At 45.8% G+C, this 140,124-nt stretch overlaps 7 protein-coding genes across 12 annotated transcripts in view; 6 read left to right on the top strand and 1 right to left on the bottom strand.

The window, feature by feature from the left end:
* The window catches only part of RASSF6 (Ras association domain family member 6), a 14,565-nt gene extending 2,020 nt beyond the window's left edge, over nucleotides 1-12,545 (bottom strand). Inside the window, exons 1-8 of one of the 2 annotated variants that reach the window (XM_088057093.1) lie at nucleotides 12,349-12,545; nucleotides 8,397-8,486; nucleotides 4,440-4,518; nucleotides 3,954-4,105; nucleotides 2,052-2,143; nucleotides 1,436-1,611; nucleotides 1,238-1,339; nucleotides 482-533 (exon numbers count right to left, since the gene is read on the bottom strand). In XM_088057093.1, the coding sequence (XP_087913219.1) occupies nucleotides 482-533; nucleotides 1,238-1,339; nucleotides 1,436-1,611; nucleotides 2,052-2,143; nucleotides 3,954-4,105; nucleotides 4,440-4,518; nucleotides 8,397-8,467 (724 nt within the window). In that variant the 5' untranslated portion in view covers nucleotides 8,468-8,486; nucleotides 12,349-12,545. The other variant, XM_005531745.3, reaches the window with a different exon arrangement.
* Nucleotides 12,546-32,791: 20,246 nt separating this feature from the next.
* On the top strand, nucleotides 32,792-35,068 carry LOC102108052 (interleukin-8-like). Its single transcript, XM_005531744.3, has 4 exons — nucleotides 32,792-32,860; nucleotides 33,034-33,169; nucleotides 33,940-34,023; nucleotides 34,603-35,068. Exons 1-4 carry the CDS (start codon nucleotides 32,797-32,799, stop codon nucleotides 34,631-34,633), a joined length of 315 nt encoding a protein of 104 aa, XP_005531801.1. The 5' UTR covers nucleotides 32,792-32,796; the 3' UTR covers nucleotides 34,634-35,068.
* A 2,475-nt stretch (nucleotides 35,069-37,543) lies between these two features.
* Nucleotides 37,544-40,401, top strand: LOC102111480 (interleukin-8-like). Its single transcript, XM_005531763.3, has 4 exons — nucleotides 37,544-37,683; nucleotides 38,312-38,450; nucleotides 39,409-39,492; nucleotides 40,101-40,401. Exons 1-4 carry the CDS (start codon nucleotides 37,620-37,622, stop codon nucleotides 40,198-40,200), a joined length of 387 nt encoding a protein of 128 aa, XP_005531820.1. The 5' UTR covers nucleotides 37,544-37,619; the 3' UTR covers nucleotides 40,201-40,401.
* A 5,412-nt stretch (nucleotides 40,402-45,813) lies between these two features.
* Nucleotides 45,814-49,034, top strand: LOC102107861 (interleukin-8). Its single transcript, XM_005531743.3, has 4 exons — nucleotides 45,814-45,945; nucleotides 46,725-46,860; nucleotides 47,607-47,690; nucleotides 48,218-49,034. Exons 1-4 carry the CDS (start codon nucleotides 45,885-45,887, stop codon nucleotides 48,246-48,248), a joined length of 312 nt encoding a protein of 103 aa, XP_005531800.2. The 5' UTR covers nucleotides 45,814-45,884; the 3' UTR covers nucleotides 48,249-49,034.
* Nucleotides 49,035-59,253: 10,219 nt separating this feature from the next.
* LOC102111299 (growth-regulated alpha protein-like) lies at nucleotides 59,254-60,945 on the top strand. Its single transcript, XM_014260403.2, has 4 exons — nucleotides 59,254-59,324; nucleotides 59,447-59,573; nucleotides 59,656-59,739; nucleotides 60,099-60,945. The coding sequence occupies exons 1-4, from the start codon at nucleotides 59,270-59,272 to the stop codon at nucleotides 60,115-60,117; spliced, it is 285 nt and encodes a 94-aa protein (XP_014115878.2). The 5' UTR covers nucleotides 59,254-59,269; the 3' UTR covers nucleotides 60,118-60,945.
* A 5,454-nt stretch (nucleotides 60,946-66,399) lies between these two features.
* LOC102107685 (methylenetetrahydrofolate dehydrogenase (NADP+ dependent) 2 like) lies at nucleotides 66,400-101,849 on the top strand. 4 transcript variants are annotated; one of them, XM_088057118.1, is made up of 10 exons: nucleotides 66,400-66,540; nucleotides 68,193-68,377; nucleotides 68,712-68,834; nucleotides 73,010-73,162; nucleotides 73,895-74,002; nucleotides 77,687-77,779; nucleotides 81,779-81,904; nucleotides 98,690-98,807; nucleotides 99,512-99,664; nucleotides 99,962-101,849. In XM_088057118.1, exons 1-10 carry the CDS (start codon nucleotides 66,401-66,403, stop codon nucleotides 100,014-100,016), a joined length of 1,254 nt encoding a protein of 417 aa, XP_087913244.1. In that variant the 5' UTR covers nucleotide 66,400; the 3' UTR covers nucleotides 100,017-101,849. The 4 variants fall into 4 exon arrangements, with proteins under 4 accessions (XP_087913244.1, XP_005531799.2, XP_087913243.1 ...); XM_088057117.1 differs by lacking the exons at nucleotides 98,690-98,807; nucleotides 99,512-99,664; nucleotides 99,962-101,849 and adding exons at nucleotides 67,723-67,770; nucleotides 89,097-90,768 and having other exon boundaries at nucleotides 66,434-66,540; XM_088057116.1 differs by lacking the exons at nucleotides 98,690-98,807; nucleotides 99,512-99,664; nucleotides 99,962-101,849 and adding exons at nucleotides 67,726-67,770; nucleotides 89,097-90,768 and having other exon boundaries at nucleotides 66,441-66,540.
* Nucleotides 101,850-119,331: 17,482 nt separating this feature from the next.
* EREG (epiregulin) lies at nucleotides 119,332-127,169 on the top strand. Of its 2 annotated transcripts, XM_088057119.1 has the most exons (6): nucleotides 119,332-119,450; nucleotides 124,859-124,942; nucleotides 125,089-125,212; nucleotides 125,776-125,922; nucleotides 126,557-126,645; nucleotides 126,757-127,169. In XM_088057119.1, exons 1-5 carry the CDS (start codon nucleotides 119,405-119,407, stop codon nucleotides 126,606-126,608), a joined length of 453 nt encoding a protein of 150 aa, XP_087913245.1. In that variant the 5' UTR covers nucleotides 119,332-119,404; the 3' UTR covers nucleotides 126,609-126,645; nucleotides 126,757-127,169. The 2 variants fall into 2 exon arrangements, with proteins under 2 accessions (XP_087913245.1, XP_005531797.1); XM_005531740.3 differs by lacking the exon at nucleotides 126,557-126,645.
* Nucleotides 127,170-140,124: the final 12,955 nt, after the last annotated feature.

Genomic DNA, 140,124 nt, shown 5'->3' with positions numbered 1-140,124 from the left:
CTCTATCTACTGCCTGCAGCCATGAGCCTTTATCCTGACACAGATCCTATACTGACCCAAGTGCCATGACCAGATACATAACAGGTCCCTAACATTGTGCCATTTAAAGTGCCACTTCTCCCCCAGTTCCCTCCTACTGTCCCAGGTGTTCCCATTAATAAAGATCAAATCTCCCTCTTCCTCAAAAAGCAAGAGTAAACTGCTGTGGAAGTAAACTTTTTCCACTGAACAATGAGTACTTTGAACTCAGTACATGGAATCGAAAGCTGTCAGCTGAAAGGGCCCACAGCACAACTGTTCAGCCTTTCCTCTCCAGAGGAGACATCTCTGAAGGGTCCCTGAGAAGGCAGAATGCCCCTCCACACACACAGTGCACAAACAAGGACAGAGGCCTGGGATGAGTCCTGTCACTCCAAGGGATACATTCCACACACACAGAATGATTAGACATGAAGTGATCAGGCAGCAGTGGCTGGCTTACCTCCAGATGCATGGATAACGTAAAGTGCAAATTCACGGGGGCTGTTTTCTATCTGTGAAACAAAAGAAAATCCATTCAGCCTCACAGATCTTCCCAGCACCTCCCTCTCTAGACAAGTTAAATGGGAAGTTTAACACCATTAAAAGATAAATTAAACACTAAGCAGCTATGCAAAATCAAGATATTTGAGAAATACACAGCAGAAAGGGCAAAGCTACTCCTGACCACACACGGCGTTGTTGGTAGGAGCTAGCACCAAAAGAAAAATCCTTTTTTTAAAATAAAATCAAATCCTTTTATCTCAAACCTTCGGGATTTTCCCCCACGCCTGGCTCTGAGGGAAGGCTCGTGGCAGCCCCTGGCGCTGTCCCGCGGGTGTTTCACTCCAGCCGCAGTTCCCGGGGCTGTCCGCGGGAGGGCAGCACCGCCACGGACAATGCGCAGCCTTTGCCCGCCCTGAGAACGCCGGGGGCGCGCGGAGCTGCGAGAAGCCGTCCTGCGGTTGTCCCATCGCCGCACGCCACGCACCCAGGGTAACTCCTCTGGCCTCTGAGAGCCGTGAAACACCGCTAAAATAAACCCAACCCATGCATTCAAAACTGTCCGTGTGGGGTTTTCGTTTTACACTCCACTCCATGCGCTATCCTTGCCCAGTTAGTCCCCATCTTTCCCGCAGTGCTGGAGCGTACATCGGTGTGAACGTTTCCAGAACACGGCCACACGACCACTGTGGCTTCCTCCTGCCAGCAGACTTACCTTAAACTTACGAAGGAGCTGCTCTATCACTTGTCTGGTTCTCATCTGGCTGTGGATTCTTATCTTGGTTTCTGACCCAAAAGCAGGAGTGAAAACTGATGTCTGGGAACAAGAACGGTCGCACCATGGTGTGAGCAAAACTCACTGGACAGGGTTCCCTGCCCCTCAGGTGACAAAGCCAAGCCTAAAATTTCCCACCTCGTGGTCGTAGAAGTGGCCATTGATTGAGAACCTGTGAGTTTCTACTTCCATCCTGGTTATGGTGGGGAGCTTGGTCCTCCTGCGCACGGCCGCGGCATCGCTGCTGGTCCGGGGCAGGGTGGCACAGTCCAGCTCCTGCTCCCTCAGTGTGGGACTCTCGTAACATGGATAACCTGGACAGAATAAAACCACACATCACGTGTGGCTGCTCACCGCTCCCTGCCAGCACCCCCAGAGGAAGGAGGCTCTCGGTGAAGGGCTTTATTTACTATTTATCATTTATTTGGAGGGGGGTGGAGTTGGTTAGGAACAAAGCACAGGCATAGGATGAAGGATGGGCTGATTGCAGTTGTTGTGCTTTGCTGTTTTGTTCCCTTGGGAATGATTTCTTGGATAAAAGCAGTGCTCATTGCCACTGGCTGTTCAGCAAGTCGCCTGCACAGCACTGTTGGCCCTGAGCAGCCCTTGGTGGGTGTTTCCCCAGCTTGTAGTACACATTACACAGAGCAAAGAGATTTCCCTTCACCAGTAGGGAAGGCCTGATGTGTGAGATCCCTTTTGCACTGTCACAGAACACAGAACTTTTTGATCCCATGAGACCACCAACACTAACTTTGCTCTAGGTCTGGCTGTTCCTCCGTAGACTTCAGTGTGTCCCCACTAATGTGATGGAGGTCATCAAATTCTCCCCAGCGAGTCATTCCCCTGAAAGACCAAACACGGAGTTATCATCGACTGCTCCTCATTAACTCCGTGATTTCAGTTTATCCTGTGACCAGGGTTCCTGCCATACATTCCTCTCCCTGCTCAATTTACTGACTTCAGCATGGTAATTTCAGTTTAAGTCATAATAAAATCAGGTATTAAAATATGGTATGACCAGGGATCCCAGATGTTACACATCCAATTTAGAACATCAACCAGGACATAACTCACGGTAATTCCTGATCTGTTTTACAGCAACACCCTGGATTAGTCACACCCAGACTAGCAGGCAGGCACACAAAACACATACATTGTTGTTTAACAGTTACAGAACACAGGCCTGTTACACAGGTCCACTTACACACAGCCCCTTGTGCTGCCCAAACCAGCTGTGTATGAGATAACACGGAATAACAGCTGAACTGAAGATCCATCCAGCCTTTTGGAAAAACTATATTCATGTTAATATTTCCATAAACCATAACATTTCCATAAAATTCCATAATATTCCAAAAAAAATATTTCCATAAAATATTGCCTAAACTCTTCAGCATAAGGTATTCAGACAGTTACTGCTCTGACTGAGAATAAACCAATTTGTAGCACAAGATTAAAAGTGAATTTCACGTGAATGTATATATATATATATTCCCAACAACATTCAGCTACCCCCAATTTACATGCCAAACAAGATCTTGGTTGTATTCCACACATTTACCAAGTTCATTTAAGATCAGACAGCCCAGCTGCTCTGCATACCTTAGAGCATGTCAGGGCAGCCCCACGTTTCTGGGATCATGAGTTAATGTTTACTTTAGGATACCGATTTCCACCAGTCAGGAGTTTTTTAAGGGTGCCACGTGCACCCTGCAGACCTGGTCAAGGTAACCGAGAGCCAGATTTGCCTAAAACTCAGGTTTTTTCCTAGTTATTCCTGTCAAAATTCATCCCTGCATTTCAACAGCCAGAGATGGGGAGGAAGACTTTACTGGAACTCCACAGCTGCAAAGGTGGCAGAATTAAATCTCCAGTTCCAACACATCCCACATGCAATCTGAGACAATAACTAATCAGAAAAATAAACTCTGCAATACACAATTTATCAGGGAGTCATTCAGGGTTAACACTGCCTCTGTATTACAAGATTCAGATTCAGCTCATCAAATTCACCAGCCAAGGCTGGGGGAACAGTGGTCAAAACAAAAATACACTGAGTACCTGTATCAGCTGAGCTCAGCACACTGGGATATAAAATGTCATTGGCAGCAGCTGGAACAGCTGGTCTGTGGGCATCTGAAGGGTTTTTTACACTGAATTTTGCACAGACAAAGCCACATTCATTCCTTGACTTGAACTTCACATGAGCAGCAATGGTTCCACACCTCACACACCTGGGAATGTAAGCTGGGACAGACAATCCCACAGCATTTACCTAGCAGATCTTGGCTTCATGCTCGAGTGTGTGCCCCAACATGAGGCCTTGCAGGGGCTGCCACTGTCAGGTGCACGTGGAAACACGTGGGGTTTGTTTGTTATTTTCATTTACATCAATTTCCCAGTCCTTGTACAGGAATAGCCAGTGCCCATGAAAAAGAGCAGCCTCGTGCAGCTCCTCAGCCTGAGGGCCAAACACAGATGCCACAGACACACACCTTTCTGCCCAGCCCAAGCTGTTGAAAGGCTCTGCTGCCCAGCAACCAGCAAGGCCTTTGGGGAGCCTGGGATATCCAGTGCAGCCAGCCATATCCACTGAAGCCACAACATGAGCTGCCTTGCAATGCTAGCCTGCTTAGGGAAGTTCACATGTTACCTTTTAGTAGGGAAAAACCCCACATTCTCTGTTGACTTCAGGGTCACAAAAGCAGGAATCTGCTTCTCATCCTGAATTTTTAATCGGATAGGATGTCGAACTCCCCAGAAGATTGAGAGGATTCCTTCGATGAATGGTGGGCTTCCTTCCCGCTGGAGAGAAACAGTGAAACAGTTAGTGCTGCACAATAACAGAGTAAAAATAATCCACTAATAACAATCTATCTCCCCTCAAAGAAACAGTAATACAATGAAATCACTGAGGCTGACAGCCCTGGAACAGATTACTCTGGGAAAGTGTAACCTCTGTTTTGAGCAATTTCCAAAACAGCCAAAGCTGACCTGATCAGCTGAGGAAATCAGCTCTGGTTTATTATATTGGATGGAACATGTCATGCAACAAAAACACCACAGCAAGCGCTGGAGTCCAGTGCTGTGAGGGGAAGAGAGCACTAATGAGTGGAGTTTCTCACCCCTAAATCCTTACCTGATTATATGTCAGTTGCAGATTCTCTTGATCTGAATAGTAAGAGTTATAATTCTTCAGAAGAGAACTGAGCTGCTCTCTAGAATAAAGATGACAGTGAAAAAAATATTTTTTAACACCTCTGTAAAATGCAGGAAGTAGGTGGCAGGGTAACACCCCATCACTGTGCTACCCACTGCATCCTTGAATAGGTTTGTTCATGATCCATGCATCATTTTCTGAAGTGTAAAGTTTTGTCAAGTTCCTGGTTGCTCTTAAGTTGATTCTTTAAAGGCCCAGAAGAAATTACTTAGTCAGTCCCACATGACCCTAATAACATTGCCCCAGAACAGCTTGTACTTTGCACCTCTGTAGCAGTCATGAGGAGGAAGCAAACAGACCAACAGCCGCACACACCAATGTTGCAGGTTACTTTAACTAGGCTGAACCTGGCTTTCCCTGCATGATGGCTTCCAACTTCTAATACTGCTTCAGAGACTTTTCTTATCTCCAAACACCTACAGGATGTCTCACATTTCTATTGCCCTCTGCTTGAAACAAAACAGCTTTGCACCACATCTTTGCTGAGAGGAGGAAAGGAAGGAAAATTAAGAGAACCTCTGCCAGCAAGCAAGGAGCTGTGGAGACAACAAGCCAGCTGCAGCTCAGGCTGTGGAGGGCTGAACAATGACAGAATTAATTGAAATGTACTTCAAGGCCATTGAGAATGAAACACTCTTCCCCACACCATTTAAAGGTGACTCAGACTGTAATTCAAGCAAGCAATTCCCACCAGCAGAGGTGGTTAGCCATGGGGAACAACTGCATGGAAGTGTACAAATTCTTCCCTATGGACTAATGGTTCCAATGGTTTCATGTCCTGTCTCGCAGTGATGTGTGCAGGCACCAACTCTGTTATTTCCATGTTTGTGAGAGCTGCTGGAACAGCAAGCCCACAGGTCAAACACACAGCACCTGCAAACTCTGCACCACACATTCCAGAGGGAGCTGCTGAAGCTCTTCAGAACTCCTGTGCCATCAGAAACACTATTACAACTCCTCCACCAATTTTAAATGAAAAAGTGCCCCAGAGGAACTGAGAGCCCAACGTGGGGACAGGCTCCAGGAGCGTGGCCTTCCCCTGAACCCGGCTGCCCACACAGCAGAGAGGAACCAGGGACACCAGGAGGGCAGGTAACATGTCCAGGCTGTGCTTGGGGCAGGCAACATGAGGACAAGGGCAGCACCACTAATCTCAAGGTTCATTGCATTCCCTGCTAATTCTGTGGATGTAAATTATTTACTTTACATTACTGCAATTCCACACACAAAAATATTTTTAACTAGCGTTATCCTCTGAATTCTAAACAAGGATTTTCAACATTTACTTCGACTTACTTTGGTCTTAAATCCTCAGAATACTGGTGGCAAAACCCTTGGGTTGAAATAGCTCATTACAGGTTCCTTGAGTCCCATGGGCTGTGAGGGACTGCATTCAGGCCATCCCAGCAGAAGGGAATGCAAATAGATTTGGATAAGAATCGGGTGCCAGCCCAGTTCTGATCACGCTGGCTACAGGTAAGCAAGATTACACACGCCACGGCCTCGTACGCAGGCAAGCTCCAGATGCAATTCATGATTAACAGGCAAGTAGGAGATAGGCAGTTCTGTCTGACAGATGTTGGGACAGACCTGCTGATCCTGCTCAAGAGCTGCTTCAAACCCCAGTCTCTTGGTACTTCACAGCATTTGGCAATCATTTTATTGATAGCTGTTATTTCACAAGGTTTTCTCCAAGCAGGAAGTTGGGAAGGTGAGCTCCCTGAAGATGGATTGTAAATAAGGACTTGGGTCAATTCTCTGAGGCCCACCTATTACTCTTAGTCCATGTTGACTGCAAAGGCAAGTAAAATCACAGACTAACAGCAATAAGTGGTCTGGTAAGGGCCATCTCTGAAGCAGATTCTGTTTCTCAGAGCAAGCTCCCAAGATTTTCACACAGTTTTTTGCCTTGTCTAGAAAAACTTGCCATTACCTTCCTCAGAAGTCTGCACAAGTAAATCCTTCAGGTTTCAGCCTTGCATTAGTGAAACCAACATTGACAAACCACACAAGCAATTAGAAAAACCCTGAGGGAGAGATTAACAGCAGCTCACTCTGATTTGTTTGTCCTTGTGCAGTAGAAATTCAAGTGAAAAAAAATAATTTTCCTTCTTTTTGCCCCAGAAGGGAATATGTGCACCAGCCTAGTTCCAGCAGTAGTCTTATTGTAACACATCTTCCCATTGCCCTAACCTAGAGACTGATGCCATCTCTGCTGAGTTTGGTGTCTGGAAAATCAGCAGCTGTTGCATTGCAAGCAGCTTTGTGACAACAGCCAAACACAGACATTAATAGAAACCAAAGCCAAGTAACTGGCAGAGCAACTCACCTCAAAAACATAACATGCCCTGCAGATTCACCACTTTCTTCAGTAGCAAAAGCAGGACACAAAGGAGCTGCAGGATCAGGTGCCCCAGTGGTAAACCACAACAGAGCCCAGGCTGGATTTTCTCTGGAAACACTAACCCAGGACAGCTCACCTGTGCCCTTTCCTGCCCAAGCCCTACACACAACCCATGAATATTTATGGCAGTTATGCTGGAGATGCAGCAGCTCAGCCAGCCAAATCCTCCCACAAGCTTTGGTCAGCCTTTTGATCCAGCCATTGTGCAATTCCCAAACAGCAAGCTTGCCCCATCAGCAAGATTTGCAGGATAGAATTGGAAGAGAAGTAGTGTAACAGCAGATTCAAGGTACAGATGAGGGATGGCAGTCTGGAAATTGCATTGGAAGCAAGCCTGAGTGCATATGGAATGTCAGTGGTTCTTGAAACACTTATTTCACTTAACAAAGTTTAAACTTATTTCCTAAAACAAAGTTTAAACCATAGCTGTTACGCAGAGAGGTCTCAACTGAGGTGCACATTTCATCACATGAGCAGGCAAGGATCTAGGGGAGTAAAGCCCCAGAGACAATGGTTTGCTTGGTACATTTCCAAACGCTTTTGCACGCCAAGTTCACACACCTTAACTACCTCTGACACAAAAGCACTGTGTCCCAAATTAGCAGCAGTATAAAGGAAACAACTCTTGAAGAGAAAGGGAGAGATGTATCTGCTGCCTGTGGGCTCTGGGAAAAGCCCTGCCGCCCTTCCTTGAAAAGGGAGAAAACAGCATTGCTCAGGCCACATAGGAAAGTATCAGGATTCAGGAACAAATCTCTACTGCAGCACGACAAATTTCATTGCAAACCCCATCCCTGGCTGAGTCTACAGGTAGTTTCTTTCCCATGGGAAGAACAAGAGCAATGGAAATGAAGAGAGAGGCCCTTCTTGCAGCTCCTGTGGTCTTGTCAACAGGGAAAAATCAATCCCATAAGAAAGGGGATGGAGCTAAACGCCAGGTGGCTCAGTGTTTGGGGCAGCAGTAGGAAAAATTCCTCCTGGGACACTGAACTGTGGAAAAGCATCCCACAAATGACAGATTGCACTTCCAAGCATTTTTTACAAGTAGGTGAAAGAGACACTGACCACAGCAGACAGCTAGCAGCCCCAAAGTCTTTCTGCACAGACACCCTGCAATCTGGGGCTACCAAACCCCAAGCTGCAGAAAAGCAGAGCTCAATTCTGGAACTTATGGTCAATTCCAACAGATTTCCAAGACAGGAGGGTCTTCTTCCCTAACTTGTAGTTTTATTTCAGAATCCTCTAGAAGGGCTGTTCCCCTTAAGGAACAAAAACCCAAACCCAAATATTTAATGCTCTGTTCTCTTAATTCCATGTAAAGGCCAACTCTGTTCTGTAGGATAAACTAAGTGCTAGGGATTTCTGCTGCTACAGGCTCAGCTCCCTACAGGATCCCCTGTCAAAGAATAAATGTGGAATAACTTGAAAGAATGCACAAAAGTAATTAAATATTCAGGGCTTTAATAATTTACCTGGTTATGAACTTCTCCTCATTGATGAAAACAGAAGGCAGATGCTGTGCCTTCATAGTCACTTTCTTCATTTACTCAGAAGAGATGAATCTAAGCAAAAGGTAAAAAAAAGTAAAAATGCATTCACTACTGCTACTACAAAAGATAGAACAGTAAAGACAAAGCTTCAGCTGGCCAAGTGAAACAAGCTGGGACACTCAAGCTGAGGGCTCACTACACAATACTTTGACCACTTCATACAAAATTATCTCCCCCTCCTAATAAAAACAGGCATAAGCCATTCCCATCAAGTAAATAACAGCACCTTAAATCCCAAGTACTACATCTACCAGGACTTTCTCAAGCAGTTTCTGGACTACTTCAACTCCAGGATTAGCTGTTAGCAGTGTGAGACAGCAGCCTATGTACCGGTCAGGATCCATGTGTCCACTATGGATGGAGCATCACCCAGGGTCACCAAAACACACTGTGACTCAGCAAACCACCTCATCCAGATTCCTAAAACTAGGCAAGGCAAGGAGTGCCGATGATTAGCAGGGTCCTGCAGCACACCAGGAAAGCAGTGCTCTGTCAGGAGCTCATGGAAAGGAGCAGCACTCCTTTTGTCCTTTGGGTGACATCCATCAAGACAAAAACATACCTGAAAGCCAAACAAGCCCAGGGACTTCTGTACAGACATGAGTTTGTGTGTGAGGAATACACTGCTTGGGTTTTCCCTCTGAAATGACTTCAGTAGCCACACCCTGAAATCTGATTTTATGTGATTTACTTAAGACCTCTAGGGGAAGCAGCTGCCTGTGTCAGTGTAATGTCTGGCCATTTTTACAAGATGCAGAGGAGTTTCTGTACTTTGGCACCTGAATAACTGAACGTGCACTTCAGCTTCCTCCCACCTGTCAGGAAACAACATGTTAAGAGCAGTGCGCACCCAAGTCACCTCTATTAACTGGAGAGCAGTGACACCAGCAATCTCCAGCACTGCTTCAGTGCTTGTGGTTGCACTCCTTTCTACAGTATTTGGCCTGAAAATGATTCATCTGAAAGAAAAAGCTGATCTCTGAGCATGGAGAGCAGTGACCTTTACACACACAAAAAAGAGACGAACGCTGTGTTTTGGTATGCAGTGGATGGCTCCTAGTAAATTATTTGCCTTAAACATCTTGAACAGATTTTAATCAGCCCGCTGCCATTAAAATGCTGAAAATAAAGAGCTGATTGGAAGAGTGGGTGGTGATGGGGATAATTCTTCACCAATGCCTTTCTCTTTCTCTCCTTCACGGCCCCAATACCCAGGCCAAAGCCCTTCTCTCCTGTGGCTGGAGGAGAAGCACAGCTCTCACTATGTTTTCCTCACTTATGTGACCTGCTGCGCTTATCAGCCTCGTACCAAACACTTCCACACCACCAGCTCACTCCAGAGATGATCCTCTTCTCCCTGGACTCCTCCCATGGGCACATTCTGGCTGCACATCTCTTAGAGAGCCTATTTTTAGCCAAGCCCTAAACCTGTGGGTTGCCACCACGCAGTCACTTCCCCAACACCAGTACCTGACACAACAGATGTCAGGATATTTGCACTGGCGCTCCCTAAATCCACAAAGCTGTTAGATTTTCCATCACCTCCTGCTATCTTGCTGCTTTCCATGTCACTTCCCTGTAGTCCTTTTGAGGAAGCAAGCAGAAGTGAAACGCCCCTTCCATTGCTCCCTTAGATTTGAACTAACCAAACCATGCTAATTTTCCAGCCACTCCAACCATATCTGCCTGTGTCATTTATTCAAAGCCATCTCCTGACTTACTTGGTACCACACAGGTGTCTTGACCATTATGTTAAACTGGTAGGCTACACCTGGAAAGTGGGATTTTTGGCTGGACTAAACTGCTGGCCTGAGACTTAACCAAGTAGAAACCTAATGCTTGGAGGAAGACTGGCTGAAGCCTGAAACACGAAGTGAAGGAGAGAAAGGAAAGCAAAGGGAAAAATGGAGGAAATGAAAACCGGGGCAGCTGCAAACTGAGCATCTCTAGAGGAGGACTGCAACTATGGGAGTAGTCTAGGAAAAGCAAAGGGAAAACAGACCAGTGCACATTTCAGGGAGCATCAACACGTCAGGGCACAAGACACATCTCACAAATGTAATGAGCTGAACTCATCTGTAAGATTCATATCTTGCCTGAAAAGTGGGGTTTTCTTCCCAAAGAAAAACTCCAAGTGTCAGTGCAGAGGCAGGTAAGAGGATTTGCTCCCTTTTATTCAGTACAGTGATATTTAAGTCATTTACTTAAGGGGACAGACCAGGGACAGTTGAGTGCAGGAATGACAAAGCAAAAGTTAAGAACAAATAGCTACATAGGTTTTTAGACAGGGATAAAAAAAGGCAGCTGCAGAGGAGGACTGGAAGGAGAGGGACACCCAGGATCCAGAACTGAGCCAAGCAGGAGCAGCAAGGCAGCACCTCAATTTGTGTAATGGCCTGGATGTCCTCTCTGGTGCATCCATCTATTAAGACAGGGCCCGCAGAGTGCAGTGTGCTACACAGAGCCTCTGCCAGTGCTGGAGAAACGAAAACCCCAAACCTCAGCAAAGACCCCAAGGTACTTTGACCCAGTGCTTCCCAAAGCTCTTCCAAACCCGCAGGAAGTCAGTATAGGGTGAACCTGTTCCATTTCTTTTGTAGAAATCACAAGTCTCAGCTCTCTGTTAACTCAGCTAGCAACTACACACACATGGAATATTTTGTGCAGCACAAAGCTTTGCACCATAGGCACAACACCATATCCAACTGAATCATCTTCTAAACTCACAAGTGGCTGGAATTTAGCAAATTCTGCAATCATGATTGGTTTCTATAAAGATGAATGTAAGGTTTGTTCAGCTAGATAAACTCAGTAGCAGCAGAACAACTTTACTAGTCACATACTCTAGTTATAGGACTTCATGGTCCCTTTGTTTTTTTGTTCTTTTTGTTTACGTTAGATGTCCCTACCACCAAAGAAAAGGGTGGTAATTAAAGCAAAGCACTTACTCTGAACAACTGTGTTTTCCCCACTAAGAAAAAAAGGGCTTTGTTTTTTTCTTGGGCTTTCAGATTTCTTCACACCTTATTTTAATAATTAGCTGTTCAGTACAGAGCATTAAGAGCACTCCTTGAGTACAAATCACAGCATAAGCCCTCTGCTCTGGCAGGCTCGGAATGGGATTTGCCAAAACCAGCAGTAAATTGGTTTATGTGGATATGGCCCCTTAACTTTTCCCTTAACTCTGCCAGGCACAAGGCAGGAGACGCACACGCTCCCTCCCCTGAGGCATCGCTAGAGCGGGGCTCGCACTCATCCCTTCGGAACGCTAAGTTACCCCATTTTCGGAGCAGAAGTTCCTTTGTTGGCAGCCGAGCGGCCCGGGCCGCCTTGAGGCGCCGAGAAGAGCGGGCAAGGTCACGGGTGTCACTTGTGAATGGCAGCCGGGCAGAGCGGAGGGCACCGCGGGCTGCTGGCCACGGGCACGCCGAGGAGCAGTCCTCCCTCCCTCCCTGCCGGCTTCCATCTCAGCTGACCCCCACAAACCGCTTCGAGACTTCTGCCAAGCGATTCTGAGCTCGCATTTCTCCTTCCCTGCGGCACCCGAAGAGCCCCAGAGCAGTGTGGCCGGAGATCGGGCGGCGGCGGAGGACCTGGCTTCCCCCGGAGCCTCAGCCTGCACCTCAGAACAGCTCCAGCCTTGCCGTGCACTCACCTGGGCGAGCGATCCGAGCAGGAGAAGCACGGGAGGGGTTTCACGCATCTTTCCACGGGCTCTGAGAGAGGCATGGCAGCCTGGCCCTGGAGGACAGCGACCTCCTCTGCTGCGTGGGACCCACAGAGCCCTTAATTCCTACTTGGCTTAACAAACCGGGAATGCTGGAAGCCCGGGACACTCCCCGCACCTCGGTGCACGTCGGGAATATTTACCTACCACTTTCCGTCTCCAAGCGCTGACAGGAGCCCGCCCTGACGGTTCCACCTCCAGGAGGCTCCGGTTAACACATTAATCGCTAACTTTACAAAGGGAGACAACCTTCCGGTTCCCTGGAATCGTCTGGTGACACACCGTGAAACATCCTGTGCCCAAAGCACTTGTTAAGCTTTAACCTCCTCGCTTTCCCAATCCATTGGATAAAGCATGCTTTCCCTCAGATCCATGCCCATCTTCAGTGTTTGGGGGAATAACTGCTACAGTCCGTCACGCCCCTGTGCACATATGTAGATTTAGAACATTATGACAAATTGTGACAGCACAGCTTGAACCATTAACCCCACACAGTTATTTTTGGTGACCTGTATAATACCCTTATGAATATTGCTGGGCAAGAGTTACATCTGTGAGAAGGAAAGCATAGCCTCTTACTTTAATTACTCAGCAGTAAATTGCATAAGCAGATGCTTAAGCTAGAAAAAAGAACTGAACCAAGACACACCTTCCCAGCTCCTACTGTTTGCTCATCTGTTTCCAGCAAATAATCCATTCACCAGATCAACCCCAAAACAAGAAGTTACTGGGGCACAGAGAAGAGCAAGAAAAACACCAAACCTGAATTTGCCTTCACATCCATATTATTGCACTGATTCATATCAAGTTCCTTTTGCTTTATATAATTTGGTGTTAGGGACAGGCACAACAGACTCAAATACTCAAATATTTGATTCCTGCTCACATCCTATCCTGTGGTATACTTCTCTCCAGAGACAGACACACACCACAGGAAACCTGGTATTTGGGATTAAAGTTTGAGTTGCAGTTTCTGGCTTTGCACCTTGAAAATATTGACACAAGGATTTAATTGGTATTTACAACATTGAGAATCACTCAAAACAGGAGGGAAGCAACGTGCAAGGTTTTTTTGCTCAGTTCACAACAGCACAGAAGCTCTGTGCTGGGGCTTGGAGCTTCACTCCGAGCTCAGTGTCTGGAGCTGCTCCATCTCAACTGGGACAGTTGAGCACAAATCCACACAGCTTCCCAATTGCTGCAAAAGCAGAGCTTTGATCTTGCCTGTCCCAGCTTCAGATACCTGAGCACGCTGCCTGATGTTCTGGGATCAGGGAGCTGGAGCAGAGAGCAATAGCAGCCCGAGCCCTCCAAGCCTTGAACCCAAGATAATGTCAAATACCTGTTCCACCCCACTGGACACTCACACCGTGAAGCTGCTGGGCACCAGGAGGTACCCAAGGATTTTTATGACTGAAGAACACAGTATTGGCTTACAGCAGCAGAATGTGATGTTACCCACCCCCCTCCCCTCAAGGATAAATCAGGTTTTCACCCCAAACTTTTCAACTTAAAAAGCAAACAAAGCCTCAGGTTTCTGAGGATAGCTTTTTTTTTTTTAAAGTTTATAACCAAGTTTTGAAAACCCAGTCCTTAAAGTACTTAGATTCATGCAAAGATGCCTCAGTAAGAAATTAATACAATAAAGCAATGAAACCTGTAATTGTAATAAAAATTTACGGTTCCCATTTGCAGTCAGACCAGATGTGTTGGTCCTTACCTCGGCCTGGCCAGCGTGGCTCTGGTTTGTTTCTAGTTTTGTCTCTCACCCTTGAACTCTTCCTACCAACAGACAAGTTTTGACCTCATGTGAGTCACACAAAATTACCTGGTGAGTGCTTGGGAAGGGCTGGTCAGTGCAGGCTGGGAACAGGTATGGGGAGGGGAAACAAGTCTTCAGGGCCACAGAGCAGGAACTGCTTTACCATCAACTCCAAGAAGCAGAAGGCTTTGATCCCGTTCACAGAAATTAAACAATTAATGCACAGAGACCATTATTTTTTGTCTTTCATAATCAGCATAGTTTGCATGCCCTGGAAATCTGTGAACAAGTCACAACTTGGTAATACTATTTCACCTCTTGAGTGAAAGGGTAACAATAATTTCTTTAGAACAGGCAGGGAATGTGATGATCCTGGAGTCTTTACAAACTGTGTTACACTCCTGCTCCTTGCATAATTAATAAGTAATTTGATGTTAATAAGTAATTGGAAGTTGGAGTCAAGCTACTTCATAACTTGGCCTCAAATCATTAACAAACACACTGCTAAAGATAGGAGAGAACCTCTAACGGGAAAAACAGAGATTCCTGTTCTATTTTTGTAGTAGACAATCACAATAAGCAGGCTGCCATGGCACACACGTGCTGCACTTCAGTGGAAGGACTTTGATAAACTCAAAATATTCCTTTGTTTTACACTAAGAAGGAAAATCCCTACTCCTGTTTGCAAACACCTATTTCTAGACAACTCGTTAACTTCAAACACAGAAAATTCTTTCAGGAATTTCTGAGCTAGCTACTCTAATGCAAAAGGAGAGCCTCATCAGAAAAGAACTGAAGAACTTAAAAAACAAGTGATCAATTCTTTCATTCTCATTACAAATGCTACCAGAGGGGTGGCATGATCATAGGAGCAAATCAAGAAATTAAAACCTGAATTTAGGCTGCAGAGGGCCTCACACTCCTTAGCAAGATTGTTTTCTGTCATCACAGCCAAGTGCCAACAGCAATACTTGTGTGCCAGGACATGCTCTGGAGCCACAACTGATAAGCACAGAAACCAGAAACTGGGTAAGAGATACTAGCTCAGACAACAAAATATGCAGTGCACACAGAAGCTTAGGCACTGTCATAGGCCATAATCCCTCACACACACCATTTGGCGATCTGAGGGCCACGAGTTTTTAAGGAATAGAAAAGAAGCAGAGCTGATGTTGGTAGCAGCACACGTACTAACAGCTATGGCTTTAAGTATCTCATCAAGAATTGGAACTTACCGAGCACTGACCTTTGCCTGCATGGAAAGCAGCTCGCAGGTCTCACTGCTGTGATCCTCATGAGCCACTGCTGGAAGGGCAGGTCTGACCTAAGCATCTGAAACACCTTTAGTCATGCCTCGTGGCTGTCCTTGCTTATCCACACCCATGGAGTCATCCATTTAATATTACAGGACTTCATAGAGTCACACAAGGATTTTTACTGCCTGGAGCTACAAAATATCATAGAGGGCAGAACCAGAGGGGACTGCCCTGTCCCAAAGAGCTACAGTAATACAGATTGTCACTCCCATTAGAGCTCAGCCAGGGGTAAAATCACTGCCTCATCACACCCAGCCACCTTGCACAGCACTTAGAAACTGTGAAACACTCACGGTTTTCAGATATGCATTTTTCCTAAGTCCATAAAACATGATTTCTCCATATTTTATTTTTTTTTTTCTGAACGTCATGCTATATATCTGGATTAGTCTGTCTTCAAGATACAAACCCCATGGTCTCCCTTACTTCTGTCAGCCACTCTCAAGACCCTCCCATTCCCCACAACAAACATCCACCAGTGCCTTACTAACAGGATCCCTTTATGCTCAGTCACTCCTCTGAAATGACCAGTTGAGGCCATGTGACTGTAGCCCCTGATTCCCTTTTCCCATTTACAATGAGTTTTCTTCAATTTTTTTCTTAAGGCAGGTAAGTCATCACAAGAACTGTCTCCTATTTTCTATTTCTTTAAAAAATGTCTGTCCAGAACTCCCCTCAATTGAACAGTCACTTCCTAGAGTTCTGGGGAAGATTCAGATCTTGATCCTGAACTGAAACTGTTACCAACATTCCTGGAAAGGCAGACTCACCTGCCACAGCTGGGACATCCTTGCAAAAAGACCTACCATTTTTTCTGGTACTTCCATTTAGATTAGGTATAAATATGCGTTTTCAATTTGAAAAGCGTTGCACATCAAAGCCTCTCCTGTACAGACAAGAGGACAGTTTGTCCCTGCAGCAAAACACGCTGAAATAAGTGTCAGTGATCCTTACATTTGTAACAATTAGTGCAATAAAAAAGAGTGATAAATAGCCCTCTCTTGTTTTTGCTCTGAGTGTGCAGCAGGGGATCAGAGGCTGGTGGGCACTGGGGAATGCCGGCAGTGGGAGTGTGCCTGAGCAGCCCACGGTCCTGTGCTCAGCCCCTGTGTGCTGCAGGCATTCCTCACATCGTGTGCCCTGGCTCTGCCTTGTGTGCTGCTGAGCACAAATCCCTCCGCTGATACCTCAGACTGCTGGGAAGCTGTGAAACCAGCCACATCTGAGAGCTAAAAATGTTCCTGTAGTGAGTATGGGCAAACAGCAGCACTGAAGCATAAGAAAAATTGTTCACGGAGAGAACTATGTACTATCTGTGCATTGGAGATCTTACAGACAGCAGAGCAGATGATCTAGAAGCATCCATGGCACTTATTTCTTAATTTGGTCTTGAAAACATGAGCCCAGAGGGCGCTGAGAAGGAGAAAGTGCAAAGCAGAACAGATCAGGCTGACTCACTGAGGCTCTGCCCTGAGCTGGGTGTTGAAGGGACCATTGTGACTCCTCTCTAAGGAAGTTCGTGCTCTGACGCAGACACTCTTCAACACAGCTCAGTCTTCTCACTGGAAATCACCCTGCAGACACTGCAGTTGCCTGCTCTGTGTCACTCCTGGCCTTCCTTAATGCTGCTTTTCCCTTACAGTATCAAATAACCCCTTGGAACACTGTGCTGTTGAGCACATTTTACCAAGAATAAATGAATTTATATACTTACTGCATCACATTCATATCCTTCTCCCAAGCATCTGATTGTATGGATCACATTTTTCTTCTCATGCAGATATTCAGGGCCCAAATTCTTAGGGTCCTAGAGCTTCTGGTGGCGTTTATATGTCCCCTCCAGGGCAGAGGCGGTGGCATTTCAGTGGCATTGGAGGAAACAATGGAGTCTGTAATTTGAAGGGCCAGCCCCTCTTTCATGCTTGGCTCCCACATTTACCAAACTATGCTAGGCTTTATGGGAATTAAGGGGGCCAAACTTTGGTCTGATTGTTGAGGACATCTGAGTGTCTTTCTGGCATAGAAATGCTTTGGAAAAACTAATCCAGATGAGAGGCCCGTGGAACATGGTGGAATATCAAACCACCGGCTGATTTGGACTATGAGCTCTGCCTGTGCCTGTGTAAGGCAATATAAACAAGTCAATATCTGTTTAGGAGATGCTGAAATTCTGGAAAGATTCTTCCCTGTGCAGTTGTTTGGAGGGTGTGTCTTTTAATTTGGAATTTGATCCGACTGAAGCTGTCATTCTCAGCCCCATGGGCAAAACCTCGAGTCTAGCCAGTACACATGTCCTTACAAGTGAAGAATCTGAATGCACTGGGAATGGGAATGCAGTTTCAGCCTCTGAGATGATGTTGTCCTAGCATTTAAAAAGAACACAGGAAACCACAGGATGCTGGGTGGCAGAGCCCATCTCCAACAAGAGGTTGGTCAACAAGAGCTGAAAAGCTGCAGTGTGTCTTTAGGATTGTTACCTGGAAGTTGTGCTAGCCCAGGTCTGTGCAGAGAGCTCAGGCTCTAACAGGTGCAGGAATGGACACAGTTTCAGGCATGGGATGTTGTGCAGAAGTTATTTCAGGAACATGAACTGCACGGAGCGGTAAATGTCAGAGGCAGCTCCCAGGTGAGAGCAGAACCTTCTCGTACTTAAGTACGTATATAGCTCGGGTGGCGTGAGCTCGGTGTGCATGACCAGGGCCAGCCACAGAGGCACATTTTGGCTCTGGTGCTGGACTGGCTGTACACGGTGGGGAGCGAGCCCCGGGCGCGGTGCCGGGGATGCCGTACCAGACACGGACACGGGGCGGTGCTGCTCACCCGCTCCTGAGCCGTGCCCGTGTTCCCGGGAGAAGGAAGGGTGTTCCGAGCGTGGATAGCTCGGACACGAGGCGGTGCTGCTCACCCGCTCAGGAGCGGTGCCGGTGCTCCTGCGGGATGAGTCTCGGTGTTCCCGGGGGAAGAGGTGTCCCGAGCGGAGATACCGCTGTCGTACACCTCCCCGCTCAAGCATACACGGGGGAGAACCTGACTTCCCGATCATCCCGCGCTCAGAGGCACTGTTGCTCCATTTCACTGTGCTGTGCTTTAGGCAGTGACCCGCGGAGGAACAGAGAAGGATGGACGCGGGTACAGCTGCCCTGCACACGCTGCGTGGCGCACGGTGGACACCCACATCTGTGGTTCCCTGCCGAGGGACTGCCCCTGTAGGGTCTGAGGCTGCAGGATCTGAGGCTGCAGGAGTGCATGGGAAACAGGAACGGAGCCCATCCTCAGGGGTAGTGCTCCATCTTCCCGCACAATAAGAGCAGGAAAAGGGCATGAAAGATTCAGTTTTGGTTACAAACTGTGCAATGGCTCAATGACAGGAAAGAGAACTGGTCCTAAACAATACGATACTACAGGCTCCCGCTTGGTTGAAGTTGTTAAAGAAGCACTTGCAAAGAGAAATCCCAATATTCCCAGAACAGCCAAATACTATTAAAGGAAAAAATCTGCACCAAAAAGGCTGAATCCTGGAGAAAACAAGAAATGGACATGGCCAGTGTAGCTTGTTCTGTCCTAAGGGCAAGATGCTCCTTCTGCCTTTGATGTGAACAGGAAAATATCTTTTCTTTTAGCTTGCAGATCTGTAGGTTCCTAGAAGAGTAACAGAATCCCCTCCCATCAAACACTGGAATCACACAAACAGGAATCCTATCAACTGGATCTAAAATGTTTGGGATACTGGTATTGGGAGGCATACCAGCATCGGGCCACCTGCAGGAAGTGTAGGAACTGGTTTTTATCCCAGCTGCTGCTCTCCTGTCTGTTAGACACTGTTTGCATTGGCTGTGGAATGGCACCTCATTAAACATTGTAAGTTTCTGACCCATTATGATTCATCAGGATAACCTGACAATTTCTGGGTTCAGACTGATGTGTCTGAAACTGACACAGCAAAACGTTACAAGCACAAACCTCAAAACAGACTAACAACACAACCCAGCACTTGTTTTCAAGAGAAAAGGCCCAGTTAGGCAGTCAGCAGCTAGCTATTTCCTGGGTGGTTTGTGTGTGCACGCAGGGACTTGCTGCTGCAGGTTACTTCTAGTGTAACTTCAGAAATTAATCTGTTTCTCATAAAATAAAACATGAGTACCTCTTTGTCATCATTTCTGAAAGCCACGTGGGCATCGGCTTGTTCTATTTCTGTAAAAAGCAATCCTCAAGGACACAATACAAGTCCATGTTTGGACACTGTTGGGGCAGAACCTGAAAATAAATGGGAAAGCTTTTAAATGTGTAATTCAAAGCCTCTACAAGATGCAACCATTTTATTTATCTGCTATTGTATTGTACCTTGTTCACAAATAATTACCACACCAAAATGTGTGGTGAAACATTTAATCTAATTGTGTGTCATGTCAGGAAGAGCTACTTCTTCATTGTTTTTTTGCTGTGGTAGTAAAAGCAATTTCCCAGGGAAAAAAATGTGCAATAGCTATTAATAGTAAAGAGCTGCCTCTATGTAATGCCTCTCACTTGAGAACTTGAATAAATTTAGTCTAAAATTTCCCCATTAGTGACTGAAGTATTAAAAACCTAAGGAATAGTGAAATCCATTGACAAGGATTTTTCCAAATGCTGACATGACTTTGAGTACCTGAGATACAAATACACTTGGCTTACAAAAAGAAGAGAAGGTTCACTCTGAAAATCACACCAGCCTTTCAGGAAAACCAAAAGCATTTGCAGACAACAAGTGGACCAGGAAGCACACTAGGAAATTTCTGCCACCACTTCCAAAGGACAGAAGTTCAAGCCTAGAGCAAGCACATGTGATTTAAAAATGTTCACTGAGCAAGGAACCTCACATAGGGAAGTAGTAAAGGCCTGTTTACATTGAGACACCCATTGGAGACAATTTAAAGAAAAAATAATCAGGGATATGTCTCTAAAGCTCAGCTGTTATTGAAAGATGGAAGGCCAAGAGATTCAGAAAAGGGGTTTTTTTGAGTGCTGTAACTCAAAGGAAAACTTCTGTATTTTACCTTCATTGTTCAGAAATTATATGATTTGGATGTGAGTTTTATTTCTGTTTAGAAGACTTAGGAAAAAAATCAGACACGCAGAAAGGTCACAGAAGGTATCACAAGATGAAACTTGTTTGCAGTCTGTAGTTGAGGGAGGCTGAAGGAAAGTCTGTTGAATCTTTCGTCCTACAGTATTTCCAGCTAAATAATTTCACAGCCCCTCAAACTCCTCTAGCAATTTACCTTCATAGTCCTGGGACCTCTCCATGCATCCCCTCTTGCCTATGGGCCCAGAAGCCCATTTAAGCTTAGTCTTTGGCAATTTCCCTGGTTTTGAACTTTGGTTGGAGGAGCGCTTGTGCTGGGCTCAGCCTGAGCTTTGTTTGCCCGGCCGTGGAGGGCCCTGATCTGGGTGCCTGACCTCTCACTTGGTTTTCTGGCTCCACCTGGGACTGGCCTCATTGCCCTGAGCTTTCCTGGTGCTGCAGGCTCTCAGTTGGACCCGGCTGTGCTCTCTGGGCCTGCCAGGATCTCCTTGCTCAGGTTCTGTGGGAAGGAGCCTGGGCAGTGAGGTGCCCACCCAGCCTGCTGGCTTTGGGTGCTCGGCTCCCAGTCCCTCAGGGAGCAGCTGGTCCTTCCTGGGCCCCAACATCCACCTGCTGGAACTTGCCCACTTGCTACAAACTTGAGCCCTGGCTCCTGGTAGCATTTCCTGGAGGCTGTCTCATGAAGATGTAAAACCAATTGAAAATAAAAGTGGAAAAATTTGAATATTGCGATTTATGTAAGAGCAGGGGAGACACATAAAGATGCTTTCAAGTGGATGCTGTGAATTCATTTCTGCTGTAAGTAGCAACATTCCCAGCTGGTACTCTGCAATAGCATCCCTTCCTTACTGGTGTCTGGGCATCTAATGCTTCATCCTGGACATTTTGAAGTGAAATATTTCCATGGACTCAGATCATGGAATGTTCAGATGCTTATTATATTCACCTCTTTCACACCTTCTGAAACAGAATCATTGAACCTTTGAAGCCCAAAGAATGGCGAACGATGCCCACAAGAAAGGAATGCATCACATGCCAACAGGAAGTCTTGATAGTGTTTTTAACATCAGGGATCTTGTTAACGCATGTGAGATGGGAGGAAAATTATCATATTACAGAAGAGGAAAGTGGGACAGGGAAATCACCTCGATGACTTCAGTGGGGTGAATAAGACCCTTGCAATCCCCAACAATGTGTTAGATCAAATAATGCAGAAGAGAAGAGAAATAAATCATGCAAATCCTTCATTAAAAGATTGATACCTGTGTAGCTTCAAGCAGGAAGTTCAGCTTTCAGGTGGTGTCTGTAACAGACACTACTATGAAAACAAAATGGGCTGTGTTGAAACCAGTGTGTCACTGGTGGCTGAATTTCCTGGCTCTGAGGTGTGGAGTGAAATGGCAATCCACTTCAAATCTTTTTCTTGTGATAGTTTATTTGTTTATAAAATATGTTGAAGGTGAAATATATTGCTTGAATCCTTTCCAAAGGATTATAAGGCAGATCTGTCCCAGAAACAAAGGAAACAAGACACTATTTTTCTGAGTCACAGATTTACACGATTTCTTTTTAAAGGGTTAAAGTGTCTGAAACATTAAAGATAACATTATGTAAAGATAAGATTATTATTATAAGATAGTTTGTGTTGTTTCACACAAAACTTACAGAATCATCTGGAATAAAGTTGATGTTTCTTTCAAGGTCCAGACTTCCAAGTATACTCCCAAACCCTACTTTTGAAAGAAAGAAAACCCAGTATCACTTACATTGTCCAAGGTCTGTACTACTTGTGTTTGAAAACTGTGCCAATTCCTTACTTAATCCATGTAATCCATGGCAATCCTCTACTCCCGTTTTTTTAAAAATGCATGTATATGTATGGAAATATTAAAATATTAATCATGAAGTTCCCAAGGCTGCTAACTTTTCTCCATAATGTGGATTTTAGCGTTTCTTTTTCTGAACCTCTATAAATGATCCTGAAAGCCTCAGTAACTCAAGACTGACTGGTAGACAGGCACCTTCAGTCTGTGCAGCCATGTAATTGTGTTGAGGAGAAGTCAGGCACAAAAAAATAAAATTTCAATCATCAGCAGTAATTAATTTGCTCTGGCAGGACCTTTGAGGATGATAGTCTCATCTTTGATGAGGACTTGGCAAATCCTGGCTTAATCAACTATCCCAGACTCACAATCCTCTGTTCCAAAGCCAACAGCTGCACTGAAATCTCCGCAGCTCCAGATTAACACTTTAGGCATGTGGTTGTCTTTTCTCTGAATCTATCCATCTTCCAAATCATGCACATGCAATAAATATCATTTTCTTGGGTACTCCTTATAATTTTCTTTCATTACGGACTTGCCTAAAGCTGAAAATTCCTAATGAGTCCGCGCTTTCACAGGCACACTTGGAAAGTAAAATACTGAAATTCTCTTGATTACTGCTTTCCCAGATACCCAACAACTTCAACTGTAATTAAAAATGTGAAAATCGGGCCATTTATTTAATGGCACAGCTTTATATATGAAAGGCCAGACTGTTAACTTGCCTGTGGAAAGTTAGCATCACATTCCATAGCAGGTAACACTAGCTAGAAAATAGGTGTACCACAAAGTGATTTGGAATGCTTTGGTTGAGCCTCAGAGAAAATTCCTGCTGCCGGGCAGGATGATGCCCTGCTCTCCTGAGAGGGATCAGCACGGCCCTTTCAGTGCCGCTGTCCTTGTGTGCGTGCCAGGGCTGCAGCGGTGACACAGCGCAGAGGGCTCCCGGGACGGCACCGCGGTACCAGGACATTGCAACATGATGCGGGGAGGGTTTGATTGTCTTGCTGGAACTCATTACCAAGTTCCTGCCTCCAAGAACAGGAATGACATGAAAATGGCCTTTGGATGTCCCAGCAATGAATCACTTTGAAATGGGTGATGGCTGGTTCACAGATTTGAGGATGAGACCCCGAAAAACAGCAAAGATGCAACGTACTGGCCTTTTGCAATTCCCCTGGGCAACAACTGTTCCCATGCCTCCAGCCTGCTTGTTCTCCCTCTGTACCCTCGCAGTCACAGGCAGCACCACGCTCTAGCTGCAGTGCTCCAGCTGCGATAGAAGATGTACACTGGAAGTCATCCCAGTAGGGTCTGAGTGCTTCCTGAGCAACACTGAGTGCTTCACACCCTCACTGGCTGCTGCTGAGGCTCATGGATCCAGCGTGTTATCAGAGATATCCAGAGCTTCTTTCATTTACAGCCATTGCTGTTAGCAGGAACAGCAAACGTGACTGAACCTGTCATAAAATGAAGTGACCTGTATGTTAGTAAGGCCAGTTCTGTGATAAAAATAGCATTATGCCTTGGAATTCCATTGTGTTGTAGAATTAAATTAAATTAAGTATAATTAAATTAATTGTAAATGAATGGTGCCTTGGTTCATAAAGGCTGTAGAGCCATTGCCACTAATCCTTCAGATATTTTCTGCCAGCTAATACAGTGTCTCATGCTTCATGCAATGGATCACAGTAAATAATTTTTCGGGCTGTGCTGTTACACTAATTGAGACACACAGTTTTGGGGAAGCTACTCAGATGTTTTTATTTCTTTTCCAGTCCTGGCCTCTTCTTCCCACCTTTGCAGTGCAGCTTTTGCACCATTTCCTCAGTTATTTCACCACCAGTGCCCTAGAGTCAGATTGTCAAATGGACCCACTCAAAAAAAAAAAGAACGACCCTAAAAGCAAAATGACCAGCATTGAAATGAAAGAAACCTGTCTGTAATGATATTTCTGTCAGAAATCTCAGCCCATCCTATTCCCAGGACTCAAAGTCAGTCCCAGAAGTCCTCCACCTAAAATCCACTTTGACTGCATATTAAGGATAAGCACTATTCCTTTCTGGGTTAATCTGTTGAAAACACAGTAAAACAGCACAACAGCTGTAGATTGGGAACTGTCTTTGATTCAGAAAAGAAATAAAGACAAGCAAATAAAGGAGGATTCTGAGGAACTCACAATGGTGTAACATAACTTCCCCTTAATGTTCTGCTTAAAGAATAAAATGTGATTCTTGGTATTTTCAGAAGGAAGGCAATTAGTTGTCTGAACTTCTGCCACTTGACTTATGTTGCTTACTGTCAAAAATCACACAAGTACTCAAAAAATGTGTTTAAAAAACAAATGTCTTTGATCTTATGCCTTCTGCTCCAGACACATGCTTTTCATCTGGAATTTCTTTTGCTAAATGATTACCATGATGTTTGGCATTTCCTTTTGGAATGGGCTGTGAAAAGGATAGGACATGCAGTGGCTTATACGGAATTACAAGCATTACTTTCAGAGTGCTTGGGATGAGTTCAGACCATGACACACAACTTTGTAAACAGGGATCACAAAACACCCAATCCAGAAAGTACACGATGAAAAATTCTACTGTGACAGAAAGTTTTGGACAGGATCTGACTGTCCCTCATGGCAAGATTGCTTACACCGGAGCAACAAAGAATACAGCAGCTTTTTCATTCTGAGTATTTCAGGGCTTTGAAGGTTGATAAATGGAGCCTACCTTGAAAGTGGACATGAAAAATGAAAAGTGTCAATGAGGTTGCACAAACACATTCCAGAACTTGTTTTCTGCTTCCTGTCCAATTCTGTACCTTAAAACGGAAGCCTTATTACTTAAAGTTTACAATAAGAAAGGCTGCAAGTTCAAGAGTGATGCCCTTTCCCACATCTCTACAATGTACTTCAGGAACTTGTGTGAAAGGTGAACAGTGACGTTCAAGCCAACAAGTGAACATCCTGCACATCTTGCAACATTAGATGGAAGGAAATTGTTTTCAAGCTGCAGTTTAGTAACCGTTCCTCGATCAAAACCACTGCCACATCGCTCTTACTAAAGTGCAAATCAAATCCTTGTGTACTAATAATTGCGCACCGCCGCTGCTACAGAGCTGGAAATTGCTGTTTAAGACACAATTGCCTGAAAACTGTTTGTGTCCCAGCTCCTACAGAGCTTCCTAGGCCTGCTATGCTCATGCAGACGTTTGTCACTCGTCATGCTCCATGTGCAGCCAGCACCAAAGGTGCACTCACCACAAGAGTAACAACAAAGCTCCTGTGCAGCAGGATGAGAATTGGAGCCTCTGTGTCAATGAGCTGTGAGAGCCTTAGTGGATTTGGTGGAACAGAACTTGGCCAAATGCCTCAAGTAGAACAGTAAAACTAGAATACATTGGGAAAATTTTTTCAGGAGAGAATCTTTAAAACCTCATATAAGCCAAAAAGTACATGAAGCACGAAGTCTAACCAAGAAGAAATGCTCCTAGGTGTCTTGCATTTCATATTTACTCTCTGACAGTCTATGAGACACTCTTCTGGAGGACATCTTACTAGCCAAGGAGTTTCTGTCTTCTAAAGCTGCCAAAACCCTGGGGATTTTGCAGGAGAGATAGAAATGTCCTCTAAACAATATGTGAAGAGTACGTGTGATCGACGGGATGAGGCTTATGAAAGGCTGCCAGCTGGAGTGCAGTCACACATGCCACTTGAGAAATTAAAATGATAAAACAGTAGCTGGAATCAAAGCTCATAATGACTCTTAGCAGTTTCCAAGCTCTCCTGTGTTCATTACGCTTTAGAGGAATGGGGAAGGGATATGTTTTTCTGTGGGTGATTAAACATTCGGCTCCATGCCCTGTGCTCATAATGGATGGTTTCCTGATTAACTATACTGGCACTGGATACCTCAACTGGTCGGACCTAACAAACAGGTATTGTCAGACCTTCGGGAAAAAGGCGCTGGGGAAAATCAAAACTCCCTGCAAACCTACAAACCTGTAGGCTTGTATCCGTGATCTGCATTAAATATTCAGATGTTTGTGTTTGGGATCGATCACTGATGTTCTGTGTCATGCAGCAATGGGGCTGTTTGTGCTAAATAAAAGTGGCTCAGTTACTGGGTTCTAATCACATTACTTCCTATAACAGGAAATTAACTCTATGCTGAAAGTAGGAGAAACGGTGATAAACCAAAGCAATTTCCACATTTCATTAAATCCAAATGACAAACATTTTTCCTCCAATGAAGAGGAGAATATACCTTTAACTCAAAGAGAATCCAAGCCCAGAAACAGCAAACGCTGAGCCCTAATACTGAAGAGAGGGTAGGATGGGAATGGCATAAGGAGAGTAGAACTTTTCAAAATTCAGAACACACCTGAGGAATTGCTAAAGGTACAAACACACTTGCAGTTCTAACTGTGACTGATCTCGGTTGATGGTGGTTTGGTAAACATCAGGCCCAGAGACAGAAGTCAGTCATACAGAGATAGGATCTAGCTCTGGTGAAGAAGATTGATCTGGGTAGGAAGTAATTACAAATCACTACTTTAAACTGTCCAGTCACTTTCTTTTGGAGAGTTAAAGATTACCTTCATCCTTTTCTCGCAAAGCACCAGGGTGAATTGCAAATGCACTAGGAAGTTAGTGTGCAGAGGAGATATGATTCAGTGTATAAATACCAAGATAGTCAGGCAGAGATTTACACTGCTGAGCAATGAGACTTTAAGTTTCAAGTTCACAAAATCTGAGCTACTTTATACACATATAATGTTGCTTTCCAAAAGTTCTGTAATTCTACAAGCAATCTACAGAGGCTTAGAAGAGTATGAATTCTGTCTTTGTACCACTGGGCCTTTAAAAATCTAGAGAGCTCCCTGTGAGTGCTTGGAAAAAATCCAAGGTGCAAGTTCCCAAACTCTCCCTGTCACACAAGCATTCCTACACACAAGTATATGCTGTTACATACCTGCGAGGGATGGGAGAAGGCAAACAGGTCATGCCTGAAGCATTTGTTTGACCTGCTGCTAACTCATGATCAGTGTTACAAAATTCACTGGAGTTAAAGGAAGTTCTTTAAGGCAGGAATTACCAACAAATCAATATAATGTAAATTATTCCCTGGGGTTTTCCATTTCATATAGGAATGAAACAACAGGAAATGAAGGAAAGAAGAGGAATATCCAGTGATAAGAAAAATCAGTTTGATTTCCCTGAAAATCACCTTTCAGCACAGTGTTCCCGAGCAGGGAAAGCAGATGTTGGAATTTGAGGCCAATGCACCTTCTGTCTCCTCATAGCTCTTGTGCTTTGCACCATCTCAGTGCCTCTGAGTTCAGGACCTTGTTCTCTTCAGATCTACATCCAATACTGGAAGCGACTCCATTGATTTTAATTTATTCCTTATTTACACCACTAAGGGGGTACTTAGAATTGCAATGCCCATAGCTTAGCCTTGTTAATTCTGCTTTGCTTAAATTCTTGAACATACTATATCTTTGGAAAAGGTGTCATTATTTTATCCTCCCCTCACAAGCAGGGGGAGAGACACCCTAGAACACAGGCTCCTAGTTTTGGGCCAGCTGAGGGGATGGATATAGCAAGGGAGGGACCATAAGAAAGTGCTATTCCCAAGTATCTTCTCTGGTCCTTTTCTTATTCTCAACTACCCTTTCTGCTCAGTCCTGGAAGTCTTGGCTTTGTCACACAGAATAAAATATTTTTCTGAGTAACTCTTTTGTTCATGCATTGTAATGGGTTTTCAGTTACATATGATGATTAATTTAGAAAGGTATCTATCTAATAGGAAAGACAATACATGCTGATACCAGCTGCAATACTGGAAAGTCCCTGAGTAATCCTACTGCAATTAGTTTTCTTCTTAAAAATGCAACTAATATAATTAAACTGGTCTCTTTTGTTCTTTGCAAAGGTCACTGCATGCTGAGTAGCCTGAACGCTCTTACAATGTTTCAGTCAGCATCCTGTCCATTTCTCTTTTTCTTTTCTTTTTTTTTCTTTCCTTTTTTTCCCCCTAATACTACTTCCCTTTCTGGAGATGATTTCATTTCCTATGCAATTACTACATACATGGGGAAAACCCAGGAATACACAAAGACAGATATTTTCCATCAAACTTGATCAGTAAATGGCTTTTGTTGTATTGCGGATCTGCCAAATGTCACAGAAAGGAAGGACTGCAATTCTGGAGTCCTTTAAAAAAATATGAACCAAGTCCTGAGTTAACCAGAAATATTCTGCTGGACGCTCAGGGACTGCTGCAACAAAGCTCAACGTCACCACTGCTGAATTTTAGATGCACAGCTGCAAGCATGGAGTATTAAATGCACAGCACTAGGACCCAGGAAAGCCAGCAGGATGAACACTGGGAAATCAAGCTGGCTAACAGAAAATTTAGGAGAGAGAGAAAGAAGTGCTAGCAACAGGTTTAGGTGTGCGATTTGTAATTGTGTATTCCTGGAGCAGCTGCTTGTGCCATGTGCTCTCGAGACAGAACTCCAAAACACTTCTCCTGCCTCTGAACCAGAGCTCTCACCAGCAGGCCAGGTGGGAAAAAATCATTCACCAGCAGAAATGTGGCAACTGTGCTTCTCTGCAGCAAGAATCACGGGCTGCATGCAAGATACAGGAATAGGGATCATCATCTCCTGTGCTGTGAGGAAGTAGTGCTGTGCTACAGCAGAGCTCTGCCTCTCATCCTTGTTCGCAGAAGACTGTGCAATTTTATGACTAATTAATACTCCTTTCTTAAGCCATTCGCACAGTGAACTTTGTAACACCTGCCCAGTGCAGGACTGATTTGGCAAAGACCCTCCACTCCACACCCAGCACTTCTAAAAATGAGCAAATGCTATTTCCATTTTTTTAATGAGGGTAAATATCAAAGCAGTTTCAGGAAGAGGGAAAGGAGGCAGCCACACAAATTTCAGTGAGCCTCTCCTGAGATGGAGGGGACTCAGCAAAACAAATTAGGCTTGAAGAATTGCACATTAACTAAACAAAAGAGAATCCATCTTTTTGGACAGGGCTAATCAGAAGCTCATCAGAAGACAAATACTAAAAGTGAATCTCATGATTACATTTCTAATTTCAGCCCTTTATTTTATATTTTTCATGTAAAAGTCATTCAGTGTGAAAGATGGCAAACAAAATCTTGGGGAGTTTGTTGATATCTAATTAAGGAATAGTAGGGGGTAAAGACAGAGTTATGGCATCTGTAACTATAATTAATTCTCTGCTTGGCCCTCTCAAATCAGCCAAGTTGCCTCAGGAAAGGTTCACAGTAGAGACCATCTCTCCACCAAAACACAGAGGATGCTAGAGACCCCAACTGCCAGGAAAAAAAAACACCAAGAAGTTGAGGTATTGCAGATCAAAAATATGAAGAGATTTTGCATACAGGGTCATAGAAGTGTAAGAAATCAAGAGGAAGAATTTGCCTAAAGGAAATCTAAAGTGAAACAGGACTATCCTTCCCTGTCGAACCTATTGCTCTTTCAAAAAACCCCAGCGGCTCACATGGACTGACTCAGCTGCTCAGCAATTTTTAAATCATCTTTTACATGTTTGGATGTAAAATTCCAGGCATGAGGTGGGATTACTAAAGATAGCGGTGAACAATCATCGAGAGAAATGAGGACAAGGCACTGCAAGGAGCCCCCAGGGGAGAGAAATTCCTCACTGTTCATGTGAGCATAAGGAAATGTAAATTTCCTGGGCACTCGAGTCAGAGAAGGGCAGAAGCACACAGAAAATTACCTGAGAAATGAGTGTTTTCACTTGGGTACCTCAGCCTCTCTCCTGCCCTTTGTTTCCTAGAGTATAACTGATGTGGAAGCCTTGATTAGTGGAATTACTGAATCTTGGACAGGGACTGCTGGACCACACACCAGTGTCAAATGCGAGAGCAGGGCAGCCTACGTTCCTGTCTGTCACATACTGCTGATAAGCATCAATACTCAGAAATCTTATCACTTGCTAGTGTTAAATGCCTTGGCACTCTCATGCCAGTAAAACTGAAGCTTCTCAATAACTGTATTTATGACCCTTATGACAAAAGAAGTGTTTATACAGCTGAAGGTGACCAGATATTGTTTATGACACTCATAGTTAAGGCTTAGCAATGGTTCTCTTCAGTCAGTGTGTGTGAGCTAGAATTCCAGCAGCTCTTAATTCACCTGCCACATGTCTCCAAAACAAGGTCCTTTTAAATAAATTGGAACAAAGCTGCTCTCTTTGGCCCAGATCACACAGTTAGAATTAAACATGTGACCCTTTCATTCAGAGTTCACCTCTTCTGACTTCCCTCTGTAATCACAGGAGAAATTTTATCTTTGGCGACTCTGAGTTTTTTTGCAGGCCACTCCTGAGCACTCTGCTCCCTACATCCTAAATTACAAGTCAAAGTGCAGCCGCCAGAACACTACTCAGTTGTTCCCACTGCTCCATATCAAGATTTGTTATGCTTTAATCATTGCGTTGTCTCTGATAAATGTAAAACATCTAAGCCCTTTCTTTTATATTTGAGTAGAAACACACAGAGCCACAAACATCTGGTCTGTCTGGACCAAGAAAGCAGAAATTACATTTCCCTGAAACAGAACAGGCAGAAAATTTTGCACAAAGAACACAAGGGATAAAAGATTAATTGCATATAGAGCATAGAAAGAATAACTTTTTCTTTGAAATACTGAATATCATTAGTGACATTAAAGAGGAATAACAGTTTCCTGAATTTATTTGGAAAAAGAAATCCACACTCCTTAGGCAATGCAATTCATCCTTCCATTTTCTCCTTGTATGCAGGCCAGAAGACTTTTCCATTGATGCTGTAGCTTGCATTTCTGTAAACAGCTTGCTGTACATGGGAATAGTGTGTGAGGGGAAAATCAAAAATCCAGAGTTAGGAACAAAAACCCAGCCTGTCCTGCTGTCAGGCAACAGGACAGCGCTTTGTAAAAAGAGACTCATCTGTCTCATCTGGAGACATGATGAAGGCCTACAGAATTATGAAGCCAGTGGAAACCAGGGTTTAGGATCAATGTCTACTTCTTGTTATCCTGTAAAAGAATCAGGAGGCAGCAAGTGAAACCAGAATCAGACTACTAGGGAAAAGTCTCAAAAAGACACTTGATCTTACACGTTCCTAGACACCTGCTGATTGCCAATGTTGAAGAGAACAATCCCTAGGCAGACCTCAGGTCTGACGAGCAAGGGCTCTAATTAGGGATTTATTTGTTTATCTGTTAGCTAATCCAGCTGTATTTGCTGCAAGCTGTAAAGTGATAGGAAAACCAGATGCTTAGTTCCATAGCTTCTGGAATAGCTACTGTTCAGTATTAACTAGGGCTATTTAGATCATATGCTCTAAGGCTATTTATAAACCACAGACAGTGATAGATATGGTTATGGTAAGTGGAATTCAGTCTGGCATATGTAAATCTCTGAGACCTTCATGATCAGTCAGAGAAAAATAACCTCCATTCATTCATATCTGGCCCTGTCCTTTGTTCCTTTGACTTCCTCATTACCTGGCAGAGGAACAGTAATGGCAGTCCTTAATGTTTAACCCAAATAAGGCCACCTTGTATTATAGTATTTGTCTCCGCTGTTAAATCAATGGTTGAACACCTCTGACTCTGTCTGAATAATCCTTTTTTGTGATTCCATCTTCAGTTTTCTTTATATTCATCATAATCGGAAGAAATCTTCTCTTTACAGGGTCAAATTTAAATTTGCACAAGTGCCTCATTTTATTTCAGAAGCAGAGTGCTACAGCAGCTTTTAGAATTTTCCTTTGCCCAAATTCAAAACAGCAAATAACTTAGAAGTTTTTGCTTTAGAAGAAGCAGTCATCCTCAAGAAACAAAATCCACCTTAGCTCAGGCAAAGCAACTCATCAGATCATATTTACATATTCTGTGTGTTCTCAATGGTACTACAGAGTCTCAGTGGTACTATTGCTTATTTCAGTGCAGCTGGATTTGAATTCACCAAAAGAATACTGGAAATATTTCTGATTAAGTTATCTCAGCATATAAAAAAGGGGGGTTTTTTAATGTACATGAGTATAAGGACAACGAGAGCTCGTATCTTTAAATTTCAGAATTATTGGCTCCTACTTCTATCATGTCTTAAAATGGAAAAAATTAAAATTTAACTCCAAAGACACAGAGATGAGAAATCACAGAGCAAATGCTTTTGACCTGTGGTGGAAAGTCACAAGGAGGACACCAGTGCAGATTAATATTATCCCAAGAAATTACAAACTCTCTTCAGACTCCACACACCTCAGTACAGGGCAACTCTACATGTCTTTATTTCATAAAGTGCTTGCTACTGATGAGAAGCAATTCTGTGGTCATGAAGGGAAAGGGGCTTACCCACTCACCTGTGACTCAGTGCCCAGCAGCATCTCGCAGGTTCGGAGTTTCCGTGGGTTTCCGTGAGTGTGACCTCCCCGTGATGCTGGAGTGCCCCGGCTGGCCCAGGCAGGATATAAACACAGCCGGTCCCAGAGCACAGGCACTTCTACCCCAGCATCTGCCAGAGCTCACTCCACCACACAACCAGGCCCAGGCCACACGAGGAAGACAAGCTCTTGCATCATGATTGCCAAGACTGTGGCTGCTGTCCTGGTCCTGCTCCTCATCTCAGCGCTTGGAACACGAGGTAAAGAAACCCTTCCTAAATCTCTCCTGTCTAATGGCCAGAGCAAATGCTGATGGGGACACGCTGTGCTCTTACCAGTGCACCAAAGGACTCTCCTAATGCTGTTAGCAAGAAACCCCATGTTGTGCTTCCTGGGAAGATAGTGAAACGCCTCACCTTTTTTTGTTTTCCAGCTGAGGCAGTGCCACGCTCGGCCATTGAACTCCGGTGCCAGTGCATAAGCACCCATTCCAAGTTCATCCATCCCAAGTTCATCCAAAACGTGAACCTCACCCCCAGCGGACCTCACTGCAAGAATGTTGAAGTCATGTAAGTGTACATTGCAAAAGCTTCCTGATTACTTAACAAGAAGGAAGCAGATTTTGCTTTTTTTTTTTTATTTTTTTTGTGATAGCTGGCAGAAGCAGCTGCTCAGAAAGCAGAACAGCAACATTCCCTGCTCCTGCAGACGATGTGCTACGTGTTGTAAACTGTGTGCTGTTTTGCCAATCTCTACTTGTTAAACACGTGCAATATTTTGACCTAAATTCACAGTCATCAGGCAGCAAATAACTTTCTAAAATACTGAAATCTAGTGGCTTGTGAAAATGCATGGAGCAATGCTGAGCAAGAGATCAAAAGATAATTTTTAAGGGCTAGGTCAAAAAAATTGTCACACTTCTACTCAAGTCAATGAAAAAAACTACCATTAGCATACGACTCATTCCAGTTGCATTCCAGAATTTTACTGTAAGTAACCAAATTCCCATGAACTGGGCAGTACAATTTCTGAATTGAGATGGAAAGATTTAACTCTTCAGTGAAAGACGGACTCAAATACAAAGCCAGTCGGGGAAAAAAAGCAGTTTTGAAAAGTGGGAGAGTCCTGCAGATGGTTTAATGCAACAAACAAACAGATATGAGGAGATACTTTTTCACTACAATGAAAAAGATCCCTTTATATTAGGCTACAACCTCAGTTCATACAGCTTAAAGTGGAACACGTCAGTGCATGCCTAGAATGATGTTATGAGAGAAAGGTGGCATTGCCTTGGATTTCACTAAATTGCCCTTTTCCCTTCCTTTCTTCCCTGTTGCAGAGCTACCCTAAGAGATGGCAGAGAAGTGTGCCTGGAGCCCACTGCTCCCTGGGTGAAGCTGATCATCAAGGCAATTCTGGACAAGTGAGTAATTTCTCCTCAATAAGCACAGCTTATTAAAAACCGGTATTTTAATTGAACTACCAAACAGGACGGACAGAAGTGCTCCAAAATTCTGTCTCCTCAGGCAGTTATTACCTTTTGTGTTCACTAATTGTGACAAACGCTGTGATTGCTTTGAGCCTTAATTACAGCATTAGCTATTGAAGCCTTCCTGTGCCACACATGTCTGGCAAGGTTACCTTCTGCACAAGCATTTTGAAAACCTGCAGCACAACTGCTCAGAAAACCCAAGCATTAACTGGTTTTCTCATGCTTGCAATGGTAGAAAGCAGCAATCAGTTTTTTTAAACTAATGGCATGCAGATAAGCGAGAGGAAAATCAGGCTTCAATTGTCAAGTGAAGCATCAAATTATGGAAATTCACTGCTATTGAATCCTTTTGGGAATGTTATGATGTGCCAGTGTCCCTTGGGTTCTGTCACGGCTTTTCAGGGGCTTGGGCACAGAAGCACGAAGTGGTGGGTTTCAGCTGACACCAGCAAGTCTTACCTTTTGTATGGCTGATTTTTAATAGCTTCCTTTTCCATCTTTTCTTTCCAGGGCCAACAGCAAATCTGAGACAGTGTCCTAAAACAAAGAAGAAAAATGTCCTAACTCCTCCACCAAGGCAAAAACAGGGAAGACACTCACCCAGCTTCTGACAGCTCACCTCTTCTCACCTCCTGCATTCACATTGTCACAGCGTTCAGAAGATGTATTCCCCAGTTTGTAGTTAGTTGACAAGAGTGTTTTTAGTCTTTTAAAAAGGTCTCATTATGTAGGAAAGAAACCACTGCCACGTCAACAAGAAGGCAGAAAAAGTGTCTTGTGAAGGAATATGGAGATGATTCTGGAATAATTTTTGCTAAAAACTGCTGGAACAGTGCAGTGTGTGCCCAGCAGAGCTTTCACTAAATGACTCCTTCCCTTTTTGCTAACAGTTTAGGAAAAGACCAGCAATAACCTCCCCTGCAAAGCATGGACAGCTAACTTCTGGATCACTGCCACTTACAGCGGGCAACTGGCTGAAGAGGGGAGCTCCCAGAATTAACTTGTCAAAATTCAGATACATCAAGTTCTGTGTCATCATTTTCCAGATATTATTTATTGTGAATGTAGTGTTGTGAAGGTATAAGCATATATTTGAATGCCGTCTTTTGGCTAGAAAAAAGAACTTTACTTATTTATAAAACATTTATTTATTTATTTATTTATTTATTTATTTATTTATTTATTTTTATTTATTTATTGAAGATTTTTATGTTTACATACCTAATAAATGCTCATTGAAATTGTTTTCACTTCAATATTGTTAGTTATTCATTTTTTTGTTGGAACAGCAAACTGAAAAATAGAGGAAGTTTCAGTTTGTATCACATAATGGGTTCCCAGAAGGGCAACGTGGGGATCTGAGTTGTGTGGGACAGCAAATTAAAACAGCAAATTGTTGCCTCTGTAAAGTGTAGATAATTCAGAATCAGAGGAATTATGGAAGTTATCTACTTTCTTCCTCTTTTCTTGTCTCAGACTCAGTGTTTTCAGAAGTCTGGACGATAAAACTCCCAGCTAATAATGAACAAATACTGGTTAGTCACAGAAATTGCAAGGCCATAGCAGTGTGGTGCTCTGACAGCACGGCAGCTGAGAACAAGGCAACGAACAAGGGTTTGGTTAACTTAAATAAACAGGGAAATCTGATAAACATTAAGGAAGTCACAGAGCATCCTCCCTAATTCCAGTCAGGAGGGAGGACCACACCAGAAGAAATCCTAAGAAAGAGAGCTCCATTTATATGGCCTCACATCTACCTGTAGCACAGCAATTTACAAAGGAATGTTGAAATTTGAGCAGCGAACACTTGACAAGAGGGCAAGTCGAGCAAATATTTTGATATTTGTTTAGGTTTGGCCTTTTCCAACAAGGAGCCACTCCATGGTCTGCACAATCAGTTCATGTTTGCTCATGGTGCAAGACATAAGGGGTGTTTTGGCAGTGTTTGAGCAAGTTCTTGTGCAAGAGGACAACTATTCTGACCACACTTTGCTCCCTGCCCCACCGCACAGCCTGCCAGACCTCATATGGGAAGGAGTCAAAGTTTCTCAAGGAGACAGGTTTTGTTCAGACTTGTCTTACAAGTATAAGCCTTCCTGCTTCCTGAGGGATTTTTATAAGCTACCTTCTTTCAGAGATGCAATTTGGAGGTGAGGATGTTGCAAGTATCAGCCAAGAGTGGGGAGAGGTTGGGAAGGACCACTCTATCTGCACAACCATAAAAGTAAGGGTGTATCCCAAAGGACTGGCATCAGTCCTTTACATTTAGTGTAATACAGATAACACGTAACCTTTGCCACCAGCAGAATCCCAGTCAAGTTACTGGGAGCTGAACCATGGCCACCAAAGCGCTTTTCCCATCAGTTTTTGTATCCAAAATGGCCCAAAGCAGATGCACTTGTAGGACCCCGGGCAGGGCATCTGCACCATCCTCTCTGTAGGCTCTTTGGTTAGATGTGATTCCAAGGGTAGAAATGATAACATATCACATCTCTGTTCCGTGTGCAGCCACAAAACACCTTCCTTAGAAATACAACAACCATCCTCATGCTTCCAGAAATGTGTTTCAGTGCTCTTGGAGACTGCTAGAAGTGCTGTGGCTCTTCCAACTTGGTGTCTACCTTCACCAGACTTCTTCCTTGTCTAGAAGAGGCTTATGACATGTTTATCTACTGCCTTTAACACCTGTGATTATTCTAAATGCACGAGCTTAGAAAGAAAAACAAGCAACTTCTTAAGGGCTTATTTTAACCATGTATCATTACAGCCCTTACTGCCAGATACTTTCTCCTTTCATATTCTGAACAGATGAAAGTTTCAGAGGAGCTTAAAGTGACTTTGGTGGCAATGTCACTCAGTCCTTTTTAAGCTCATCATTTCCTGCTTAATGACTAGAGAGACTTTTCAGTACAGAATAAAGCATCTAAATCCCTTTAGCCAAACTGAAAAAGACTAAATCCTTTCAAGAACAAGAGAAACTAGTTGTGTCTTATCTTCATAAGACGCTGACTAAATAACTTTGTCGGATTCATATCAAAATAAAGTGTGTAAGATTGGGACGAAGAATTCTTGTCATTATGCTGGGTAAATGTTTTTGCACGAGACACTTAAGCATGATGCGAAGAGCTGAACAAAAAATCCATATTCACAGAGTGGGGAGAAGGTCCCTTTTTGGCTCAGAGGGATGTCTGGCAATGCTGTATGGATTTCCAAATGCAAGCTTAGCATTGCCAGCTAAAGCCAATATCCCTTGAAGAAGCGCAAACAGAAAGTGATGGATAACAATAACAATTTCAAGAATAATTGAAAATACACAGCAGCAAAAGCCAGGGAAATTTGAAGTGCCACCCGATGGGCTGCACAGAGGTTTGGATTTCTTGTGCAACGCTCTCATGTGTTAGGAAACCTGCATGTGCAGAACCCACCTCTCAGCACTCAGGCTGCTGGGAGCGCACCTTTCAGGTATAAAACCCGATGGGAAACAGCACCAGAGCGGGACCTCTGTCAAGAAGAAAACGTGCGCAGCAATGGATGGCAAATCTGTTGCTGTCACTTTGGTTCTCTACTTGGTCTCAATGGCAGGGTCAGAAGGTAAGAAAATTATTTCTTTAAACTCATGGAAGAAATTAATAAGTACACACACGCAAATTCAAGCGGGCTTGCGTTACGTCCTTGATGGCTTTTTGCAAGAGAAGTACATCTTCAGTAAACTGTCATTCAGGAGTAAAAAGGATCATTTGTACCTGTTAGGATGCTGTGGATGTTTCCAGGAGTAAAACATGCTTCTGTCTAGAAATTAGTTTATTCCTATGCCACAGTATATGCTTTTCTCTAGATTTTAATAAGTGTTGGAACTAAAACAGGACCTTTTCCCCTAAAATATGTCCATATGGCTCTTCTTTCAAAAATTACAATTTTATCCTTCTTGGTAGGCAGGTTGATGAGCAAGAATTATCCCGTTTGCAATAAAGAATAAAGAATATGAGCAGATGATCATGGCAGAAACTTAGCAATCCAAGTGTAAATTCAAATGCGCCTGCACACCAACAGCTCTGAAAATGCTGTGTTGTGCAGATGCAGTTAATTTTATCTCAGCATCCAGCAAATCAGAGTGTCAGAGGAACAAGAATGAGACTACAGGAGGGAATGCAGCTTGCTTCAGGGGAGCAAATAAAGAGACTGTTCATGTACCTAGACATAACAGAGTTTTGCTCCACAGGTAAGGCCCTGGAGAAGACAGATGAAAGAGGCTCCCAATGCCAGTGCATAAGCACACATTCCAAGTTCATCCCTCCCAAGACTATTCAGGATGTGAGATTAAGCCGAAGAGGACCTCACTGCAAAAATGTGGAAATCATGTAAGCACTTTTCCTAAACAGCATCTTGCTTCCTACAGGAGGAACCGACTCAACACTTCTCGTCCTATTTACTTATGTATTTTGAGTGGCAGGAGTCCCTAGCAAAGCCTCAGAGACATCAAGTATCAGGAGAGACCTTATATCCAAAGGAATAAGCTAATTCCCAGACAGCGTTACAAGCAGCTTCCAGACAGTATTTTATATCTCTTTCTACTGTTATCTTACTTACAAACATCATTAGAGGGGAGAATTAGGTTTGCACAACACAGGGCACAATTAATAACTTAGACAATGAAGAATCAATCAAAGATACGAACTTGATCCTCTTGACATGAATTAAAACCATTTCCTCTGACTTGGCCTGCATGTTGCAAAGTCTGAAAGGCCCCAAGTTATTTCCCGTGTCAGAATTGCACATGGAGCATTTCCCTGTTTGAGAAGTGAGGAAATATGGATTATGCTTCACGTGGGTACAAAATAAAAGAATACGGTAAGCTTTGTTTAAAACCACTCCTGGAACTAATCACAGAAGCAGACCAGTGCAGTCAGTAAACAGAAGGGCTCTGTCAGGCTTTTGTGCTTTCCCTACGCTTTCTTAAGCAAATAGTGGTTGTACAATGACACCCTCTGTGTAGCACTGCATGGCACTCCGTTCCACCTCACTAGGAATTGGTAATTTAAGCCAGGTTTAGTTAAATAAAGTACTTTGCAAGATAATTAAGTTCCTGAAAGGTCTGCCAAAGCATGGCCAGATAGGGAACTGAAACCAAATAGAAAATTCATTAGGCTCATTATAAGATTGCAGCATAAACACCTGTATTGACATCATTCATAAAATTCCCCAAACACCTAAGACAAAACCAAAAAGGTCCTTCATCTACTGGCTAAGAGAAATTTCCAGCCATTAGAAGAGTGGGGGACACACCTGGCCTTAACTTCTCTGCTCCTTTCTTGGCAGAGCTACGCTGAAAGATGGCAGGGAAGTGTGCGTGGAACCCGCTGCGCCCTGGATCCAGCTCACCGTAAAGGCTCTGCTGGCCAGGTAAGTTGTTTCCTTTCCTAGAACACCTGCACTTAAAAGCTCAGTTTAGAGGGCTACTTAAATTCATGGCATGCAAATGTCTACCCTCTTCAGACATTAGTAATTCCTTCCATCAGTTCTCTCTAAAGCAATATTTCTACATGCCTGAGGCGTGAAATTGTTTCCTTTGATATCCTCCTGGTGTGATAAACCACCCAAAAGGCCATGGCTATAATGCCCCTAAATCTCTGCTGAGAGGCAACACATTTCATGTATTTGACACTTCCGAAAATCAAGGTCTCAAAGACTCACTTCCCCTTCCTGGGTATAATTCAGACATGCAGCTGGCATTTCCAAGAGCTTTCACTGCTGTGGACAAGGACAGTCAAATCCCTACTTTGCACACAGGCAGACAGAAGTTCTTTCTGTTGGAGCAGTTCATGCAGGAACGGTTTTGGGTTTTGTTTCTTGGTTTTTTTTTTCTTTGCACAAATCTCAATTAGTTGGTAGAGTAAAAATAAGTCATTAATGATTCCTGAGCACTTATTGCTCTCCCTTAACTTGTATATAAATAGTAATTGTCTTTTAAATTAATTTCTGAATTTGCTTTATACTTAATCTAATTACAGGGCCAGGGACAATGTTGAGTCACCAGTCAAAGAAAAGTCAAGGAAGAATAAACCTTGGATTTCTGCAAGCATAGGAAATGAGAGAAAACATTGCTGCTGAGAATGCCATCATTTCTGATGAGAATGCCCCTCTGCTACATTACTACAGTTGATTATTTTTCTTTCCATGAGATGGTTGCTGATTCATCTTATTTTCTTTGCTGTTGCTCTCTCTAAACTCCTGTCTGTCATAGATCAAGGAGTTCAAGGTTAATGAAAGTGTTTAAGTGTTGTAGGGATGAGAATAAACAAGATGAAATGAGTTACCCTCTAAGTAGTCCTTACTTAAAGCAGAAACAGAATGGATACAATTAGCAAACACATAAATAAACACATAAGGAAGCATCTGTAGCTTTGAAGGAAGTGATCTCTCACACACTCGTTGCAGTTGTTTGAAGGTGAAAACAAGACTGTGGATGTGGCAGGTCTCACAGGTAGAGTCAAACTGCCTTTCTGAAACCCTTTCACAGCCCTCACTAAACACTGGAAATAATGAGGCTCATCTATAAAGAACTGCAGAAGGACCTTAGAAGACTCACTGATTAAGCAAAAAACTAGCAGGGGAAATTCCCTGCAGGAAGTAGCCGAAGTGATTGACATAGGAAAAAAAAAATACAGAAGTAATTTAAAATTATAAATCATAGAAGTAAAATTACAGAAGTAAAACACTCTAGGCTGACCATCAGCACACAGGAGAGAGATCTGGGGACGATGCTGGGTGTATGATAAGAATATCAGAACAGGGAATGAAGAGTGTTCATAAGTGACTTTAGCTAAATGGTATTTGACTGGGTGTAAGGAAGGTGCCAGCAAGCACGGGCTGATACCTAAACTACCTCCGGTCTCATCAACAGTTGCAAGTCAGTGTAAGCCTCAGGGTAAAGACTGGGAGCTCACGGCTTTCGGAAGAGAGCAGCTAAAAATAGGGAGACTACCTCACCTGTGTTACCTCTATTTGTTGTGCTGCAGTTTCCACTCACAGACAGGAAGATGCAGACAGGGAGACACATATATACATATATATCAAGAGAAGTTTCAAAGTCATATTTCTGAAGAAAATAACACATTATTTATTTCAATAGAACAGAAAGTATTAGGTCAATTTTTTTCTCTCATGTTAGTTCACAGATTAGTCTGAGTTGGAAGGGACCCATAGGGATCATCAAGTCCAACTCTGACAGGAAAGGCCAATATGGGGATTGAACCTGTGATCTTGGCATTATGAGCACCATGTTTTATCTGACACACTAAGAGACCACATTTTTTTGTTTTACAAAAGGATTTTGCAGCTTACATATTTATCCTGTGTTGTTTTTCCAGAGTCCAAGGGAATGCTTTTATGGCTAAACATTAATGTTAATGTGCCAATTCCCACTGATTTATTAGACACACACGGTGAGGGTGATGGAGGACTCAAAATTGCCATGAGTGCCCTGTGGGGTTCAGTCTTGTGAGCCCCAGGGTGGGAGGTGGGGTTTGAAGTTTGACCCCCAGCAGCCCCCTGACCAAAGCAGCTCTGGACTCAGATCTGAATCCATGAGTTGACTGAACAAATCCACTGTTCCTTCCTGCTGCTGCACCAGCAGGTTTTGGTGAGCAGCCAGATTTGACCTGCCCATCAGCTTGAGATCCATTGGATCATCAAATTTACTCATTACAGCTTTTATGCCAAACAGATCTCACTTACAAGAGACAGAGATGAAGGTGTGATGTGTGTTATGGCCACTGACCGCTCCTAATTTAATCAGAAGTTCCTAGCATGAACTTTTTAAAACTTACCATGTGTTTCCTCCTGCCACTTCCAGGTCTTACCTGAATACTCAAAATGCTTCTGGCTGAGCTGATGAGAGGCAAATGCAAGTAAGCAATAAATGCAGCTTTATAGAGCAGGTAAAGACCAGGTGCTGCTGCCTAACAATTCTCTAGGTGGACTTAGTATCTCTTCTGTTCATACCAGGTAGATAAATTTTATTTGTAGTATGTATATTTGTTAAGATTTTCTAGTATTTTATGTTAACAGTACAGGTAATATTAATGCATCCTTTTCTAATATTACTTGATACCTTCTATTAATATTTTCAATACATTTTCATATTCAGTTGGAGTGAATGAAACATTTCATTTAATCCACAACAATTTTTAAAGTGGAAGCTACGATACAGAATTGAGTCTTTACAAGCAGAGCTGAAATATGTATCCAAAATAAATATGCAGTAACATACTGCTGTTTTTATAAATACATGCATTAAAAGGCAAATCAGCTTAAAAGCTGTACTGCTACTTTGTGATTCCAGAGGGATTCAGGAAAGTCCAGCACTTGCTGTGATCTGACTAAGGCCACATAATCATCTATATTTAAACACCAAAGTTTGAAAAACCCCACAAGCTGACCTAAGCCTTTCTCCTCTCCTTGCTGTAACTTCCTCCTATAGCAATTCTGATGTCTAGCAGATATTTTGCCTTTTACGTGTCTGTTCCCTAAGCTTTGCCTCATTGCAGACTTCCACAAGTGTTTGCACAACACTGGGCACAGCTTCTGAGCAGCGGAAGCGATTATTTCCCAGCTCCTGTATTTGTCCCTTCAGCTCTCTGCAGCTCAAGTAGATGGCAGCTGAATGCCAAGGCCCTTGTGGGGAAAGGGAGGTGGTTTCAGAAGACAGAGTGAGATTTTCCCTGGGTACAAGAGTAGCTGGAACAGGGGACACACAGGAGGCAGGAGTTGAAAGGCAGGCTGAACCTTCATTCCAGCAAAAGCTTTGCCTCCTGGGCCTCTGGGTCTTGTGTGCACAGCTTCTCAGGGAAGAGGGTGGAATTTGTCTAAAACAAGACAGATTTGTAATTTTCTCAGAGTAACATTATCAACCCAGGAGCTGGAGCATTCCTCTGGACCTGGAGCGACTCAGACCAGTCATGGAGTGAAGCTCGGCCTCAGTCCAGCTGAATTCCCCTTAGTGTGTCCCCGGTGTAGGGGCATCCTTTGCTACATCCAAAGATTAATGGATTGCAGTCAAGATCCTAAAGGATGCCCTTTTAACTTTTGTGCTCATTAGACAAGGTGATGAGTCATGACAAACCACTAGTTTCCATCCTGCAACATGGAGAACACAAGCTATATCCTGCCTTAGAACATGGGCACAGGAGGTATTTGCTTCCTTTTTAACAGTCTTTCAGTAACCAGGCTGTTGTGTAAGTGTTGTCTTGTTCACTGCCAGCGTGGTTGTTACAGAGTTTAGCATGGAAGGTCTCTGCTCGCAGCAGTATCAGCCCACTCAGTGACGCCATCCTTCAAAAGGAGCAGCAATTCCATTTGCACAAGTCATCTCTGATAGCTGGCAGGAAAACAAGCTGCCAGAATCCCATCATGGATTTGCAGTTCCCATGACAAAAGCCTGGACAAGATCCTGGGCTCAGTGTTTAAGGGATGTAGGGAGAACTTGGGCAAAACATGGCACTCCCAGAAATGCAGCTTAGGAGTGCCAGGCCTTTGGGCTTGATCTCATGCCTTGACGTTTTCATGCCTCAGTTGTCTCTCTCACTCCCACTTCACACAGTCCCAATGAAACTGTAACATTGGTAGAAAAGTGCAGGGATTTATATTCCATTACAAACATCCTGCTCTTTTAGACAGATACTCACTCTTAGTTCAGGGGCAGGGCCCATCATAGGTGAAGCAGGCTCTTGGCTTCATTTCTGCCCTGGGGATTTCTCTGGATCCGTTACTGCCAGACGTAGGAAATAGCTGAGCCTGGTGGTCAGGAGCACAAGCACTCACTGATTTCACTTGGGGATTTGAAGGGGAATTCTCTCTTTTTTCCTCAGGTATTAATAACATTTCAGCACACAGCAAAATTATGTAATAAGGCTGCAAATAGTAACTAAGAAAAGTGGGATCTCTAATCAAATACTTATTTAACCTCTGCGTGTGTGCATACATTTGTGGAGACACAGAGAGAAATCAGAAGGAAAAAAAACAGCAAACCTTTCCAAATGAGCTGGTTAAAACTCCAGCATCTATAACCTGGCACCAGTGAAACCATACATTAATATAACACAACATATACATCATAATAGAACATAAGCAATAAAACATAACCTTAAGTTCCTAGCAGAACCCTCTCCTGGCTCACAGCTTCAGAGAACTACACGTATTTTTCATTGAAGTTCTCTAGGAGACACAGCTGATGAGCAGCACAGCCAGGAGTCAGAATCAGCATCTTTTGTCAACTCAGTATCAGGTAGGAGAGACAAAGCTGCTGGATCTTTTCCTGGGACAGCCCACAAACCAATGGTAAACAAATGAATTTTTATCAACAAGTTCCTTTTATCAAGTTAATGACAAGTGGTACACAGGAAACTAGAATAAATTATGGGCAAACTATTCCATTCTAACGGTAAATAAATTGCAATGCTTTACATGCTAAAGATGATTGAGTTTTTATGAAGTCCCCAGATTTGGGGAGAAGGGCCTCGTTCCATCCACAGGTCCCAAAACCACAAAGCTTTGAGTCTGAAGACAACAAGCAGCAAAAATCATCATGTCAAAAGGGTGATGCTTTTACTGCACTGAAACAGAAGGCTTTCTCCTAATCACACACATTCCAGCTGGGTTTAAAAATACAGATCTTAATTTAAGCAAAAGTTCAGCATTGGAGCCCATCTTCCCTTGGAACTGTCTCCCTTGCAAGGTATTATCTCCAGCCACAGCAAATAAAAGCTCAGCAATCACTCAACAAGGTTCTCCAACAGAAAAGTCTGTACAGTGCCAGGACTCTTGTGTTCCTTTGCTAGGACCTAGGGTTGCTATCACTGAAAAAGATTTCAGAAAAGACATTAAAAATGTCTGGACTTAATGGAGGAAACAAAATCAGTTGTGTCCAGCAGGTCATGCTGTTTAGTTTGCATATAAAGCTTCCTCTGTTTATCATTCATTATGATAAACATATCATTATCAATAATACACATTTCATGTGTAACATGAAAAGTACAGGTATGATTTTCAAATCCATTCAGAATTCAACGTCTGCTTTCCACAGAAAGCTTTGAATACTGCAGAGTCAATTCTTTACTAGTCACAAAGAATTAGTGATGAATTTACTTTGTGTCATGCTCCTTGAACAGAGGAAAAAAAATAACTAAAAAGAAAACCTTCTATGCCAAAATAATGCTGAGGTAAAATCCCAACCTAGTAAAGAGCTTCTCAGTAATTTCAGCACTGCCTGAATTCCACTCTGGTAGCTTATAACAGGTAAGCAGAAGCTGTCACTGTAAGTGGGAGTAAGAAATTCAGTATCTCAAGTATAGACCTGAAATATCTACGAAGAACAGTTGTAACATTGAAGAAAATAATAAGTGATAACATAAATGTAATTGAATCCGTTCTGAAGTTGTATTATTGAACAAGGATATGCTTTAGAAAAAGCACAAAACTTACAAGTCTATTGGAATAATTGGAATGTGTGACTATCATAGATATATTTTAATAAATGAATACATTGTATCACTATCTGCAGAATAATTCCTCGTCATCTAGGAAGAAGTTTCACAACAGTCATGTGACTCATTTTTACTGCAACTGGGAAATTCCTCTAACGCAATCTCCATGCCAGCAGAGTACAGAGGCTGGGCACAAAACTGTATATAAGCAGGAATCAACAATCCTCACACACAGCAGGAATCAGCGATCCTTTGGGACTCGTGATCACAGAACTAGACCTAAACAACCCAGCGAAAAACTCCTGTCCAACCATGAATGGCAAACTCGTAGCTATCCTGGCTCTTTTCCTGATCTCAGCAGCTGTGTCTCAAGGTAAGTAAAGCTTCCCAAAGTCCCCTTGGCTGCAGTTTTGCTGAGACATCAACTGAGCTGCTTGTCCTTGCAGAGTAGCTTTCTATTTGTCTCACTGAATTAGCCTCTTTTGAGAGATTTTCAGCACCTCTTTTCAGTCAGAAATCTATCATTGTAGACCTTGGACTGAAGAGCTACTGACATCTTGTGGGAAAAATTTTAAGGATGCAGTTTGCATTTGTTTCTGTTTTAATTGCAGTGTATGTGGCTACAGAGGTTCTTCTGTGGTTAAGAGAAAGATTTTTGATCTGAAGTATTTTAATGTATCTCTCCCTTCCCACACAAATAACAGTTTATCATGTTTGTCGCTTGGTGGTCATGCCACCTCAAGCAAGTAATACAAAGTGGGAAAGGGAGAGCAAGCAATAAGAACACAGAAACATGGGCAAACCTCCAATTAATGAACAAATGCAGGGCTCTGTCTTTTGCAGAGTGGCCACATTTTTTGAAACAGATATTAAAGCAATGCAATTAACCATACCGTGTAGTCGGTAGGGTTAGTAACCACAAAATATGTGGGTTCAGTTTTAAAAGATTTGTTAATTTAGTTTCCAATATGCTTGGGCATCAGCTCCCCTGCAACCTAAGTAACCCTCCCTATAACATGAGGATTTAGGCAGCTTGGACAAATGCAATGTTTTAAGTGAGAATGTTGTGACAAAAGAACAGCTGTGCTTTATGTCTGATACACTGACCATCAGAGCACCTGTCAAACCCCGATCTGCCTTTTCTGCTCACAGGTAGGACCCTGGCAAGGATGGGAACGGAGCTCCGGTGCCAGTGCATAGCCACTCATTCCAGGTTCATTCCCCCGAAATCCATTCAAGATGTGAAGCTGACACAGAGCGGCCCCCACTGCAAGAATGTTGAAGTCATGTAAGTAGCTCTGCAAGAGGTTCCTTCCTCTTCCCCTGCACTGCTGCTGGGCTTTTAGGCTTCACATGTACCACAGTCAGCATGCTGAACTCATGCAGTCAGACTTGGTTTTTATTTTGGGAGAGATGGTTTCAAGTGCAACACCATGTTTTCCAGCATCTCCATGACCTTATATACTCCTGAAATGATCACTGTTTATCTGTCAGGGGACATATTAAGCATTCTTAGTAGTAGAACGTGAATTTCATGGACTTGTCAGCTCTTAGTACACAAGGTAATGATGTAGTTTGAATCCTGCATTTAATAGGCAGGCAGACTCAAGGACAAAAACTAAATTCCAACAAGCAGATTTAGTGAAACAATGAACCAACCTAGCCTGGTCTGAACAGCACAAAGGCACTAAAATGTTAAAATCCTTATTCTGCTCAAACACCTTTTCACCATTGTTTCACAGTTTCAATCATTGTGTAAGAAAGCTTTAGTAGAATAAACAAATCCAAAGCAAGTATTCATATATAGAGGGATTTTTGGGAATGTGTGACTGCTTTGAGAGCAGACACAGAGACTCACACAATTCTGGATAGTTCAGGTCTCCTCAGCTGTGTAACACACAAAGTAAAACAGCCAAGTCTAACCTAGTTGGGATGAATTTATGCTACGTGATCTAAAAATGCCAGATCACGTTCTGTGAGTGAAACAAATCTGTGTAGTAATTTCCTGACTTTTCTTTATTCCCTGTTTTGCAGAGCTACTCTGAAGGACGGCAGAGAGGTGTGCTTGGAGCCCACTGTTCCCTGGGTACAGCTGATTGTAAAGGCAATTCTGGCCAAGTAAGTCCCATTCCCTCTCTCTCTGGGCAGCTGAGTGGCAAACCTCCCAGAAAAAGCCAGTTTGTAGGATTCCATAGTAATAGTTCCCATTCTTTCTTAATCACAGTTAAAGAACAGAGAAGCTTCCTGCTTAATTATAGGATCAGTCTTAGTTATTCCGACTGTGCTTCAGGGTCCTTGCTCAAGCTGCTATGTCAGTACGAAAGGGAAGCATAGGAGTGTTTGTCTCCCTTGGAAAAAAAAGGCTTTAAAAAGTCACCTTCCCCTTACTTGCTAATTTTGAGCTAATGAGTTTCTTGCTGTGAGTAACCCCAGAAGCTCCCAGCTGGGAGCAGACATGTAGAGTTTTCCCAGCTGGGCACCAGACATGCACACGCTGGGATTTCAGTAGTTGCCAATTCTCCCTGTGCTTCAAGGTAGCACAGACAACTGGAAGGAGACCCTGCATCCAAAATTGTTAGTGCAATGGTAAGGAGTGGTGTCTTGAACCTTCTTTTAAATTATCCTCTTCCCTCACCTCTTAACAGGGCTCAACAAAATTCTGACTCTCCTGTCTAAGAAACACCGGGACAGAAAAAAATCCAGGAACTGCTTCTGCTCCTCTGTCAAGGGAAATGTTTGGGAAGAGCATCATTCAAGCAGTGCACCATCTTCCACATCCTGCATCGGTGTTACCATGTTAATTATGGAAGCTTTTATTTATTTATCTATTTATTTAACCGTGTGTATTTAAGGAAGTCTTTCACAATGGTCAGTGTTGTCCATGGGACATGCTGCCCACGGCACTGAAGGAAGAGTGGTTTGCCGAAGGAGATTGAGAACCCTTGGCAGCCACTTGAGCCAAGCATATGCAGTGAGGTGCAATGCACCTGCAGCACAGCTTATTTACACTAAGCCTGATCATTTTGCTATTTCACCAGCAAACTGATGAATCCTCCTGCTCCCCTGGAGTGCACCAGTATGTTGTGTCAACAACAGCTTTCTGAAGCACGGTCAGCCTGTGGCCAGACTGTGAACTGTAATGTCTAACTTGAGAAACCTAACCTACAGAATGTGTAAGACTGTATTTGGTATTTATGTATTTTGATTTCCGTGGTATTTATAAGTTTATTTATTGACCACTTTCTATGTAAGACAGAAAATAATTATAATTTATTTAATTTCTACTGGGTTTTTCATTCCTGCTATTAATTTCTGGAGAAATATTCACAATCTTATTACTCTGTACTTGATCGCATTTTTAATTAGCTACTGCATCAGCTAATGGAAAAAAACTGCATTTTACATAAATTAGAGTTTGATTGTGAGAGTGCAATTATTCCTATAAATGTACTATTAAAAGTTTTATATATAATTTTTTTTTTTGTTATGTGTTTGATCTTTTAAATTTTCATTTGTTTTATTGGAAAATTTGGCTTCATTTTTGCCAGCCTGATTTCTGAAACTGAAAAGAAAATTTTTTAATCCATGGTACCATAACTCCCCCTGTTATGGTAACCTGGCACTCCCAACTACACTAACAGACTCTTAGGGTAGGGTAAATGGCTCACTCTCCTCTTTTCAGGCTGTTCCAAATCCATGGGGACTGGTGGGCTCTGCGGCAAGGCCCCTTCTTTAATTCCCTTGCAGATAAAGGAGTTTTACCCCCAGCTGCCTAAACACTAAGTGTCCACTTCAGCCCCACAGCTGTAATTTTTTATTACAACAAAAGGCCACTCACTATCTGACCACTGAAATGGGGACTTGCGACCTTTACTTTGGACACCCAAAGAGCAAGTACTTGTCCTGGTGTAAAAACTGTTTCCTATTCTGATCCCTGAAATGCAGGGTATTGACCACATGATGCCTGCCTCTCTTAAAAATCTTCCAGAAGGAAACAGGGAATAAGAGAGAAAAGGGCATACGTTTAAAGGCTTTTAACTAGAGTATAAGTCTTTGTTTAAGGGCTGCACATTTTTATTTCACTTTTCTCTACAATCTAGATATTAATAAAACAGCAGAAGGGACTGCAGAAGCCACGGGGGAGAAGTGCACACATTGCAAACATGCAGACTGTGCAGTCAGCGTCTGTGTGCGTACATGTGCATGTCTGTGTAACACAGCAGGCAGCCGTGATTAAGGGTCAGGACATTTGCACCACAGTGAAAGGATGGACCCTGAGATCTCACTGCAGCTAGCTACGTGCTCTTGTCCATCTCCTCCTTTTCCCAATCTCATGAAAGTCTCTGCTCCCCTTGGTCACTTCATTTAGTGTCTAAACTGTCCTTCTACAGGACTGTGAGAAGACCATTCCACTTTACAGCTGCCGTGCGCATTCATCACCTTCCTTTCATTTCAGTGCACTCCACGTAACGAAATGCAGCAGAGGTGTTTACATATCCTTTCTGTCCTCTGCTGTTCTCTTGGCCCCTTACTTCACCTTCCTTTCAAACCACTTTTGTTTCCTTCTTCCACCAACAGGTTCATTTGGGGGGCAGGAGAAGTGGCAGCTACCAACTGCCCAAGAAATGACCTCCTGTCATTTCCCTATTCTCAAACTCCCCTTCCCATGCCTGGTTGCTGGAGTCCTGCTCCTGTATGGAGAACTGCAATTTGTCCCCTCGAGTTTCTGTGGTTGCTGTCCTTGTAATAATGGAAGTATATTTCTCTCTAATGTATAAACACTGCAAACTATAGAGGAAGTCATAGGAAGAAATACTGGAAAGTCCCTGAAAAACACTTCTTAGAAGAACGGAGAATACAGACATGAGTTTCTTGGCCTCAGCTTCTGTCTGTGCTGAATATTGGCTAACATAAACATAATATTGGCTAACACAAACATCCTGGTTTTGTGTTAGGTGACAAACACATAATCCATGCTTTACCTGCTTTTGATGCTTCCCATTCTAAAATGGTTGCTTTTCTTATGTTCTTAGCACACAACAAGGGAAAACCCTATTTTCCCCAGGAAAATCTTGCATAGGACGGACTTTATATTGCAGATAGGTTTCAGGCATTTATTCTTGTTTAGAACGAGATATCATGAGCAACTCTACAGGAAATGGATCCTTTGGAAATTACACAAACTGCCATGGAAACTTTGGGGTCAGCACACAGGCATTTTGTTTGTGTGCGCACAAGTGAAACAAAAATTTTGCCACCTATAAAAATAAGCCTGAGATTTCTGCTGTTGAAAACTGTAATGAAAATTTACTTTAGTATTACCTGCAGTTAAAATACTTCTAGGAACAGTCATTGGTGCCAGTCATTGCAAAGACTGCTTCACAATTCCTGTGGAATTCTGGAGAGGGAGACTCTGCGGAAGAATCTGGAAGGTTATAGTTATAAACAGGCTCACTGACACTGTTTCCTCTACCCTTCCATGAAACAGGCAGCAGTGTCTCTACAACTTTCTGCAAGCAGATTTCAACTTAGCTATGCTGAGTAACTTTTCATCCTTATGAAATACCATTTATTTTAACAAGCATCACCCTCTAATGGGTCCAATTACTTTATTCCAGGGAAGCTCAAAGTCACAAGGACAATATATGTTCGAAAGGAAAGGGTTGCAGTAGGTTTCCCAGATCCCATCTCCACCGACTCAACCAAAGACACTAGCAGAAGTGTGAAGCAGGACTGCATCACCCAGAGTGGGCATTAGCAATTCCAGTATCAGTCTGTCCATTTCTCCTATTCCTTACTAAGAGGATGGGTGAACTGAGGAAAATCTAATCTTTTTATCCTTTGCAGAAATCCTTTTTCATACATAGACACCCTGTAAAAATCTGTGGAATTAAGAAGTTGTTAGGCAAGTGGCTTGAGAGCATGTTTGGACCCAGTTAATCAAATTTCCTCCAAAGGAGCCTTCAGCTCTTGAGAAGGAGAGTTAAGCAGCTTTTCTGACTCAGCTAAATACAAAATGCCAGAACCCCAAAAATAATTTTTAAGCACTGAAGTAACATTTACACTGCACTTCTAAGATTCATGATTTCTAGCTTTTTTTCCTTGCAATAATTTTCCAGAATGATGAAAGCTTCATAGCTCATAAGAGAAGCAAATGAAGAAGAAAAGTCCACCCTCTTAGCCTGATTTTTTTATTAAAGATGTATATTACATGTCTGCACAGAAATAAGGAGACTTCAAAAATACTGACAATTCTTCTTTTCTTCTTCTGTTTCCAACTTTTTATGAGTTTGCAAGCAGACAGGAGAATCAGAATTCAACTGTTGTGCTAAAAGCAAAATATCAATAAAATTGCAAAAGCTTGAAATACCATTTCAAGTGTGTGTGTGAAGTGTGTCTAAAGCATCAGTGGCAGATTTCATGAACAGTGAGACAGGACATGAGAGTGAGAGCATGGACTGAAGGGGTTTCTTTTTACATGATGCAGAATTTTGTGAAGGAATAAGAATGAGACTGTGAGAATGTGAGAATGAACTAATGTGGGGGGCCAAAGCAGAGGCACAGATGAAACAATTGCAGTGTGGTTAAAGGCAAGGTTTCTAACTGAAAGCCAGCAGCTATTCGCAGGTACCCAGAAAAGCACAGCCACCTGCCACAGCAGCAGATAATCATGAGCAACAGAGGAGGGACTCCTGTTCTCCCTTTGGTCAGGCTTTTGCAAAAGTAAAAAGTAAAGGAGAAGCAAGATATAGTAAGCCCAGAAAAGGACCAAGGAGCAGAATTTGAAACGCCCCCTGCCATCTCTTGCTCTTACTGAAAAGTAAGAGTTTGTCCATGCAGGTGTCAGACCTCTGTGTGAAAGGCACTTATGCACTCAGTACAAACAGTGAAGAGCATGTGACTTGTCAAAAAACCTGACTCTGTGAAAGCTCTGTGTTTGACTTACCAATAACCAATAAAGGAATGCACTGCTACCTGGCTGATTCATTGCTGAGCCAGATGCTGCCAGCAGCAGACCAATAACCAAGCCAATAGACACCCCCTTGCTGACTTACCATATCCCTGTAGTCAAAATTCCATCAGCTCCTCATTTTCTGCTTTCTTCTCTGCTTGGTACCTCACCTCTGACAGCAAAGCCCGTCATTCTGCAAAAGAAATTTACGCAAGCACTGCTCACCATGATGGCAACCTCAAGGAGAAGAGCCAAAGAAAACAGGCTTTGCTGTGGCTGGTTCGTATTGAACACTGCAGCTTCACCCACTCCTTGTCATCACCAAGGAAAACCCAAGTGGTTTTTGCATACACAGATCTTTCACCTAAGTCAGCAGGAGACTCAGCTGAGGAAGGAACATGGGGAAGAGCCGTCAATCTACCTGCACACACCTGACCTGTGTCATTTCCATGTCGAAAAGTTCTCACAATACTATTCCTGCTTGGAGGAAAGGATGAGGAAGAGCATGCAGTGTCTTCTGATCCTAAAATGACTATTAAAAAAAGAAGAAGAAAATGCATGAAAAATACCTTGTACAGTTTGTTTCAAATGGTGCGTACCAGGAATACAAGCCAGGGCCATCCAGATGCAAAGTCTGCTGGTGTTGGAACACTGGACAGTGTTCAATGCTCCCCTAGAAAAATGAGGATTTGAGCAAACCAAAAAAAACCTCATTAGAAAGCAATGATTTTGTCAAATTTAAACTTGTTTCAAGCCCTAAGGGTAAAGTTCATCTAAATTAAACTAATCTTAGCTCACATCAAAAGAGTATTTGGAGCTAAGCAAAATTGTTCTTTTCAGTCAATGTCCTGATCAATTTCATTTTATGGGCACTTTCACTGTTTAGAAGAAAACCAAAGGTAAAAATGTTGAATTTCAGTTCAATCAAATGTTGCATTTTTTCAGTAGCCTGTGTTCCATAGAATGCTCCTAGCTTGTTTACTCTCTCCTGCCACCTTAGTTTACTCCTGACAGCAGCACTCACTAGCAATTTTAATTTCTTAGTTCTTAAGACAGAAAAAATGCTTTGCTCATGTTTGTTGCCATAACTTTTAGCACAGTGTGTTGGCATAGTCCTGTAGCCTGCATGTATTGAACCAATTTGGAGTCACACCACCTGGAAATTTAAAAAAAGGAAGAAAACAAAGAAAGAAAGGCAAGATAATGGGGAAGATAACCACTGACAGTAAACCCAGTGCTAATCACATTTACAAAAAATGTCATCAGCATGTTTCCTCAAAACACCTCCTTCTCTAGACACGTCCCTATAACAAGCTGAAAGGACACTTGTCCCTCTTGCTGCTTTGTAGGCGATTTTGGATAAATCAGTAATGTTTAAGCAAATTCATAGGTATTATCTTTCCTTCCTTTCAGCAGATAGCAGTCATTTTTTGTTGCCAGGAACAATCCAATTCATTTTACTGCAGAGTCCAGATGCCCTGGAGACAGAACCTGCGTGTGGCACTCAAAGGGCTGTAAGGAAGTGTTCCCTGAGATGGCAGCTTCGGCATCTCCAAGGGTGGAAGTCCACTATGAGGTCTTCGTTTTTCCTTCATTGCCACATAGCCAATGAAAGGAACAGACAGGATTAAAGCCTGGGTGTCATGAGAGAAGAATTCAAAGATTTAGCGATGATGCCAATGAGTGTTCCCATTTTCTTGTGGTCAGATGTCTCGTGTCACTGTTTTCCGAGTGATGCCATCGCTTTAACCAAAAGACCACAACTATCCAAAGCACACTCCCAAAAATTACTCAACTCCATTGAGTCTGAAAACTGAAATTGCCTTAAGCCATGTTGGGGGGAATGCTGATTTTAGGGCCTCGGACTAGGTTTTTTGGGGGGATGAATAGTTCCTTTTATAAGAGACTCATATTTTCTTTACTTCCAACTATCTGCAGATGGAAAAAAAAAATAAAAAATTATGTATTTATTTCCAAGCAGCTTATTTCCAAGTTGACTGAAATCTTTTTCTATCAGGCTAAAAGCATAAGGATGGGAGGAATTTGTTTGCACAGCTTCTTTGAGGGGTCCCCATGGGAAATAAAGGCTTCACCATAGTTAACGATGTCCTGGTAGGGGAACTGTATTTTACTGCATATGAGCTGTTCAGCTTGAACTGAAAACATGGATTTACATTTTCAAACTGAAAAAAAAACCCCTGTTTTTTAAAATCAATCTCTTGGTCATGTTCCCTGGGAGGCCCAGGTATTTCTATCCACTGCTGGCAGCGTATCAGTGATTCTATTTCACTTCTCCCATGCTTGGGTAATACCACGGGAGCAACAGTTAGCTGTTAGAGGATACGCTGTAAATAAGTGTAAATAAATGTAAAATGGATAGATTACACTGTATCAAATCTGTGCGACCCTCTGGAAAGGTTTAAGTCCTGCTGTCAGATGTCAAAACCAGAATTCAATACAGTTATACCTGAACTCATGTGCAAACCATACAACCAGGATGTGCCCCAGCAAGCACAAAACCTGTCTGCAGGACCTAAGAGCCCAGAGCAAGCAATCCCTCAGTGTGCTGAGTAAAGGGGTGCTCCTGAAATTCACACAGATCCAAGGGCAAAAGCCTGCAGGCAGTTCATAGGATGAAGAGTATTTTCTGCTGCTGCTAAGTTCAGGAGGAGCTCTTCCTGCCTTTTAGAAGCTGTGATGACCTCAAATGATTATCAACTGAACAACTGTGTGGGGGTGGAAGGAGTCACACCGTCGTAATCTTTGTCCGGGATCATGCCTGCCACTAAAAAGCCTCAAGATTCTTCCTCCTCAGCAGAGGCAAGAACAAATTGCTTAAACAATTGGGTTCCAAACTCAAAATAAAGCCCCTCCTGTCCTTATGTGTTAGGTGTAAAATACCAGAAGCAATGAGTCCACCACCAGCTACTCACTTTTTGGGAATTATATGTCCAGGAGTCCCACTAAGCAAGGTGACTGAAACTACAGTCCCTGCAGTGCCATCAATGATCTCAGAAAAGGTAAGCTGGCACCTGAAACTGAAAAACAGAGAAATGATGGCCAAACACATGGATTTCAGAGCCAAGCCATTCTATTTGCCAAGGTAATGCCTGAGTAATACAAACACATTCCTTTTATCTATCAACAGTGTGCGTGTGCGTTCACGCTCTGATTCCCAGCAGTGGGCACAGGTGAAGAACTTCTAACCCTGTGGAAGGGAAACAAAAAGACCTAAGGGTTCCTGAATGTTCAAGTTAGCTGAAGGTGCAGGAAGGCAGGCAGGAAGATACTGAGCACCATTTGCTATAGATCATTATTTTAAATGTGAATTTTCACATCTCAAAAGGTATTAGAGAAATGAGCACACAGCACACACAGAGGTGTGTCACGATACAGCTGGCAAAACGGAGTGGGGATTCTCCATGACACAAGCTGAACAACAGGACACTTCTTACATCTTCTGGTATTATTTTCAAGGGCATACGGGCTGGAAACATTTCAAACCTTGAGAAACACACAGGGAAATTGAAGGAAATAAAACATCTGATAGATACAAAACGTACTTTGCACAGAACTGTAGCTTGAAATCTGGTTACTGCCTCCAGCAAATATGTTTGAACTTCATGATAGAGCTGGATCCACAGGAGGATTCACATCAACTCATCATAGCCAGGGAATACTATGAAACATAGTGGTATAGGTAAAAAAAAACCAACATATATAAGACATAGTGAAGATAGTGAAGATGAGAGGATATCAGCAGTATATACCCTCTGACTTTAGACAGTACTAGGTAGCAGTGACTTGACATTTTACAGATCAGAACACAAATTGTTCCTTATCAAAACTCTGGAGGAAATAATACTGCTCCTTCAGAGACTGGCCATGTTAAATGGTTTCTAGGCCATGATAAAAGTTCACCTTACATTTGTGTCTGGGACACATGCTCCAAAGTAATTCTCATGCACGTAAGAGAAGTCCTCACTTGTTGAAGTGAGACATCCCTTGTTTAATTATCTTGTAGCTCTCCTCGGCCTGCTGCCAGTGAATGGCTCCCACTACAGGTGCCAAGCCAAATAAATACCTGCTGTGGAAAGGCACACAGCCAGAGTCTGCAACAAAGGAGCCAAATCACTTCCTGCAAGTGATGAATTAAGGACTGGATAACTTGAAGGTGACAGAGCCATGGGTTTATTCTCTTCATGTACCTACTCAGGGCCTGCCTGAGCTGGGACTGCTTTCTGTGTCCCAGTAACCCCAAGACCCACGCTAAGGACACAGAGATTTGACAGAATCACAGAATCCTGGTCTATCTTCACACAGCAGCTTCTGCTAAAGACGTGGGTGACTTGAATGGGAACTTGAGTGAGGCAAATACAAACACTGTGGTCAGTTCTGTCCCGGCTACACTGACACCACCACTCACAATAACTAATTTTAATTTAGTTCAAGAGGATCTTCAAGGTCCCCTTCCAATCCAACCCATTCCATGACTGGAATCTGTACCACCTGCACCCAGTGCATGGCAAACTTTTCCATAATGAAAGAGATAGGGCGGTGGGCAGGGAAAAACTCAGCTGTCCAAAGTGATGCTGTCTGCTCCCTGTCTTTTCCATACTTGCTAAAGGAATTTTGACAAAGGTGGTGAAGGGAGACAGGGAAAAGGGTGCAATTCAAGAGAGTTCCTCCCCAGGTCAGCCTTGCTGTTGCTGTCATCTGGACCAAAGAGACCTCACTCACATTCCCACAGAAGGGAGCTAGGTGCAATATCAAGTCTGCAGGTACAAAGCCTTGCCCAGGCAGATGGTCTTGCATGTTGAAATAGTCCCAGAGACTCCCATTTCCCTTGTTCCAGGCCTGCTTGTGCAAGTACTGACTCAGAGGACCAAGCTCTGCACCATCTGATGCACTGCACGGTGTCCATGACCTGGCTGCTGCTCTTCTTGGCACACGGCTCTGAGGGAGAGCTGGCCACAGAGTTTCACACATTGCTGCTCCATGTCTAAAAACAGTCTCACACTCCAGGCCCCAGGAGACCTGTGGAATTTCCTCAGCAGTAACTGCTGTGGAATGAGTCTGATGGGTCAGTTCTAGTGAGCAGTCATGCAAGCATAAAGCCAGGAGCTGTCACGTAAACTGTCCTTACTCATGTGTACTGTCCAAGCACAGTGTGTGATCTGACTGTGCATGAGTGACAATGAGTGATCTGCTCCCCACATCCATTCAGAGCTGGATCTGCCAGCCACAGCTGCAATGACCTGGAGCAGATTATCTGTGCATCATCCCACCTGCTTATTGCCTCAGCTTGCTGCAGCTGGGCAGATCCTTCTTCCTGCCAGGAACATGGCACTTCCTTGGGACCACCATATGGGGATTGTGCAGTCCAAGACTTGCGTGGCTGTAACACGGAGGGAATGGTAATTCCACCTCCATGATCTCAAGGGATCCCAGTGAAGGTCTCTAACCAGTGCCTGCCCCTAAACTGACCATGTAACTTCCTCTTAAGACCAAGTTAAAAGCCAACTGCTTCCAAGGATGCTGTTACCAAGCTGCATCTGGAAAGGGGTCCAGATTAGTCATTAGGTATTTCCTGATAACATGGGGCAGTCACCATTTGCTTGTGACATGCAATCTCCCCCAGGGCTGATCTGAGGGACTAAGCCAGCAGCTGCATGAAGCAGCTGAGCTGTAGATGATGGAGCCCAGGAAGGAGAGTCTTTATGTCCTTTCAGCTTGCAATCTACCTAATCCCTTGCCATGACTGCTTTTCATGCTGTACCTTATCTGTTTGGTTTTGTTTTGAGACAGCACATCTAATCTAATCTGCATTCAGGCAGATGAGGGAAGAGACACAGCAGCCTGACCCTGGAACAAATTAATGTGCTGAATCCCACTCATGTTCACAAACATCTGAGGAGGAAAACAGGTCGGCTACAAAAACCCCAAACAATCCCCAAAACAAGACAAATAAAGTGAAATATTATATTTCTTACTAAAAATTAATACAAAAGAAAGTGTGCTGACCATAACTGATCTAAACCTATATGTAACTAAAGTTTTCTAAACTTTAGTTGCATCTCATGTTCATTAAAAGTTCACAGTAAACTGCTATTTTGCTCCTTTATAACAGAGTTCAGCAAAATGCCTGGACAGAAATGAAGAAAAAGAGAGTGACCTATGTGTGCAGAGGAGTGGAACAGAAGGCTTTCAGTAGAGCAGTGTAGGTATGGAAACCTGAGGGTCTCCTAGTTGCAGAAAAAAAAAAAAGATTTCCGGTTTTCAAAAGCTGGGTGAAGAAAGGGGTGCTCAGGGGAGCAATGCCCACTGAATAAGAGAGTGTGGCGGCACACGGTCAGGCAGCAAGACAAGCTCCAGAACCAAATTCCAAACTCCCCTTTGGCTCAACGCCCTGTACCCCGAAAGCTAACGGAGAGCCCTCACAAAAAAGCCTCAGCTCCTTTCAGAGAATGGGGTCCCAGCGGATCCTGGGCGATTCTCGGGAAGGAGCAGTACCACGCTTCCCTCGCTCCCAGAAGGATCCCCTGTGCCGGGAGCGGCCGCTCCTCTCTCTCCGCCCTGCTCCTTTAGAGTCGCACACCCACCGATGGAAAGGGGCCAAAGGAGCACTGCCCGCCGGCTCCACTCCGGGAAATTCCCCGGCAGCTCCCTGTAGGGAATAAAAGCACGGGAGGGAAAGGGAGCCGTCCCGCCGGCTTCTGCACCCTCTCCGCCGCCAGCACCAGCCATGAACCCGCACCTCCGCATCCTCCTCCTCCTGGCCGCCGCCGCTCTATGCCAGGGTAAGCGGCCGAGCCGGGCTCACCCATCCTTCCGCCGCCGGGCCTCGGCAGGGGTGTCTGAGGGGCCAGGAGGGTCGGGGGGTTCCGGGGCCGAGGCTCAGAGAGCTCCTCCCGCCTGCCAGGTGCTCCGCTGGCCGGGGAGCTGCGCTGCCGCTGCCTGCGGACCGTGTCGGAGGTGATCCCGCCGCGGCGCATGGCCCGCCTGGAGTTCCTCGCCGAGGGGCCACACTGTGCCGTACCCGAGGTCATGTAAGTGCCCGACCCCGACCCCGACCCCGGCCCCGACCCCGGCCCCGTCCCCGGCCTCAGCCCGTCCCTGTCTCGCCCGCAGTGCCACGATGAAGCAGGGACATATGGTCTGCCTGAACCCCTCCGCAGCCTGGGTCAAGCTCCTGGTCACCAGGATCCTCCGCAGGTACCTGCCGGGCCAGCTGTGTCCAGCGCTTGGGGCCAAACTTAGCTTTTGGAGGGGCTTAAACCCGAGAAATATGAGCCACATCCGGCTACTGATTCCTGTAGGGAATTCTGGTTAATTAAGCCAAAAATGTGTCCAGAAAGCGGCTTCTTTGCTGGGGAGGAGACAACCCAGCAGGTTTTCAGGGAGAGTATCACAACAAATGCCTGATTAATTACAAATCTAGCCACAGTACGTTCCATCATCACCATCAGGCATCTTTTCCACAACTCCTGTAGGATTTATTATCTGGTGTATGCAAGAAAACCTATGAAAAAATTTCCTGGCTGGCTTTACAATTTGAATTCTGCCCATTGCAGCTCACCCAACAAGCTCTGAGGGAAGGAGTATTTCGGAATGAAGCTACCTGTTTGCCACCAGATAACAGGAAACAGATGCTATGAGAACACAATAGCTCAGCTCTCTGGTTTTGATGAGTTTGTAGATCAGATGTTCTGTGTTTCGTTCCCTCTCCTCGTGTTTGTTATTTCCTAATCCTATGTACGGTTTTATTGACTGAGATTAAGTGATTGAACCCATTTGATAAGGCAGTGGGAGCTTTGCTGGACACCTCTCAGCAACATCTCACAACTTGCTCCGCCTTTGTGCAAGCTCCTTCTTGCCAAATCCTATTTGCCAATAAGTTATTTTAAAACTTAAGCATTAATATCTGAGAAGAGGATAGGCCCATCGTGAAGAAGAATTTGCAAATGTCTGCAGAGAGTGTGACAGGAGAGGTTTGAATGGATTGTGCCGGTGCTTGGGGGTAATCCTTCTGTCAGGAATAACAAGGGTGCTGTCTGGCACTTAACATTTCAGTGCCTGTTCAGGATCACATGGGAATAAAACCTGGTTCAAGAAAGAATGTTTCGCCAAATCTCTTTTTCCTACTCGGACGCACCAGCCTTTAGTGCAGAATGCCTTGGACCTTTTTTCACAAGACACCATCTAATGAAATCACAAATTTTGCCTCTGAAGTCTTTTGCCCCTATTCAATACTTAGAAGAGTTTAATAATTTCTATGAAATTGTGGGGGGTTGTGCCATGCCTGGTTTGGTTTTTAACCGGTTCATGTTGAGGTTGGTTAGCTGGTTTGTTTTTAAATGAGTTTACATTAAAGCATTTGGTATTTATGTGCAAGATCTAAAGGAACAGTAAATGTTCTGGAGTGACTTAGACATTTTGTGTCTACTTGTATGACATAGTGTCATAACTCATAAAGAATAACTGATTTTCATTATTCTGCTTTGGAAAATTGTATGTAAAGAGGTGGATTTCTCCTGATAATGTAACGAAACATATGATGCAATAAATTTTTTTTCCTGTTGAAAAATATCCTGTCTTTTTGTGAATTCCATGTTAAATGGACCTGTGTACCCATTGGGCTAGTGGGATGCAGGGAAGCAGTGGCCTCTGTGTACCCAGGGATTCCTGGACACACCTGCAGATCAGTTCTCTCTGAAGTGTCAGGGGCACTTGGCACCAAGCAAAAGTGTTTCTACATTCAGAGGCACATTGCTTCAACCCTCTGATGTGAAGCTGATCTGAGCTGCTGATATGAAGAGAGATTAACCCCAGGATGGGTGTAGTGACCCCCTGCAATCTGCAGGAATTTCTATTTGGGTTCACCTTGAAGTGGGCATTGTTTAAACACATTTTGCTGGGTGGGAGGGAAGGAGCAACAGTGTTTTCTATGGTAAGAGACAGGAAAAGGTTGCAACAGTTAATTTGTTCCCAGAAAAGAAAAAAATGCTCAGGTCCCAGCTGACACTTCTGAAAGCCAAGCATCCCCTTGTCTGGATCCTTCAGTGCACATTCCTAGGACAAACAATCTCTTGTCACTAGGGTCACGGTACTTGTTTAGTGACAGACAAATCTACTGCTGTCCAACAAAACCTTGTCTGAAAGCATAACCACATCCTGGCCTTGCTGACATGGGTGAGTTCTCCTGTGACACCTGAGGAAAGCTTGGCTCATCCCCAGAACATGGGACAGACAAATGCAGCTGTACGGAAATCTGTCTCCTTTACCCACCCATGGGTAGAGTTCTTCCGTTTCCTTGTCACCATTTTTTCCCTGCCATTTAAAGGTGACCTGAAACTGTCGCTCCCTCTTCAGAACCTTGAGAAAGTCCTGCCTGCACTGGCCACCTCTCAAAAAACTCCAGTGTGTCTGCACACATAATGGCTTTCCCCTGGGAATGGTGTCTTTCTGACATGACCCCACTGCCCTGTTACACCATGTCTGTCTCAGGAATTCCAGAGAGAACTACATCCAGCTTCACTTTATCAGAGCAGCAGATATTTGCAAAATCCCAAGGCAGATTTTTCACTTTCCCTGCCTAGTACACCCCAAAGACCATGACTAAAATGCTGACAATAACCAGATTCTTTTAGAAGCTGAAATGTCAAATTTACCTGCAGAAATAGATGCCTATTTTATATGCTATTTTTGAAAACCATGGCTCACTACAAACTTCTACAGTTCTTCCCTTCTGCTCTATGTCATATGTTTTTCTTCAGATGCAAGTCAATCTACTAAAACAGCAATGGAAATGTCTTGTGCAACTCCGGATTTTTGCCTCCCACCCAGTTTTCAGCAGGAAAGTACATTGCCCAAGAAAAAAATGCTAGTAAAACAGGACACATCAAAAGCCTCTCAGGGTTTTGAAGTCCTCATGGGGCTCGGGAATCGTTATCATCCATTCTCTGAAATTCTCAAGATATTAAGCATGAATAAGGTTAATCTTCACTGCACCCTATGAGGTTCACATAAGTGCCTGTAGATAAGACAAATGTACAAAGTCACAGTAAGACTACCATTGCAACTTAAAACTACATTTAACTCTTGAAATTGTTTGGGTTGTTTTTTTTTTTTCCCATGGAACTGGAAAGAGAGTTTGGTTTCCATGTAAAGTTCCAGCTTTGAGTAAATAGCATATTTTGTACTATAATGTAACGAACTTGATGAACCAAAAGCATTTATAAAATATTTGGAGGAATGAATAGGAGATTGCTTAGGTCTCCATAGCTGCAGACTAAGGAAGCAAAATGCTTTCATGGAGAAAATAAACATTCTTACTCTGCAAGGGTACTCAAAAATTATGACTGTCACGGTCTGAATAACATGTCAGTCGCTTACAAAGACCTGTCTAGACCTTTATAGGAAAAGTCCTTGAAAAATATATTCCATTTAACACTAAAAATAGAGGAACATCTGCTTCTGCAAAAACCCAGCCGAACACCTTGTTCCATGGATCTGAGCTCACTATCCTCTTCCACAGACAAAGAGCGCACTCAGAAGCTGTCACCCGACAAGACAGCAACAATAATTGCAGAGTTTGGGGTTTTTCACCACTACTATTTGATTACAGAAGCTGAACACATTGCAAGTGAAGGCGCTACACTGAAAGGGGTTTCCACGGTCAGGATAAATAAAAAGCAGGTTCTTACGCCCTCTGCAAAAAAAAGCAGACAAGTTTTCTTAAAGAAAACTCCCAAATGATTGCGGACACTTACCTAGATGAACTCCTCCGCCCTCAGCTCCGCCCGTCCCGGCTCCTCCCCTCACGGCTCGGTGGCGGCGCCACTCCCACCTGTGCGCCCCGGCCGACTTGGCTGCGGCCCCCACAGCCTTCTTCTTCTTCTCCTTCTTCTTCTCCTTCTTCTCCGCCCTGCTGCCCCCGGGCCGGCAGGGGTCGGCCAACCTTCACCTTCCTCCCGGCTCCCAGGGCCGGCTGCAGCGCCAGCAGAGCCCCTCGCAGCGCCCATCGGGGAGTTTTTCTCCTCGCTCCTTCCCCCCTGTCCCCCGGTCCCCCCGGTGCCCCCGGTCCCCTCACGCCGCGGCGGGAAGCGCGCGACGGGCAAAAAGGGCGCGAAACGCCTGAGGGGACGGCGAGGAACATTTTATCGGTATTTGGTGGGACATCGAAGGTGAAACAAAGGTTCTAAACTACTTTTAGAAATTAACTAAGTATCAGTAAAAGCAGTGATAAACATCTATAATGCCACTCACAAATATTACTGGATCACTTAAATGCATGTTTTCATGGAGAAACAAGGAAATCATTTTGATCTGATTTATCTGAAATAGCAGTTTCTGTACTACAAAATAAGTAATAGACAATCATAACTATTCCTCCTAGAAGTAGTAACAACTCTTTCTATATAGTCACAGTCTCCCAGTTCTCTCAGATATTTGCAGAAGTGAGTGCTATTTTGACTTTTTCACCGGTTTTCATCATTAGACAAACAAACCAGGCAGACGGCAAGGAGCGTAAAATGCGCTCTAAATTTAAGCAGGTTCTTGCTGAGGCTTTGCCATTTTCCAGAGCGGTTCAGATCAGCTCCGTTTGTAATAGAGAGGAATATTTGCTTTTCCACGACTGTGACTCATTATAGGACTCTGCAGGAGCGACAGTGAGGTGTCTCGTCGGTGCTTGAGCTCCTTGCCAGGACCATAACAGCAGAGAGCAGGGATTGTCAGCCCTAGGAAGCTTCTCTAAAGATTGATGGACGTATCCTAATTGGGTTTAACCCGTCTTTTGGGTTATTCTAAAAGAATCGTTAAGAATTACAGATGTTGCCAAGAGTTCTAGTGTGTAGTCTAACCGCACATTAAAAATTCTGTGTGATAAGGGGATCTTCCTGTGGATCTTACATTAAAGCTTATTCTATTTAAAGAAAAAAAAACCACAGATTGAAATTATTTTTTTTCTGATAACAAATCATCAAAACGAACACAACATTTTATGTTGCTTTTACTTGGGTATGCAGATAAAATTAGCACTGCTGCTGAAGTCAACCAAAGATGTCTTTATGAATTTAAAACAAATCAAATCCACATTGAAGTTCCCAGCAATCCCCATACCTGTTATTTCCATTCCCTTGTCACTTGCCAAACCATTCTTCTTTGGTTTTGATCTATTTGATCTATTCACCAGATGACTTTAAGGTTTGGGATAACACTCATTTACAGACAATACCAAAAAGTAACTTCACTCCGGGACAGTCACATAACTAAAAAAAAACCCAGAAAATTACATGTCAGGTCTCAATTTTCAATGTACTTTTTCCATGTTAAAAGTTCAGCAAAGATGTTGTATTCCTGATGTTATCTATGTAACCCTCTCTAAGGTCGTGGCATTTACCTTATTGAAAGTGTGTGTACTTTTTCAAAGCATCTTGAAAATTTTATAGACTCCAAGAGAGTTGTGCCCGTGTTACAGTTGGTATTCCCTTCCATAAATTCACAATGTTACCACATTCTTTGTGGGAAATTAGACACACTGTAGCAATAATGTCCCTACAGCTACAGAGTTCCCGACTCTTCACATCTGGGTTTTTGAGGTTTTTTTAAACAGCAGAAATTTTGTTCCCAGCAGAGATTTGAAAGTCTCTACCTTACCCTTGATGACCTTGTGTGTTTTTTCCTGTCAGACAAGGGCCGATGGATGTCCCACCAAATACCGATAAAATGTTCCTCGCCGTCCCCTCAGGCGTTTCGCGCCCTTTTTGCCCGTCGCGCGCTTCCCGCCGCGGCGTGAGGGGACCGGGGGCACCGGGGGGACAGGGGGACAGGGGGGAAGGAGCGAGGAGGAAAACTCCCCGATGGGCGCTGCGAGGGAGCTCTGCTGGCGCTGCAGCCGGCCCTGGGAGCCGGGAGGAAGGTGAAGGTTGGCCGGCCCCTGAGCTGCGCCCGGCCTGGGGGTAGCAGGGCGGAGAAGAAGGAGAAGAAGAAGGCTGTGGGGGCCGCAGCCATGTCGGCCGGAGTGCACAGGTGGGAGTGGCGCCGCCACCGAGCCGTGAGGGCAGGAGCCGGGAAAAGCGGCAGGACCGGGTGAGTGGCAGATAATGGGGTGCTTTTATCTAGGGTATATTTTGATAAGAATAATATTTTAGAAAGGCCAAGCCATTAAAACCCAGCAGGCACACTCTCTGTGGAAGCACTTGAGCCACGTTCCTTTTGGAAACACCGAACTGGTAAAAAAACTTTGCCAGGCCCGTAGCAGAACGAAAAGTCTCACTAAGTTGATGCACCTTTCCAAAGATTTTCCTAACTTTATAAAGGAATTTTCCCACTGCCAGTAGGGTGGTGAGGGTGCTGTTATTATTTTGGCCTGCTTTTAATATGCTATTTCAGGTATTGTTTTGTTTTCTGCTTCCCCTCTGCACGGACGATATTTTACTATAAAATCTGCTATTTAACGTGACAGAAGGCACCAATATACAAGTTGCAAGCAATTCCACGAGACCTCCCCCTCAGAAAAGACCGGGGTGTAGGGAATATATATGAGGGGCATGGATGCCTGTCCGTGGAGCTCTGTGTCTGCCCACTCCAAACTGCGACGGGAGCAGCAGCTCACGGTAACCGAAGGCTACAGCCGAAGCCCGTATTTGCGGCATCGTTTGCCTGGCTCCAGCTCTACCCTGCGGCTCGACGTCCGTGTCACGGCTCCGCCCGTGCCTGAGAGCCTCCCCTCCCTCAGGCCCGCCCTTCCCTCAGCTCCCGCCGTCCCTGAGCTCCGCCCGCTCTGGCCGCGATCCCGGCGCCGGCGCTGGCCCCGCCTGCTCCCCTCGTCCATTGGTTGCGGCGGCGCTTCCGCCCGTGAGGACGCACAGAAATGGCGGCGGCCGGCGCGGCTATCTCCTTCTCCTCCGCCTCGTCCTCCTCTGCCGCGCTGCTGCGCCCGGGCTGGGCGCCCCTGAGGCGGTGGCGAGCCCTTGCTCGCAGCACCAGCAGCTCCCCTCGCAGCGCCGCCAGGTACCTTGCGCCTATCGGATATTTTCCTTCTCTTCATTCACCTCCCTTTCCTCATCCTCCTCCTCCATCCTCGTACCCCTCATGGCGCGGCGGGTCCAAAGGGCGCGGAACGCCTGGGGGATCAGCGGGCTCGGGTCCTCCTCGATCGCCCTTCGGTGTGGATGCCCACGGATCCCCGCTGAGCTCCGCGGTCCTTCCCGGGGAAACGGGGAAGAGCGGGCGGCCAGCGGGCCGTGGCCCTGGCCTTGGTGATCCATCGGGGGTTTAAGCGGTGCTCTTTAAATTGAAGTGGCCTTTGTGATGTGACCTTCCTGCCCCCTCCCAGAGGGGCATCTGTGAGTACACCGTGGCTTGCTCCCGGTACCTTAAAGAACCCGTCCGTGGATTTATACAGAATTATTGTATAAATTCATCATTTGGTGGCAAACAGGGCATGCTTTGGTGCAGTGGGGATCAGTGTCTTGACAGTAATCGCCCCCCGTGTCTAATTTATTGCATTGTGTGCAAAGGGATTCTGGTTTTGCAGCACTACAGCTCTGGGCTCTTGCCTGGGTGTGCATGGGAGTGTCTCTCTGAGCTCCTGCTTGTGAACCTTTTCTTTTGTATGTCGTTGTCTTAAGACCTGGCTGGAAGCTGACTTAAGAGATTCAGCAGGTCACAAGTGTCAATGCTGAAAACACTATCTTCATGATTTCAAGAATGAAAAGATGAGTGAACTGAACAGCCATTGAAATAAGCATCTGCCCCCTTGGATGTTCTGTGTATTGAGAATTGATTCTGACAGTTTTGGGAGAAACAGCTGTCTTTCTGCACCAGTGCATGTCCTACTTCTTTTCTGCACTGCTAGTAACTGTATTTTCCAGTTCTACAAAACCTAGATGTTACTGCACTAATAAATTTCCACAGGTTTTTATGGGGTGTGGGACATGTTGTGATGCTCAATATTATCTCAGGCTTTTAGAGTACAAATTGATCTAAAATAGCAGTACAGATCTTTGTTTCTGTCACGCCCTGCAAGTCACCAGATTCATAAACAACAAGAATTTTCTGTTTGGAGAAAATAAAGGACTAAAGGACTTAGACTATTTAGGTCTAAACCTAAGAAATGTCAATGTATTTCAGTGTTTGCTATTTTTATGTTTTACAAATGCGAGAAACGCTATTTCCTGACTTCCTTCCTAGCAGCTATGAAACAAGAGAAATACATCGTTGAGGCTTGGACAAAAAATGGTGTGTATAGTCCTATGTTAAATCTATTTTTAAGGAAATTGCAGGAGGCAAGGGGGTAACTTTCCTTAAATCAGTAAAACCTAAGGGCATAAGAACGTTTTCATGATTTATTCCAAATGCAGGAGTTAATGTAAGTTTAGGAGGCTGGCTAAGTGTGTTGTGAAGGTGAGTTGTGGTTGATGAGCTCCTCTTCCATGTGCACTGATGGCACATCCGTGCTCTTCAGACGAGAGAGTGGGAAAGCACTTCTTTTCCCTTGTAGATTTGTAACGTGTTAATGTTTTCCAAATAATATTTGAAATGCTAGCACGTGAATCAAGACATTTGGCAGTGTCTAAAATGGTAGATCACACACTTTTAAAGGTGTCTCCTTCCTGGTGAAATTGTAGACCTCAATGTTGTCTAATTTTTTATCTCTATAGTGACGAAGCAACCGTTATCTCAGGGACAAAGCTTGCTCACCAGGTTTTGAAAGAGGTCCGAAGGGATGTGGAGTCGTGGATATCCGCTGGGAACCAGAGGCCTCACCTCACTGTCATCTTAGTAGGAGACAATCCAGCCAGTCACATCTATGTCAGGAACAAGATAAAAGCAGCTGCAGCCGTGGGTATGTCATATAAGTGTTCCTTGGGCAAGGGCAAGATACTCTTATTTAAAAAGAAAAAACTAAAGCAGGAGGAATTTCCTTAGTGTGCTAATTAAATTTTGTGCCAATGTCTTCCATGTTTTCTCTGATGGACCTCAGGAGTTGCATGGATGTATGAAGAAGGTAGTTTTAATGTGATTTGAGTGGGAGCCATAAATTTCATTTTGAGTCTTTAAATAGTGTTTGGAAGCAATTGTTAAGAATCAGATTTTTGGACTAAAGGACTAAGCTGCACATCACTCAGTTTCCTTATTCTAACCTGTCTTCTTGTTGGTTTTGTTTTTGTTTTTATCAGGCATTTCTAGTGAGATCATACTGAGGCCTAAAGACATTTCACAGGAAGAGCTCCTGGATATGACAGCCAAGCTCAACAAGGATTCAAGAGTTAGTGGTTTATTAGTTCAGCTGCCTCTCCCAGGTATGTGACATCTTTGTCCCATTCCTCATACACAGTCCATGTAAGAGCAAAGAGTTCAGTAGGTCTGGGCTGCAAGTGAACCTCGGGGACACAACAAACTCTTGAAAGAGGACATGCATAAGGAAGGGTTAGCTGTTAATTTATTTTTTTTTTGTTGGATGTGCGATTCATTTTAAAGAAAAAAACAAATCCTGAGAATAATTTCATGTGTAAAACTTGCCTTTTTTAATGATCAACCAGGGTGGTGTTTCAAGGCATTTCACAGAATTTATCCAGTGTAATCTTCTTTATTTTTTTAACATGTTGCACTGGTTTGCCTGGAGTTCCATGCTTTCATCCCCTATATCATGCAAAATTGTGCCATGTAGCAGACGTTGCCGTAGCCTTTCTCATAGTGATTCCGTGTTTTGCCTTAAACATTTGTTTATGCTTTCTTTGTTGGCCCTAAAGTTCCAGGTGAACTTTGTGCAAAGGCCCTAAAAAGCCTTGACTAAATTTTTTTGGTTTTTTTTATTTACCTTCTCCTAATTTGTAATAAAGTTTCACTGAAGTATCTCTGGGAAGTAGCTGGCAAGGTGGTATTTTTTGCAAAAAAAAAAAAAAACCAAACTGAACTGAAACTCTATAAAACAGCAAAAATGGGCAGGTTCTGGGAGATATGGAGGAAAAAATGCTTTGGCTGCACTTGTAATATTTTGCAATAAACAGTAGTGGTTGTGATGAGGAGGGTTTGTGCTTGGTGTTAGGTGGAAGTAAACGGGCCATGTACTGAGATGGATTTGCCACAAGGTGGGAGTACAGCACAGGTAAGGAGCCACATCCTGGCCTTGAAGGCAGGAGCTGAGGTAATGTGGTCGGTTCTCTTGGAGCAGACATCTCTGGGATGAGCAGTGGCAGGTGGTGAAATCAACAAAGGTTCATTACAGCCATGAGAACTCGGGAAGGTAGAGCACTGGCAGCCTAGGGATGGAGATCATCCTGTCTGATGCCTCTAGCAAGGGGTGCAGGCTTGTGCGCTGGACTCCCAGTCCAGTGCTGTGTTCCCAAAAAGGGGAGGTGTCAGGTGTCTTAGTGGTGAGGGTACCCTGGGAAATGATTAGGTACCGCTTGCAGAAATGCATTTTGTGTTTATGAGGAGGATATCGGGTCACTGCAGTCTGCTCTCCAGCTGTCTGCTTTCACCAGAGCACAGTTCACAGCTTCTTGTGGTTTTAAAATGTGGTGGGTTTAAACCTGATCCATGTGAGAAAAGAAAAAAAGCCTGAAGATAATTCTGGCTGTGTCAGTGGAAATGTTTGATGCTTCTGCTCTGAAATGCTGAAGTCCTTCAATAAGGGTCAGTCCTAAAATTGGTTGTTGTCCAGAACTCTGACACATCTTTCACAATAAATACTTGAAGACTAATTATTCTCCATGCCACCTGTCAGACAGGCATGGCTGTTGTTTGTTAGGAAAAGCCCCGGAACAATTTAATCAATAACAGAAGTTTGTTGATATTGCACTATAGTCTGTGTAGTGAAGTTAAATGTGCAATTTATCATGAATTGGAAATGTTCAGTAAGTTCTTTCCATAACAGATGTCAAATATAACTCAGATAACTGAATTATTTATTTCTTTCCTCCAAGGAACTTAATAAACTAAGGGCCCAAAAGCTAAGTTAGCTCATTTTCCATTTTTTTTTTTTTATTTGCCTTGTAATGGAAGGAGGCAAAGCCTAGAAGTAGTGAAAACTTCATCAGTGGAGGCTGCTTATCCCAGAATTGAGGTTGTTGTGAGTTTGGGGCTTTTTTGCAGCAAACCACACAAGGTGTGGCTTTTGATCAACATTGGGTTAAAAATGGAACCAGAAATAGCTTAGTTCCGTTGCACTGTTGTGAGCTGGGCCAGCTTAACTTGGAGCACTGTCATCTTTGCCTGGGGAGAGCAGCTTTCCTGTGCACCTTTTGAGTGCATTACTTGTGACAGCTCTGTGGAGACTTTCCCGTATCCTAGTTGGAATTGCCTGGGAGATGGCCACAAAATGTTAATCTATTTGAGACAGGAGGTGAAAATCCGTACATTGCTTTTTTCCAAATGCCTTTTGTGCTATGTTGTTATTTTCATTAGTCTTCCCTTTTGAAAAGCAGTCTTCATTTTTCATGTGCCAGCACAGGAGGCAGTTGTTGTCTAAACAGGAGTTGGTCTGTGTGCGAATGCTCGGCAAGTGATGCCCAGTGTCGTCCTGCAAGTCGAGCTAACAAGGGAGACGAGGTGCAGAGAGGAACTTGGCCTGGAGAGTGGCTTGGAATGACAGCAAGGAAATTTGTATGGGTATCAGATGATGTTTTATGAGACTGACAATAAGATAATGAAGGGATTATTTTATTCCTTTGGAAATCGAGAAGTCATGTGGGAGCAAACCAGGAAAAGGCATTTCTTGGGGCCAAGAGAATCTGCTCATTAAATAACATAGTGGCTATCTCTGCAGTTGGGTTGGTTGGTTTGGGGTGGCCTGCCCAGGACAGTGCTTTGAAAGCTTCCCTGAAGAAGGGAAGTGTCCACATCCTCTTCTCAGGCTCACAGCTCACTTGTCTCCAGCTGTGCAGCTGCATTTCTTCCCAGTACTGTAAACCCTGTTCTGGAATTCTGCAAATCAGTTTTGAGTGTGGAAAATATCCTTGTATGGCATGAGTTATTTATTTTTTTCCTTTTACATAATTGTGTCTATTATCTATCTGTTTCTGGGAAGCTAAAGACAGACAGTGTGGAGGAGGTGTTTTTCAGAGCAGTCCTCTCCTCATCCCAGGCACAAGGAAAAGCATGGATGCCAAGTTTGTGTTGCATGAACAACTGACTTGCCTAAGGGTAACAAGTTCTCTTTTGCAAAAGCCATTTAATAGGTTACTTCACATTTCTTGTTTTGTTGGTTTTTTGTTTGTTTTTCTTTAATCCCCAAGTTTACATAAAAACAAGGTTATGGTTGCTTTCAGTCTCTGTGAGGCAAGTTTCAGTTCTTTCATCAATGTATTTAATATCTTGATTTCTGAAGTCTTTTCTCATTAGGATTCTGAAGGAAACTTCCTCTCGTCGAAAAATAGAGAATCAAATTGTAAATTATTGCAGCCTGGTTTAACTTTAGGGTTTTTTTAATTGGAAATCTTTTAACAGGAGATTACCATGGTTTAAAATTTATTACATGCCTATCTTGTAATTATATAGCTCCTTTTAATGCAAAACCGCAAAATCCTACTGAATTAGAACATCCTGTTTGTGTCTCTAAAATATTTTACTGGCAACATCTGAATTTCTTTGTTGATACTCAGTTTACTTTTTGGGCCAGTATGGGATGTTCTGTGGAGCTGTTCCTCGGGGGTGTTTGGCACTGCAGGTTTACTCTTGGGCTTGTAACTCTGCACAGAGGGGTCTGGCAAACACACATTTTTTTCATAATCTGTACTAAAGTTTATTCAGTATAAGCTTTAAGCAGTTACAGAACTCTCCCATATCATTAGTGCACATGAAAAATACTCACTTTGAATAGATATGAATATGAAATTAGGTGCAGGCAATGCCATTTAAGCCATATTCAGTGTTCTGAGATCACCAATATCAAGGAGTTTTGTGTATTCTCAGTTTTCTAATGAAGCAGGATATGTTTTGGTCCTACTGATCAACAGTTGACTAAAAAAATAATATTGTTAGAAGAGGAAGGCTAGACCTGCCAAGTTATTTCAGCTTGAGATTTCCATGAATTTGTTTAAAAATTAGCTCAGGTATGCTCTGTGGGCTTAGAAACCAGAAAAATGCATATAACTGTTCTCCTGTGGTTTGTTGGGGTTTTTGAGCTGCTTCATATTTAAGACTTCCAGATTGCAGAAGTGACTCTGACGTGACTTGCTTAAACATTTCTTCTTATAATTACTGTCCTCGTTCTCAGCTGAGTTCTGGGCTCTCATGTTTAGACAGAATCTGTTGTTATTAGCACTGCGACAAATGCCTTAACCTAATTTTCAGTAAACTGCTTGAAAAGGTGGAAGTGCCTCTAGGGGGAGTGTAGCTTGTTCAATCAAGGGCAGTGATTAATTACCCTGGCCGTTAATTACCGGGCTGTGTGCTGGTGTGTGTAATGACTCTGTTGGTATTGATGGCACCTGGCAAGTGCAGGAGCTGTAGCTGAGAGCTGTGTGCCCCCTAGGTCACATCGATGAGCGGATGGTCTGTAACGCCATCGCCCCTGAAAAGGACGTGGATGGCTTCCACATCATCAATGTTGGACGTCTGTGTCTGGACCAGCCTTCCATAATCCCTGCCACTGCTGCTGCCGTCTGGGAAATCATAAAACGGACGGGTAAGGGACTCGCCTGGCCTCAAAATCCTTTTGTCCTGGCAGACCAACAAAGGATTAGCTCAGCCGTGAGCTGAAAGGTCTGGGTTATCCCTAAATGCTTTGGGCTGATTGAAGAGCAAACGTTTAGAGTAATAATCTGAATAATAATGAGCTGCCAACTAGATGGGCTCTTGTGCCATCAGCAGGGCTACTGGTCAAGTGTAGACAGTAGTACTTGCTGGAACACTTCAGTAACTTCCTGAATTTTATAGTTTTGGGGGAATTTTCTGTGCTGTTCTTGGCACCATGATTATTGTCAAATAGGAGATTTGAATGCGTAAGTTCTTGTGGAGAAGGGGCAAAAAACAAGATCAGAAAATGGGAGCACTTAATTCAGTACTGAAAGGGGGAAAATGCATATGTATTCAGTATTTGTAATATTTTATATAGAATATTCATGTTCTTATTGGTAGACATAAGTGTTTCCCTTTGTGGCTGGAGGAGGGAAATTAAGCCCTTGCTAAGGATGATTCAGATAACCTGAATGAGCTGTCAGTTTTCTTTCTCCAAGGTGAAAGCTGAAAGTTGTTGTGTGGATTCATCCCTCAAACTCTGCCTTGCGGGTTTTCAAGTTGTGTTGATGTCAGCAGTCCACAACAACAAATAATTTTGTCATGGGGATTGAGAAGAAGAGTTTAGATGTATCAAAACAGTGGAATGTAACTTTTTAATTATTTTTTTTTTCGCTACAAGGAATACAAACATTTGGAAAAAATGTTCTTGTAGCTGGAAGATCTAAAAATGTTGGAATGCCTATTTCAATGCTTTTACACACCGATGGAGAGCATGAAAGGCCTGGAGGTAAGTCCAGGAATATTGTCTCAGTGTTTCCATTTGTGAAGTCCAGAAAATGAAGCTGATTAGAGGACTTAGATTAAAGAGAACGCTTTCCCACTCCTGTCAATACTTGCAACCAGACCAAGAAAATGAATTTTCTCAGGAGAGCAGCTTCTGGACCTGACTTTTTCTGGTATTAAGTCATTGTTTCCTCCTCCATTTGAAACAGCTACCATTCAACTGGTCCTCGAGGGTGATGCTTGCAGTGAGGCCTTGAGGAGCTGCAGAGGCTCCTGTGATGTTTATTATGCAGCCTCATCCTCATGCCTGTTCAGTATTGAGTTCACACCTCCTACATATGTGAGCACACACACACACGTGTACCTAAACACGCATACAGAGCCACGTGTGAATAAAAAAAAAGGCGTGCCATGACCCTTGTGTTGTGCTGTGCCAGTGAGGTGTTGCCTGTGAAAGTACAGGAATGACCAGCCCAGGAACTTGTCAGCTTGAGCTCTCTGATTGCTTTCTGCAGTGCACTTTATATCCCCCTGGAAACTGGGAGTTGTGGTGGAAATAGTTTTAAGTAGTTCTAATTACACAAGCCTACATGTGCTGCTATAATTGTGCCGTAGAAACGAAAACAAATATAATTTAGATAGAATGCTGCCCTTTTGAAACTTCATTTTGACGTTAGAAACTGCCACGGTGGTGTGCATGAATGAGGTAAACATGGACATTTAATCCCAGGCCTATTTAATTGGAGCAGAGTGAAATCTGTTATTAGTATAATAAAACACTAAAAGCTTTATACTAATCACAGAGTTGGTTTTTCCATTCAGCCTCTGTGGGAAAGTTACTATTTGGAACTTCCCTCAGTGCTTGAATTGTAATTACCATTGGTGCATAGTTCTGGTCTCATCCTCATTCCCACGAAAATTAGTGGCATTTTTTGCCATTTGCTGCAAATACTGGGTGACATTTGTTACTGGCGGTGCAGCTGATGTTTGAAGTGGGCTTGGTACAACACAAAGCTACGTTACAAGCTACTTACAGGTTTCCCACCTGGAAATGAGGAGACCTGGTGACCTGCAATGCTTTCAGCAGCTTGTTGCAAAACCCTCAGCAGCTGCATGGGCAGTTTTTGGCTGTACCTAAATACTGCTTGCAGCTTCCAGCTTTTGAGTTGATTGGATCCATGGCTCAGCTTTCTTGGCTCATGTCCTGGGTTTCTAGTTCCTGTTTGACTGTCTGGTGGTGCAGCTCATTTTGGGGGCCCATCCATGAGGGTTGTTTTGGTGCTTCATGGTCTTCTGCCATTGTTCTGGTTCCTGACATGTCGGATGACTTCCCTGGCAACCCTGCATTGCCAGTGGTTCTAAGTATGTCACATATTTGGTGTAGGGACAGAAGAATGTTCAGGTAGTCCCTTACTGACACTGGAGTCTAGGTACAGGAAGAGTGAACTCATCCAAGTTATCTTTGCCTAATCTGAAGAAATGGATTTATTTCTCAGGTAGTTTTCCAGTCTGCTAAGTGTTGGCACACAGTATAAAGCAGCTGGCAATGAGAAAACAAAGGAACAAGTACTTTTCTGATAATGAGCTGGCATTGAGTGTGTGTCTATATGCTGTGTACATGATGATAAATACTTCCGTATTTGGGTGGATTTGGTGGAGTTTTCCTCCCTGACTGACAGATGGGGCTCTCCTTGAAGATGTGGTTCTTCTGTGCTTGGGTTCAATTTCTGCTTCTGCTATGAGAAGCAAGAGACGGGCCTGGGTGGCGTGTGGAAAGGAAGGCAGGCCAGGCCATGGTTTCAGATTTATTTTTTTTATCTTTTTAAACTCAGGAGGATAGGGACCAGAGAAGACCTATAATGAAGTGCTGAAAAATAACTTTCTCAGGTTATCAGTCAAGAAAGAGTTTTTTCAGCAACTGGGCTGACTTGATTAAATATTTTTTATTGAGAAGTGATGCAAGGAGTGTGGGTATGGTACTATTTTTTATTTCTTATTTTGTTGTAGGTTTTGGTTGGCTTTCTTTATAGATTATGAGTAAAAATTAAAAGTTGGGGGCTGTCTTCATTGGTGATGTTTCATATGTAGGTACACTCATGTCCTGCAGGTGGCAATATCTGATCAGATGGAAAAGCTACATCAACCCCTTTCAAAATAAATAATGTTCTGTGTAGGTAGGTCAAGAGACTAACTTTGTTTTATAAGCTAGGGAACTGACTTGGGAGTATCATGTGGGATCTTAATTGTAAAATATATTCCTCTTCTTTCAGCAGAAGTAGCAGTGTAAAAATAGTTGTTTATTTTCTGTTTGGGCATGATCACAAATAAATGGAAAACTTCCCCTTTCTGAGGTGTCTGTAAGCTTCTGGACTGCTATTCTCAAGGTAGGGGCTTTTTTTTTTTTTCCTTTTTTTTCTCCTTTCCTTTTTGGTAATAAAAGCAATTGGTTTCAGGAGCTGACTACAGACACGTTCCTCACTAAAATCTTAGGGGAAAATTTTTTTCCTCAGAGATCACCTTGTAACTTTGGATTTTATCCATTGGTTTTTCTCAGCCTTAGTGGTGAGTAATGATTGTGATTTTGGGCAAGACATACTTCTTTTGCTTAAAGTAGGAATCAGAATAGACTGCTCTATTTTTTCAAGCCTGTGCTTCTCTTTTTTCATTACCTGCAAATGTCTTGATCTGCTTGTCTTGGGGGAGATGGTGTGCGCTGCAGAGCCTGAGGAGGAGGGATAAAAGGGGAGGGGAAAGAGCAGAGGAGCCAGAGCACAGAAAAGTTGAAGGTGAGATGCCTGAGAGAGTTAATAAGATGAGAGGCATGGATTAGATCAGTCAGACACTTTCCAGAGGGAGCAGATGTGATGGTAATGTCTGAGAAGGCAAAAGGTTTTAGATGAATTGTGAGTAACATGGCCTAGGTGTCTGTGAGGAGTGGAAGGCAGCGATGGGGGTATGTAGCACGTGAACACTGTGCAGTACAAATAATTGCAGAGAGGGTTGGGAGGAGTCTTCTTCTGAGAGCTGTTCTCTTTGCTGCTTGCTTGGGCAGTCCTCGAGGGAGTACCTCACCTGCTGTTGGATGCAGTAGGAGACTTCAGACCCTCTCCTTGTGACTGTTTGTGTTTGGGTCTCTCCCCAGTATCTCAAACAAACAGCATAAGGGTTTTTTCCTGTCTTACTGGGAGGGTTTATTTGTAGCTCTTGCCAAGAAATGTGGGTGTCCACAGGAGCAGAAGGATGTGTGCTTCTTGTGCTTCTGCTGGTGGTGTTGTATTGAAGCTTTCGTGTGTGGCAAACAACTGAGCCTTGTGGTACCCTGTACAAACTGGCCTTGATGAAGCAGACACTGCTTCTGAGCTGGGTTTGCTTTGTGGAGTTCCACTCAACCTAATGAAGCCATGGAAGGGCTTCCCTTCCCATGGAAGGGAATTCAGTTCCCAGTATAAAAATGAATTCATCCTGGGAGAATTTTTAAGAACAAGTGTTTTTTTTGTATATGTGAGCTGTAAGTGTTGTGAGTGTTCTGCCTATGCTGATTTAAAAGTCACATCCCAAGACAAATCTGATCATCTGTCTGTACTGTTGTTACTGTACCAAAGTAAGTAATTTGTGCCTGAGAGTAAATGCTGTACTTTTTTGTAGCATTCTATATCTGACAGTTAATTGTTTTTCTCTTCCATTTCAGGTGATGCTACAGTGACCATTACTCACAGGTACACCCCAAAAGAGCAGCTCAAGATCCATACACAGCTCGCTGACATAGTAATAGTTGCTGCAGGTAATGCAGGTTGTTGTTAATACCCCAACTGCAGGATTTCAGACCCAAAACAAGGGCTTTGCAGTCTGTGGCACTGGCTGTGTCACTGAATAATCAGTGCTCGTGCTCGCTGAGGCTGTTGCAGTGGGTAGGATTTTTCCTTGCAGGAAGGCCAAGTGATTTGTCTCTTTGTTCTTGCCCTTCACACTTGCAGACTCATAAACTGTGTCTCGTCACTTGCGACACCTTTCCCTTAGGGAGACTTCAGAGTGAACTCAAGATTGGGAACCAGTCAGTGCATAGTTTATACAGGTATAATTATGCAAATTAAAACATTCTCTGTGCCATGGAAAAATCATGAGTCATTTAAATTTTGACAGGAAGGTTTCTTTAAATCAGCTGGAGGCTGCATTCATAAAACCACGGTATCATTCCCCTGCTGTTGGAATTAGGGCTAACCTTGCCAAATTAACCAGAGGTTTGGGTAACCTATGCTATTAATGGCTGAGTTTTTTTTCTTTTACAATTATCATGTCAAGAGAAAGAGAATAGTAATTGCCTAGAGGAAGGGGACTGAAAGATCAGGGTCTGTACTCTTCAAGCTGCGAAAACTGAAATACTTAACTAATTTATCCCAAATTTAACTAATCTGTCCCAAAGAAGCAAGCGGAACTCTGCTTCTATGCAGCCTTTGTTATTTGTTTACAGGCATTACAAGTAGAAATCAAAATCAGTTTTAAAAAATCGAACAACCCAGCTTACTATGACCTTAGTAAAATTCTGAGTCCCTTTGCAGTTCAGGGATATCATCCTTCTCTTGTACCATTTTGTAGGACTACAAGAAGATTGTGTCTTTCCTCTTTTCTATTCCCTTTCTCCCCCCTTTCTCATCCTCAAGACACAAGACTTCCTTATGTACTTTCTAGATGAAGACAAGCAGTCTTTACCTGTCCGAAGCTTGTCACTTCCTGTTGAAGTGAGATGCCCTTTCCTTCAGGGTTTAACTTGACTGCCTCTTTCCTAAGGCAGGCCAGGAGCAAGAGACAGCTTACTTATCCCACATCTAATTGTTCAGCTGTGGGCCTGACCAGAATTCACTGCTGTGAATAAAAGGTAACAATGGTGTGCTAACTGGAAATAAACCTGTAGCTTTTCATCCAAATTCACTGCTTCTGATTTCATCATCACTTCTGATTTTTTGTTCTGAACATGGTTTGTATTTGTTTATGCTTGGAGTTAAACGGTCCAGTAGTAATTCAGCCTTGTTTACCTTTCACATTATTTTCCTTGTGTCATTTGTAACAGGAGCGTGATACAACACTCATTACACAACTTGCGATATACTTGGAATGATAAAAAACCTAGGGCCAGGTTGTGCAAAGAGCACATAGCCCTTCCCCAGCGTGTGCTCTGGGGAAGGCTGCGCTTTAGACAGGTGGAATCACTCCAAGCTTCCTTTTGTTACCTGAGAACTGTGCGCGTTGTACCTCTGGGATCACACACTCCCCGGAAATGGGTGACCTGTTCAGCGAGTGTTGCAAAAAAGGTAACTTGGGCCTTGCCAGATGGGAACAGCTGCTTTTACAGGCCAGTGCCGAAGATATGCAAATGGAAAAGAGTTTTTTTGCGTGTGCCTGCACAGAAGACCAAGATTCCTTTTCCAATGTGATGTTTTTACAAGAGCCATCTGCATCCTGGCTCCTCATAGGTGACTTGCTGCAATGAGTCTGTTCTGATCTGGTGCTCCACCTCCGAGTTCTTTTCTGTTCACTTGCATTCGTGGTTTTGGTAACACTTCAAATCAGGTGCTTCTTTTCTCTGTTACTCCTGACTGTGAGAAGATCCGTCTCTGTGTGCTGTCTCTCATTTGCCCCCAGGCTTGAGGCACCAGTTTTCCTGCTTACTTGGATTGTAACTATCCACGCAGTTTATCCTTTCCTTCTTGTTCCTATCTAACTCCTTGCACCTTAAGTTCCAACAGTGCTGCTCTTGTCTAGCCTACCCCTCCCTAAAATCTTTTTCAATACCACACAACTTTTGGATTTCTATCCAAAGCATCGTGTTTCCTGTTATGCACACCTGACACTTTGTACCCCACCACAGCATTTCCCATCTTGGCCTGCTGTCCCTGCCTGTGTAGCCATCCCATGGAATCTTCTTTTTGCTGTTGGCCCAGCCCCGTGGCAGAAGTGTAAGCGCAGCCCCACCCAGCAGTGCTCCTGGAGCCACCACAGGACAGGCGAGGGAGTGATGGGAGCAGCAGGACTCTTGAACAGGTCAGCTTGCTGCTCCTGCTCTCTGGGCTTTCCATTCACACAGAGAGAAACAGGACTCATCCGCCTGCTGCGTTTGGGGAGGGGGTAAAGGAGAAAAGTGATGACTTCTGTGTGCCAAATGCCACATGAACTTCTGCTTGGACTACTTGCCCTGTCCCTACGGATGTGATCAGTGGTCCTCTTAGGTAGGAAGTGCTGGTTAATCAGACCCCTCATTCTGGTTTGCTTTCTTAGAAATTGTCTGTTTCACAGTCCTTTCATCTCAGATTAGGTAGGGCCTTGTTTTTCCTTTGTTCAAAATGTGATTCATCATTTTCTGCAGAGATTACCAGTGAAAGGTTTTTCGATATTCTTCAGTCAGTGCATTTTAGGAAAAGCTGCTCTAATGTTTATCCCTTCCTACTTGGTATGTAAAGTAGGCTTAAGTAAATAGATACACTCAGGTGGTTTGGGGGTTAGTTCATTTGTTGCTATTAAGTATTTGGCTTATTATCAAACCATTTTACAAAGGGTGTAACTGTGCAGCTTCCATTAATATGCTTCCAACCCTATCACACACACAGATCATTTACCCCCATAAGGCTGAGGCATTATCCAGTTGCCAGCCAGGTTGCCATGGATTACATCAGAGGGGGATGAAGGAGGTGCAGTCAGATGTTATCAAATGGGCTAGGAAAGAGTTGGAGATCTTGGCTTGCTCAACATGAGAAGCAGAGTTTCAAGCGGGTGTCTTATGGGGGAGTGAGAAATGGAGAGCAAGGAGTGTTCCAGTATTGCCTGTATCCAAATGACTAAGTGGCTGTGCTCCAGCACTGCACATGGAGCCAGAGCTTCGTACACCAGCGCTTCCCTCCAATACAACTGCGGTTTCAAAACTGTATGGATTCACTTTCTTTTCCTTTTTGCCTTCTCCCCACCTGAGAGAAAGCTCTTTGGTGGGGAGAGCGGAGTTCAGACTCCCTTTTTAGAGACACTCTAGCATTCCTCTCAGAACAAAAAACTGATGGAATTGCTCAAGAAGCAAGGTGAATTGTAATTTTTGGTTTGGAAATTCCCATTACTGAAGGTTGGAGGTTGCATGGTAGGGGAGGAATTCCTGACAGGAGTCATATGGCTATGGATACATTTCATTATATAGACTTTGATAGGACCTTTCAGGTTTTCTGGGTCCTGACTGAAGCACATATTCGTGATGAATATCAAGATGCTTTACATTTAAATGTGCCAAAGAAATATGGTGCATATGAAAAGGCTGAGGTGGCTTGTTGTGGCTGTTTTAGCTGGAGTTTCTTAATAGCAAAAAACTCCTACCCCAGGACAGCACAGAGATACAACCCACAGGGTGTGCAGTGCCCAGACTAGGTCAAGTGCAGAGGTCTCCCAGATGGCTGGAAATAGCAAGAAATGGTGTTTTGTCCTCTGTGGAGGCTCAGCCCTGTCTGCTGGGATTACTGTAACAGTTAAAATTTGTTATTGGCTGAGTGTGTTACTTGAACCAAAACAAATCCCATAGCATAACTTTTGGTGGGAATTTTTTTTTTTTTCTGTAGTATTAGCAGTAGTTACAACCCGTGTGCAGTTGAGGAATAGTTGTTTTCAGTGTGGGGTGTATCAAGAAATATTTAACTGAACGAGTTCTATTTTGTGCATGCATAGCTCTGCATGCACACCCCTTGCTATCATTCAAAACTGATAACCTCAGACTACCTGGCCAGAGTAATTAAATATGTGTTGATGATTCCAGGTATCCCAAAGTTGATTACAACTGATATGGTCAAAGAAGGTGCAGCTGTGATTGACGTAGGAATCAACCATATCCATGATCCTCTTACAGGAAAAACCAAATTAGTTGGGGATGTGGACTTTGAAGGTCAGTGAAACACTCTTTATGTAAATCTGTTGGATAAATTTATTGAAGTTTGTAGGATTCACTCACAGTTAAATTTTGGACTAGGCAGTGTCTCAAATAAGACCGTGTTTTCAGGAATTTTTTATAATTTATTAAATAAGAACAGAAACCTATCTGCTCTTAAGAAGTTGTGTGTTAGGAGACAAAGCGTTATAATTACAGGTACCAGCAACCTGTAGGAAAGATACTTATGAGCTCCTCTAGCAGTGGTGCAGAGTGTCCAGTTTCTTTAGTCCTTTGAGTGTGTGAAGTGTTGGACAAGTAATCCATGAGGACAGTTTCTGCTCTTTCTCAAACACACGGTCTCCTCCTGTTCATTGCAATTATCATTAAACCACGGCTTTTCCAAGCCTCCTTTTGCACTCTTCCTCCACACTGGTCTGTGAAAATGTTAACTTGGCTTTAGAAATAACCTTTATGTTAAAGTTTAAAGTGGGTTCATGTAAAAGTGCTTAACATCTTGGTCCAGGCAAGGCTAGCAGATAAAAAATGTTGTTACATATTGATATACATATATTGATCTTTTTATGTTTAACTTGTTGCAGAGCAAGTTCACAATGTAACCTGAGTAAATATCTCTGCTCTGGAGGAGCTCCAGACTGGAATAGCAGGATTGTTGCACTTACTGGCAGGGTTGAGTGTGGGAAGCTTAGACAGCATTTACCCACATTATTAATGGTTCTCAACAGTTCCTTATTTTGATAAGTATGAAAATCACCCACAGGTTTTTTTTCAGTTATTAACATCTTGGCTGGCATAATGTCTCAAAGCTTAATTATATTCAGAATGTTTTTAGCCAGCTGTGTGTATTTGTAATTACATCACTCCCTTAGTTCCCTGTGCTTTTACTCACCATGCATGTTAGCTGTCTGTTCAAGTCTGTGAAATTACCTGCATGAGTGTAGCTGAGCGACTGTCTTGGAATGTGTTTGGAAATGTGTAGCTGGATGTGTGCAACAGAGCTCCAGGAAAACAAATCTTTTGGAGGACAACTTGAATTTTTTTGATTGTTTGTTTTCTTTTCCTGCCTGTGATATCACAAATAAAAGGTTCTATTTTCTGTTTTCGGAGCTGAACTAAAGTACAGAGAATTTTCAGGTGTTTGCTTTGCTTTAGCACGTATGGGAGTAGTAAAGCTGTAACTTTGAGAAGCGTGAACCTGCATCCTCCTTGTTTCTTTCTCTTCAAACACGAGACTTTGTGCCTGTAACAAAGGTGTAGATTCAGTGGCAAGGCCGTGATTCAGAGTTTCAGCAATGCGCTGTATCTGTCTCGTCATGTCTGCTGTGGGTTCTCGAGATTTTACCTGGGGGGAGGGAAGATCCAAAAACGAGGGAGGAACTTCAGCTTGGATTATGCCACTGCAGTTACAAGTAGCATTTCACTGTGCATTGCCAAAGGGAAGTTGTTGTTGGTTCATTGGTATCGGTGAAAGTTTCACTAAATCTTTAACAACAACAAAAAGCATCCCAGTGTATACAGTTCTGAGCGCTAGCAGGTAAACCACCTTTGGCAAGCGTTTGATCTGGCAGTTAGGAAATGGAACAAGCCAGCATCTTTGTGTAGCCAATAATTTTATCCTTTTCCCCCTTTTTGAACATTCAGCTGAGCCTATATTTAAGGGTAAGTGAAAATGGTTTCTGCAGGCTGAGGCCAGGCACAAAAATGGCCTGTGACATGACAGGTGACATGTGACACCTGTGTAACATCACGTAGCCCACCAGTGTCTACTGTCTCTTCATCCACTTCTTCAGGAGAAAAATGTGGCTGTGGGGAGAGCAGAGGTTTAAGGGGGTGATCAGAGTTCAAATTTCATTTACAAAAACAGATGGAAATGGCTTCCTTCACCAGGTCATCTGGCTGAAAAGTTCCTGTAGTGGAAATTAGTGTTATTAGATGGGTGGAAGGTGTTTAGATTCAGTTGCTTATCTTGCCAGTACTTGGATCCCATCTTCTAATCTCTGCAGGGTAGGTGAGAGAGTGAAGGTTATTTTTATCTCTTTAACAACAAAAGGATGCATTTCAGTTCTTCTTTTTTGTATCTTTCATTGTTAAATTCAGTGTACACGTGTGCAAAAATAATGGAATGCCTTTAAACAGTATTTGCGATTTCCCACATCCCCATGTGTCCTCTTCACTTTGATGCTCCAAACTGCGCCCACACCAAAACCCAGTAATTGTTTGGTCCAGAATACTTTACTGCACAGTTCCAAGGTATCTAAAAGAACGAGACAGGAGAACTCTGTGCACGTGGAGGGCAGCTGTGAAGCACTGAGATACCCAGCCTGATACTGCAGGGATGTATTAAACTGCAAATGCAGCTCTCCACGTAAAACCACCACAGCACATGGAGTGTACCTGCTCATGTTAAGATGAATTTGCCAAAATCTGTGGTTTGGGGAGTTGCTGTCCTGGCTTCTGGGAGCCTCAGGAGGAAGAGTGAAGTGCTGGGGAGGAGGAGAAGTGGTGGCATCCCTATGTGATCCCCAGCACCCTTTAGGTGCTTTTGGGCAGCAAGTTTCAGTGACAGAAAGGGAGATCTGCTTCAGTGAACAGTGTGGTGCATGTGTGGGTGTACTTGGCACTGTTTTATAGGCTTTTGTTGCTACAGCTATAATGCCAAGGGAGGAGGAGGGCTACAAGGACCAGGAACATGAAATAAAGCACCAACTTACCCAGAACATTTAGCTGAAACAGCTCTTTTGGGTGGAGCATCATTTCCAGGAGTAACTGGTAGAGCAGGGTAGTAACACGCCACTGTAGTAGCTCACCTTTGCAAGTGGAACTGGAAATACCAATTAAATCAAAGTTGCTTGTATTTCTTTACAATTCCTTCCACAGTTTTGACAAACAGCACTGCTGATTGTTGGGACTTCATTAGATGCCTGTGTATAAAAGAAATTCTTTGTGCAAGATGTTCGTTATGTGATGTAGTTGTGATATCAGTGGGAGGGCTTTACACGTGAGAACTGTTCTTTCTGACTTGACATTGTGGAAGAGATTCTGGAACACTGGTGCCACCATGAGCAGGGAGGGATTCCCAGCGCTGAGCAGCAGAAGAGAGAGCCCCAACAAGTAACTGATATGTGGTCCAAGGTGATGGGCCTATATTATGCATTGTCTCTGAGTGAGTTTGACCACCACAATCTTCAAATCTAATTAATTAATGGAAGTGGTGGTCCTTCAGCTGTACCCTCACAGCAGTGTGCAGGAAGCCTGGGCTCTGTGACAGCAGCTGCATCTGACGGTCTTTGCTGCCTCTCCGCGTTCATTGTGGTACCAGCCTGGCTATAGGCTGCTCCTCACTTATTGAATCCTTTCCAAATTAGCTCCCTGTGCAGCTTTCCCAAACAGTGGTCACAAAAACAGAATGTGCATGTCCCAGGTGCTTTCGCTAGAGCTTTAGTTAGTTGTTAGTAGTTTCTCAGTTGATTTGGAAGATCTGGCATTCATTTTGCCACGAAGAAGAGCCCAGTCTGTGTAATCACATCACCATTCTGCTGCCCTGCAGACATTGGGGGAACCGTGGCCTGTTGTTGTGCTCCATGAGAGCGAGAAATGAATGGAAAGGTTTGTGTTAGGCTGTGAAAGAAGCCAGAAGGCCAGGCTGGCTGCTGGCTAACTGGGGTCGGTGAGCTGCTGCAGGGCCAGTCAAGGTTCTTCTGCACTGAAGAGGGTGGTGTTCAGGGGCCTTACTGGTACATACTGTTTGAATCACGGCACTGAGCCATAATTCCTTGCTTTTCCTTTATATTGAAATAAAAATAGCTGCAGTAAGAGAAGCAAGGATAAGAAAAAGAAGAAACTCTGAGAAACGGAGTAGATGCTCGCTGGTTGGTATCCCACAGTGGGTAGTGAGAAGAATCCCAGAAGATGGGATATGTGGTGTGACTGCTGAGCACATGATTTCACACTTGGGCAGTGCTGCAGGGATGCAGGGATCTGGTGTAGCTTTACAGGGACTCGTAAAGCCTTGTGGAAACAGTGCTTAGGCAGGAATTCCTCTGCATCACTTAATGCAGATGCACAAGACCCAGAACTGCCTTCAGGTTGAGACTTGCCATTGGTTTGTGTGATTAACCCTATTAGGTGTCTGATGTCCTCAGCTTTAAAGGAACCTAAGAATGAAGGGCTGTTTCCAAAGCAGTGGATCCTGTTTTTCAAGGAAACAATCTACATTTCATTTCTTCTGAAGAATCAAAGGAAGATTTCAAGGTTCGACAGAAGCTGCAAAATAGCAGCTCCTCCCCCATAGGCATCTAATTTGCACTTTGCAGATTGTCAGGGGAAGGCCTGGGAGACCAGCACCTATCTGGAGAAAGCAGGAGTAAAGCTGTGGACAAAGTTACTTTATTCCTGAGAAGCAGAAGCGGGACCTGATGGAACTGGCAGCACAACGTCACCTCCCCTGCTGCCATGAGATCAGTCACATGTTTACGTGCTGTGTGAGAACTGGGCTTTGGCCTGTTTCACTTGACAGGAAAGGAAAGCCTGGTGATGTTTTTGAGGCCAAGCTCTCCTCCCCCTTTCGGTCACTGGCATTCATCTTGGAAAACTGTACTCACTGTATCTGTATTTACTCTTACCCATGGAAACTTATCAGATGGCAGTTTGCCCAGCACAGACACCGGCTGTGTGTTCAAAATCTGGATCAGCTTCTGTGCATAAGCTATCAGGGTGGTTTTATGCCAACTGACACGAAATCTGGCTTCTGCCACACCTGCCCACAGGGACTTCCATAATGGCACAATACAGGCAGAGGAATTCCCCAGCAACTTGGGAAAACAGTGCACTGTGTGTTTCCTGCTGGGTAGAGTTTCTGACACCACAGGCAAAGCATGTTGTACCTGACAGTCATTGGAAGGCTTTCTTAAGGAAATTCACGGTCTGGTTGTGGCTTATCCTCTTTGTAGGTAAGGCAGGAATAGTTTGAATGACACCACAAAAAGAGGTAGGTAACATTGCCATGGAAACAAACACATTTCAGTTTAAAGTGCCTACAGTGTTTTCTGTGCTAGTGGCTGTGTTTTCTTCAGATGTGGATACATTTCAATAATTATGATGTTAATCTGGGAATTCATACTAACTGTATTAACTGTAAGCACCAGTCTAAAACAGTAGGTGCTTCAAAATAGCATGACTGTTAAAAAGGTTAATTGTTTGTGTTTGAGAATATTAAGAGTAACTGTCGTATGACATCTTCATTAATTAGTTGTATTTTACATCTGAAGAAAAACCACATTGTAGCTTGATTTCCTTTCCGTATATTTTAACTGTATATGTCAGTGGTGGTGCCAGTCAGCAGAGTAATTAAAACCCTCCTGGTTGTGTTCACCATCTCTCCTCAAAGAGGGTTGAACTTTTGTTCTTCAGTTCAGTGAGACATTCGCTGTTGACTTTGCAAATGCTCTTATGAGGTCCCTGCTGGGGTTGTGGTTCAGACAGCATTTTATTAATTTAATTTACCCGTGCTCTTCAAAACTAATGAATATCATTTCCCAAAACCCCCAATATCCAATTTTTTCAATTCTTTTGTAATATTTCTGTTTTTGAGACCTTCTTTTTCCTGATGGTTAAGCACCACATAGATTCAGGAGATTCAAGATAAATACACTAAAAGCAGTAGCAAGTGATCTTGTTTATTCCAAAGCCAGGTGCCTGCGTTTCCATCTCTTCCCACAGCCAGGCAGAGTCTGCTCTGTAGCGACTTCAGTGGAATTGAAGGTGTTTGTGTCTGTTATGCTTGCTCGGTTGTCTCTCCTGTGTGTGTGCCTTTGAAAAAGCAATGCTTCTGGAAGTGGGGTATGATTTATGAGGTTATTACTAAGCAAGCCAAAAATAAACCCCCCAAAATGAACAAGCAGAAAAGTCTCTCATGGTGGCACCCTAAAAAAACCCCAACTCTCAGTATGAACAAGGTTAGTAAAGTGCTTATTGGTCAGACCATTATTATATATTAGCAAATAACTTGCTACAGCTTGTCCTGCAGTGAGTTCCTGCAAAGTTGAACAGAATTCCTTTGCAAACAACCTGTAATTCCAATCGATGGGATTTTGCACAATAGGTAAGAATATCAAGTCAGGATTTATTGCTAAATTATATGAATTCCTCATACAAACAGGTTAACTTAATGCACTCAAGATGTACACTGAATTTGAATGATTGAACGTGGCTCATGGTTGGAGCTAATTCATCAGTAACATTTTCCTGTGTGCTACTTTGGAAAGACCTGCCCCTTTGCATCTTTGCTGGATTTGGTTTAATCCAGGCACCCTAGTAACACTAATTAAAAAAATTAGCCTTCTCTGGAGGAACTGAGTGTTTATGGCTGAAATTCCAATGGGAGTTTTGCTACTAGAATTGTATTTTTCCTTGAAGGCAACTCTCATCTTTGTTGTCTACATTGTGGAGCAGGAAAACAAATCAAACAGAGGACTGTACTCTTTCCCTCTCCGGTTTTAAGTTTCCTTCTGTGATCCCAGATCCCAGTCTTTTTAGGATGTGTGGGATGGAGGCTGACTGGATGACTGCTGCTGCTGGTGCTCTGCTGTCGATGGCAGCAATTCCAGCAGCCTTCTGCTCTGCATGCTGCTCCCCAGGATCACAGAGCTGGGGGGGTCACCTCCTTCCCTACAGAATGGCATCCCCAGCTGCCATAGCTCTCCTGGATATTGCAGGTGCAGTGTCCCAGCTGGCAGATGGGAGTGATGCACAACCACTCCTGGGCTCATCCTGACCTGATGCCACCCAGATGTTCCTGGGACAGCTGGTCAGCCAAGGTCACGTGTGAAAAAATTGCCCCTTCCCAAAAGAATTTGTTGGGATTAACCTTCCATCTGTCTGAGCAGAGGCTGCGTGAGTGCCTGTGCTGCCATGGGGAAAGGGCAAGGTGCTGCAGGTAGATCAGCTGGAACAGGTTGTGAAACCCTGGGCCAGAACTAGCCCTGGGTAATGCATTCATATTAGGAGAAGCACCTTGCAGCCCCGGTCCTGGCCATGTTCCATCCCTGCCGTGGCTGCAGTAACGCTTCTGCCTTGGCTTGTCCCTTCCCTGCAGTACCTGCCAGTCACAGCCCTTTGTCCATGTGTGGGCTGTGGAAGGGAAAAACGATTTGGAAACATTTAGTCACTGCCTTTTTCTCTTTTCTCTTAGAAGTGAAGAAGAAGGCTGCCTTTATCACTCCAGTGCCGGGAGGGGTAGGACCTATGACTGTTGCCATGCTTCTGAAGAACACGCTCCTGGTCACTAAAAAGCTCATTTACTAGAGCAAACGGGTTACCTTGGAAGAGGAATCTGAGCTGGTCTATTTATTGATACACAAAATGTTTATTTTTTACTACAAATATATTTATTTCTACATTGTATTTATTTTTTCATGTCAAATATGTTAAATCTGATGGTTTATAAAATGTTCAAATACTTTGTGTTACCTCCTACTGACTTATTGTCAGCAAAAACAAACTTGGAGAATGCAGCCTACGCAGGTATGTTGGTGGTGGTGGTCAACTGTGTTTTTGAGAATGAAGAATGAAGCATAAATTACAACTGTACCTATGTATTGGGCCAGTTATCAAGACCTTGTAAACACTTGGGAGCTGTTCAAACAATTTAAAAACTAAGACATGCCAGATATCTTTTAAATACATGGTTTGGGTTCTGAGGTCACTAAGCACTCTGGATGTAGTTCAGAGTCCTTAAATGTATTTTTTTTGAACACTTAGAGCCAGCAGTGGCCAGGCAGTGATGTTGACATAAATACAAATGTTCAGTAAATGTTTTAAAACAGTCAAATAATCTTGAATGCTGGTGAAATTCTGGCTTTAAACATCTGCAAGAGGTAAGCATGAATAAGTAGCTAGAGTTGAGCCTGGAATTAATTTTGTTTCCATATCTGGACAAATTGTTTTGGCGCATAATGCCCCCATCTCCCAAAACCCTTTGAACCTCAACACTGAATTTGATGGAAATTGAACAGAATGCATTTAAATTGAATGGAATTGAGTGCAATGTAGTTAAAATTACTATATACCTACAACATATGTAGCGCAGCAGAAGATGAAGAGGAGGAAAAGAAAACCAAAACTTTATCCCTGATGAAATATTTGTGTTGGAACTTTAAGCCATTTAACTATTCTCTTATTTTTTGAAACTGCATGAGGAGGGCTTTTTTTCAGTCCATGTTGCAAGCCTTGGCTTCAATGGCCACAATATTTTGCTGTCTAGAGAAGAGCATATGGGATAAGATCAGGATGTTTCCATTCCCAAAGGTTAGTTCCTGGATGGATCTAGAACGGTCCTATGCAGTGTAAAAGTTGTAGTGGAGTGACTGCTGAGGTGCCAGGTGGGCTGAGTGTGCGCACTGGTGACGTTACCATTGAAGGCAGTGGTGGCCGGTTTGGCTGGGATTACTGATTGATTTTCATCGGGAGCCTTAGGTGTTTGCCAGTGGGCCAGAGATGGCTGGAAAGGGGAAGGAAAAAGACTGTGGCTGAGTTCTACTGCCGTTCGAAGGGAATAGGAAAATTAAAGGGGAAAATGCACATGCTGTGATAAAGAAGTCAAGGTGGAGGGTCATTTCTGTGCTGACTGTTCTTGTGATGGACTTTGAGAGTTTGCTTTAGCACGGTGTTTGCAGAAGTTTGACAGGATTATTACTGAATATGTAATGCCAATGGTGCAGACACTTGCTTGTCTTTTCAAATGTAAGTGGTAATATAAATTTATGTGATAATATAAGTGGTAGGAGGATCAAGGCACCTATGGAGACTGTACTTGGACTGATCAGCCCGTGACTGAAAGATGGAATAAAACCCGCTCACTGTTACCTTGGTCTTGCTGGAGGGTGTTGATGTGGTTTGGGGCATGGTTGTGTTCTTCCTCTGTTTACTGTGTGTTGGAAGCACAGCGAGGGGGGAGACCCTGCTGGTTCAGACACTGCTGTGTCCATCTGTTTGCACTGCTATTTGTTTTGTTTGATTTGTCTCTGATCATCTCTGTGTTTTTTGGCCGAGTAACCATTTATGGCACTGTGCTTGTGTCCATCGAGCGAGCCTGCCTGTGTCATGCCCTAACAGCAGGTCACCGTGCATCACGAGCCTTTTCCCTTTCTCCTGTGGTGGCTGGCTCGGCATTACAGCCCAGCCAGCGAGGCCTGGGCTTGGCTCCACAGCACGCTGTCTGCAGAGCTGCTGGAGGCATCTGTGAGAGTGCTCTCCGCTGGGAGAACATCCAGAAGGAGCATCCAGAGGGAAGGGCCCATTAGACAAGCCAAAAGGCAGGCTGGTGTGCCCGACCTGGTCAAGGTTTGTCCAAGGACAAACGCCCTGCGGCAGGCGGAGCACGGCCTTGCCCACTGCAGCCTTGTCCCGGGCCTACCGCACCCATTGCGTTGCCTCATGGCAAAGCCTCCTCTCGGATTTGGGCCAGATTAAGCTGCCATTGTGCAGCTGAGTGTTGAAAGCAAGGCTCACGAGCCTCATTCCTGCTTGGGACTGAGAGCAGAGGTGAGCCAGGTAGGCATAAACACTCCTGTCCGTCCAGGGAGTGTGCAAGTTGCACTCAATCAGTGTGCAGGCATGCAGTAATTCAGGATAGCAAAGGAAGGGAAAAGCCTCCTGGAATGCAGTCCACGAGCAGGAAAATGCATAATTAAAATATGCATAACTAGCTTGTGTTTTTCCCTTAACACGTGAAGTGGTTAGATGTAATCCTACAGATGGCTGAGGAGAATGCGGTGGAGGGGAAGGACTTCAGCCAAGCAGAGTTACTGGGGCACTTACTGGAAGACTTTTGGTTTTAAAATACAAAAATTGTGAAATGTTTTTGTTGCTTGGAGCTCACAGTTGAGGAAGTGAGAGTTGTTGCTGAGGTGAAGTATGTAGCTCTCCCTTGGTCAGTCAGGTTGTTGATGTCTCTGTGCGATCCTGAACTGGGTTTTTCCAATTACCTGCTCTAGTCTGGGCAAATCAGTACCCTTGAGAGAGACCAGTCCTACTTGTTCCAAGCTGCCTGTGACCAAGGAGGCTGGACAAAGGAGCGTTTGGAGCTGTGGAGAGTGGTTTAGTACAAGAAGCATGTTTGGCAGGTCTGTTCTAGAGACCCTGCAAATGCTTTACGTGAAAAGTATGATGGTTCTCGTTAAGCACAGTCACTTCTTGGAGAGGCAGAGATGGGCTTTTCTGGCAGAAATGAGGGGATTTACTGCTGTAGGAGGCAACAGTTTACCTGCTCTTTCAGTATATGTTTCCTCAGTGCTTGTGCCTGGCCAGCTCTGGGCTCGTGCCCAGCAGCTCCAGCCAGAAGTCCCAGGCCTCGCACTGGCCAGTGGGCTGCCTTGCTTCCAGGGCTGTGCGCTGCCAGGCTGAATGGAAAGTGATTAGCACAGCCCTCAGGCTTGCAGGGCCTGAGATCAAAGGGCTCCCACTGGCAGTCACTGATGAAGAACATCATCCATTATCTTTGTGTCCGATCGCTTCCTAATCTTGGCACTAGCTGTACCCAAAGTTACTCCTCTGGATGGCCGGCATCGAGGGACAGGGAGGACCTTAGGAGGAGCACTGGCAGAGCAGGGACTGGTGCTCTGCACTCTGAACTCCAGTGTAGCATCCTGAGGGTGAATAGCCTCCTGGAAGTAATAGAAGAGCTACATTGTGAAGGGGAAGGAAGGACCACATTTTCCCGTCCTGGGTTGGTTTTTTTTCCCCTCACCTTTATTTTGCTGGTTTTTTGTTCTTCTGCCCTGTCAGATTCCGGGTCTCGCTCTAAAACTGTACCTTTGCATGCACGATTATGCCCACAGGTAATAGGAAACCAGGGTTTCAAAAGAAAACCTGATGCCATTGCTAGATAATAGCAGTTTCCTAAATAAATGTGTGGTTGCCCTGGGGGTTAGGTTGTTACCAGATGCACCTTTTCTTGATTGGTGAGAACAGGAGATGACGCTTCCTGGCATATAAGTGCAGGAGAAAACACGGGAGCACAGATAAGCAGAGCGAGCAGCCACCTGGAAAGAAGACCTGAGAAGGTGTTAAAGCAACTGCCTGCCATGGCATTTGGAATGCTAATCTATATTTTGCTGAAAGGTAGGTTTGGAAGAGGCTTTTCTGTGTTGTGAGGCCCAAGGTTTTGTTGAACACTATTTCTCTCCTTCTGAAGTAGGCGGTGGGGTGGGAGGTGTGCAGAGACGTTGAGGAGCAGAGCTACTTCAGCAGTTTGAAACCTGGATGAAATTTTAACTGATAGGGTATAATTTAGACTCTTTGAAAATAAGCTACTTAAACTGGTAAATAGGTGTAGGGTCATAGTATGTTACATGTATCTGTGTTGTAAATTGTGCAAGATGATAGAGTGGAAAACAGGATGGATTTGTATTTTGGGATATTTGCAAGCCATCGTTTGTTGTCCCACAATCATAATTACGCTGTGTCAAAAGGAAGTTTGAGGCAAGAGTGTTTTAAATTAATTGTTATTGTATTGCTGTCTTCTCTGGGGTTTGTTTGAAGTGCATCTTGTATGAAGTGCTTTCTGGGTGAAATGAACCTTGAATAGATATACTGAGCTTTTCTGTTCCAGTAAGCATCTATTTGCATTACACAGCAATGGGGGCACTGAGTGAAGAGTCAGCTATTACTGCTTCATCCCTCAGCACAGACTTATGGAATAATTGGACAAAAAACAACACTGAAGGTACTGCTTTTTTGTTCTGTTTGTTTCTGTTAATCTGTCAATTAGGGAAAAAACCCAACCAACAAACCAAAACCTCCAGCAAAATATGTGATGTTAGCTGCTGCGATGCTGCATCCCTTGGACACTGTTGGATTTGTGAGTTTCATTTGTGAGATCAGCTGATTTCTTCACGGAGCCTTTGAAGCCTCTCTGGAGTAAGAGCTGCCACCCAGCTAGGGTAGGCTCAGCAATGAGTAGCCGAAGGAACATTTAACTCAAGTTCAGTCATAATTTGAAGAAGACGTTTTAAGGCTGATGTTCTGGGTTTCTGATGGCAATTTCTGTTACTCTTTCCTGGTGCTTGGTTTCTGTCTGTCCTCAGCACACACCTTAATGCGCAGAAGTGAGAATGAACAGGTACAACTCTGAGCGATGCCTCTCACGAGTTGCTACTCAGTAGTTTCTGTCTTTGTTGCAGTTTTGCTGTTGTCTGTCTGGGCTTTCACAGCCCTCCTCAGAGTGCTGGCTCTCTCCCTTCTTCCTTTCTCTTTTCTGACTGAAATGTGAACTCGGGCTCTTTTTCCTGCCAACATCTGAAAGCAGAGCTGTGTTTACCCTGCCAGCTGCATTCTTGATGTTACCTGAGATGCTGGTGATGTCATTGCTTTCGGAGAGCCGAGCGATCCGGGAATGAGGTTTTGGCAGGTCAGTAAAGGAGGAGAGGAATCTAACTGCAATACTTTTTAATGTCTCTGGACTTTAAAAGGCATATAAACATGCACACAAATCATCTTCTGTCAATTCTAAGTCATCACAGGGTGACATCAAACTTTTTTTAGTAGATCCACAAGCTTCTTGTTATTTTATTGTAGCAAGACCAGCTGTTTTATTTTCATTTCTGATCTCTTACAGTGGTACAGTGTTGTATGTACATTCATCCATACACACGCTGTATGTGTGGGCTCCTTATATAGATATACATGTGTATATATAGATATACATAAAATATGTTTCCAGACTCATATGCATGTGAAGTCGGTAAGGTGTTGATTTTTGACTGCAGTACTTGGGTTTATCAGTGCAGCACTGTGGTCTGGTGTGGTCTGTCTGTGACACGATGCTTGCAGAGCTGCATACAGCAAGCAGGAAGATAATGAAGCAGGAATATGTTTTTGTGACCCTGTTTGTGTTGTTTCTAGAAAGCAGGAGTGATGGGTCATGTTTCAGCAAAGAGGTTTATTTACAGGGTCACAGCCATGTCTGCAGTAGTCTCTGAACCTTTGTGGCAGCTGGAGATGTGGTAGTCAACTATATGTCAGCATTTTATTTCAAGAGAACTCCACTCAAAGACAGAATCAAATTGACAAACACTCAAGCACACATTTACACAGGGAGTTAAAAGTATATTTTGGTGGACCCCTTACAAAGCCAGTGAACAGTTAATGAACAGCCTTTTCAGAAAGAAGATTTCAAAGAAATGCTTAAAAGGGCACCAGAGAAACTCACTGAATCTCCCCAGTTTCCTGAGAGCTTCTATTCCCGTGCACTGTAAGTTCATAGTTAAGATTTACTGCCAGGGTTCAGTAATACTGGGTTCTAAGAACATGAATTCTTGGTTCCATATCACTGGAGGAACTGGCAGTTTCCTGTGGGACTCAAGTTCTTTAGGGAATTGTTTGTGGAAAACCATTAATTTCTGCTCAATCTCTTTGCCTGCTATTTACAAGATCTGGCCTTGTTTCCTTCTTTTGTGTCACATAGGCTTCACTTGTCACCAGTGCTGGAGAATTTTGGGCTCGGTGATGAGCTGAGAGGGGGAAAGGTCATGGAGAGGAGCTGGGAGCTGGCACGGCATGGACAAAGAACTTTCAGTGGTGTTCGGGCTGACGGAGAGCCTTCGTAGCAAAATGGGCAGCCAGGAGTAGGGAAGGACTTGGTTGCACTGGGATGGAAATGGCATCTCTCGATTGCCATCAGCTGGTTCCATGCAGCCAGTAAAGGAGGCCCTGGACCTGGGACTGAGCCCTTCCCTGCCTCCCCTTTCCCACTGCTTTTCCTCCCTGGTGCACCATACTTGAGGACTGAGCTGTCATGGTCTTACTGGCTGACTCCTTTGTTGCCAGTCTGTTAGTTTTGGCAAGCCCAGGCTTCCAAGTACCTGTAGCCTTGATTTCATGTCAGATCTTGCCAGGTGTATCTGTTCAAATGACTCAGTTGCAGGCAGCTGTCAAGTGCTTACACGGCATGTTTCTCTCCCCTCACGTGACATGAAAGGGCACATGGACCTGTTTATTCAACAGCTTGTTTAGCATCTAGGCAGACAGTATGATAGGAATTAACATAATGCTCTGGGGCAGACTAGGAAATCATCCTTTTTGTTTTCAAGACTCATTCTTTCAGAGGTAATTTGTACTTTTGCAACGTCAAAATAATTAGCACACGGAATTTTTGTGTGTAGACTAAATAGCTGATCTCGCCCACAACGGACCAAGCTGTTCCTCCTGAAGGTGACGAAGGAATGTGTTGGTTTGTCTCAAGTGCTTTCTAGGCAGGCTGCTGCTCCAGGCTGACCTGGGTTTCTAATGACAGCAGCACTCAGGGAAGAGGTTCCTGTACCCGCACAAAGCCAGGTTTCCTGCACATGTGGCTGGGTGGAAGTCTGCCACCTCTCGGCAGCACTGGCGTGAGTGAGGAGGGATTTTTGGGATGTGGAAATCCATCTGGTGGAAGTTGAGGTAGAGGTGGCTGGGGATTTTGTGCTTCTGGGATGTGAATTTGTATCTTCCTTGTGTTTATTTTCTTTCTTCCCCTTGAGAAAGAGATGGAAATGAAAAACTAAACCTGTTCAATAGACACCTTCTCCGGCCCTAGCAGGAGAGTGGTACTTGGGGCAGTGGGAAATGCTGGCTAAAGGCTCCCATTGAAGGGTTATTTTTTGTGTTTTTTCTAGTGCACTTGGTGCTGAAATGGTGATCCAAAACAGTTAGTGCCTGAGTATTTGAGGAGGTTCCTGGTAAAAGTGCCAATGCGCCATTGCCTATTTTCTGAAACTCTTCCCTGGTAGTTGTTCTGCAGGTACTTTAGACCTAACCAGAATTGGCTTTTGCAAGTCCCCGGCATCCTGGATCTGCTTGGCACGCTGAGCCCTGCAGCTGTGCTGACCACATGCTTTCCATTGTGCTTTCCTCATCAGAGAACAGTGTAGTGTGCCTGTGCAGCCAGTAGGGTCATCCATCTCCTGTCCCAAAACCTGTCTTTTCTTCACGAGAACTGCCCTTACTTAACTTCTTCCTGAAGTCTGTCCCTCTAAGGCCTGGTCCTTTGCTGACTGTGCTCTTAGCCAACAAGCCTCTGTCTCCAGAGGTTGTCAGCAGCATTCCCAGAGCCAGCCAGAAGAGAGCCAGAGCTGATACTGGAGCTCCTATTTAGCCAGCACCAACTTCCTCCCTTGCATTGTGTTTCCAGGCCCCACAGTGTGCAGAGAAACTTGTGGGTAACTTTTTCTCCGTGGAAGGATGGATAAGATGCCCTTTCCTCAGCCATTAGAAGTTGATTCTAAAACAAGACATCCTTCTCCCACCTCTGTAGCTTTTCCTGAGGAAATGCAGTAAGCCAACATGTCATTTATCAAGCAGACCTGAGTTGTCACTTGTTCTCCCCAAGTCTCTTGCTAAGGTGGAAGTCTGATTACTCTGTCAGGTTTGAGAGGCACTGTTCTCAAAGGAACAGTGTTTGATCTGAGTGTCAGTGATAGCATCATGCCTTTTGGGTGTCCCAACCACATCATTCACAGCTGAAGCTGAGAGCTGCTCTAGTGAGAGCAGCTGTTTGCCATTGCTTGTCGTCTCTGATAAAGCTGCAGAGAGGAGGAAGGAAAAAAAAAACAACCTCAAAGCCGCTTAGAAGAGCACACAAAGGAGGCTGCTGCCATTAAATGGCTCAGGCTGGAATTTGGGAATTTAGGGGCTTGGTGCTGCTAATCCTGAAAAGTGTGTGGTGGGATCACAAGCTGCCCTCAAGGGGCTTCTGTTGGTGGCAATGGTTCCATGAGTGTACTATCTCCAGACCTTGATTCAACACTTAGTCAGAAAGGAAGGGTTCTGCTTGCTGTACCTTTGTTGAGTCACCTCTGTTGAACAGACCTTGTCACCTTGCTGCAAGATGTTATTTTTCTTGTGGTCATAACTGAAAGCTGGTGTTGGCATGCACTCGGTTAGGAAATCACCTTCAGCTGTCACTGAGGCAGTCCCCTGAAATAGTAAGTCATTGCTTGGACACCCCACCCCACCAGGGATTCCTGTACCTGGGTAGAGAGACCAGTTGGAACAGATGCCTGCCGTCATGGTGAAGCTTTGGAGCTTTCTCCTCATCTGCTGCGTCCCTGTTCCTATGACTTCTTTATTCTCATTTGAGCCGCAGTTGAATAAGGGAATAAGGTAGCATTTTCTGTTCCAGAAGTGTGCTTGCTGACCCAGTTGTGTAGAATTTAGAACAAGTTCAGAACCTTGGTAGCCATGGACCATGCTTTTGCACAGCAAAACCATCCAGGCAGTCTAGGCAGCTTACAGTTGTGTCATGGGACACTCAGCTAGCATCAAACCATGGAGAACCATGGCTGCAGAGCTGGCAGGCAGAACAGGAGCACTAGAAATGCAATAGCTTGTCTGGGGATAAGGAAAAGAAAAAATTAACTATGCATTGAATTCAGACTGGGAAGGATACTGAGACTAATGCAGCGCTGTCAGCATGTCCTGAAGCCCTGCTGTTCCTAGGATTTATGATTGGATTGCAGGTTGGATAGTGCTGATGTCAGGCTGTGTAGTGTCCCATAGTAATTTCTGTCAATGTTCCTCAAGAGCAAGTGATTGATTTACAGTTGTGCTTTCTCAAAGCTGTGCCTGGCTGGTTCTTTCTGTGCTGCTTTGCTCAGTGCTGACTGAATCAGCTCACGAGACTCTGCACAGTGAATTCATGTGCTGAGTGTTTGCTGCACACAGTGTCTGCTCTGCTCCAGGTGTGAAAATACCTTCAAATGATGTTTTGTCCTTAACATAACATGACTTTATTCTGTTCCACAGTAGATTATACAGAGCAGCCAAAGCTCTTGAAGCTGATGCAGACCTGCCTTGAGGAACACCACAGCTATTGTATCAATGGGCTCTGTGCCTTCCACAGCGAGCTGAGGAAGCCCATATGCAAGTAAGGAACCCTGCTTGTTATCCTCCTTCAGAAATGGCACTGGCATTGATTCTTTATGTGCTGCATGTGCAGCCTCACAGTGTCAGCCAGGTAGCTGCAGGATTAACGTCTGGCACAGTGCTGAGTGCTGTGGTGCCTCAGGACTGCCAACAAGGCTGTAGCGCTGTGCTGGTGTAAAACTGAGGAAGGGAGAGGGGGACTTCACAGTTTTGTAGGTCACTGCCATGGTGCCATCTCAAATCATAGCTGGTGCTGGAGGAAGTAGTAGAGGAATCAATACATGCTCACAGTAAGTACTAAGAAGGGAACAGGACCTTCCAACATACCAGCTACAACTCTCTTATTCCACAGCCACATACCAGTCAGGACCACGGTGTCCTTAGAGTTCTCTGGGATGCACAGTGGGCAGCCTTGGCCTTTGGAGACACTACAGCAGCCAAGGATCAGCAGAGCACAGGGCTCTTGGTCCACGCACCTTGCATTGCTGCTGTGCCTGCAGTACTCAAGCTAGCTTGAAACTAGATAAACTGGGACGACTGGTAGTCTTGGTGGAGGGAAGCGGTTCCGAGTGAGCACCAGGCTCAGCCTTTGCTTGTTTAGATGTCTTGTGATTTGTTTAAAACTGATGAAAACTAACGCATGTTTGAAATAGAAAGCAAAATGAGTCCTGAATAATTTTTGCATGATGTGTATTTATTTTTTAGGTGCCTTGCAGGTTATAATGGAGAAAGGTGTGAACATTTAACACTAAATTCATATGCACATAATTCCTATGAGCGCTACATTGCAGTGGGAATTGGCATAGGGATACTGACCAGCGGAATACTCGCCATCATCTACTACTATGTAAGAAAGAGGTACGGGAAATCTGGAACCTTCTGATTGCATTGGTCTGAATTTCAGCGGGCAGAGTTGTGAGGGCACTGGGATTGTGTTTTTGCCTGCTACTAATCTGTGGTGTGATCTTAAAGGAACTAACACTCTATACCTGTGATTTCTGATCTGCCAGTGGGGCCAGCGGTGCGCTTGTCTGAAACGTGGGGTTCCTCTGGGCTGAGTGAGTGAGTGACTTAGGGGATTAGGTTTTGGCTCTGCGCAGGCTGCTGCAGTTTCAGGTTTGGCTGATACAAATCCCGTGACGGTGTCCGCTTTAGATGCAGGAAACTGAAATCCCCCTACAAAGTGTGCGTGGGCGAGACGGCGTTGTGAGGCGCTGGCGCTGGAAGACTCACCGGTTTGCCTGCTGAGGAGCAAGGCCCCCCGCGCCATCGGACAGGTACCCCGGCCTGGCTGAGGAGACGAACTCGAGGGAGCGGCAGAGGAGTGCGCCAAGGGAACTCCCGCAGGACTGACAGGCTCTGTGTGTTGTTGAAGAAAGACTTCCTCTCTTGGGTGAGGGTGGCTCGTGCTCAGGTCCGAGCAGCTGAGGACACCGGCAGGCCTCTCGGCACTGTCCTGTGCCCAGTGCTTGCCGTGGGGAGGACTGGTTGGTTTTAGCTGTTTTCAGTCATTTCAAGTGCTCGTACAGCTTTGGTCTTTTGTGTCTTTTGTTTGGTTTTGTTTTGGTTTTTTTCTTCTTTTTTCTCCTCTGGAGGATAAGCACCACCTCCCTCACAGTGGAGCTGTGTTCTGGGCATCATGCGCTGACCACAAAGCATTTGGGTTCTGATTTTGGTGTCTGCTGGCTGTGTGGGTGGATGAACAGCGCTCTCCTGACCCAACAGTTACCTTTGGTGTGCTGGGCCAAGTATGGGCTTCTGGTGCCATAAAGGACAAAAAATGCTTTGGACCGAGCTTTGGACCGAAACCTTCCTTAAATTAGAATATGGAGAGTAGGCAATTCCTGGAAAATCAGACCTTGACACCTCTGGGCATAGCATGTTCTTACTGTTTTCAGAAGAAAAGCAGCCAGATGCCTTTCTCAAAATGGATTATGGAGTGTGCTCGTGACAAAGGCCTCTCCTCTTCCCAGACATCCTGTAGCAGCTCCTCAGTTCCATGGAATTTCAGGTAGAACATTGCCTTGCTGCACCCTGATTTCTGCACAAGACTTGAATTGCTAGACAAGCTGGAATTTCATTGTGTAACTTCAATACAGCTTTTCCCAGGAAGCACACTTTCTCTGTTCCGTTTGCACATTATGGGCACAATGTGACCACTCAAATAAGAAAGAAATTATTTTAGGAATTCAGTTCCACCCTGGACTAACAGATTCCATATCGGATGCTTGGTTCTATTCATCTTATCTACAAAGAATTGGGAAGGTACAAACATTTGGTTCAAGGAAAAGGGAAGAAAATTGGTTCTGAAGATGGTGGCACTAACTGGGACTTCTCATTGGAGTGTTTGCCAGCGCTGATGCGACTAGAGATGGCTCTCAGAGATTTTCATTTCAGCTGTTGCACATTGTAGGCTCATCTGCTGTGCTCAGCCATCTACCAGAGAAAGGCAGCTGGTACTTTGAGACCTTGTGGGGCAATGTCGGCTCCTAAATTCAGGTGCCCTGCTGAAAGCTCAGTTTCTTTGTTATGTGAGTTAATTTTCACAACAAGGATGCATGTTGTTTGTTGAAAAAGCTCTCTGTGAGGCTATGGTGACAATGCTGAAATGTGTATGAAGGGTGGGGTTTGGAAGGGTAAAGGTGTGTGTGTGTGTGTGGCACTCGAATGGTCTGAAGTTCAGGGGGCTTCTCGTGTGGGGATCCTGATCAGTACCTGAGCCATCTTGGCTCTGTGATAGCAGTAAATAAAACAGCACATCACGCACTGCTCGGAATCCCGTGTAACAGAGGGAACAAGCAGCATATGCACACACAAAAAGGATTGCTGGTGAGCAGTGGATGGACACCAGGCCTCTCCTCTGCACATCGACACCAGCATTTTCCAACTCTCAGCCTTTTTGTCTTCTTCATCTCCAGTCAAATCTTTGCCTTGTTAGCTCCTTTCCATTCTTCTGACCATTTCTTAGGTTCCACTGCTTGATAACCTGTGCTCTTCACAGTCTTCAAGTCAGCTCTCAGTAGTGGCCCTAACATTTTCTGTCACACATTTGTGATGAGAGGGCAGTTAGGTGTAAATTAGAGTCTGCACATCCTCACAAACAAAACCCACCCTTCACCCATCTCACATGGGAATTTAAAATGTGCACGTTATTAGGAAGACACAAGTGAGAGATCTTTCTCCTTGGTCTCTGGAGAAAATTGTAGAGCTGAATATACAAAGGATGAAAAGCCTTGGAGCTTTTGTCACATGAGTGCATCTCCCTCTCCCCAGTGCATGGTCTCTTCCTGCGCTCTCACTGCGGTGTTGGATCCACTTCCCAAGGACCAGCCCTTCTCCGTGGCAGAGGCTGTCTTGGAGCAGATGCACCCCCTTCACAACTGCCTCGGGGGGTACTTGTCACAGAAGTTCTGAGCTACTGGACTTCACCTTGCCCAGAGAAAACTGTTGGAGAGAAATGCATTTTGTTTGCATGTTCTCTTACTGATGTTTGTTACGCCCTTTGTGTACCAGAGGCCAAGCAGGTGCCCTGCAGGATATGCAAGTGCCTCTTCAGTGGTATTTACTCTTTGCAGTGAGCCATTTTGTACCTACAGCAGCATACACTGACCTGATTTTTTCAATGTTTAGTTACAGATACATGAAAAGGAAGTTCTGCTTGACATTTAATTGCTTCACAATTTAGCAGGAGACTAAATAGTAAAATATCTTTTTGTAGTTGGCTTTCAGGCCCAAGGCAGCTTTGGAAGTGAGAGTTTGCTGATATTTTTTTGCTAGTGGAAGAAAAACTGGAGAGTGGAACACAGATAAGCCCGTGCCATGCAGAATGAGACTTTGTGTCGGGGCAGAATGAGAATAAATGGAAAGATGAAGATGGGAAGAAGGGAAGGAAGGCAGGAAGGAAAAGAAGATGTTTGATTTATCTTAGTTTTCTTTCTCCAAGTGGTGTCATGGCTTCCAGCGCTGGGTTCCTCACCACCTGGGTGCTGTGTGCCCATCCTGCAGAAGCAGAGCCTCAGAGCAGCCCCAGCTGTGTGTGAGGCATGGCTGCAGGACTGACTCATGGTGCAGTTTGGCTGAGGGAACCTGCATGGCCTCAGATCACTTCAAGGAGTCAGCCCTGCTGAGCCCTGCCTTGATAAGTGACAGATGCTGCCAGCCTGGAATGGTGTGTTGCTGCTTACAGTGCTGAATTTCCTGCAGAACTGGCCCGTCAAAGGATCAGGATCATCTTTCCTAGCTCATTTATCAGGCTCAGACTCTTTCTGTAGTGGCGTAATTAAGAGAGTTGTAAGCTTCTCCTTCCCATTCCGGCTGCACGTGCCAAAAACTGTCATTTCAAGAGGAGCCCCTGCATTTGTGTGACTTTTAGGCAGGGCTGCCTCAGCTGTGAGGAGCAACAGCTCAGCAGGGCCAAGCTGGACCAGGGTCTTCCTTTCTGAAGGACACAGCACTTGCCCTGTGAATGAGCCAGACTGGTGGAACCACACTGGCTTTTCCTGCAGCCCATCTCTCAAGCTGACTTGCCCTTAAGCCATCCAGCCCTGAACCTGCTTCACTGGCATCTGCAGCCACTCTGCAGGTGTGCTGGGCTGCCACTGAACTTCTTCCCTGAGTTCAACTCCCATTTTCTGATCAGGTGTGTGGGTGGCCTGCAGTTTCCCTGATCCCAGCAAGGTCTGCTTCAAACAGTGAGATGCGAGTCTGGGAAAAAGATGGCTTTAAAGACACTACCTTTGGTTTTGGAGGGAATTGTAAGGAGCTGGATTGATGATCTGGGTGAACAATGTCCCTGTCCTGTGTGCCTGCCAGGGCACGCCAGTGGCTGGCAGGCAGGTGGGAGACAGCTTTTCCTTGGAGATTTTCTCTTATCCGTAGTAACCCACAGTCTATTTGGATAATGACACAGCAGGCCTTCTCCATGCCACTTACAGTAAAAGTGCAATTCTGATTTATGCTGCTGCAGCAGTGCAGTCCTGCCTTGTGTTTGTGTACTAAGAACTAGCTGTGGAACTGCTTACTTCCTAATGCCTCTCAACTTCAGGCAAGAAAAAGAAACCAAAACAAAACCCCACCCCAACTCTCTCCCCCCTCCAAAAAAACCCCAAACCAAAAATCAGACCCAAAAAGTCATTTTCCACTCAGCAATATCTTAGAGCTTTGTAATTCTTTACACCCATTATATGTTTTATTTCATTTCTGGTTCATGAAATACACTGTAGGTGGCAAAGCATCCCACAAGAATTTGGCAATGTAATTGATTTCACAATTAAGTTCAGAATATCTCCTGTCACCGCTGAAGGTTGCAGTTCTTAATGGATTGCCTTTAGACCATCCCAAGGAAGCAAGGCTTTAAGAACGATGTTCTGTGAAGAACTTAAAGCAAGGAGGAATTAAGGTCACATGATAGAGAGACATCAAACTTTTTTTAAAAGCAGATTATTCTTCTGTGAGTTCTTTTAAGGAGTGGTTCTTGGGTAGATCATTAACACAGTAAGTGTTGATAGAGACAACAAAAGAGGGGAAAGACAGGTCAGATTTGGTAAAATGCAACTTGGGTGACAAACAGCACGAGTTTCTTTTTGAATGTTCATTTCAGTTCTCTCGTGTGATATGAGTGCAGATTTTCTGTTTGTGTTTTAAGTTTTAGAGCTATTCCGAAAAGTATTGTGGCAAAGTGTAAGTGTTTGAAACTGGACATGCTGCAGGATGCAGATGAATCATCTGAAGGCTGGATTCAGTCAGCTCTGGCCTTGTCATAGGCAGGGTGCTGACAGCCCTGCTGATTTCAGTGAGTGCTGGCACAGAACCCAGTGCTGTCTGCCCCACGGTCTGTGTGTCACTGAGCTATGGTGTGGCTGCTCTTAGCTCTCCCGAGCCTTGCTCAGAGCAGGTAAATGCCTGTAGAGGTCCCTGTTGTACTGCAAATCCAGGACTCCTCCTTTATGACCCAGTTAGGAAGGAAACAAAAAAAAGTGCAGGTAGTCATTAAAATCTCAGTGTAAGTAGTCATTAATTATCATGACAGCAATAAAATCTTGTACTATGACTAGACTTGGGGCTGCTCCTACTCTCGCTGAACTGAGTGGAAGCAAGAGCAGGTTCTGTGAGAGACCTTGGCGAGCTGGAGGAGGTGTGCACGGGAGGGAACCGTTCACTGGGCTGGTTTGGGAGCACTGGGCCCTTTTGGCTCTTGGCTGCACAGCTGGGAAGAGCTCACTCCGTGAGGCTGCCGGGGTTGGGAGCTGGGGCACTTGGTCTGAGAGCAGGGTTTGACTTGGTATGAAGCCTGTGGCCTGTGGGCAAGCAAACCTCTAAATGAGAGGTTACTCAGTCAAATTAAAATTCTAATTTTTCATAAGTATAAACATAAAAATAGTCTGAGACACATTTTCACAGACATACTAGGGTTAAAACTGCTTTTAATGCTTATTCTCTGGAGCAGTTTGGGATGAGCTGAGCTTGGTAGTCGAGGTGTGTCTTGCATAGCCACTTGGGGGAGTTTTCCATTTGATGGTTTGGGGGTTTTGCCCTATTGTGAAATTAGAGCCATCTGTGAATGGTCACCTACCTTGGCTCTGGGCTCAGTTTTCTAATTCATAAAAAGGTTAAAGGTATCCAAAGGTGAGGTTTTGATTCCATGTCTAAGACTGAGTCACTTAAATGCTAATTTTTAATCAAAACTTCTTGTTGAATTTATCTGGTGAAAATTGGCACGGAAGTTTCCTTGTATAGATCCCCTAGTGGCATTTCTTTATGAAGGCAGTTTGTCTTTTAATAAGCAAAAATACAGTTTAGTGCATTTTGGATACCTGATATTCAAATTCCAGGTGTGTTTGCTGGCCAAAATGTGGCACGGCAGCATTGCCCTTGGCTGAGCCAGCCTGGGGTGCCCAGTGTGGGGCAGCCTCCTAAGCAGGGTATGTCTGTGAGCCCAGAGCTGTGTGTCCACACCTGCTGCCTCAGGCCTGAATTGTTCCTGGGAGCTCAGTTTTTGGAGCACTCTTGCCGTGTGCCAGTTCATCTGCCATCACCTTCAGCTTCCCAAGCCGAGGGGGGAACATTACAATCCGGGTACACGACTGCGAGAGCACGTGCCCTGTCGCTCCAAATCTGTTATGCTCTTTGCCTTTTTAGAAATGGTTATTCAGGTTTTTTTGTTTGGGGGGCACGGGGAATGCAAGAGCCCTTCCTTCCTCCTCCTCATCCAAGGCTGTTGTGCAGAGATGCCTCCCCACAGCTCCCTCTGGCAAACTGCACAGCCAGGCTTGAGACACGAGAGGACAGAGCAAGAATGTCTTTGCAAGAATGTCTGAGTAACTCGGGCAGAGCTAATTTGTTTGACATCATTTCAGTACGTAAGGCTGAGTCCGTTTGTGTCCCATTGTTATGGCAAACCCCACGACAAACGGCATTTTATTGATTCCTGCCTCCGTTTGACAGAGCGCGGCAGCGGATTTGGCCGTGAGCACTGTTCCGGGAAGCTGCCTCAGTAGGTGCCAGCGCCCAGCTCAAAGGCTGTGGGGCAACGGCTGGGCCTCACAGGGAGCTGTGGCAGCTTGGCCACACGGAGGATCCGAGCTCTTCCCTGGAGTGCAGCCCTGATGTGCCAGCAGCAGCCACCTCTGGGCAGGGGAAGCAGGGCGGGATGAGTCAGTGACACGGGGTGGGGGAGCGGAACCTTGAGTTACAGTGCCGTGCCACAACATGCAGGATTGGGCTGAGAATTTTGTGCTTTTCCCCTTCTTTTCAAGGCTACGGCATTGCGTGTTCATGGGCGTTCCTGGGGGAGATGCTCTTCAGGAAGGGCAACTCAAGGAGGGCCTCCGAGTGGCCTTGTCTGTGTTTGTGATTTTTGGGAAGTCAGCATCTCAGGTGCCGAGTTTTTGGGTGTAAGTCTTTGTAGTTCTGACACGGTGCTTTGGTAGCTTTGTGTGTCAGGATGGATGACTCCTGCAGGGCAGGCTGCTGCTGTCAAAGCAGTGCCCTTCCAGGGCATGAAACCGATGTCCTGAAACACAGGCAGGACTCCCAAGGAACTGAAAGAGAGGAAATTCTCTTGCCCTTTCCCCTTGCCTTATGAATGCTTCTCTTGACTTCCGTGGTGGCATGTTGACGATGTCTCTTGTGCAAATAGATATGAAGCTTCTCCCTCGGGCACTTCTCAGCCGTCTCCTGAATTCCTTTCTCCATCACTAACGACGTTTTCCATCAAGATTACAGCGGGAAAAAAATGTTCTCTATGGGCTAGGTGCTCCCCTGTGCGTGAAAAGTGTGTGCAGGAGCCAAGAAGCACTAGGAGTTTCTTCCTGATTGTTCCCAAGAAGAATGGAGAGTGACGCAGGGGATGGCATGACCTTACACCAACACACACACACTGCAAGACCTGCACAGAAATGTCTGTGACCTCAGCATGACAATGAGGAATTTGGGGGTGGTCTGACCCAGCTGGGTGTCCCCTTGCATTCCTCCCTGACCTTTTCCTTCTGGCCCAGTGGTGTTCTTTTCAGCCTCATCCTTCCTGGCCTACCCAAAAGAGATGCCTTCCCACACCAGCAGGTGGTCTCATGTAATTTGGGTTCCATTTTCAAACTACAGCCTGAAAGGACTTTAAGAGGGTCCAGCAGCATCATTTAAGATGGTTCTGAGTAAGGGTTAGTTTGATTGTTTTTTAAGCCATTAAGGATTTGTGAAATGCACTGGCAGAAGGCCTCCACCAAAGGCTTTTCAAGACAATTAATCATGAAGTAGGGCTCTGTGATTTTCCCAATCAGCTCTGGCCTAACTCCAATCCCTGCTGCAGGCTGTAATAAAGCATTTGTTGCCTTCAGTGGGTGCAGGCTCGGGCTGCTTGCACCGCCTTCAGACCGGGGGTATTTAGGTGTTTATGGCTTCTGAGTGCTGTGGGATTCTTAAAAATTCCTATTTGTTCGTGCTGGTTTCTTGAGTGAGAAGTACCATGATACATAAGAAGAGCAAGGTGAGAGAAACAAGCCAACGTGACCCTCAGTGACAGCCACTCAGAGATCTAAGTGTGCTTTGAATGGTACTTGAAGGTTAAAAACCCTGGGTGGAGGAGGAAACTCAGGGGCACCTGGCTCAGTGTGTGTGTGTGTATAGGCACAATTTGGGTAAAGCCTGTCCTGGGCTGCCACAGCCTTCCTGGGACTGTGCATTGTCCATAATTTCAGTGAATTGAAGTGAGGCTGCTGCTCTCCCTCAGTACAAGTAGTTCTGTGTATGTGCATTAAAAGAGAACATGACACAGAAGGGAGATGAATTCCCTTTGTCTTCTAAACACTGGAATACATTTGTTTAAGACTGTGCATTGCTTCATTATGTGCACATCCTTCCTTCTGCACTTAAGCTGCGTGCTGAATTCCTATTATGCCAAATGATATTTTCTGTGATCATTGACATGGAAAAACATGGTCAAATATTGACAGAGGTGCCCTGTATGTGTCAGATAAAAAATCTCTGACTTTAATGTGCATACCACACCTTGTGCTGATGAAGAGCTGAGGCTGTGCCTGAGATACCGGGTGGTTTGGTAATGTTGAACAGCAAGTTTGTCCTTATTTCTCATAAAAATAATCTTTGTTGACCCAGAGCTTGGGTTCATGCAGATCGGTACATGTGCAGAAAGCCCTGCAGAAAACGTTCCATTATCCTTCAAAGGACTCAGGGAAACCCAAACCCCACCAATGTGGGGGAGGGTTGGACCCCCTGTGCCCCCTGCCTTGTTCCTCCTGCAGCCTGTGGCACAGGGGCAGGTCTGTATGCAGAAGGTGCAGATCGGGGCCTGTGAAATCTTACTCTGCACCAGCACTCTGGTCCAGTCCTTTCCACATGCAAATTCCCCCAGGGTCTATGGTCCTGTGCAGAATGCAAAAATTATCTTTGACAGAAATTGCAGTTAATATAAATAAGACAAAATTACAGTTCTGTAGGATTTAGTGTGAGTCACTGCCAAAGAAGTCCAAGTAGAGCTTTCCACATATCACAGAGAGTGAGATGTTAAAAAAGCAGCTTTATCTGTTTCAGGTGACCTGTTAGTTTAGAGGCTTGAGCATGGAGCATGGCTCCTGTCTCTTTTGTAAAGCAGCAAGCTACCTGTGTGCCAGGCAGGAGCTAAACATTTAATTTCACCTGTGCTGAGGGTGAGCAAGCAGCAAAGGGAATAGCACGGATTGTTGGGCTGAGACCGCCTTGCACCGGGTCTAATGTGTCCCAGGGGAGGCGGGCCCAAGGGACAGAGAGGTCGTGGCATGGGAATATAATGACCTGATGGTTTTCCCCTTCTGAATCTCTCTCCATGGTCATGTTTAAATTTCCCTTCTCCCGCAGTATGGATCAGGACTGCAGCACCAGGAACAGGAGCCTGGGAGGCAAAAGTGCTGCTCCGGCTCAGCAGCCACTGAGGAAGTGAGATCCATGAGAAGGGCAGGAGTGGAGCACAGGGACAAAAGTAGGAGTCCCTGCCTCTGCACACTTTTGATAAGTTAGAGATGCTGTGCCATCAGACAAACATCTAAAACAGCTACAAGGATGCCATGGGGATCAAAGTGTTACAGACTTTGAAGGTAGTTCAGAGGTGCTGGGTTATGGTAAACCAATGCTTAGTTCATACCTAACGCTGCATCTGTGCATGGAAAACCAGTCTTGCTCCCAGTGTGATCTCTAGGGGAAGCAGGCAACATTTCAGCAGCCAGCTGAAATTATCCAGAGACTCCCTTGGCCTGTCACGCTGCAGAGAAAGTGGAGCCTTCTCTGCCTCTGCTTCGGCTTTTGCTCCTTGCCTCCTTCAGCCCTGCCATCCATAAACAACTGGGGGGAGTTTCGGGTGTTACTAATTTTAAGAAAGTGGTTTTAAGAATGTTTTGCCTCTCTAGAGCTTTCATAACATATAGTAATAGAAGCTTTTGGCAGGAGCAGTAAAGCAAATTGCTCCCACCCTCCGTCAGCATGCGGTAAGCTCTGTGTGTGTGTGAGTGTCCCAGCAGCCACGTGACTGAAAGTCTGAACACGGCACCTGGGAAGCTGGGAATGCCCGTGTGAAGCACGCAGGCTCCGTGTCCTGCACAGAAGCACTGGCCTCTGCTCTCCCACGCTCACTGGGCCCACGATCTTTGCCAACACATGCAGTTCTCTGGAACTGCTTATTTTGGAGGTGATGGGGAACGTTTCTGTCACCGGGGATGCACATCCTTGCACCACAGTTTATTCTAAGCCTTAATTTTCTCTGCTTTTGAGGCTTGCATCAGACTTTCAGGCACTATTGAACAGAGACATTTGTGTTTATCTGCCTGCCTGGTAAGGGAAAGGTAAGCAATTTTTATGCTTCAAATGCCTCTCATATCTCCCCAAGGGCATTTAGTTATCTCGTTCCTTGGCTGTAGGTACAGTTGTAGTGGGTGTAAGTTACAGCTTCCTCCTGCTCTATCTGCAGAGCAATCTGGATCCCAGCCGAGTTCATAGTGCAATATGCAGTGATCTACCTTAGAACAAGAAGGGTCAGGACTTCACACTGCTGCCTTTTCCCCCTTGTTTTAAATTGAGCTGGCTCCTGATGATTTCCTTTACAGCGAACATCTATTTCAGGTGTGGCTGTCGCTGTTCCAGGGGTGCTAATGATGGGTTAGAGGGGTGTAACACAGGCCTGACATTTCCAGGTGACAGTAGGGATGACACCAGAGCAGTCTGTGCCACTCACAGGAGCAGAGGGGAAGAAAATGGTGTCCTGTCTATGAAGGTTTTGGGATCACCACCGAGGTTGTGCTGGGAATCAGACTGAAATGAGACTTGTTCCAGTTTTTTCTTGCTTGTGACATAGCATATGGGTCTTGCCCTTTTAGCCAAAGTCCGGGGGAAGTAGCTGAATGCTTTGCTGGCATCTGACCTGATGCTGCCATGATTGTAGCCTGGAGTTACAGTTCTTCAAGGCACTTGTTTTTGGAGCTAAGGATGTCCTGTCAGACTACTTGGCATCAGCACGCTCCCAGTAGTGGGTTGTTCACATGTGAATGAGCAGTGACTCAACTCGGTGCTTGTACCTCTACACCGAGAGTTCTTAGCATTGCTCTTCTGTTTGCTTCCATGCTGGAGCTTCCCTCTGCATTAAAGCAATTCCTCCATCCCTCAGAGCTGGCTACCCAGTTCCTCAAATATGGGCCAACCAGGATAGGTGTGCCTTGCTTTTAATAAAGTCTTTAGCTGATGGGGACCTTTGAGCTTCTCTCTAGCTCTGCTGAAAGGTTCTATCCTGAGATGCACTGCCAAAACATCAGAGTTTGGTGTTACGACTTCTTGTTGAAAGGCATCTCTCGATTTACTGCAGAAAATTTGCAAATTACAGACAGGTATCTAATTATGGACCATCAAAAAGCCCTATTTCCAACACTGAAGAAACTCACAGGAAGATTTAGATTTTTCTCTGTGTGTCCCTGTCTTCATTCAGCTAGAATGGATTGTTTATGTGAAAGAGAAAAAAAACCCTACCTCTAGGTAAGATGTAGCAACAAGCATTTGTATCAGTGGAACTCCCTTGCCTTCTCTACCACAGTGACATCTACACAGCGTAAGTCTCTGGTAAATAATGCCAACAGAAATGTATCATTCCTTTGACATAAAATCCCCAGCAAATGCTCTCCAAATGCACCAAGTCCACAAGCAATTTGCAGAAGCCATGAAGTAGAAGTCTTGGTCTGTACCGTGAGAGCCCATGCGTGGTCAGTATGGGTTGCGCAATGTTACCAGTGAAACCGTAGGACGGAGAGACAGCCTTGCTGCAGACGGGCATGTATCAAACTGGTCAAGTGCAGCTGAGGGGCTTCTAACAGGATATTTACAAATTGGTGATATCCTGTTTATGGGAACCACGTAAACAATCGAAGGCCGTTGCCCAAAGGCTCCGCTGTTACTCAGATCTGCGTAAAAGGCAGTTCTGACACGAGCAGCGCAGCTCCCGTGATGCGGCGTGGCGGTCAGAGCTGCTCGGCTGTAATTAACTGTGCGCAGCGCGTTGCATAAGGTGCAGCGTGGGGCACTGGGAAAAGGCTTGCACAGAGATCTCTGGTTCAGCTTAGTTAACCTGTGCGCCCTTTCAAGTGGCTGGTTTACAAAGATGGATAATGAGCTTTGTGTACTGTAGCTCTTCCTGGAAATGTCCCTTCTGGTGCACAAAGGGGAACATTACGGGAACAAAACAGGGGGAAGGGTTGAGGAGGAAGGATGGAGACAGAAGAGCAGAGCTGTGCTCTGCACAGGCTCCCAGGTCTGGCATGTTTCACCTGAGACAGGTTGTCTCCTGTGCCGGCTTAATGGGCTTCAGGCTGATGTCAGGCTGCTTGTGTGCTGGGTTTGGGCAGGGTAGCTTAATCTGGGTGTGGAGCTGGAAAGTGAGTGTGTGATGCTTCAGGGGGTGACCTCGGCTTGTAGTCACACTTCAAGTCAGGGCCCACAAGAGTCTCATCCTGAGCATCTGATGTGCAGCCTCACCGAAAAGGAGTTCTCAGGGATATCTGCTGAAAATCCTATGGAGGAACTATTGTTGTTCAGAAGTTTAACAACTTCCAGAGACCAAACTTGTAGTCAGCAGCCTTGGCGAAGTCATCCTCATTCCCTAGCCGTTAATTTCCTACATGAAGGACCAAGACCCTGGCTGCAGGAGGATCGGTCAAGAACTGCCAGGCACAGCTTAGTGCTGTTGTTAATTTAATAGCATCGCTGATCTCATTGAACCCAGCCCTGGCCTTTGTCCTGTCCCACTTGCTTTACACGCATGCGCTCCCAGTGTCATAAAGGAAATCTCCTGCCTCTCTTAAATAACACTAAGCTTCAGGAACGAGGACGAGGGGGTGGATGTGTAGATACCACACGGAGTATTTATCTGGGAAGTGTCCCAGTCAGCCAACTGGCCACTGCCACCTCCCCCCCAGGACATCCAGTTATGGATTCCTGTCTCATCCCATCTCCTACTTGCACCTCAAACAACCAGTGCCCTCTGTGCCCATGGATGGAGAGACAGGACAAGTTCCCTGGAGCCTGGGCCTTCAACTCCCTTTAGCCAAACCCACAGCCCCTTGCTGCGAGAGCGGAGACACATGCAGGTGCTGAACACTTTTTATTTTCCTTTTTTGTGTGGGAGGAATCCAGGCTGCACTCTTGAGATAGGTTGGGGAGCAGCCAACTCTGACCAGAGAACAGGGGTCTGTCTCCTGCTGTCCTGGTAGCTGACAGCAGCCTGACCTGCATAAATGGGAGGGAAAATCAGCCTTGTAGGCAGATGATTTCCACCTTTGCAGGAGCTCTCCCTGCCCTTCTCAGCCCCACAGAGGCCTACAGTCATTCCCTGTGGCTTCCAGCCAGTACCCAGTCTGTGGCAAAGTTAGCTAATCCATTTCTTCCGTGCGTGACCTAGGAACGGTGACCGGGGAGACTTGGATACCTGAGATGATGTTCAGACCATTGATGGGAGGAGAAGGTGACTAGACAATGATTTCACATAGTCTTGGTCATTCACAAACCAAACCCCAGAGGTTTCCACATAGCCTGTGACTCATGGGCTCGCAGGAGTTGGTGGTACTGAATTCACTGGAGATCAAAGAATATGGAGTTTTATAGCAGGTTGGGCCCAGTCAGGGAAAACACCGAATGGAAATGTGTTGTTGGGTGTTGCAACGTCAAAGTGTTCCTGATCAGCTTCTTTCCGTTCTACCTGTATCTACCTGCAGGCAGGGAGATGATATCCAGTCTGGCTCCCAGCTCATGAGAGCTGGAGGGAGTGCCACGGATTATTTTTGCTGGAGTTGTAGGAGTGTTTCACTGGGGGCCACAGTGTCCTAGTTTGAAATGTCACTGCAGTGAAGAATTGGGCACCTGTGTTTATAGCTCCCTGGGGCAGACTGTCTCATCACCTCTGAATGACAACAGCCAAACAGCCAGCACAATAAAGGCCTGACCCTCACAGCTTTTTTTTTTTTTTTTTTTTTTTTTTGGTCACTTCAGTAATAGTAATGATTAACAGTAATTATCAGAATTATCAGAACAGTAGTGGGAGTGTCCCATAATGCTAGTGGATGGGGGAATTCCACTAAGCACATCTGCTACAATGCTTAGCACTGGTTACGAGGCCAAACAAATACACTTGGAGACCTGTGGCTCTTTCCTAGATTTGGTTTCTGGAACATGTGCTGGCTAAGCTGGTTTAAGCTGTTTACTCCATCATCCCTAATGACACCTTCCTCCTGTCCAGGGTGCCCGTGTGCATGGCTGGCGTGCAGGTGACAGTCACTGCTGTGTTGCAGCCGAAACGTGGAGTCTGTGGACAGCTGAAGTCCCAGCGGTGGGGCAAGGCCTGGAGCACGGGGTGAGGCACAGCTCGGTGCTGCTTTGGATTCAGCAGGCCAAGCACAGCCAGGGAACAGCCTGCTGGTCAGCCTTTCCTCTGCTCATATATGCTTGAGGTACAGGAGTGAAGTATTTATCAAGGACCAAAATAAACTTGCCAGAGGGATTGAAGCCATTGCAGCTGAGGCCTGTCACAGCCAGGATTCCCAGATGGAGCAGTGAAGAGTCAGGGGTTCTGCTGGTGATGTGTGTGCAGCACATACTGCTCAGGCTTTAGTGCAGGCCTCAGAGGCTGATGCCGTGCTTCTCACTGACAATGTCTTCCTCTTGTCTTCCCCATGCTGGCACCAGCTGTCTCCATGAGGGGTGCAGGAGAGGCGTGGAAGGTCGAGATGGAGAGCCCACAGTCAGGAGGGACTGCTGTGCAGAAAACCTGAGAGCAGCTGGTGAGTCACACCAGTCCCCATCACAGTGGGTTTGCTCTCATTTCACTGCAGTGAGGTGGGTAGCACTCTCTGGGCAGAGCCATCCAGTGGGTGGGCCATGCACTCACCCACCAAGAGCATGCTGCCATGTAGAGATTTCAGTTCTGTTGGCCACTGATCAGGGGCCATAAATGATAGCACCCGTGTGTGCCCATGGTGACTTGTCAGGGAAAGCAGTCTTCATCTTTGTACATGTTCAGTCTCTCAGCGCTTAATCCTTGTCCCTGGAGAACGAGAAATGCTCAGTGGAAGAGGTGACCTTATAAACTCAAAAGAGGTGCTGGTGGACAGGACAGCACACAGGATTGATGGGTAAGGGGCCGGTGTTCTCCCAGCTTGCTTGCAACCTACTGCAAGCTGTGGGGAAATCACCTTTGCTTCAAGCTTTGTCCTTCTGTTATTCTGTTCCATGGAATTGCTCTAAACAGTTCACCCAAAGCAAGGAGAAACAATTAATAGATATAGGGACAGTGGCAGGGGGGGTCTTGGCTTGATAGCACTCTCAGCAAGGGCACGGGTTTGTTCAGCACCAAGTAAAGGCAGAAGCCACGGAAAGACTCCACAAATGAGAAAGGCTTCAACCCCTGGGAGGCTAAGAAATCACTCAGCATGGAGCACTGGGCTGTAATTAGGAAAGGGAAATCACCAGCTGAGCATTAAGAAGTTCTTGCTGCCCGTGAGATGTGTTGAGCCGTTCAGGATTTGCCCAGGGGAGAGTAATGGCAAAGTCATACAAGCCAGGAGGATAAAGTTTTAAAAACTGCCCTTTGGGGAGGAATGCAGCGTGAACTGGGAGACCTGTCTCCCTTTTCAGTGCCATCTTCTGAGATGGATGAGAATTAGCTGCTTGGGAGTTTTTTCTTTCTTTTTTAAATTGCTGGTTCATGCTGACCCGAGAAGTTGGCAAAGGAATCGGTGAACTTGGGAAATCGTTCTTTATTTTTAATAGCAAAACATCTATGTTGTCCAGTAACTTTGACCTCATGCTGTGTTTACAGGAAGAGCCATAGGCCACTTTCAGCCCTGGGTGCAGAATTTGAACTTTCATAGTTTATTGGAGAGACTGGTTGTTTAATTAATCCCTCCCATTCATGGCAAATTTGAAACTGACCTTTAAATGGAGTAATTTGGCTCAAGGTTTTTCTTTGCTCCATTTCCTCCAGATGATTGCATCTACGTATTCCAGTTAAAAATACATTCCCTTCTTAGGGCATTTGTCGTTCCCATGAGGCCCAAGATTTTTACCATTTATGATTTTCACAAAATCATGGAATCATTTAGGTTGGAAAGGCCCTCTAAGGTAATTGAGTCCAACCATTCCCCCAGCACTGCAAAGCCCACCTCTGAGCTGTAACTCCAATTCCACATCTACACTCCTTTTATATCCTTTAGGGAACTTTACTATTAATCTTGTGTAGTTCAAATGAAAATGCTGTCAAGAGTGAGGTGCATTCTAACTAATGTCTGACCTTCTGAGAGTATTGAGCATCTCTCATTTTGTGCAATGAAAGCTTGCTGTATCTAAGTCTGCTTGCGGCCACGCTGACACGTGTGCTCATGCTGTTTGAAAAGTTCTGGATGATTTTCCCAAGAATTTATGAAATTGCTGCTTTTTGTTACTTGGCTCATGCGTGTAACAGTGGCAACTGCATCAGTGCAAGACTAGGAATGATTTTCTTTCCATTTCAAAAATACTTTTTAGCAAGAAAAGATGGTGATTTTCCAAATTTTCCTAGTTTTCAGGAGATGAAACCAACGCAGATCCATGCCCACAGCAGCACTGCATAAAACAGGGTGCAAGTCCCACAGAAGTCAGCTAAAGTAAGTGGTACAGACACTTGCCATGTCCGGTTTTAGTCATGTGAAAACACACAGATAAGGTGGCAGTTCATTGCTGTGAACACGTGTGTTCTTGTACAGCAAGTCCCTGTGAGGAAAACAGACACCACAGAAAAACATCCATTTAAGCTGTGTTTTCTCCTCTTTAAATGAAAAAGGGCAGGTTGTTCACAGAAAGCGCTATGCATCATCAGTGGTGGACACACTGACGGACAAGGCTTGGTCCGTACCCTTGCAATAATCACTGCTGTGAGTCCACTGCTCTGTCCCAGAAGGGGAGATGAATGCTTGAGACATTGCAAGGGCTTCAGGAAGGATTTCAGCTGAGCTTCTGTACTTTGTAAAGAGAGGTTTTCTCCAAGGGTGGTTATTAAGGCGGTGCAAGGTAATAAAAGCAAGCAAGTCTTTCACACGAGTTCTTAAGGTATTTCCTCATATTCTCGTTACACTTGCCGAAGAAAAAGATCCTGAAATGTCCAAGCGTGCAGGGGGCTGCTCACTGCTCAGGTGCCAAGGGGCACAAATCCATGGGCACCTTGCCCTGGGTGTGCCGGTTCACCCCGGCTGAAATCGAGGCCAGCAGCCCGTGATGCTCTGTTGCCCAACCAGCGCTGCCTGTCAGCATTGCACAGACTTGTCGCTCCTACCGGGACCTGTGGGATGCAATGAGCCTGCCTTACAATGACCCCATTGATGCTGCAAGGCCTCTTGGAAAACTGGCTCTTAAGGTGTGTGCCAGCCTTATCCCAAGAGGCATCCTCCACGTGGAGGAGGGGATGGTGAAAGCCGCACGCAGGGATGCCGGATGCGAAGGCAGGTGCTGTGAAACAAAGCGCATTACAGAAAGGTGAAACAAAGATGTGTCCGTGATACTTGTTTTCCATGTATTCAGATGCGAAAGAGGAAATTCCAATGAATTGCTCCAATTGTGTCAGCGTTACTTGGTATCTGGGTACCGGTACAGGTCTATAATTAAATGCTGCCTTTCAGAGGATAAATCATGCAGGAATTTAAGGGTAAAATTAATTATAAAGTGGAAGTTCTTCGGTGATGCTGCTTTTTAAGACATCTGTAAGCCCACACGCAGAAACACGTTGCTAATAATTGCAATTCCTTCCTTTACTCATTATGGTCCCTGAAAGAGCAGACAATAAAATCCTTAATGAGGGGGATCAGGACAAATTAAAGAAGCAACAAAAACAGTCATGCGGCATCAAAAAAGACACCATCTGCATGGCATGACTAATTAGAGGGGAAAAAAAGGGGACTTTGAGAAAGATTCCAGCTGTATCATGCTCCACTTGCTGTGGAGGGCATCCCTCTAAATGCTACTTTCACACTGAGCTTTATTACATTTATCTTGCCAACTCTCATACCATTTAGGTAATTAATAAGTGGCGCTGACACACACTTCTGTAGCAACATGCTGCCTTTTTTCACTTCAGCATCTCCATGCCACTGTAGACCTAAGGAAATGCTCCGAAAATCAGGAGCATGATCTTTGAGTACCAGATCTATTGCAGCCCCCTGGATGAATGTCTTCATTACTTAGAACGGCATTCTGAACCTGGAGTCGTGGTAGCTGGTGCTCTGCAGTACGTTCTAGAGTTACCTCTCTTATACCAATAACTGCTTATAAAACGGGGAAACTGGGGGCACTTGAGTCATCAACTCAGTGCCAGTACTCAGGTTCCTTTCACGGTGAGATAGGCTTATCAGTGACACAATAAACTGGGTATCGGTGTGCCTTTATGGAGAGTGCTATGGCAGGGGAAGATGGCTTTTCCTTTAAAAGGAAAAGGAGCAAATCGTCATTGCTGAGCAGCTGCTTGAGATGGAACACACTTCGTATTTTAGGCAAATGTGTGCAGCAGGGATTTGGTGGTGGGATCCCTCAGTCATCCAATGGTGGGATGTAACTGCTGCACGAGCTCTTGCCTAAAATAGCGACAGAGTGCGTGGCCTTCAACGGGATGCTTGGAAGGGAATTGTAGAAAAGTAGCTGTAACTGGTTGGCAGCTCTTTCAAGGATCTTGTAAGTGATAGAGGTGTTGCTTCCAGGAACTGCCTGTGCTTGCTGGGCCGTGAGGAGGCCAAGGGCTGCAGGGGGAGCCTGGCATACACAGCCCCTGAGCTCAAGACCATTGTGGCCAGCCAGGTGAGGTGCTGGCATTCCTGGTGCCTGTGCTGTAACTTAATAAACCATTTCTGCCCCCAAGCTCCGGGGCTCCCTGGCAGCTGCACGTGTGTGCTGAGGGTCACTTCAGAAATGTCAGGAGATGGGAGATAAGGCCAGCAAGTCTCCAGCTGCCCACCTGGGGGTGTTTGCCAAGCCTTGCTTTAAGCACAGGTGGCGTTTGTGGCAGTGCAATGGCACGGCCCTTGTGTGCCGACAGGACCTGCCTGGCCAGCTGGCTCCGGGTCCGCAGGGTCTCCTCGGGTATCGCACGGATGCTCTGAGGGCAAGCGGAGACGGCGCTCCCGAGGTGGTGCCGTAAGATGCATCCGCAGCCCCGGGAAGTCCCGGCCATCGGTGCCTGGGCTAGACTGCTCAGAGGGCTCGGGTAACTCTGCGGCCCCAGGTACTATTGGCAGTGCTGCTTGCTGGAACCAGGCACACCTATTGTAGCCGGGCACCGGCTGCCGACGGCCGGAGGGGGCAGCGCTGCCCCCGCTGCCGGGCGCTGGCATGGCCCGCGGGCAGAGCGGGGGGCGGCCCGGCCGGGGGCGGCGGGGCAGGAAGCGCGGAGGCCGAGCCGGGCCCCTGCCCCGAACCGGGCGGGCCGAGTGTCACCGCCGGGCCCCGCCTCTCCGCGGGCACATAAAAGTACGGCCGGCCGGCCGGCCGAGACTACACCGCTGCGCCGCTCCTGCCTCCGCCGCCTCCCTTCCTGCCGCCTCCTCTGCTCCCTGGGGACCGAGGGCGATGGACGCCGGCTGCCTGTGGGTCCGCAGCCTGCTGCTCTTCCTCGGTAAGCGGCGAGGTCCCCGTTCCCGCGGGCAAGGGCTGGGAGGGCTTCGGGTGCTGCGTCCTGGGGCGGGGGCATTCTTTGGCCGCTGGGAAGTCCGCGTCAAAGCGTGCAGTTCAGGTTGCCTTCAGATGAAGCTGATGGGTTTCTCTCCGAGATGAAGTCCCAGGCGCTGACACGTGTACCCGGGGGATTGTATGAGACGAGGAGCGGAGCACGCACCACACTCTGTGGTGTGTTGTTGCAGGATGTTTTGTTGCTTGTGCCATGCCCAGGTGTGTCCTTGACTGAGTGAAGGTGAACATTCTTTCCCTTCTCCCCAGCTCTGCTCCCTGTGCAGTCTGTTCTCTTTCACCTTGACCTGTCCTGTTTGTAGCCCGGCCCTGCTGCCTTCGCCCAGGCTGTGCTCTGGGCGAGCTCCGTGGGTGAATCCTCACAGCAGCAGAGACTTTCTTATGATAACAAAACAGGTTGTGGCCTCCTTCTGTTTGACACTTCTCCACCTCCTCGCTGGGAGCGTGTTACTCTATTGTATGACATAAGCTACCTGAAAGTCTCAAGTGAACACGTGTATCCTTAGAGCATCAAGAGTCCTGGGGCCTGGGTGTGCTGTGATGCAAGAGCTGATCCTTGTCACACACCTCCACGGGGCGCTGGCAGTGACAGGTGGCGACTGCTGAGAGCTGACCCTCTTGGGCAGCTTGGGCTGTGTGGGCAGCAAAGTTCTGAGACCTGGCACACTCACGCATTGCTTTAATGACAAAACATATTCTCACACTCGTGATGTTGGGCTTGAGGTTGTAGCTGATGGACAAACTCAGTTCCCAAGGCTTCTCTTTTGGGACAGATGTTTTCCTCACCCTTTAAGCCCGCTGCAGTATGAGTTTGTGACTTTCGTCTTAGCCGGGTATTTCCATGCCGGTTGATGGATCAGCTGCTGCACAGCATCTCACTTGCCAGGACAGCAGGCTAAACATCTTGTAGCCTGTGAGTCAGCCATGCTTTGCACAAAACTGACACTTGTAGGAACTGGTATGTCTTCATGGATCTGTATATGAATTTCTTTGTTTCCGGGGCAGGCACATCTAATAGTAAGGGATGGATTAGTCATAGCTAGGTGGCATCACAACAAGTGCTGTGAGCACTTCACTGCCTTCCCCTCCCAGGGCAGGAGTGTAAGCACAACTTGGCCCTTCTGGGAAGACTGTTTGTCACTGGTGTTATGCCAGGCTGGAAGAGGTTCCCTGCTGAATGGCTGAAGCTTTGCTGAAGTGCCAGTCCGTGCCAGGTTCATCTCCTGGCTGTCGTGGGCTTGGAGGCTGCGCAGCAGAACGGCAGTCGTGGGAGAGAGATGTCACTCAATCCTCAGGGGACACGGTGCTGTGCCAGCCACATGTGGACGTGGTAGGGATGGGGATAAGCCCTGGCCCTGCCTTTTCTGGGAGTTGCTGCAGGTGCCTTAGCACCAATCTCCATGTGCTCACTGTAATGCCCACCGAGCGGGGAAGGCAGGCATTGGATCTTCAGACGCAGCAGAGCAGTTCCAGGAGCTGCTGACCCTCTGTTTCCCTGTGCCAAATTCTCCTGGCTGTCAGCAAATTGGCTCAACATAAAGATGGCTGCGTCTGACCACGGGGAGAGTGTTAGAGGCCGATGTGTCTGGCTGGAAGTAATAGTGGATTTCTGCTTTTGTGGCATAGGCACCTCAGCCCCCATGGCAGCGGTGGAAAGCAGTGTGGTACAGGGGCAGCATGTGAGTAAGATCACTGGTGCCTGGGTCCCCAGCAAGCACTACTGGGATGACTGGGTGCACACCGAGTGCTTTATCCCTGCTTGAGGGTAAGTCCTGGTACAGTGCTGAAGGTGATCGTGTGGGCCTGTAGCAATTTTGGAACACCAGTCTTCCCATGACAGACTGGTGTTTCCAGGGTTGCCTTAGAGCTGCTGTGACGTGATCCTGGACGTGCACAGCTGTGAGTCTGCGGTTCTGGAATTAAACAGTGGTGGTAGGGATGCTCACAAAGCCAGTGGGACAGACTGGCTAATTTCCATGTTCCCTGCCTGCTTTACCAAAAGAAGGCCTTAGACAGTTAAGACATGCCCTGGATGTCCAAAATCAGGTGACAGGGATGCACCTTGATCTGTCTTTGCAATTAAAACGGGCTGAGATCCTCCAGGTGTGTGTCACCTGGGCACCTCTGCTTTGGAAGTGCAACCCCTGCGGAGGGTGTAGGTGCTACCGCTGTGGCAGAGAGACCACAGAGATGCCAAACGGGAGGTAGCATCATTCAGGTGAGTTAGTACAAGACTGGCAATCTCAGTGCCAGGCAAGGCCAACTCAAATAGTGATTGAGCTCTCAGAAACTTGACAGTACCCCTAGTGTAAATCCTTCACAGAGCAGTCCTCGGTTTAGTGTCTCTTGCATGTGCATCCTTCATCCTTAGCAGTCATCCTGGCACTGGAAACCCCAGCTGGCTCACAGTGGGCAAACTGATGGTTAACCCTTGCTGTCAGTCTCTGATGGAGGCTGCAGGAAGCCAAGGCAGCTGGTCACCAACCCTCATTCTCCTTTCATCCCTCAGGGAAGGACAAGTAAGCAGCAGTGTTACTCCTGTCCCAGCAAGTGCTGTCAGTGTTAACCTTGCAGGAATACCTGTGAAGCTGGATGGGATTCTGCGTTCATGCAGCGATGTAGGGCATGGAATGCTCACATTCCTGCAGGACACACATGAAAATCCATCACCTCATTACTGTTATCTTGTACCCCGTGTTTGCTTAATGAACAGCAAAGGAATAAAAATATAACCTCTCCCAGGTGCTGTGTTTAGTATGCATCATCTGATAAATACCCTGGGAAAGGCTCCGCTTTGCCATTGCTGTATGCGGATCCCTTATCCTCCCAGTGATGTCAGAGGGGAAATATGTGCACGGGGGAAAGGGCAAAACAGAGCAGTGCAGAGCAGGAAGAACTTTGCCCAAAAGCAGCAAATACTGCTGGGTGTCAGCAAATATCCACGCCTGCAGTCCAGCCTTTCCGGCCCTGAGTCCCTGCGATCAGGTGGAGGAGGCACCCGCACATGGCTGGGATCGGGAAGAGCCTTGGGCAGTGTTGGAGGAGGAGGTTATTTTTAATTTGTCCCTCACAGATGTCTGAGTTGTGGCCTTTAACTGGAAAGCCACGCTTCCTTCTGGAGCCGAGAGCTGACCTGTCTCTTGCATGGAGCTGCGCTGGCGTTTTCTCACATCTGAAAGCCGGGTTCTGCTAAGTCTCAAACTGGGAACTTCAGCTTAAAAAGCAGCTGCTTGGGTTATGCCCAGGTCAAGGAAGTGTGCAAACTGTGACAGAAATGTGTAGGCTGCATGAGATCCTCAGCTGGCTTAATCTGTCTGCTCAACAAGTGGGCATCTGGGATACCTCTGGCATGACTTTTGTTAATTTCTGTCCTTACTTCTTTCTGTGACATGATGTATCCTCAGTGGGACACTGCTGTCCTGTGCCACAGCTCCTCCCTGCCAAGGGAGCAGCTTAGTCCATGGAGCACTCCTGAAATGCCCCCCTAGTTCCTGGGAGGAAGAAATGACGCGGTAAATATTTTTCCGGCATCTTTTGGGATCCCAGGTCCCCGGGCTGCCACTGTCCGACAGCTGATGGCCTCTTCTTCCACACACTTGACCTTTCTGTTTTAGCAACTCAGACTGGCCTCACAGAAGTGTTACATTGCTGCTGCTGCTGCTGCAATCTACAGTGAGCATACTGCTGCTTTAGAAAAAAAACTCCCACCCTGAAAGTAAACTTGCCTGTCCCGCCCCTTTGGAGGGAAAGGCAGGCCCTGCTGAGTCATGCCAGTAGGTACAGGAGTCTCCAGCTGGTACAGGTGCTGGCATCAGGGCTCTCTTACTGGTCCTCTGGCTCTGGGGGGCCTGGGCTTTGTTCTTTCTTCTAGAGCTTGGTAGAAATCTGGCTTATTAGCTTTGCAAGGAATGCAGTGTACAGGGATGTAAGAAGGAGGAATGAGGTTTTTAAAAATGTGAACACAGGAAGAAGCCCTGTCCCTCTTGGATATTCCTGCTGGTTTTGTGTGTAGCTGGAATGAAAGATAAAGGAAGCATCACTTTGCATCACTAATCACCCAGAAATAGATGAGCTGCCGGAAGTCCATAAATTACCACTACTAGATTTAACCCTGAGATGTAATGAAACTTTCTAATAACTGGAGCTGAATTAGAACGATCAGGAAATTATGGAGGCACACTCCCTCCATTAGACACGCATGACCTGACAAGTTAATAGAGGCAAACAGCCCAAAGACACAAATTACAGACTTCCGTGGAATGGGGCTGATGACTAAGCGGTTCATGAGCAGGTTAATTTGTGACCACAGCAGGAGTGTTAGCCAGCTGGATTTCCTGGCCAGCCGGGGCAAACATTCACTATTGCTTGTGGACTAGCCATGAAGCTGCAGGTACCTGTGCTGGCTTTCGGATCCTGTTTGGAAATGTTCATTTAACTAGTGGAATACCTGCAAGCTGTGCCTGTTTCTGTTAACCTGGTGTTCTGCTAAGTAACCGTGGCCCAGGGTCCACAAAGTGGTCAGTATCCTCTCCTAGCCCATGGGCAGATGAGGAGTGTTTGGTATCTCGTGTTAGTGGCTTTGCCAGCGGGCTTTTAACCAAGGACCTGCCAAAAGAGTGGGTGTCAGTGCAGGAACTGTCCAGCCCTTCAGCTGTCTTCAGCGAGGAGAGGGCTGAGCAAGTTCTTTGCTGGTAAAGAGCAACTTTTGTGTTAAGGCTGTCTCGAGCAGTTTGTGGTCTCTGAAGCCAGTGGTGGGGTGCTGAGCCTGGCTCAGCACTGACCTGGAGTGCTGAGTCAGCAGCTGCACTGACTTGCAGATTCCTAGGAAATTCTCTTCCTGTGGGCTGTTGTGAGTCAAGGATATCTTGATTTTGATCAGCAAAAGGACTCCTCCTGTGATGAATGCCGGATTGTCATGCTTAATTGTATGGAGTTGTATGGAAGCATGGCTATTTCCCTTGCACAGGTACCATGCCAGACCAGTCAGAAACCTAACATAATCATCAAATGGCCTAATTCCTGCCTCTCCCCGTAATCTCTCCAAGCCTGTTCCTGCCCAGTTTCACTCAGAGTGTGGGTGAGAGGTGGTCACAGACACCAGGTTTCTGTTGAATCTTTGTTCTGCATTATAAGCTTGTATTTCAGAGATGTCTCTTTGGGCTGCCATATATAATGTAGGCAGCACATTGCTCAGACCTATATTTTTTCAGCTTTCAACTTCGGGTCTTTCCTCCCATGATGAGAAGCTTCCATTCTTCTTGTATTAATTACTCCAGCAGCTTAAATACTGAGCTCAGAATGCATCTAGTTTTGACTGTTGTTTTTATTCTCTTATAGGTTACCTATTGCAAGCAGTCCTGGGCACAACAGTGATCCCGTTGTGTGGGCCTGGTGAAATGGAGAACTGCACGACAGCGCTCAGTAAGTACTGCACTGCTCTTTGAATAAACCAGATCTTCGGTTCCTGGCTTCCTCGGGCTGGCAGCCTCACTGAGGTGCCCTTGGGAAGCATTTTCCTCTGAACAGCATTGCCCACGTGCTGAGGTGCTAATGAGCTATCCTTGCAGTCCAGACAGAGAACAGCCCACGTGTGGCCCAGGTTGGGATAACGAGATGCAAACCTGAAATGAAGGACTACTGCTTCCATGGGCAGTGCGTGTACATCGTGGACTTGGATGAGCACTACTGCAGGTACGGACAGGCCCCACTCATCCTGCACATCTCCCTGAGGTGGGCTTTGAGCTGAACCTTGGTCTGGCTGCCACTGCCACTTAGCTGAAACACCAACCCAGCCAAGTGTTAAATGCTCACAAGAAAGTGAAGAGGAGCGCCATGTCTGTAATGCTTAGCTGCATTTGAGGAGGTGTTAAGCACACGCGCTGCCTCCAGTGATCTCTGTGTCAGAGCCTCAGACACCTGAAATTAGTGACCAACCCAGCTTAGACTTGGGACATCCCTTCTGATGCCCTTCCCTGTCTATCTGTATTTATAGTAGCATGACATCCAGAACTCAGGCACTTCACCAAGGTCTCTCCTTTGATCCAACCTATGAAATAAAGACCTTTCAGGCATTTTGGTATTGCTCATTTAGCTGAACAATCTGCAACCGTCTCTAGGACCACGTGGGCTTGAGTTAGGTCAGTTTAAGTGTCTTGTCCCTGAGGAAAAATCAGGCCAGCAGCAAGGGATGCCCTGCGAGCTGCAGAGGTGTAACCCTGTCGCCACGTCTCTGATCGCGCCTCTCTCGCCCGCAGGTGTGACGTGGGCTTCTCCGGAGTGCGCTGCGTGCACTCGGAGCTCGTCCGGCAGCCCCTCAGCAAGGAGTACGTGGCACTGACCGTCATCGTGGTCCTGCTCTTCCTCGCTGCCCTCTCCCTCGCCAGCTACTACATCTGCAGAAGGTGAGACTCGTGGTCCTGGTGGCCTGGGAGGTGTGGGGCACCCTCTGAGCACCCCCGGGTAGCCTGGAGCACCTCGCTCACCAAACAGTTGGTTACACTGTGTGCGGGACAGGCAGCGTGCTGGCAGTGTGGCACAGCCCAGACTGCAGGCAGGCAGCAGCACTCCCAGGCGCCTGTTCACCGTCATACTGCGCTCTATAGGTTGCTTCATGTCTGCCTTAGAGGGTTGAGATCAAGGAGAGAGCAGACAGGGAATAGAAAAATTCTAGTTCTTGCCTTGGTAATGCCGTTCCCTCAGGCATCAGGGGCTGGAGAGCGGCTGGATTTCTACTTGCTGATTTGTCAAACTCTTATGTCACTCTGGTGAGCGCGATACCACGAGCACTACCTTATCAGCTTCACCATGGGGGACAGTGCTCTTCTGATGGATGAACAGATCCAAAGCAGCAGGAATCATTCTCTAGCCTAGAAACTAATGGTAAGCATGTGTCAGAGAGCTGAGGAGGTGGAACAACTGCAGAGGGAGAGCTCAGCTTCCCAGATCTGGTAGGTAGCTAGACGGTAACCAGCAGGATTTCTCAAAGACAAGCCTAGTACCAGCAGGAAGACTTTAATGCAGGTGTGGAATTTTCAGTGAAGAGTCCAGAAAGGAGACTGCATTCAAGTCATGTCAGACCTGGAAATGAGTACAGACAGAGCCCAGCTGCTAGAGATTTAAAACATGTGAGGAGCTCGTACAGCTTTTTTTCCCCCTCCTCCCTTTCCCTCCCACCCCCCGTCAGTCCCCAAAAGCATCTGGCTTTCCAGAACTCACGTTTCTCTCTTCTACTCCAGGTACCGAAACAAGAGGAGACAAACAAATGCCAGTGAATACAAGGAAGTTGGTGCCCTATAGGAGAAACTGTGGCTTCCTGCTGTGTTCTGTTCATCTGGATGGACTCAGTGGCTACCCATCTATTTAAATGTTATTTTTATTAATAATATTTACAATATTTATAACCTTTTAAAAATTTCAATTGTTTGGTGATTCAATAAGCATAGGTCAAGCATTTTATTTTCAGTGTTTTATTTTTTTATTAAATAATATTTCCTAAAGGGAATCCCACCTAAGTGGTACTTTGGGATAGAGATATATTTTTATAAGAACTCGTCTTCTTGCTCTGGAGAGAAGAATTTTATATTTATTCTTGTGAATATACTCAAAGCAATTGTATTCCTTGAAATAAAAGTTGTAGACAAAGTCAAAATGTCTGCTGATTCCAGAGAGTGGTGGTGAATGCAGTTCCCACCAGCTGGCAGCCTGTCACAGGGGATGTTCCCCAGGACTCAACTGCAACCCATCCTGTTTCGTACCTTTATCGACAAATCCTCGTGGAAGGAAAGACATTGGGAGCCTGGAGCACATCCAGAGAAGGGAGGTGGGGAAGGGTCTGGAGCACACATCTGATGAAGAGCAGCTGAGGGAGCTGGGGGAGCTCAGCCTGGAGAAACGGAGGCTCCGGAGGGGACCTTCTGTCTCTCCACAACTCCCTGACAGGAGAGGGCAGCCGGGGTGGCTCAGGGGGATCTGTTCCCAGGGAATGGGAACAGGATGAGAGAAAACTGCCTCAAGCTGTGCCAGGGGAGGTTTAGATTGGATATTGGGGAAAATTTCTTCACTCTGACAGCTGTCCAGCCCTGGCAGAGGCTGCCCAGGGCAGTGGTGGAGGCCCCATCCCTGGAGAGGTTTAACAGACGAGTAGATGTGGCACTTGGGAGTTGGGTTATCGATGCGTTTGGCAGTGCTGGACTAATGCTTGGAATCTGTGAGCTTAGAGTGAAACCCAGCGTGGCTTGACTGAGAAGTGTCTTTGAAGCCTCAGCAGTTATTCTTGGAGAGAGAAACCACAGTATTATTAATGAAGTGTATCAATGCACCTTAGTTCCCATGGATAGCTTTAACTATCCATTACAATTATCCAAGCATGAGTCCTCCCCACAGAGTTTATGCCGCGGCATCCATCGTACAGGAAAATTTTTGAGTTCGGCCGTGAGTATCCTGTTGGCCTAAAACAATGATAAAATATCCTGCTGAGTTTAGCTGAACCCCAGGTGTTGGCTTGCCTGTGAACGGGAAGGGTTCTTGCAGCAGCTGAATCATCCCTGCTAATCCCATCCCTTGTCACCCTTTGAGAAGATGTGAGAAAAGGCCCAACCTTGGGGTCATTCCTGGTCATTGCCAGCCGTCCGGGCAGGCTGCGCTGGGCTGCATCGTTGGGTGTTCGTGGGTGTGAGCCCGGTGATCCCTGCCTTGTGCAACAGTGGGATATCCTGTAGGGATTATGCTCGCCGTGCTGGGTCTGTGCAGGTAGCCTGTGGCTACCTTCTGCCACCTTCTGAGGTGACCTAAGTGCTCGTGGCTGGCAGTGCTACAGACCTGTCTTCACCCAGCCCTCGGTCAGGGCCAGTCAGTGGCTGAGATGAGTTTGGTCAGTGCAAAGTTTTCCCTGCTCTGCCTGGACCCTCGTGTCTCCCTTCAGCATTGAGCTAGAAGAGGATTGTTGGTCACTGCCAGTTAACTGGGTTAACTCTGTGTCACAGGGCCCTTATTAGCTGCTCTTCAGCTTTTCACTTCCTCTCTCCTTCTCCTGTAATCCAGTTGTGACACAGGAACCTGTTCTGCTGGCTAACTGGTGGCAGCTAATGGCAATCCCAGCCACAGCCTCGTTGTTACACAGCCTTTCCCAGTGGGAAGATGCATCAAAAATCGATTCTTGGAGCCTCCTTCCATTCTTGCTGTGACCCAGTTAGGATATGTGGTGACACATCTTGTTTCCCCCTTAGGCTTCCCTGCCTGTCTGTGAACTACTCTGGCCCATCCCTGTTGATCCTCCAGAAACTTTTCCTGGACTCCTGGGGAGACTCAGCCCAGAGGCCTGGTCCCCAAACGCTGACCTTTCTGCTCCTGTGCTCCCCTTGGCAGAAGAATCCCAGAAGGGGACCTGAGCAGCCCCTGGAGCTGCAGACACATCTCTCTGCAGCAGCAGACCCGCATGCTCCTTGCTGCTCTTGCAGAAGGTTACAGCTGCAGTAACAGCAGCAGCCTGGGGTTTATCGTGCCTTACACTTGGGGTCAGACACATCTAACAGGAGTAGTCCACTTTCAGGCTTGTGCAGGATTTGTTTGGAGTTTTTTAATCTGTCTTAACTTTTAGCTGACTGTCCTGATCCTGGCTTGGGCTTTCTCCACCTATCCTGTTGCTCATCTGACTCCCAGCCCACAGCAGCTGTGTTTTTCTCACTCCTGCACACGATTGAGAAACTGGAGCTTAGGGCTACATACCAGCCTGCCACCTCAACAGCTTGTGCTGGCTGGACATAGATTGCCAGTCCAGCAACCACACAGCCGGGTCCTGGGGACACACCCCAAATAATTCGTCTCAGAATGAACCTCCCTCATTCTTTCCATGGTTTCTGCTGGCACCACCTCTGTCCCTCTGGTGCAGCTCTTCCTCACCTGCACCACCCACTGTCAGAGTCACCTTTGGCTGCCTCTTCCCTGCGGTGAGAGCACTCGTGGTGTGGCTCCCAGGTGGCCCTGCCAAAGCCTTCCTGACACAATGCCTTTGCCTGCTGCATGAGTGTCACAGGCTCCTGCCAGGGCAGATTTCCCTGCCCGTGACAAACTGCTTCACAGCAGAGGGGGTGGAGGGCAGGGACTAGAGGCTGGTGCTGGAGAAACCCACCTGATGACCTGGTCATCGTGCAGGTAGGTGACAGGTGGCCATCAGCCTGTCCTCAGGGCCAGCAGCATGTCACTGTGCAGGGTTTCTGCCTGGGACAGCTCCCATAGCTGCAGGGGTACTCTGTTTGACATCTCCCTATCCTTTTCAAACCTGTCTCATCCCAGATTTGCCCTCTCGGCAACCCTGCCCTGGGATTCTCGCTTACAGTTCTGTATATTTTATCTGAAACTCATCCCAGCCTCTTGGGATTCAGGCAGAGGCCAGCTGATGCTTGTTTTCAGGCCTGGGGCTGTCTGACCTAGAAAGCAACAGCAACAACTCCTTCCTGGTGTCCTCTGGAAGGATTGCACTTGTGTGAAAGCTCACTGTAAACCCTGCAAAATGCTCTGGCTTTGTGAAGACATCGCTGCTGCTGCTTCCCCTGGTCACCACACGGCTGGCTTGTTTTAGGAGGGCATTAGAAGAAAAATCTTTCCAAAAGCAGCCACAACCACAGAACTGCAAAGAGATCAGAGTGTGAGTCCTCACAGCAGCCTAAGCCATCCAGCACCTCATCCCTTCTTGAGGGACAAACATTTTCAGTGTCTGTCTTGGGCAATCTCAGCACCTTGGCACTCACGTGTTCCCCTCGTTGGCTTTCCTCGCGGTGCGTCATCCGCAGAGCTCAGGAAGCTTCGCTGACTGTCCTGCTTACATCACACAGGCGGAGGACCTTTGGACAACTGTCCTTGTCCCTGCTGAGGCAAGCCTCGGATTACACACCTGGCACCTCATCCCAGGGCTGCTCGTGAGAAGGGCAGGGATGGAGCTCGGGAAGGAGAGAGGAGCTTAAGTGGGCTGGAAAGACTCCCAGCTGATGTACTCATCGCATATCTGACCTGGGTCAGTGGCAGTCATCCTTTGTGTCTGTGCTGAAGAAAGGATGGGTGGATGGACCAACGAGCAGATGGAAGAAGGGAAGAAAGGATGGACATAAGGAAGGATAGATGGTGTTTCATCAGTAAACGTAGAACTTCAGCCTTGCACAAATAGACATCATTATTTTAATAAAGCCGGTGCCAAACCTAAATTACCCAAACACTCCCATGATATAATCCCATCCTATGTGATTAAAAGATTTCCCAGCAAACTTAGAGATTAAGAAAACTGATCAAAAAATATTGAGAAATCGCTGTGCCCTACCCTGATGGATGGCAGTCTGATCCTTCTGACCCAGTCACCAGAGGGCATCAGCCTCTCGATAGGAAAACCCAGTTGGAATTTAGGAGATGAGATGCAGTAGCAAACAGGCAGCAGCCACGATTTGGAGCCACCCTTTGTCCATGGACATTTGTTCCCAGTGTCCTGTGGCAGTGTCTCTTTCTGGTCAGGTTTGTTGGGCTGGTTATTGATGCCCTTCATTACAGTGAGAAGCTGAGGAAGTTGGAAAAGAGGAAAAGGAAGAGAAGTTGTTTCAGCTGCCTCTCCCAGAGCTGCGGTACAGGCAGGGAAATGGAGGTTAGTGTTAGGAGAGAAAACTGGCTGATGGGAGTGGATATCCATCTGGATACACACAACAGCACGGGAATAAGCCTTCAGGTCACTGCAGAGAAGGGGACGAGGGAAACCTGGCTGAGGAGGGCACAGAAAATCAGAGAACAGAGCTTCAGTGTGAGCAAGAAAGGATGCTGAGGGTTTTGACAATAAAAAGGATACAGAAGTCAAGTCTGGAGGAAACAGAAATCAGTACCTCACGAAATCACAGCATCTGTGACCTCCCAAACACATGGATCTCACTTGGGGTCAGCTCACACAGCCCCTGGGAACGCTCACCAGGAGGAGAGGGTCATTTAAAGAGGGAAAGGCAAATATCAGAAATCAGACTGGTAATCAGGATTATTTCTTCTGCCAGCACATGCACCTATTTATTTCTATCTCCTTTCTGCTGTGATAACTGAGCTGGGGTCTTTCATTCCAGCTGCTTCATCACTGCTCAAAGCTTGTTGTGTTTTTTCCGGCTCACACAGGTTGTTTTGTTCCAATGAATTCTTATCAAACAGACGAGGGGAAAAGAAATAAAAATCTGTCCATCGGCTGGCATTCCTGACAGGTTCGGCGTCCATTCCCAGCGCTGCTTTCGTTCCCATCTAGTGGCCACACGGAAGATGACACTCCCAGATCCCCAGGTCTTGGCAGGATCCCGTGAGGCTCGGGCATCGGAGGAGGGTATAAAAGCACAGCCTCTCTGCCTGGTTTATGGCAGGCCATAGCGAGTTAGCTGGGAAATTTCCTGTGGAAAAGCAGTGTTTTGTGCTCGTCCAAAAAAAGACAGAGAACATTCTGAGCTTAGGAATAGTGATATTTTTGTGTGCATCCAAAAAAAAAAAAAGGTGGAAATTTTGGCCCTCAGCATTTTCTTAATGCAAAATTTGGAGCACCACCAGCCCCAACATGGATAAAATAATCATATTTCTGGCATAATGTCCTGTTTTGGATTAGAAATGGAAGCTGGAAAAGCAATTTCCAAAGGGGCAGATGCATGGCCTTGGTCAGTCCTGATGTTAAATGCAGAGCTTCTCTGGAAGGGTCTCACCTGTCCTTGGAGGGATTAATCACTAATGCAAACCTCCTTTTCCAGATATTTATGGCAAAGTTTCCCTTCCATTGCAAATCAAAGGTGAACATCAGCTGTCAGGAGCTGTGCAGCCACCTAGAGCGTTTGTCATCCCTCCCTTGTGCAGGAAGCCTCTGGCAGAGGCTGGAAGCCATGCCAAGCTCTGTGACAGATTTCATTCACCCCACAGCCGCCCTTCCTGCAAATTCATCACCTTCCAAAGGCGCTGCTCGGGCTCATGGTCCGAGAATGCAGGAGTCACCGTGCCCTCCCAGGGCTTTGGCAGTGACCTCAGCCCTGAGGCACGGAGCCCACCGATGGACAGGGATCTCTGCTTGCCACGGCGGCAGTCATGGGTGACAAGGAAACGCTCTCCGTGTCTCTCCCGGCACGGGGTTCAGACCCTAGGCGTCAGAGAAGGCTGTCCCGTGGCCTCCCCTCTCTGCTGCTGCTCAGGTGATGCTTTACCTGTGTGTCCTGTGCAGCTTTGTGCCCGTGGTACAGTGTGGAGCCACCGCTTCCAGCAGCAGAGCTCCGGGCTGCCTTTGTGCCCCACTTGCTGCCCCAGAGCTCTGGGTTGCGGCCGGCTGCTCTGGCAGTGCTGCAGAGCACAGCCACAGGGAGGTGGGAACGTGGCAGCCACAGCCACAGGCACAGTCCAGTTTGGGTTAAAAACCTCAGAGAGCCAGGACTGGGCTCTGCAGAAGGGCTGCAGCTACCCCCAGGGCTGTGGGCACGGGCACGGCGGCTCTGTCCCTGGAGCCCACGCTGTGAGGATAAGGACCCTGTGTTCAGCAGTGGGGCTGGGACAGAGCTGCCCTTGTGAAAATCCCTTGTGTGGAGGCATTTTATGGTTGAGCACAAGGCCACTCGCTGCAGGCCAAGAGGGCCCCGAGCAGCCTCAGCTGTCCTCCTCTCAGTCTCTTCCAAAACAAAGTGTTTACTTTCTCTGCGGCTTCATGTCTAGCACCTAACACCTGCCAAATGAAGAATTTGGCATTCACAAGGGTCAGGATACTTGAAATGTGATTCTTATATTGTCACTGTAGGACCAGTTCTGAATTTTCATACAGTTTTGTGCATTTTTTTCAGCTCAGCTCCTTTTAAGTATTTTGTATTTTATTTGCCACCACTCTTCTAATGGGAGGGGAAAGTGGTTGTCTGGCTGCAATGCTTAGTGGCCTATTTCATCCATGTTAAGATGAAATGTCTTTTAATCCTAAAATAATTTAACTGTACTCAAACACCATTGAATTTTCTCCCTCTTTTTACACAGAAACACATTAGTCCCAGGCAGCTGGAGCTCTCAGCCGTGCACTTGCCACCTCCAGGATTTTCTCTCCCTGCTGAAGCAGACCTCTGCTCCTGCTGAAATGTCCTGGGTGAAGCCTACAAGGAGAGGAGCCGTGCAGACACCGGCACACTGGTGATGTTGAGAGACATTTTAGGAGTGGTGAGACCTCTCGTCAGCAAAGCTCTGAGAGAGGGATACCTGAGTGCACCTCAAAGCAGGGCCTGGGCTTTGCTCCAGAGGGGCAGAATGTGCTTCCCTGCAGCCGGGCTTGGGCGGACCCAAACATGCCAGGATGGCATTGTGGCGTGCCAAGGCAAACTGGGTCCTGTCCAAGGCCTTCAAGAACAGGGTTTTTCCTACGTGAAGGCAAACCTATAGGAGGAAATGAGCCTGTGCCTAGGAAACCTCCTTCACAGCATGAGTGTGCAATCTTTATGCAGATGGGCCCTTACTCATGCGGTGTCTCAGCAGCCCTGGCCTGGGAACACGCTGGCCCCAGGCTGCTGGGACACACGGGCAAGGGGACACCAGGTGACGCATGGAGAAGGGGGACACCAAGTGCTCTACCAGCTCAGGTTCCGCTGACGGATGGAAGCAGCTCACAAAGCCCTCACTGAGCTTCAGCACGCTGACATGAAAGCTCCAGCTGCCAGGACTGATTCCAGCAGCACCTTTCTAGTTTGCCAAATTTCATGCCCCTTTGCTGGCACCTGGGTGCAGTTGAAGGCACCTGGAGTCAGGAGGGCACGGGTAGTCAAAGGCAGGCACCACTGGCAAACAATGGAATTTCTGAGGGAGCATAACTACCGTGCCTGTGAAATGCAGTGTTCTCTCGAGCTTCTTTGCTTGCTCACGGCCTGTGAAAAAAATCAAAATCCTGAGTGATCTACGTAATCATTGTTGTGCGTAGGAAGCCTTGCCTCGGCTTTGTGCTAGGGAAAAAACTTAGCTATGGCAAAGGTGAGAGGAAAGGAGTTGCTAATTGCTGTAGGCTTCTCCTGTGATTCATTCTTTCTTCACATACCAAGGGACTTCAAATAGGTAAAGAAAACTCACCACCTGATGCAGAGATGGGAAGGCACTAGGAAGATCTCAAAGCAAGAAAGCTAAGACTTAAGCTGCACTTCCAGGAGGAAATTCCCAAACAATCCTCACGTGTCCTTTATTTCTCTGCTGCTCTGGACACAACTGGAAATAATGAGCAAGGTAGCAGGAAAAAATCTCAGTCCCCGTCACATGCTCCCAGTCCTTATGTGAGGCTGGGCTCCCCCAAAACAGGCAGTACTGTATAATTAGCTCACAGGGTCTGTGCTGTCAGATGAGCTGTGATAGACATCTCCCAGTGAGTTCATACCCCAGCCCCCAAGGTGAGGGAAGGGATATAACAAACTCAGCCAAGACCCTTCAAGGCAAGCCCAGATTGTTGCCACTCTGTCTGTACCACCATACAGTGGCGTTCTGGTTTGGGGAGGCTTTTCTTCATTTGAAGATTTCTGCTCTGGCTCTTTTTCAGCTCAGTCTCTAAGACACTAGGGCAACAACACCTCTCTTTTCCCAAGTGTAGGCATCATTTTTGCAGCAGCCACCCTGCCCACATAACTACATGCGGTCTCCAAGATGAGTGAACAGTAGTCACACAGCTTCTGCTATCTCGAGCACACTTCGCATTTTAACATTTTTTTTCCTCTTCTCTTTAGAATGAGGACTTTTTGAGCCCTTGCAGAATGATCCAGTGGCTCCACACACCTTTGGGTGCTCTCCTCTGCCAGGCACTGCTCTGGGCTGCAATACTGGAGTCGTTAGAGAGGTGATGGGATGAGTTTGCTCAACACTAGAGTGGCGTGGTAAGCTGAATACATAAAGTAACGTGCACTGCAGGTGAAGCATCGTCATTCTGAAGGTAAAGGGCTACAGTAATGTTGCCAGGTAAAGGAGTGTCAGGCACTGGCTCCAACAACTGAGCCTTTGTGTCCCTAGAGGTTCCTATCTAAAACATCTTCCGCTTTCTGTCCAGTGGTGTCAGCAGGGTGGGTTTAGCACTGGGGTACCCCTGGGGAGCCTGGCTTGGGGTGCACGTGGGGATAGGCACGAGCCTGCCCTCTTCAGAGAGTCCTGGGAGAAGTTCCTGTGAATTGCCTCAGGGAAATGGAAGAAAGGGCAGCAATTTTCAGTGTAGCATGGCAGGACGTGGTATTTTTAGAGAAGAAGATTGTTAGCTGAGGGACAGCTCCCCATTCTAGTGTAAATCCACTATTGCTTCACCCATGTCCTGGCTTCAGGCCCTTAAAATTACTGCTGGGGTCAGGAGGTGCCCCTGAGCATTTGCAGGTTGGGCCATTGCACAAAAACGAGTGGGTGAGTGCTGGAGGATGTGTTTGGTCAAAGGAGAGCTGTTCAGTGCATGCTGTGTGAAAACCAGAGCAGCTGAAGCCCAGGACAGTGTGCTAACAGCGGGCGGCAGGATGGCTGTGCTGGGCAGGCTTGCAGCACGTTACCCCATCCCTGAATCAAAACCGAGCTGGGCACGTCCTGCTGAACTCTGCCTAGTGCCAGTGAGGGGCAGCACTGGAGCCACAACACGGCACAGGGCATTTTGAAATGATCAGGCTGCATCCCCCATTGCCTGCTACCCAGGAAAGCCTTTGGAAAACAGGTGTAAAACCCCACTGCCGCGATTTGGTCGCATCACGCTGCTTAGCGCTGCTGCGTGTTTCATCGGATGAAGCAGGTGTGCTCTGGGTCCCTGGAGTTGAAGTTGTTTGAGAAGGTACCCCTTAGGTTTTCAGGAGGGACTGTTTTTATATTTGAATTTATATAAGTGGCAGAAAATCCCACCAAATCTTGTCATCGCAAAGGCCAGCAGATTCTGTTCTTTTGGTTTTTCCTCCTTAGACATGCTCAAATGCAGAGTCAGAGCACTGGGCAGACTTTCCTGGGGGAGCAGTGCATAAATTATTCCCTTTCTGGACAAGTTTAGCTCCTGTGATCCCTGCTTCAGTTAAGTATCCAGGAAAGGAGCGGAGCACAGGGAGAATGTCACCATCTTTGGAAAATGATCCTTTGCTAAAGGGCTTTCTCAGCAGGGAGGCACAGCCACCTCAACACCTGCATGTCTCAGAGGCCAACAAACTACCAATATCCAGAAAGGCAATATCCAGGCCTTTCCCTTCCTTCCTCCCCAACAGCCTGGCTATGCACTTGCATGCTCTTTATCACAGCAATCTCGATTTACATCAGCAGGAACTGGAGTCACACATGCCTCACTTCAAAGCTCCCTCCCTGCCTGTGAGGGAGCTGCTGATAGCAGCAGATAGTGGTGTCTGCAGCTCACAAGTGAAGTGAAAGTCTGCTGAGCTGCCCAGACAGACACCACTCCGGTTTGAGTCATTACCCTTTTCCACCTGTTCTCAGATGGATGAATGAGAAAGGATAACTCATGTTCAAACACCAGGTCAGCTGTGCCCGCCCTTCCAAAATAAACATTTGATGTCAGAGAAGAAAATTAATGGGATGGTGTTGCAGATAGTTCCTTTCCCTTCACGCATTTCTCGGGGGTTTTATCAAAAGTAAAGAGAGTGAATAAGATCCCAGCAGGCACTCAGAGTCTCCTGGAAGAAATGATGTCCAAGTGCGCTCCGCCGAGGCCCGGCAGCCGTCGGCGTGGGCGGCACTGCTCCTCCACGAGTCCAGCCTGTGCTCTGGATCATCCCTGCACAGCTGGGAAGCGATGGCTGTGTGCTGGCCACCCCCTGTCGCACCAACAAGGACAGGGATGAGAGGGGCAAAGAGATATCACCAATGTCACCTGCACTGGCTGCTGCCAGGTGCTGTCTGAGCCCAGTCTCACTTCCCTGCCAGCCTGTGGAAAACCAGCTCTGGCTCAGGGCAGGTGCCAAGATCCGTGCCTGAGCATGCAGCCCCCTGCACAGGTTCCCTGCTTATCTGTGAGCTGCAGCCAGTTGGGCTCACCAGCCCTTGGGGCAGCTCCCTGTTCCCTGGGCCCAAGCTCATGAAACAGCCAGAGCCAGGACTCTCCGGGCAGCAGCTCCAGCCTGGCTGTCCTGCCGGAAAACCCCGGGTGCCGCCGGGAGGAGCGGTGGCTCAGTAGGTGGCACTCTGCATCCACAGGGAAGCGGCACCTGCCCAAAGGTGAGCCCTGCCCTTGCAGCCCCAGCAGCGCGCCCGCAGGCCCCCTCAAGGCTTCTCCTCCTTGCACCACGCCTGGGGATACCCTCTGCAAGTTCATCCCGGGGACAGCGTCCAAATGTCCTTGCAGCCCTGGCAAAGGGCAGCGGCCAAGCTTAGTGCCTTTTCCCTCACAGCACACAAGAAGAGCTGGGGCTTGTGGCAAATTGCACCCAGAATCCCAGAATGTCCTGAACTCCTGGCCTCTGGAGGGTGTTCTCTCCGAGAAACAGCCTAGTAGGGCTTGGCTGGGAGGCTGCCATTTGGGAAGAGCTCCCCTGATGTCCTACCAGAACCCCTCTGTGTATAATTGGGTACCCATTACTATCTTGCTGCACTTTCTGGACTCTGAGGAGTTGTGCTGGTTGATGCCAGGCTGCCCCTTCTTCTCCAAGGTCACAGGAGTAGCAGGAGGAAGTTGATGAAATGACAAATTCAAAGCATGGCAAGCCAAATTCCTCGCTGCTGGCAGTCAGTGAGATGGAGCTATCAGCTGGAGACTGGGGAAGAGAGGGAACACGGTGAGTCAGCTGCTGGATATGCCGTGTTTGGTCTCTAAACAGTGCAGGTAGCATGGGCAATTGCACTTGGGACATTCAACCTTTCACCTGCTGAGCCTCTTCCAATTGCTCAGCAGTTTGCCAAGTGCAGCAAACGGGACTGGAATGTTCAGTGCGCAGTATATTTCTCGGACTGGACTTAAGAAAAGTTAAAATGTTTCCAGTGAATCTCTGATTAAGAAAAATGGGAGAAGTATTTTCTTTCAACAGCTAAAGAAAATTTGTGGGGGAAGCTGTGGTGCCTGGCTGAGGAAGCCAGCCTTGAGCACAGCAGGAGGGAGGAAGAGAGGGAGGATTCCTGACTGACAAACCTTGCTTTGGCCATTCTCAAATCACCAACCCCATGTTTCAGCACAAGAGACCCCAAACCCTGAAGTCTCTTCCTTTGGACAAACTCCCCTCGCATGCAAATGATCTCTGTGAACTCCAGGCACTGAGACTTACGGAGGTCTTGCGGGAACTCGGAGGGGGAAAGGAGGAGCCCTGTGAAGCCCCTGCCTATCCCCAACATAGCCCAGGAGCTGTTTGTTGACTGCCTACAGAGCTCTCTGACATGGGGTTGCAGTGATGAGCGGGATTTGTCTTTTCTCTGCTGTATCTCTGAGGACAGGCAACAAAGGGGAAACACAACAAAACCCCCAGAAGTGAAGCTGTCAGCTCATGCCAGCTGTTTCAGACACTTTCAGTTGCACCATGCACAGAAGGGCTGTCAAGGTTTGCTGGAGCTGTCTGTGTCAGGTTAACACCCCAGTGACTTATTCAGCATCTTCTTTTCCAGACCTCTTGGGCATCGCCTCTCGGGATTGGCATGACCTGGCTAAGGCACCGGGAGCCACATATTGTGTGTGCCTGTGGAAGAAGGGAGAAGGTTCAGTGACTGAGTGACTTGGATCCCTGCCACTTCGAGCAAAGGCTCTGTCAGCTTCCTGAGCTGAATGTGAGTAACATTCTGTCCTCTCTCAGTTAAAAAGCCAGAGCCTCCTTTCCCTATGCAGCACTGCCCCCCGCTGCCCTCCCACGCTGCTGTGCCGTGGGACCGGAGCAGGGGGGTACCAGTCCCTGGATCCCCTGGCTTCTCGGGGTTCCCGTGCTAGACCCGCACGTTACAACCTGCTGTCCCAGTTTTTCTCCCCTCAAAACAGCAGTTCCCTCTACAGCTGCCTGCAAGGAGGTTGTGGTGATGTGGAGCACCCGGTCGCTTCTGTGGTGCCTGCAGTGCAAGTACTAGAGGAAATGGCCTTAGGATGAGACCAGGGAGCCTCAGATTAGACACCAGAAAAACGTTTTCACTGTTTGGGTGCTCAGGCACTGGAATAGGTTGCTCCGGGAGGTGGTGGATTCACCATCCCTGCAGGTGTTCAAGAAGCATCTGGATGTGGCACTGGGCGATGAGGTTTAGTGGTTTAGGGGTTACAGAGCTGGGTCGATGGTTGGACTTGGTGCTCTTACAGCTCTCTTCCAACCTCGGTGGTTCTGGGCTTCTTCAGCAGGCCTGCTTCCCGCTTCTTCCCACAAGAGCCGTGGGGCGGTGCCCTCCGGGGAGCTCTGCGGGGGCAGCCGTGAGCGGCAGCGGCCCCGAGGAGCGCGGTTGTCTCTGCCCGGTGGTGCCGCCGCTTACTCAGCCCTTACTCATGCGCCGCTCGGCGAGGCGCAGCCGGCGAGGCGAGGGGGGGTCGATGGCCCGCTTTATCTCTGGAAAGCATTCCTCCGGGACACGCGGGGAGAGCAAGGAGCACGGAGCCGGCCGACAGACAGGTGTGCCCGCAATAACCCGGCGCGCCCCCGACGCCGTGACCCGCGCGGGATCCAGGGTGCCCCATGGAAGCTGGGGGTGCCCCATCCTTA

This window comes from Pseudopodoces humilis, chromosome 6 (assembly GCF_049639895.1).
Source record: "Pseudopodoces humilis isolate 2021_Gansu_Grassland_sample_001 chromosome 6, ASM4963989v1, whole genome shotgun sequence".
NCBI classification, from domain to species: Eukaryota; Metazoa; Chordata; class Aves; order Passeriformes; family Paridae; genus Pseudopodoces; species Pseudopodoces humilis.
This window is presented reverse-complemented; position numbering and strand designations above follow the sequence as displayed.

Excerpts from the sequence above, each read along its gene's own strand:
- LOC102108052 (XM_005531744.3), top strand. The coding sequence starts at position 32,797 with ATGATTGCCAAGACTGTGGCTGCTGTCCTGGTCCTGCTCCTCATCTCA. Across the intron at positions 32,861-33,033 it reads CTCAGCGCTTGGAACACGAG|CTGAGGCAGTGCCACGCTCG; the intron begins GTAAAGAAACCC and ends TTTGTTTTCCAG. Across the intron at positions 34,024-34,602 it reads ATCAAGGCAATTCTGGACAA|GGCCAACAGCAAATCTGAGA; the intron begins GTGAGTAATTTC and ends TTTTCTTTCCAG.
- LOC102107861 (XM_005531743.3), top strand. The coding sequence starts at position 45,885 with ATGAATGGCAAACTCGTAGCTATCCTGGCTCTTTTCCTGATCTCAGCA. Across the intron at positions 45,946-46,724 it reads CTCAGCAGCTGTGTCTCAAG|GTAGGACCCTGGCAAGGATG; the intron begins GTAAGTAAAGCT and ends TTCTGCTCACAG. Across the intron at positions 47,691-48,217 it reads GTAAAGGCAATTCTGGCCAA|GGCTCAACAAAATTCTGACT; the intron begins GTAAGTCCCATT and ends ACCTCTTAACAG.
- LOC102111299 (XM_014260403.2), top strand. The coding sequence starts at position 59,270 with ATGAACCCGCACCTCCGCATCCTCCTCCTCCTGGCCGCCGCCGCTCTA. Across the intron at positions 59,325-59,446 it reads CGCCGCCGCTCTATGCCAGG|GTGCTCCGCTGGCCGGGGAG; the intron begins GTAAGCGGCCGA and ends CCCGCCTGCCAG. Across the intron at positions 59,574-59,655 it reads TGTGCCGTACCCGAGGTCAT|TGCCACGATGAAGCAGGGAC; the intron begins GTAAGTGCCCGA and ends TCTCGCCCGCAG.
- LOC102111480 (XM_005531763.3), top strand. The coding sequence starts at position 37,620 with ATGGATGGCAAATCTGTTGCTGTCACTTTGGTTCTCTACTTGGTCTCA. Across the intron at positions 38,451-39,408 it reads TGCAAAAATGTGGAAATCAT|AGCTACGCTGAAAGATGGCA; the intron begins GTAAGCACTTTT and ends CTTTCTTGGCAG. Across the intron at positions 39,493-40,100 it reads GTAAAGGCTCTGCTGGCCAG|GGCCAGGGACAATGTTGAGT; the intron begins GTAAGTTGTTTC and ends ATCTAATTACAG.
- LOC102107685 (XM_088057118.1), top strand. The coding sequence starts at position 66,401 with ATGGCGGCGGCCGGCGCGGCTATCTCCTTCTCCTCCGCCTCGTCCTCC. Across the intron at positions 81,905-98,689 it reads TGGGGATGTGGACTTTGAAG|ATTATACAGAGCAGCCAAAG; the intron begins GTCAGTGAAACA and ends GTTCCACAGTAG. Across the intron at positions 98,808-99,511 it reads CTGAGGAAGCCCATATGCAA|GTGCCTTGCAGGTTATAATG; the intron begins GTAAGGAACCCT and ends TTTATTTTTTAG.
- EREG (XM_005531740.3), top strand. The coding sequence starts at position 119,405 with ATGGACGCCGGCTGCCTGTGGGTCCGCAGCCTGCTGCTCTTCCTCG. Across the intron at positions 124,943-125,088 it reads GAACTGCACGACAGCGCTCA|TCCAGACAGAGAACAGCCCA; the intron begins GTAAGTACTGCA and ends CTATCCTTGCAG. Across the intron at positions 125,213-125,775 it reads TTGGATGAGCACTACTGCAG|GTGTGACGTGGGCTTCTCCG; the intron begins GTACGGACAGGC and ends TCTCGCCCGCAG.